General features: G+C 39.5%; 1 long non-coding RNA gene across 2 annotated transcripts; it reads right to left on the bottom strand.

Annotated features, from left to right (window-relative positions):
• Positions 1 to 53,320: 53,320 nt before the first annotated feature.
• Positions 53,321 to 132,086, bottom strand: LOC124545420. Of its 2 annotated transcripts, none has more exons than XR_006967625.1 (3): positions 131,869 to 132,086; positions 115,712 to 115,939; positions 53,321 to 53,679 (listed from the first exon to the last, which is right to left on the bottom strand). It is a non-coding gene; the product is annotated as an uncharacterized LOC124545420 (long non-coding RNA). The 2 variants fall into 2 exon arrangements; XR_006967624.1 differs by having other exon boundaries at positions 115,712 to 115,929.
• Positions 132,087 to 144,179: the final 12,093 nt, after the last annotated feature.

Below are 144,179 nucleotides of genomic sequence, written 5' to 3'. Positions count from 1 at the left end.
GAAATACTTACCGTACACTGCATTTTCAAACCACTTCATATTAACAGCATCACTAACCTACTGGCATGAAACGCCAGTAAGCAGTAATATTAATTTGTAGACAACTAATGACATCCTACCACAAGAATGATCCAGTATGGTAGCTATGCGCATAAAACATACGCCACCCTCTTCACGTCAAAAAATACATTTTTGAGGTTATAATCTATTCCTAAAATTTCCAATACCGATTTTGCATATGAGGATTCGAATAAACCTGCGATTTAGTCCATAGATTCCGAACTATGTGCCGATTATGATATTTTCATCCTCAGGATGCCACAAAGTCATTCTCTTTTGGCAGTTTCTCATGCTCCATAGCTCGTGTGCGAGGATATCGGCCGATTTGACCAAAGGAAACAAACTGATTTGAATTTCACCGATTGCCCTTCGAAATGTGTACATTCAGGAGAAGGGATCAGTTTTAGTGTGATCGTGCACATAGTGGCGTACGTACTGATTTGGAAAGATCGGCCGTCTCCAGACGATGTCGGTCGTCGGCAGAATCCAGCGATATCGGAGCCGCTACGACTGCAGCCTTAATCCAAGTCCACTTCTTCAAACACTGTCCCATATGACCGTGTCTGGCTTGCGTACCAGATGCTACTTTTGCCCCTGCAATGCAGGCACCATAGACTCAGCCAGCCCCACAGTTTGTCCCACTCAACAACAAGTCAGAACCAGAGAACTCAATCAGCGGTCAGTGCTCAGAGGTTTGTACTACAATGTGCCTGTCCCTATATCCCTGACTGCACATAAACCATTCTGACCCATGTCATCTGTTAGCGCAAACATCATAGATAATTTATATCACAAGTGTATGTCTATCATTAGAATGGTGCAGTTGGGTGCAGTTCAAAAGGATTCGAAACATCATGTTGCGAGAGTGAGTGAGGCACATTCCGTTAATATCCTACAAAATAATGGACAGTAATCATTTGGACAGAGTTATGTTATGGAACATTCATTTGGCCTGCTCTAATAGGGAAAATCTGGTTTATTTCCAAATGGAATATAAAATTCATATCATGGGATTGGCAGAAACTAGGATAAGAACAGTACATAACTTCTACACTGAAGAGGCAAAGAAACTGATACACCTGCCTAATATCGTGTAGGGCCCCCGAGAGCACGCCACAGTAGTGCCATAACACGATGTGGCATGAACTTGACTAATGTCTGAAGTAGTGCTGGAGAGAACTGACACCATGAATCCTGCAGGCCTTGGAGATCTCTTCTGAACAGCATGTTATAAGGCATCCCAGATTTCCTCAATAATGTTCGTGTCTGGGGAGTTTGGCGGCCAGCGGAAGTGTTTAAACTCAGGAGAGCAGCTCTGTAGCGATTCTGGAAGTGTGGGGTGTCACATCGTCCTGCTGAAATCGGCGAAGTGCGTCGGAATGCACAATGGACATGAGTTGATGCAGGTGATCAGACAGGATGCTTACGTATGAGTCACCTATCTGAGTCATATCTAGACATATCAGGGTACATATAACTCAAACTGCACACTCCCCACACCGTTACAGGGTCTCCACCAGCCTCTGCTGACAGGCTGGGTCCATTAATTCATGAGGTTGTCTCCATACCTGTACACGTCCATCCTCTCGATACAATTTCAAACGACACTTGTCCGACCAGGCAACATGTTTACAATCATCAACAGTCCAATGTCAGTGTTGACAGGCCAAGACAAGGCGTAAAGCTTTCTGTCGTGCGGTCATTAAGGGTGTATGAGTGTGCCTTTGGCTCCAAAAGCCCATATCGATGATGTTTCATTGAATTGTTCACACGCTGACACTTGTTGATGGCCCAACGCTGAAATCTGCAGCAGTTTGCGGAAGGGTTGCACTTCTATCACGTCGAATGATTCTTTTCAGTCATTGATCCTATTCTTGCAGGACCTTTTTGCAGTTGGAGCAATGTTGGGGATTTCATGTTTTCCAGATTCCTGATATTCATGGTACTCTCGTGAAACGGTCATACGGGAAAATTCCCACTTCATCGCTACCTCGAAGATGGTGTTTCCCATCACTCGTCCGCCAACTGTAGCACCACATTCAAACTCGATTAACTCTTGATAACCTGCCATTGTAGCAGCAGTAATCGATCTAACAATTGCGCCAGACACTTGTTCTCTTGGATAGGCGCTGCCGACCGCAATGCCGTATTCTGCCTATTTACATATCTCTGTATTTGAATATGTATACTTATATCAGTTTCTTTGGCACTTGATATAACGGAGATGAAGGTGCGTTCGGTAAGTAATGCAACACATTTTTTCGGCCGGTTTTGGTTGAAAAAATGCGGATTTTGTTGTGCAACTTCGTCGAATATTTCCACTTCAGCTCCTATAGTTTCATGAATTTGTGAATGGTGGCGGCACTATACATAGCCTTTGAAATAGTGTCTGTAACGCATGTGCATTCCAAGCAGAGAGCTGTCACTGATTTCTTTTTATGGAAAACCAGAGCACTGCAGATATTCATGGTCGCATGCAGAATACCTATGGGGACCTGGAACAAAAGAACAGTGAGTCATTGGGTGTTGAGTCAGTTATCATAACAAGGTTGTGCAAACATGCCCAATCCCCTGTGTGCCGGCCGGCTGCAACTCCTGCAATGTTGGAATGTGCAGACACTCTCATTTGAGGTGATCAATGGATAACAGTCAAACTCTCTGCACAACTGGATGGCTCTGTTGGTAGCCTAGTACTCTCGTCCTCCAGTTGGGGTACATAAAAGTGTGTGCTCTGTGGATTATTTGCTACCTAGCAGAAGACCATGAAGAGCAATGAAGGACGATTTGTGTGAAGTCACTTGCACGTTATGAGGCTGGCCATGACAGTTTTTCTCGAACATCATTGCAAGCAATGAAACATGGGCTCATCACTTTTAACTGGAAACGAAATGGTGACCCGTTGAGTGGTGCTACACCAGCTCTGCTCCGTAGAAAAATTTCAAAGTCTAACTTTCAACTGGTAAAGTCATGGTTACAGTCTTCTGTGCTGAATGAGTTATTCTAATTTATGTCCTCCAGTGCCAGATTAAGGGAAGGGAAAAGGGGGGCTCTAGACCCAGGACTCCATGTGGACGGGGGGCCTCCACTCTGATCTTCCTCATCTGGCTCTCTAATAAGAATCATTCAAGACACAACCATCACCATGGGATAAAATAAGACCCTAAAATATAAAACAAATTTCTTTGTTTGTTACAACCACCATCTTAAAAAACTATCATAAATCAGTTTAAAACAAAAGGTCGAATATAGTACATGATAATTATGATTCATATTTTCTCGTTGAACAGAAATGTTCTGCAGTCTCATGTAGTCACAGAATACCTAGTCCAAATCCAGCAAAAAATTAAGTTACTGGGCAGTTGCGCAACATTCCTTCATGTCAACAAGTTCCATCTATTTATAAACTCCGTATGCATGTATTCGAGCAGAATTTTTGACCTTAACAATAGGCGAGTTACTTCAAACACTTTTGTGTTTTGTGTGATGCACTCACCATTCACCCATCGCCCTTTCCTTCTTCTGTTCGTTGCTTATATTCCTTGTCTATTGTTGGAGAGCTGAATTGTTAATTCGAGCAAAAGAAAAGCACAGAAAGAAGGAGCTACATTTATGAAGAAACTGCCACAAGTGACTGCATAGTCTTACGAAAAAAAATTGCCCCACTGGTAACGTCAGTGAAGTCTGTACTGAACCGGTACCTTTTACACTGGTATCTAATTCTTCTAAGGAGTGTTTTACAGATCCCGGTGAAACTGAAATTGTAGTTGGGCAATATTTTGTAATTGAGGTGGCAATGAAAGCGAATGTTGAACTAAGCGATCATAAAATCAAAATCGGAGACAGAACTTACAGTGAATTAGTGAAGTGCCCAACATTGGAGAAACATTCGGCGAAATAGAAAAACGTGAAAAATCATTGGTGGAATTGATTTTAGCGAATGGTTTAGACTATGTTAAGAACAATTTAGATGATCTAAGTAAATCTGAACGTGTCTATAAATCACAAAAAATGTACTCACCCAACACCTTGTTCTTTAGAAAATTGCTAAATGGAGAGAAAAATGAAAGGAAATGGCTGTAGTATTCCGAATCTACAAGAAATGTGTTTTGTATTTTCCGTAAATTATTCAGTGACAGCATTGACTTAGATGATATGAGTTCTCCATTTTCAACTTGTGGGCTTTCTGTCTGGAAGAAAGAGGTAGAAAAAGTGACATCTCATGAAAACAATGCTATTCATCCCAAAAATTCAGTGACGCGGCTTCTACCATGGAAGAATGAGAGACGTGCCGTATCGACAGTGAACTGCAGCATACGATTTAAACCGAGGAAAATTATTGGCAAGAAGTGCTTACCTGCGTGACAGAGGTAGTTAAGCATTTGGAAATAAGAGGATTTGCTTTTAATGGTGATAACAAAATTTTTTGGACCAAAAATAATGGTAACTATTTAGGTTTCCTTGAATTAATTGCTCATTTTGACCTGTTTTTGAAACAACACATCCATGAGCGTTGCTCTAAAGGTCATTGCCATCAGTCATATTTTTCCAAGGCTACCGGTATTGTGAAGAATTCATTGGTCTTGTGGGAGTCAAGGTATTGAGTAAAATAGTTGCTGAAATTCAAACAGCAAAATTCTAAAGATTAGCTGTATATTCAACAGTAGACACAGCACATGAAGATCAGCTAGCCCTTGTAGAAGGTATTGTTTCGAGGGAAGAGTTTATGAGGAAGATTTTTATGTTTTGTTCCCAACACAGACACACAGAAGAAAGTCTTAGGAAAGTTTACCTAGATCTCTTTTGGGAATACAGTACCATATGAAGACAGAAGATTGTCGTTGCCAGTAACACGAGTGGGAAATATTCAGGTTTAAGTGCAAAGATAAAGGAACTGAATTAATTAGCTTTCTATGTGCCTTGTGTTGATACCTGTTAAACCTGGTGTTCCAAACAGTGCTGAGAAATCGTCAGAACCAGCTGTTTTTTTTTTTCCAAGTTATTCAATGACTATATGGTTTTTTTGTAGTTTGTACTCACCGTTGGCACATGCTTGTGAGGAAGAATGAGTGACTTAAGATATTGTGTGATACTAGATGGTCATGCTGTGAGGAAGCAATATCAGCTATTCGACAGAATTTCTATGCCGTTTATGTGTTCTTTAAAGAAATTATTGAGAACAAGAAAATGCAGCGACAAGAAATGGGGCAGAATCGCTTTTGAAAAATCTGAAGACAGCAAGCAGTACTAGCTGTCTTCTGCGATGCCATGTTGTCTTGAGTGGACAAAACTAACAAATATTTGCAATGGCCTGGACTGAACTTAATTAGCGGGTATCATGTATTGCGATCATTGATTCCATTTTTCAGCCATGTTAGTGAAAATTTTAATGAACATGAAAACCAGGCTAACTCTGCGACTGCCATTCCCATTCCCGAGGCCTCATCGCGCAAGTTATGAGGAAAGAAGAGGGTGAGGAATATACCCCATAGAAAAACTTGAATCCATCTGGCTCTGGATGGTAGTATCCTTTGAGGCCCCCACCTAGGGTTACAGGTGAAACCGGTCAACAGTCTCAAAGGCAGAAAGGAATCCTAATTCCCAACAGTAGAGAGAGCGGAAGAACCTAATGGAGAAAACCATGAGAAATCATTTTGGACTAACAATCCGTTCGTATCTTGGAATTTATTTCCTGCCATGTACAACATACAATTTCAATTGCAGAATGGAAGGGCTGGTAAAAGTAAGCACTACCCCAGTTGGTAACTCAAAAGAGGTATCCACCATTTGCTTTATGCAGTGCTTAGGGATCTAGAGTTTGGGAAGCCCCAACATGTGCAGTAAGGACAAGATTAAGAAACCTCGGTGTCATTCCAAACTTACGTTCAAAAGAAAATCTTTACAGCCATCTTGAATGTAAAAACTGGTAAACAATAAGAACTGAAAATTCCCTAAGATAAACATGAAATACAAGTTTCTGCAGTACAAGAAACGTGAGTTTTGGACAAAACTGCTACAGAAACCAAAAATCATAGAATTTTTAAGGGTAAACCAACTGCAAAAATTATGAAAGGCATACCAATACTTGGTATCAGCTTCTATACTCATAAAAATTTAGTAGATGACGTTACAGAATTCAAATCCAGTTCAGAAACACTCTCTTCTCACAGTGAAATGCAAAAATAAACAGTATATCTTTGTTAACGTCCAAGCTGTATTTAATGATGACAGTTAAGATAAATCTGAGTTAAGTAGAAGCATTCTGGCAACTTTTGGCAGACTAAATGTAAAAAATCCCAAAATCAAATATTGTGATTTTACTGGGGTATTTTAACGTACATGTAGGATAAGCAAAAAGCTATTTTAAAAATTGTAGTCCAACCCATGAATGAGCAAAAAAAGAAAAAACATGCAAGACTAATGAATCTTTGGAAAACATTTTTGTTGTTAATGTCAACTTTCTTAAAAAAAATTGCTAAGTAAAGCAAAAACATATATATCTCCAAGTCAAGTACTACAGAAGTTCCAGTTAGATCATGTGGATATTTATCAAAGTAATGTTAAAGAACTCGTAAATGTAACAAGAAACAGGGAATTTTACTCTGTTCATTACCTGACGAAAATTAAACTGAAATTTATCCCTAATAAAAAGGGTAAGAGACAGCAAAAATTGATTAAATATAACGCAGACAAGCTCAACATCACAAACAACACAAACGTGGCAATGAAACATTTTCAAGAAGAAATTAAAATAGCTAAATCAGAGTAATTGGAACAATTATCTAAAAAAATCAACAGGGCAGTGAAGAATGAATTTGAATCAACAAAAATGAGAAGAAAGTCTGCTGGAATGAAATCTGTGAAAAAGGCAGTTGCAGACAGAATAAAACAGTGGAAGAAATGGAAACATTCTGGGAAGACTGAGTACCTTGATCAACTTAAACTGCAAATTTCAATTTATTGTTCATAACATGTACCGTAGTTTTACATGCATGTGCATTTTCAACTAAGTATAAAGATTTTACAAATACAATTTCTTTTAGTTTACATTATTTCTGAAACTTCCTATCAGATTAAAACTGTGTCCCAGATCGAGACTCAAACTCAGAGTCTTTGCCTTCAATGGGCAACTGCTCTACCATTTTTTTCCCTGTAATTCTCATTTTGTTTGATATTGTTCACTGCATTTGTTTGGGGTAGGTGTCGTATGTCACCCATCGTTGATCCGTTCACTTTTTTTTTCGTTGCAGAGGGCAGCTAACTCTCTGACTGAACATGCTGAGCTACTGTGCTGGCCTATCTGAGCTACCCAAGCATGACTCACAACCAGTCCTCACAGCTTTAATTCCCCCAGTACCTCGTCTCCTACCTTCCAAACTTTACATAAGCTCTCCTGCATCTGTGCCACCCAAGGACAACTCACAACCCATCCTCACAGGGGGTCGTGAGTTGCGCTTGGGCTGCTCAGACGATAGAGCCATTGCCTGCGAAAGGCAAAGATCTCAAGTTCGAGTACTGGACCAGCACACAGTTTTAATCTGGCAGGAAGTTTCATATGAGTGCACACTCCACTACAGAGGAAAAATCTCATTCTGAAAACATCCCCCAGGCTGTGACTAAGCCATGTCTTCGCAGTATCCTTTCTTCCAGGAGTGCTAGTCCTGCAAGGTCTGCAGGAAAGCTTCTGTGAAGTTTGGAAGATAGGAGACGAGGTACTCATAGAATTAAAGCCATGAGGACAGGTCATGAGTCGTGCTTCGATAGTTCAGATGGTACAGCACTTGCCTGCAAAAGGCGAAAGTTCTGAGTTTGAGTCTCGGTCCAGCACACAGTTTTAATTTGTCAGAAAGTTTATATCGGTGCACACTCTGAAAATTTCATTGTGAATACATTATTTCTTATTAAATTAAAATTCATGATAAATTCAAGTTATGAGGGAATTTTTGGATAAGCCACTGCTTGACTCGCTTTTTGAAAGTATCCCCTGTCAATATATTAACTTCATTTGGTTACAAATTATGAAAAACGTATTTGACATAGGAGCTTTTTGCTGGTAAAGCAAAAAATCTTTTGTTAACCATACGAAAGTCTTTTCTATGCCGTATTTCACAGTTGGGAATATCTATGTTCCTTTTTGTAATCTTAGTGTCTGCTTTCACTAGGATTAGAGGTTCTAGGTTGTTGTATATAAATGGCACAAACTGTGAGACTATTGTGTATAATGAATAGGAATTTGCTATAAGTTCCTGGTTTTACTTTTGCGATGATCCTCAACGATTGCTTCTGCAGTATGAAACCCCTTTTCATATTAGTTAGGCCTCTTCCAGCCCACAGTAGTAGTCCATAAAACAAGAAAGGGTACACTAATCCAAAATACACAGTCCTTAGGGTTTGAGAATTAAGATATGGTGATAATCTTCTTAAAAAAAAATAAAGACGGTGTTAATTTTTTACAGATGTAATCAGCTTGCTGCTCCCATGAAAGTCAATCATCTATGCATAAACCTGATTATTCACAATGTTGTTGGTAGAATTTCATCAATCACAGTATTTTGTCTGTTTGTACCATTTGGTTTAAAGTGAATAATATTAGATTTTTCTTTTTTACATGTAGGTTGCCTCTTTCAAAGTGAGCACTTGTCATGTATCGTCTGCATGCGTAGTGATCAGTTGCTTATTGTCAAGAGAACTTGATAAATCACTTACATAGCATATGAATAGGACTGGACCTAAAATGGAGATCTGTGGAACATAAAAACATATTTGCTTATACTTGACCTTCTCCTCTCCAGTATTTCTTCATTAGAGTGTATAATCTCCGTGCACTGCTGTCTACCCTTTGAATATATTTCTAGCAATTGCATGAGTTTTCCAGTGACACCACTCTTCACAGTTTTTGGTAAGACCACATCATTATGTGCTCTATCAAAAGCTCTTAAGAGGTCCAGGAATACTCCTGCTCTGCTGCTTAAGGTTTTACATTTATTTTTTCAAGTATATTATGGGAAAATAGTACTGCTGCTGATGTGGTAGTTTGACCTCTTCTGAAACCATGCTAGAAATCACCTAATACGTCAGCATTGTTGTAATGTACCAGGACATTTTTAATATTATTTTCTCTAACAGCCTGCTGAAAGTTCAGATTAGGGCAATGGGTATGTAGTTCTGTAAATGCTTTTTCAACTTGTCAGGGAACACCCCATTCTTTAGAACACTGTTTAGTAGATGAACTAGTGGTTTCATTAGTTCATGTTTCCATTGCTTCAATATATATGGTTAAATTTCATCTAATATTGCTGATTTTTTGTTTGTATCAACGAGCTACAGAATGTCATATGTGCTTACTGAGGGTAGTTTACTGCAGTTCTGTTTGTTACAGAACTCAGATGTTTCCTGTATTTCCTGTTTCTCAGAGACATCATTTTCAATTTTCGATGAATGAACTATTAAAAATATTGCTAACTAGAGGGGGATCAGAGATATTTATTATTCATAGTTAACTGTGCATTATTAATTTTAGTTTGTTTCTGATTTTATGTATAACTGACCAGCAACTCTTTGAACCATTATCTGAACCTCATATCTGTTGGCTGATTCTTTCTGCATTTAAGCTCCAGTCTTCATTGTGGTATTTATATTTGTACTGCTTGTGGAATTCTTTATGTTACTCTGAGTTAGTCACTCTGAGTAAGCTATACATGTTTTCCACTTTTTCTTTCAAATCTTTTGTTTTAAAATCTAACAGCACAGGTTTTGATTTTAAAGGTTGACTTTTCTGTTCACTCACTTTTTTTAATGGCATGGCTCTGTTTATGTCCTCAGTCAGAATTTCTGTGGACATGTTCTGTTTGTTTTTGATCCTAATGGTAGTAATAACTGATTCCCATGATTTCTGGCTTAAACTATGTCTTAGTGTAGCAATGTTGTTTGCAGACAGTATTTGCCTGTGCTCATACATTTTTCTTGGTTTGAATTTGGTGTTACATTTTAGCACCATTATTCAGCCTAAATGATCTGGGAGGTGACCATTTATGACGTCTGTTGAGATGATGTGGTCATAATTTATGATAGCATGATCAGTTAAACTACTATGTGTGTTAGCTATCCTGATGGATACTAATCCAAGAAGATCTTTAGCCCTGTAAGACAGGACGCAATCTGTAAAACGTTTGCTTTCCTGACTGTCACGTAAATTGTTGATGTTCAGATCTCCCGGTATGACAAGATGTACAGTTCTACTACCTGACATTAATTTACTTAAACCTCCATCAGTTGATTTCAGAAAAAGCATCAATAATTTCTGGATAGGGATGTACATACACCTATGACATAGAAAAGAACAGTGCAAAATGTGAGTTTAAGCATTGCGAAAACTTTGTCAACACAGAAATTGTTCCCCCATAGCACTTTTCCTGTGGTGGTTACAAACTTATAATTTCTTGGGTAGATGGCAACACCACCACTTTTATTATGTGTTCTACTGTAGAACATATCTAGGTTGTAGCCTTCTAAATTGCAATATTGGTTGTTGTCCACTGTTTACTGCTGTTCCGTAACTTATACTACATGTGAAGATAGTCCTGTGATAAATGATTCAAAAGCATCTCATTTTGTTTTGTAAACCCTGTATATTATAATGCAAAAGTGATAAATTAGATTAATAAGATGTTTAAAAATGATCTAAGGGGCTATTGAGCTCCAAGTATTAGCTCGAGATGAAAATGGTAAAATAGGCCTAAGCAATACCCAGAACTGTGAAATACTAAAAAAGCACTTTGAACAGCTCTTGAACTGTGAAGAACTGTACTGTGAACTAGAATTCCTGGATCTTCAAAAAAACACAGAGGCGGATCCCCCACCTACAGCTGAAGAAATAAAAAGAACAATACATATTCCGAAAACTAGCAAAGCCTACGGAGAAAATAATCTCAACCAAAATTTATAACTAACCTACAGGTCATGTTTTAAGAAATATGGGAAATTGAAAAGATTTCAGAAGACTGGAATGTGGTTCTTATTCATCCTAAGCACGAGAAAGGTGATAAACATAATGTGAATAACTCCATAGGTATATATCTGTAGCCAATGGGTTATAAGATATTTTCAACAATGTTACTAAGCCTCTTAGAGAAAATAGTTGTAGAATGGAAACAAAAACTAAAAGAATATAAGATGTCACCAGTAACTATGGGGACTAAGAACAAAGGTATTAAAATTAACTGTCTATCATTTGCAGATGATTTTGCCATTGTTTCTGGAAACCTAACAGATGCAGAAACACAAATCAATCTGTTGGAAGAAATAGCCAACAAAGTAGGTTTAAGAACTTCTCTAGAAATAATAAAATTTATGATAAATGTAAAAACTACTCCAGAATTCTTTGTAGCAGATTTTGGACAGATAAAGAGGGTTAATAAATGCAAATACTTGGAAAAAATTATTCAATGAAATGGCTTAGAACAATTCGCTGCAAAAGAAAGAGTACATAAAATGCAGAGAGAGCATATGGTATAACAAGAAATATTTATGAAAAAGGTATTTGTCTAAGAATTTGAAAATACAACACTACAACACAGTAGTGAAACGAAAATGTATTTATACAAGTGAATGTTTAATACTAAATAACAAATTACACAAACTTGAGGTCCTAGAAAGAAGAGTGATTCAAAAAATACATGGTCCGCTAAGAAATTCAGAGGTTTGGAAATGAAGAAGTAATGAAGAAGTGTATCACAACATAGAAAATGTAACTGAAATACTACAGAAGATTCAATTGATTTTTTTTGAGCATTTATAAAGAATGAACAACAACAGGTTAATCAAACGGATATTTAAATATATGTGGGACAAGAAGTCAATGATAGGCTGGATTCAAGAAGTTAGGAAAGATATGGAAAGAAACAGCATAAGTGAAAAGGATGCAACAGAAAGAGAGATTTTTAAGATGAAAGGATTCCAAGGCAGTTGGGAGAAGAAGACGGCTGAAAACGGTTTGAGAAGAGAAAAAGATACGTAGTGAGGAGATGAAAGAATACTGTAGGAAGAAGAAAGAAGAACAAAGCAGGAAGCATTGAAATTGGTATGTGGTCCACATGTAAGCCAAAGAGAAAGAGAAATAAGAACAAGGAAACCAAGCTAGCAGGTCAAGTGAGCTTGTGTATCAAGAATATAGTAACAAAAGGAAATTCGAAATACAAAGATGCCCTGATGGAGAAAAATCAGAATAATTTAGTGACATGATAAATTTTATGTGCCACTTATTGCAGTTGCTGAGAAACTGCAAGCAAAACTTAAAAGTGAAAAGAAATGTATTGCAAAGTAATCAGTCTTTTCCTACCTTCAACAAATACATAGTAAAGCTCAAAGCTAAAGAACTCTTAACAGAAAAGTCTAAGCTTCAGGAAAAATACTGAGGTAATCTCAATGAAGAAAGTTTTTCTTGCCAAATTCTTTATTTCAGTGAATATTTGAAGAGTTCTCTAAAAGAAAGCTGCTAAACATTTCAGCAGTCAAACTATATGGCATTATGTATTGTGCTATGAGACCAAGAAGCTGCTGTGTTCAATTATATATTATTTATTACAATAGGCCTATTTTGACATAATTGCCATTATCAGGTTATTGTACATCAGGTGGTCTTGAGGGCCATATGACGTTGGTGTCTTATTTGCGGTCACTAATGTATAATTTTGCTCCTTTGACATTGGTGGAGCTACAGTAGGTGTTAAACTGCAACTGGAGCAGTTATTTATGAGGTTTTACAATTATGAAATTTTATTTCATCAGTTAACATCATTATGACATAAACTTCCATAGTTGGAAATTTCAGAAATAACTGGTGCAGCTAGAGTTTAACATCTACTACAGCTCCACCAATGTCAAGGGAGCAAACTTATACAACAGTGACAGCAACCAAGACAGTGATATCACATGGACATCAAGACCATAATCTGATGGTGGCAATCATGCCAAAATTGCCCTGTTGTAATAAAACAATGTAATCAAACACACCAACATCTTGGTCTCATAATACAATATATAATGTCCTTATATGACATATATGATGCAGAAGGCCCAGATGAACATGAATTATATGAATTAATGGTTGAAAATGATCTTGGGGATGTTTTTCCAAAAGTGATGATTTCTTACCAAATTTACCCTGAAAACCAATTGTGAATTGTGTATCTGAGAGGGGATTCTCCAAATTAGCCCTTATCAAGAACAAATTATGTGTTATAATGCAACAAGAATGCATTTTCACTCTCCCCTTGTTATCAGTTGAACATGAGGCGTCTAGTTCTCTTGACTTCCAGGATATGATAGAGGACTCTGCCAGGACAAAATATTCAGGAAAAGAAATTTTTCAGATACTCATTTTCTATTTATTGCATTTATATAATAGGGTAATGTTGTGTGATTTTTTTAAAAATGCAATTGCAAAGTTCTTTTAGGCATAATATCATCTCCTGATGGCATGGTTGATGTCATAAAAATATATGTATTCTTTTACTTTTCTTATTGTACTTTCACAGAAAGGAATTAGGCCTACATGAAGTAAGCAGGATCCATACATTTTTTCTAGCCCCAGGCCTCCACATGGGTTAACCCAGTCCTGATGTCCTCCCTCAAGGTGCAACAATCAACTGAAAAGTGTATTTTGATACCCTCATGAAACTGAAGAAACGACTTCAATGTGTTTGCCACCATTAAAATGCCAATGGACTTCTCCTTCTCTGACAATGTGAGGCCTAACAGAAGTCTGTGAAAGCAAGAGGAGTTCACAAAATTTCATTGGACTGTTCTTCCTCATCTATCCTACAGCCCGGATCTCACACTTTCTGATTTCCATCTGTTTGGCTGAATGAAGGATGCAGTCTGCAGGAAGCAGTATGTGGATGATGGGGAGGTTTTTGATGCAGTAAGACATTGGCTAAGACGGTGACCAGTAGAGTGGTACCCCTCCCATTATGATGGTCTATGGCCATCACATGGAACAGAGACTATATTATAAAATAGGATTTTGTAGTCAAAAGATTGGGGAATAAAATGGTGTATTGAAATTGTGAATAAAACAACATGCTTTTAGAAAAAAAGTGTTGCATTATGTATTGAACACTCCTCATAATATGGTATGCATAAACAGAGAAGATAGATTTGGGGGAGATGGTATAAAAAATAAAAAATGATTAGTACTTTAATTAACTTACTATAGACACTGGAAATGACCTCTTTCAGAGATCTGCTATTAGATCACAAGTAAAAAACATTGAAATGTCTATTGTGCTACATACAGAGTCCCACAACTTAGTGACACCAAACATGCCTTCCGTAATTTGATGGCTAATATCTCCTACAAAGTAATTATTATGAGAGACCTCAGTGAGCATAATAAAGCATGGGGAAGCATTATAACAGACCAGGTGGGCATGTTAATGCTTGATACAATGCATGACAATAACTCAGAAGTCCTGAATGATTGTTCTGCCACTGGTATGTCAAGGAGAGGTGAAGCCCATTCAGCAGTAGATCTGGTCCTAGCATCTCCACAGTTGACGCCACCCAACACATGAGAGGTTCTACAAGATACTGGGGATTCAGATCACTTTCCAATAGGCAGAGGGTATGGGTATGGTAGAAATTACTGTCGACATTATAGTCCACAAATCTGAAATATAAGAAGCGGCAATTGGGAAAAAATACCACAAGCTGGCAGAGAAAGAACTCATGTCATACACTGAATCCAGAGATGTCGAAGGCAACCACAAAGAACTGGTACAAGTCACTGGGATGGCAGTAGTGACAATGGTACCATGCATCACACATGCCACGTAAAGTACATGAAAGGTAGCCCCATTGTGGTTTGAGGAATGTCAAGAAGTCATTTCATAAAGCAAAGAAGTGTTACAAGTGTACAAAAAAAGCCAGTGCAGTGGAAAACTTCATTCCCCTTAAAGCATGCCAGGCATGAGTGAAAATAAAACTTAAAGAAAAGGAAAGATTCAAGTGGGCAGAATACTGCAATAAGTTAAACCATCAAACCACAATAATGACAATCTGGTAACAAATTCAGTGGATCATAAATGCTATAGATGGACACCCCTTCACACGGGCACATCACCTATTGATGGAGGAAATATTGTCCAGGTTGGAAAGTTTGGTTAAAAAGCATTTTTAATGGTACATAGAGGATTTTAAATCGTACCCAACTTTCAACTAGGTTTTTGGCATGGGCAGGGCACATCTGTTAGTGGACATACAGTTGTGTCATTCCATAACTAAATATTTAACGGTGTTTTATATAAACATAAATCATGTGTGCAACAAAGTCTTGTTATCTGTTTTTGCTCAAACACCAAGAAACTTGCAGAGACCATGAAGTTTACTCATCTGCAGCCGTCTGTCCCTGGAGGAGGTTAATAACATTTTCTGATAAGGGCACTATCAAACTGATGACAACCAGCATGGCGTTGGCACAAGGATCAGTTCTCTCTCTATTGTGTTTAATATTTATACCAGTGAACTCTTTTAGTAGTTGGTTGTTGAATGTTAAACAATTAGGTACTGAAAGAGTGTTGGATGTGATCTGATGTTCCACTACTCCAAGTTGTAGCATGAGCAATAACTATATTCATCATTGCTTCTGAATCAAATGGTCTGGTCTTAGTTATTATTTCCAGGAATGGTTATGAGTAGACAAAAGAAACGTCTGTATAATATGAGCATTTAGTTCCATTTTCAGTGATTTTAGAGTATTCATCTAGTTGATTCTGCTCTATAGCATCACACGTTCATAACAGTTTGTAATAATGCACCCGTTTTAATGTAGTTTTGTGTAATAATAGTGGAACAGCTTTCTGAAAAAATATATAAATAGTAACTCAGGTTGAATGAGCTTCAATTAAAAAAGAGGATCAAATGAGGAGCATTGGTCTTGCAAGAGTTGCAAGAGAACTTCTATGAAGTTTGGATGGTCCAAGCTTACCCATCCAGTGTGGAAGTTAAGGCTGAATTGCAGGATGTGAATCAAGTGGTAAACCTGAAGATGCATCTATAGTGATGGGAAATGGTAGTTAAGAATGAAGCACCTTCATACAGCTATGCAGCTTTTGGAAACATCCCATAATTCTTGACTTTTTAATTGTTGTAATTTTTATGACAATTTGAATGGTTATTGGGTGTTGAGTGTTGTTATTGTCATTCATAATGTCTGCTTATCATATCTGGGTGGATTGGCATGAATGAAACATAATGTCATTGGGATTTGTTGCATAATTTCCTCCTTGGAAAAAGTCATGAAGCTTCAGGCTCAATTTATCGCCAAAACAAGTGCTAGTGTATGCCATCTCTATTAACAGCCACTCCAGATAAGAAAATGAGTACATTACACATTATAAATACTAATATTTATATTTTGAGAGTTCTATCTCAAAAGTAATTAAAGATTGTATTATTAATTCTGTAGTGTCAGGGTTTGCAGTAAGTAATAAGCAACATATTAAGTATTTCTGGTAATTAACAGTTTTTTTAGTATAGCATAATGCAGATACCTTTTAGCTGAATTTTCTTGGTCAAAGACAATAACAGAATGGGAATGCAGATTGGCTGATCAGTTATTTTATGAATTTAATTGACCAGTGAGTAGACTACAACATGGTCACCTTTTGACTTATCCATACAATATCACTTCTGGAATACTATGTGGTTACTGACAAAGACCGCAAACATCACAACTCAAACTATAATGCTATGATATGTTATAAGCTGTGCTGCAAGCCAGTGGCTGATAGTGCTTAGGTAGATCATAATCAAACAATGTGCACTGTGTCATCTCAAAAACTGATCTGTTAGTTATTTCCATAATACCATTTTCTTCTAGACTACGGAGGACACTAATCTTAGGCTCAGTCCAACTCTCTCTTGGAAATTAATCCAACTTAGAGTTTACAAACTCATTGCCATTGTTAAATCTAACAGCTTTGATGTTTGCATCAATCCTATTTTCTGTCAAAGTTTTAAACTAAAAAAAAAAAAAAAATTAAAATCTAATGCTTGATCTTCACTTTTGAGAAACTGGCACAATGTCCTGGAATAATCGCTCACTAGTACCTGTATGTACTCAGCCCCAGTATGTGATGTTTGCTCCATGGGACCACATAAATCCATATGCATCAAGCCAAGCACCTCAAATGCACATTCCCCTCCAGCCTCAGGAAATAAGAATTTAGACTTTTTACCAAGCACACATGATTTAATTTATGTTTGTCAACAAGTTCAAAATCACAACACTCCAACCTAGTGCCTACACCCTCTGAACATGACTTAAGTCTAGCATGAACTGTAGCATGGCCATGTCTAGAATTCTGTAAGTCTTCCATGTTATTAATTTTACTAACAGACTGTAATGGGCCATCCTCCTCTAGCATTACTTTTCTGCAACAGTAATAGTTGACACCAGTAATATTTTTCAAATTTTGGACGTGTCAATATTATCTCAGCTGTTTTTCTGAAAAATTTCATATACTTCTGTACACAATATGTTATATTTCAGAATAAAATTTGTGGAAAGGAATTATTTTACTTTTGATGTTACAATCAATATCTACTAACTCTGAAGGTACAGTTAAAATTATTTTCTTTTAGAAACATTTGAAAATTATGAATTATTTGGTATACTTAAAATTTTTATTATTAATTTTGCAATCTAGTGCTGTTTATTATGTTTGTTTCTGAATTCATTTATAAAATAGTAATTGTACTTAATAGAAATTAATTTGTCAAGAAAAATAGTAAACCCTTTCGAATATTGTTACGACTGCAGAGTGAAGTAGCAGTAAGCATGCCTCTGATGTGAACAGACTGTTTTTGTATTTTGGATGAACAATGTAAAATCGGTTTTGTTGATGTGAAAAGTCAAAACACTGTGTTATATACAAAAATGTGACAAAGTACATTAACATAAAAACAAAAATTCTGTAACAACCATCTTCAAAATTATTTAGATCAATTGAACCATGAGAACCTAAAATGTGAGAATTTCAGCTTCAAGAATCAGACCCCTAGACAAGACCAACTGGAGTCAACACTTCAAGAAAAGATAAGTAAACTAAAAAGTTTATTTTGATCTTACGCCTGTCAAATTTTCAGAGAAGACTTTGCACATTGGTGAACAATAGCAACAGCTAGGAAAGATGGGGTGGATTACAAAGAAGAGCATGCTTATCTGAAACCAGTTCAACATGTTTTAATCTATAAATGTGATTTGTTTCTGAACCAGAAACAGTAGCTCATACCTTTTGAATCTCTTATATACACCTTCATGAAAACAACATTTATGCCTTTCTTAATCAAAGTAGAAACTGGCAACAAATTAGTGGCTAAGCTACAGATTGGAATATCATTGCTGATTGAAGATATACCTGATGAATTGGCACTAGCATTTCACTTCTCTTCACAATTTTTTATTTGAAATTTTCTGGTACAAAATCTTTGAAACCATCCCTTTCTTGAAGTCGTGTCTGACGATGCTCTGAAATTGATGATCCACTCACTCCTGTTAACTCTGACACATCAAGTAAAAAAAACAATGACTTTTCTTCTCATCTGGAATTGACCTTTGATGATTCTTGTCTGTGGGAACAATCAGACTTGAAGTGACCATACCTCCAGCAATTAAAGCATTTTATTTTTTTTATTTTCTTGTTTTTCGTTGTAAAGCTGCTTTTATGATATGAAATTTTCATCTATTGTACTGGACTCTATAATTGCCCCTCTGGTAATGTAGATAAACTTCTGGTAAGCTTCACAGCATACTGAATGGAATTAGTTCATTGTAAATTTGTTTGTCTATGCTCTTAACTTTTGTTGGTTATATACAAAATAAGAATTACATAACCTTGAAGACTTTCTTCAGATCTGGATAATGTAGTATCCAACAAAGCATTCCAAAGATTCATCCATTTAGTTTTGTTTTTATCAGCAAGCAGGTTTTTGAGGACATACCAAGCTTTGTTTGCCTTTGTTATGTTTCCCACATGTAATAAATGTAATAGCTTCATAGTTAAGTAACAGAAAATAATATGTCTCAGTGAGACACAGACATTGTGTGGTGAAAATTGTTGAGACTGGGCTAGCATAGGGATCAGTTCTAGGACCATTATTTTTCATAATTACAATCAATGCTTTGCCACATCATATTTCCTAATCTATTAGCTGCCATACTGATGACACAATGATAATTGCAACTCATCAAGAAATATCAGTATTACAACAAATGTTATTGACAGGGGATCTCAAACTGATTCGATATTTCTAGATATCCAGAAGGCTTTTGACACCATTTCTCACAAGTGACATCTAATCAGATTGTGTGCGTATGGAGTACCAGATTATCACTTCAGTTGTGTGACTGCATTCATGATTTCTTGTCAGAAACGTCACAGTCCACAGTAATTACTGGAAAATCAACTTTCAGAGGGAGAAATGATCATCATAGTAAAATAAATCAGAGCTCATACAGGCAGATTTATGTGTTAATTTTTCCCATCCGCTGTTCAAGAGTGGAATGGTAGGGACATAGTCTGAAGATGGCTTGAAGAATCCTCTGCGAGGCATTTAATTGTGAACTGCAGAGTAATCATGTAGATGTAGGTATAAATATATATGTCACTTGAATAATTAGACACTGTAGGGAAATGGTTCTCCTCTACCAAACTTCTGTGTAACACTGCAGGGCCTTTAATTTTCCATCATCTAACAGAATAGAAAATAGAATGGTTAAAATTTTGGAATTCCATATTGACTCCAAGCTGATCTGCGGAGAACATATCAATTACATCCACAGGAGAATATCTAGGGTAACATACCTAATGAGCATACTGAGAGATTTAGTTTAGAATATTTAACATTAATCTATTTTGAACTGTTTCATTCTCACATTTCATATGGACTGCTGGTATGGGGGGGACTCTCTATATACAAGTGATATACTGAAGATATAAAAAACTCCTAAGTGAAATGTGCAGGGCTGCACCAAGAGATCACTGTTTATTCTGTTAATATGTATATATATTGTTCATCACTATACATTAAACTAAATGTAGAATAATTTCAAATAACAGGAGATATAGACTAACACAACACTTGGAGAAAAATTAAAATGGATATTCCAAGACACCTTATTTGCCCAGAGCCAGGTCCACAGAAATCCTTAACAAAGTACCACACTCAGCATAGTCCATGTCTTGTAAAGTATTTCAAAGGAAATTGTGTAAATGGTTGGCTGAAAATCAATTTTGTAATGTGAAGGAATTTTTTGATTTACAGATTGTGAGCATATGTTAAAATTTAAAATGCATCTCTAAATGTCTATAATTGTGTGTGTAATTAAGTGCATTTATGTTATGTATGAGAAATCAAGAACATTGTATATATGGTCAATGATTAATAAAGAATGAAGATTAAGGCATGTGTTGCAGCACTTGCCCCAGGACATAGGTCCAAAATTTTTCATTTACTAGAATTAGTTTCATCTCAAACTTACATGGATTGTAATTATCTTTCTATTTTAGTTTCCCTAGCACTGGAGTCATGGTTTTTGTCAAACTGACATCTGAAGACATTTTTGGAAACCTGAACCATAAAAAATAACACAAGTAACATGGACACATAAGGTAATACACTTATTCAATTTTTATATTCCTACCAGCATGACATACATAGTTCACTGCAGAGATTAAGCCCACAACCTATCACAATTTGCTATTGTTTATGATATTATGAATAAATCATTCAGAATTATTATATTCATGCATCAGCATTGCATCACACATACAGACAACAAAAGCAACAACAACACAGAGATAATCCATTGACTTGTAGATGGTTACAGCAAAGATTAAATCATGTGCTGGGTCACCAGGATAACCACAGAAGTGCTTTCATTTGCTTGATGTTCCCACAGCATGTGATAGGATATTGAAAACACAAATGCAAACTGTACTTCTAATGATACATAGAAATTTATTAATATTCAGCTTACAGGCACACATGGTCACAACTGAAGTACAAACAAAAGTGGTCACATTAGTTGATGAAATCAACCAGAGTTCCTAGTTTTGCTCTGAATTCGAATTACTCATTGTTGGACTGTTGGACCTCTGTTTGCCATCTGTATTGTTGCCAGAGATGTATCGAGAAGACATTGGCAATAATTGCTACCTATTTTTGTCTGTGCTATGTTTGGTCTATGAAGTCAATCACATGACTGGTAATATAAGCAATTTTTTTTCGTATTGATTATTTGTACCACCATTTTTATGGGTTGAAATCTTTCCTTATAAAATGAGTTTCATTTTTGCTTGTACTTTTAGGGCTCCATTCAAAAAAGGATTATCACAAGAGGAAATTGAAAAGGTTCTAAATGATGGTTCCAATGACCGCAAGCATTCTGAATTCGACTGGTCCATCAGGCAGGAAAAACAAATATGAGTTAGTGATCACAAAAGTGAATTAGAAATAGAAGCAGATCCTTTGGAGGGAAATGAACACATTCATCTTGAAGAAGATAAAATGCAACATCATGAAGAAGACAATGTTGGTGATGACAATGTAGATTTTATTTGTGCGTCTTTTGTTAGTAAAGATGATAAAACTAAACAGTCCAAGGAAAGTGTTATAGCCAGAACAGCAACATTGCCCTCAAGAAATACAATAAAAATCCTTCCTTTTCCAAACAGGCTGGCTAAGGATATTACACAGGAACTGACAGTATTCAGCAAGATTACTAGTGCATAAATGATTGATTTACTTGTGGAATACACCAACTTCCATATTAGAAACCTGGTATCACAAATCAACTATTCTTAAGAGGGCTGTGTAAAAGGGACTTCAAAGAAAGAGATCTGTGCTCTTGTTGGACCCCTTACTTTTATTGGCTTGAAGGGTTGAAATGAAACAAATGTTGAAGAACTTTGGAATAATGATGGCAATGGAATGATAATTCTCAGAGCTTCTATGTTATACAGATGGTTCTTATTTCTCCTCAGAACTGATAAGAGCATAAAAATCTGAGAAAGATAAATTATCAGTGATCAGGTCATATTTGGATAAATTTGTTACAAGTTGTAAGGAAATCTATAGTTTGGGAGAGTTTGCAGCTGTAGTTGAGATGCTGACACCTTTTCGAGGAAGATGTTCATTTGTTCAATACATGTATAACAAACCAGTGAAGTACGACTTGACATTCTATTTTCGATGCCAAAACATTCTGCGCAGCACCAGTTGAGTTATATTGTGCAACACAAGCAGATGGCCCTTACAAGGTGTCAAACAAATCATATGATATTGGGCATTGACTTGTAGAAAATGTAAATGGAACCAATTGGAATATTCAGAATCTTATTTTTGATATTTAATATACAAGTTAATCACTGACAGTTTCACTTTTGTACAAAAACATCACTTGTGTTGGAACTCTGGGAGAGAGAGAGAGAGAGAGAGAGGGAGAAGAGAGAGAGAGAGAGAGAGAGAGAGAGAGACAAAAGGAAATTCCTACTGCTGAAATTTAGGAGTGTAGGGTCTTCACTGTTTGGATACCAAAAGGATATCACAATTATGTCAGATGTTCCAGAAATAAATAAATAAATATGTCGTTCTACCTAGCTCCAAGCACAGTGAAGGTGCAATTGATGAAGGAACCAATAAACTACACATTATCATGTACTACAACACTATAAAGGGATGGGCTGACACAGTTAACCAGATGTGTAGTAAATACTCTGTAATTTATGTAACTAGAAAATGGACAATGCCTTTATGGTTTGCTTCACTAAATATTGCTGGCACCCATGTCCATATATTGGTTCAGTTCAATGCAGGAAACCCAAGAGAACCAAGGAGGATATTTTTGAAACAGCTATCTTAACAACTTATGGAAGCTCATTTAGTTACACCAGCCTACACTCCTACGCTTCCAGATGACCTCAAAATATTTTTGGCACCTTATAAATTGGAAGAAGCTTGAGAGCTGGAAGAGTCTCCAAACAAAAAAAAGAGTTGCTGCATTATGTGTTGTAGAAAAGAGAATGTTGTTATCATAATTCATTGTTGTCAGTGTAATATGATTGTGTGCAGAAAGTATTCTTCCACTGGGTGTGAAAAGTTTGCATGTAACACAGTGGATGATCTGGAAGTACAGGATGAGTAAAATTTGTGTATATAATAACAAACAACAACAAATCTAATAAATAACCCGAATATAGTACAATTAGTGTTGTAGAAGTAGTATGCACTGCGAAATCAATGTAGGCCAAGTGTGATGTGAGATTATGATGTGTGTTAGAAATTAAATGATTAAAATTTATGTATGTAAAAATCAAAATAACATTAATTTTTTTCAGTACCAAGCAGAATGTTTTGTGCCTCTAGAGAACGTGTGACAGTGTCAATCATGAGACCACTGATGTTAACAAAAACTGACACCACTGCTTGAGGGTTAAGGAACACATGGTGTTCATGGATGGCACCAACCTCTCTTGAATTCACAATTCCATTCATTTTTTAAAAGTCCTGTCATACTGAATATGCCATAAACATCATTCTCTAACATATCAGTTCAAATACATACTGTTCAAGACAAGGAATTATATCAGTGTACCCCTGCTTTGTTTAATTATTCCAGTATCTTTATGGGACTCCTAGAGAAATCCTTCCTAACCAGAAAGCACTTTAAATCTCTCATCTCTTTAAGATGGACTTTGTTGATAATCTGGGTCTTTGAGAAGGATAGCCTCTGCTCTTTCTTCCTGAACTGAACACCTACTTCCAAATCTGCATCATCTATATACTTTTCAACTCATTCTTGAGTATTGATCTCCACCTTTCTCATGATTCAATAATATTCTTTGATGGTGTATAAAGCAATAACTACCAACAGAATATCTTCATTTTACACTTGTCAACATTTTCCTATATAAAAATAAAGCACCTTGTTTACGGGCTTTGCACTTGTGGGTGTCACAGTCACAGTGGAATGCAGTAATTATCTCCAAATGTGTATCCTGCCCAGAAGATTCAGAAATTGATTTTTTGTGAGATTTCTTCTCATGCCAGCAACAGCTGAACAAGTTCCACCAATAACTGCCACAGTTTCTTCAGTATCCGCACCTTTTGTATAAATGATGAACTCTTTCAAATTTGATAGGTGTGTGTGTGTGTGTGTGTCTGTGTGTGTGTGTGTGTGTGTGTGTGTGTGTGTGTGTAAGAGCAGAAGCTCAAAAGCTACTGTGATTTTCCCATGTTCTAAATGTGCCTGTGCACCACTGTAATGTTAAAAGGCTCTGGTATGTGTTGTAACTGAATCAACAACTTCACTAATGATCTGTCATCTTTATGTTGTTCACGAGCTTTTACCTTGACTGTTTTTGTATGGTCACCTTCTTGTAGTTTCTTGGTGCTCACAGTGGAGATTTTCTAGATACTTAAACAATGTTTTTACATGAATGTTTTTCATCTTGTTGTGGCAAAGAGGCGAAACATGTTTTTCTAATGAATAGCATGTTCCATCACAGATCCCCCCGCAGAGATGAAAGATATCATTTAAAGTAACTTAATTAATGAATTAGAAATTTGCAATAACATTGTGCTTTTTACTAAATTATTAACATTATTAAAATAAATGTCTTGTAAGACTGAAATCAGTTCCTCCACTCAACATGGCATCAGCACCAGCACCTGCATGTGATGCATCACTGTCACCAGTGGCATTATCAGTAGCAGCATTAGAAAATGAAGCAACTGTAGATTAAAATTGAGCTGTTGGTTTGAAAAAGTGATGTATTTTTAATGACAAATTTCATTAAGGAATAAATATATTGGGAAGCAATAGTTAGTATCCCTAGTTCCTTAAACAGGCTTCTGCATGATGTTCTTGAGTTCAAGCCACATATAACTCTTGTTGCATGGTTTTGTGCCTGGAAAACTTTAGCTTGGCTTGATGAATTACCTCAAAAATAATCCCATATGACGTTATGGAATGAAAGTAAGCATAGTGTGCCAGCTTTTTCATTTTTATATCTCCTATGTCTGACACAATTCGCCTTGCAAATAGAGATTTCTTAAGACGCTTCGGCAGTTCTGTGGTGTGCTCCTCCTACTCGAATTTATTACCAAGCTGTATTCCCAAGAATTCAACAATGTCCATTTCTTCTATCTGCTTGTCATCATATGTTAGGCATATACTTGTGGGACATCCTTTACAAGTTCTGAATTGCATGTAATGTGTTTTTTTTTTTTCAAAGTTTAGTAACAAGCAATTGGCTGGGAACCAGTGATTAATGTCCACAAATATTTTATTAGCAGATTTTTCTAAGGCTACACTTGATTTGCTATTTATTGCAATGTTCGTATCATCAGCAAACATAACAAACTTGCCATCTGGTTATGTTACTGATGAAAGGTAATTGATATACACAAGAAAAAGTAAGGGCTCTAAGATGAAACCTTGTGGGACACCACATGTTATTAGTTCCCAATTGGATGATGCCTGGTATCTTAATACATGTCTCTTTGCTGATAACACCCTTTGTTTCCTGCCAGATATATAAGATTTGAACCATTTGCAGCATTTCCTGTTACAGCATAATATTCTGATTTACTAGAGAGGATATTGTGATTTACACAATCAAATGCCTCTGACAGATCACAAAATATACCATTTGCCTGTAATTTTTTGTCTAATGAATTAAGTACATTTTCTCTGTAAGTAGTAGATAGCCTTCTCAATATCAGATCCCTTTAGAAATCCAAATTGTGACCTTGACAGTATGTTAATTGTGGTAAGATGGTTATCTAGCCAATTGTACATTGGCTTTTCTAAAATTTTTGAGAATGGTGGCAAAAGTGAAATTGAATGGAAATTAGATGATATTTCTTTAGCTCCCTTCTCAAACAGAGGCTTAACTTCAGCATATTTCAACCATTTAGGAAATATTCCATTGATAAACAACTGGTTACACAGATAGCTTAATATGTTACTTAACTCAAAATCACATTCTTTGATTAACTTTGTTGATATCATCACACCCACTAGAAGTTTTTGATTTTAAAGACTTTATGATGGACATTACTTCTGCTGGGGTAGTGAGGGTCCAATTCATATTATGTAAGTTATTTGAAATGTCTGGTCTGAAGTATTCCATAGCAGCATCTACAGAATCTGACAACCCCATCTTGTCAGTAATAGTTATAAAATGTTTGTTAAAAAGTTCTGCAACACTATACACATCTGTCACCAACGTATCATTTACTCTTAATGCTATTTGTCCCTCTTCATGTCTGTTTCTACCAGTCTCCTCCTTCACTATATCCCATATTGTCTTTATTTTGTTATCTGATATGACTATCTTTTCCTTGTAATATATTTGCTTTGATGTCCATATTACAGTCTTTAATATTTATCAGTAGTTCTTGTAATGTGCTATAGCATCAACATCAGAACTATTTTGGATTGACAGATACAGTTTTCTTTTTGTTTTACAAGATACCTCTATTCCTTGAGTAATGAATGGCTTCTCTGAAGCCTTTGCTCTAACCTCGATTAGTTTTGGGGGAAAACAGTGTTCAAATAATGTAAGCACTTTATTAGCAAACGTGTTATATTTTTCACTCATGCCATGAGCAGTGTAAACATCACTCCAGTGAATGTCTCTGAGGAGTGTCCAAAAGTAATCAATTTTTGGCTTATTGATTACCATCTTGAGCTCAGATTTAACAGATTTTATATCCTGTGCAGTATTAACATTTAGCAGAAGGAACTGCATGTCATGGTCTGAGAGGCCACTGACTATTGGTTTTTAATATAATTTTGTTCATTGGACTTTTCTATAAAGATGTTTGGACTTTTCTATAAAGATGTTATCAATGGCTGTTTGTGAGTAATTGGCTACCCTAGTGGGGAACTTTACAGTGGGAATGAAGTTGAATGATAGTGTTACTAACTCAAATAAGTTCTTATTGGAAGAGGTTTTAAGGAAATCTACATTGAAGCCACCAGCAACCACTATTTCTTTGTTTTTGGTTCTTAAATGGGTCAGTACAGCGTCAAGGTGGTTTATGAACAGATTAAAGTTAGCTGCAGGGGCTTGATATACACGTAATATTATGAAGGATTTTTGAGCAAAATTCTACTTCTCTTGCACATGTTTCCATATGCTGTTGTAGGCAAAATTTATGAATGTATATGTTCTTAAATTTATGACAGTTCCTGATGAATGTGGCAACTCCTCCTTTCTCCATTTCTGCTCTACAAAAGTCAGATGCTAACCTAAATCCTGTAACACTTAAAAGTTCTATACTAGTGGTCACATGATGTTCAGAGGGGCAGATTATGTAAGCTGAGTTTGAGGACTCTAATTCATTTATGCAGAGAATTAATTTATTAATTTTATTTCTCAGTCCTCAAATATTTTGATGCAATAAAGATAGCTGACATTTCACATTGACTGAGTTGAAATTTCTGCTGATTGTTGAAAATTCTTAACCAATACCTGTTTGTGCTGATGTAATAAGCTACAATTATGTCTTTCGGTTTCTTTCTGAAACTGAAGGATTTTCTCAATCCTAACGTCTCTTAAAACTTGGTTTCTTTCTGTCCTCCCTATCTTTATGAATCCTATAACCACTGGTATTTTATCACTCATGGCAATGCTTCCCCCCTTTAACTTTCCTGCTTTTTTCCCAGCCAGTTTACCCTTCCTTACATAAGCCATAAAAAAAGTTTCTCCAGTAACAGTACCATCAGGAGAAGGGAACAGAAATGCAGTTGAAGAAAATGTGTCAGCTGTTATGGGTAAGCAGAAAACAGTGCCTCCTCTCTGTCTAAACGATTTTTTGTGGAACGCAGCAAGATGAAGAGGCTCATAAGTAGTGCAACAGATACTGTAGTTTCTCACCAAAGAGGTTCAGTCTGAAGGGAATAACAATTTTGAGATTAAAATTTGCTACCTAAACATTCAAGGAATAAAAGATAAAGAAATTTTTGGGAGTAGCCTACTTTTGGCCTGGATAATAAATTTGATTTTTTTGTTTGAGTGAACATTGGGCTACTGTTGGTGAACTTACAGTTGTGAAACTTGATAACTATAATACAGCAAATAGTTACTGTAGAAAATTGCATAGAAGAGGTTGTATAACAATCTATTTTAACCAGTCACTCAGTTGCTCCATTAGTAAGGTGGATCGAGAGTATTTCTGTGATGAACAGAATTTTGAAGCTACTGGTATAGTCGTTGATAGTTTTAAGTTAGTAGTAATATCTCTATACAGGACACCTAAGGGTACCACCAGCGTATTTCTAGAAAAACTGGACATGTTGTTGCATGTATTTAGGAAGCCAAAATAGTTGCATTGTGATGTTGTAATGGGTGGAGATCTGAATACAGATTTTGATGTAACAACACACAAATGTAGTGTCACTGAGCTGAAAAATCTTATAAGACAATGCAATTTATACCTTATCAATAATGAACCCACAAGAGAAGCATGACTTGACAACATTTTTGTCAGTTTTGAAACTACAGAAGACTCATGTGATGTGACAGTATTTCTATTCTTGGCCCATGATTCTGTATCCTTAAATTGTAAAACTAAATTTTCTGCTGATAAGAGTAATATTGCAAGGTATATCCCAAAAGCTGTAATCACCAGACCTGTCACAAATTATAAAATTGTCGGGTTTTGTGAGTCCCTTGCAGACAGAGACTGGTTTGGCCAGTGTTACAGTGATACACATTATAGCTTATATAATGATTTACCAACAAAGTTAACATTTGAAAAGTTCTTTACAGCATTTTTGACACAATTTAATGACAGCATTCTCTTAAAGAAATGCAAAATAATTGACAAAGGCTTCAAATCAAGGGCACAGCTAAATAAAATCCATGGTATAGTGAACAAATAACAAATTTGAAAAACCAAGTTATGCTGTTGCAAATGCATATAAAAGTCTGAAGAATGACCATACCAGATCAGTCTATCTTAAATATAGGAATGAGTATAAAAATGCCCTTGTGAAAGCCAAAAACGCACACAATTCCAGCAGTATTGAGAATTCCACCAATAAGTGCTGTGCTGCGTGGAAACTAATAAATGGTATTGCTAAAAATGAAAGAAACAAGAAAATTAATGTGTCCCCAAAAATTCAATGATTTTATTAAATCAGTTGAGAAAGAAGGAAATTCTATTATGAAACACAATATTAGTTTATAATTTCGTAGGCTTCCGCGGCCGGAGTCAGTCGTCATAAAAGTTTTCTGGGTTTGGTACCGCGTCATAATGTAAAATTACTGCTGCTATAGAAAAGCCAACGTTTAGGCCACGATTGCAGCGGCCTTCTTCTGGGTCTAATGGTGCGTTCTAGCTATGCAGTGTCCTTTATATTTTGTTGTTAGTGTTCACTGCGCATGCCATTACGTCATAATTTTAAAAGGTAGTTAGTTTATTGGTCACTAAAGGAAGAAGGAGAGCGAACTTTATTTTAATAGGTTATTGTGGTGGAGGTAGAACGTGACCTCTGTTGTCCATTGGCTCTTGTGTAATGTACCATGATTGGTGGCCACCGTCGAATGAGAAGTTGGCTGCTGTTTACCAACTGGTGGACGTCGGCCGCGCGGCGGCAGTTACTCGCCGGTAGTGCTCGTTCCTCGTGTTGACAGTGCGGTCTGTTGGGCTGTGATTGCTGGCAGCCAGGATGGGGTAAGCCTGAGTCCATCCTCCCTGTTCATGTTGTTACGGTGTTTGAGTATTTTGATGGCCTCTCTGATTTTGCGTTTCGTCATAATTGGCTGCTTGGCCAACACACACGCTTCGCTGAATTTTATTTCTTTTCCGCAGTCATGGTAGTGTTCTGCCACTGTGGATTTGTTGTCTTGTCCTAGACGAATATAACGCTTGCGCTCCCGAATGCGCGTTGCTATTGGCCTACCAGTCTCGCCGATGTATCCAGGACGTGCTAGGCTCCACCAAGGACAAGGTGGATGCATTACACACTGCAGGCGTTTAACAAGGTGGAATGCGAATGTGGAGAGGCACACATCTGCGAAACTGGTAGGCCAATAGCAACGCGCATTCGGGAGCACAAGCGTTATATTTGTCTAGGGCAACATAACAAATCCGCAGTGGCAGAACACTACCATGACTGTGGAAAAGAAATAAAATTCAGCGAAGCGTGTGTGTTGGCCAAGCAGCCAATTATGACGAAACGCAAAATCAGAGAGGCCATCAAAATACTCAAACACCGTAACAACATGAACAGGGAGGATGGATTCAGGCAGCGCCATCCTGGCTGCCAGCAATCACAGCCCAACAGACCACACAGTCAACACAAGGCACGAGCACTACCGGCGAGTAACTGCCGCCGCGTGGCCGACGTCCACCAGTTGGTAAACAGCAGCAAACTTCTCATTCGACGGTGGCCACCAATCATGGTACGTAACACAAGAGCTAATGGACAACAGAGGTCACTTTCTCCCTCCACCGCAATAACCTATTAAAATAAAGTTCCCTCTCTTTCTTCCTTAAGTGACCAATAAACTAACTACCTTTTAAAATTATGACGTAATGGCATGCGCAGTGAACAGTAACAACAAAATACAAAGGACACTGCATAGCTAGAACGCACCATTAGACCCAGAAGAAGGCCGCTGCAATCGTGGCCGAAACGTTGGCTTTTCTATAGCAGCAGTAGTTTTACATTATGACGCGGTACCAAACCCAGAAAACTTTTATGTCGACTGACTCTGGCCGCGGGAGCCTACGAAATTATATTAGCAACCTGTATGGGCAGGAAACACACAGCAACATCCGCAAACTGGAAACACTCAGGAAGAAGAAAGGGAAACTTCTCAACGATCTTATCTACTTGAAGAGGTGTCGGGATCAGGACATTGTACCTAAATTTCTTCAGTTCAAATTTAACATCGACACTCACAAAGCAAGAAGCATCTACAGGTGAGCCATTAAATCTCTTCCGAAGGAGCGTATTCAGCAGGTGCGGAGAGAACTTGACTTTAACAACAAACAGTTGCTGCAAATACATCTTCTGCTATCATCTACGTTATCGCCCACCGACTGGAATAATATCGACAGAATCACTCACCTGCAAGCGTATGCAGCCAGTGAAACTGCCGCCATTCGCCAGAAGAAGAAATTTGAGCAGCTAGCTGAGACGACACGGAACACTACGCCTCGACTGGATACATCTCGAACAGTGGTGAACCTTTCTCCTCATCCCATCAGCACCGCAGCTCCAGAAGCACTAGCTAAAGGACTAAACTTTGCCATCACACCTGAGCGGATTCCCACGGAATAAAGTATCAAATCCGTGGAAACAGCACTCCGGCACACATCTGCGATTGAAGCCGAGAAAATTAGACAGGAAACCGTTCGAGTTCTACTACGTGCCAAGCCACAGAAACACAACCTTAACAGAGAGGAAAGAGCAGCTATCAGGGAGCTGAAGAACAACGACGAAATTGTGATATTAACAGCAGACAAAGGCAATGCTACTGTCATCTTAGACACCTTGCAGTATGAATACAAGATGAAAGAATTATTAAATGATCCCATCTACAAAGAACTAAGGGCGGACCCTACAGCAAAGATAATTCGAAAGAAGCAGGCCGTGATTAAGGACTCGAGAATTGACGCTGACACAGCCAAGGGTCTTATTCCCAGAGTACCAGTCTCTCCTAGAATTTACGGTGTTCCAAAGATACACAAGGAAAGTTGTCCTTTGAGGCCAATAGTGAATGGGATCAATTCGCCTACTTACAATTTGGCAAAGTACCTAGCCTGCAAACTAAGACGTCTAGTTGGTAAGACGGACTCTTATGTGAAGAACTTGACACACTTTATAGAATGCCTAAAGGGAGAAACAATTTTACCTACGGACATCATGGTCAGCTTTGACGTGAAATCACTATTTACGAACGTGCCAGTAGATGAAACTATCCACATCCTTCAGGAGCATGTCCCGCCAGACATATGCAACCTGGTTGAGTTGTGCCTGACTTCAACGTACTCCAAATGGCAAGGAAAATACTACGAGCAGACAGACGGTGTAGCAATGGGGTCTCCCCTATCTCCGCTGGCAGCCGACATATTCATGGAAGCCTTTGAAGCAACGGCCCTCGGTTCAGCTCCTTTACAACCACGTTGTTGGTTTAGATATGTGGACGACACGTTCGCTATATGGCCTCATGGTGAAACGGAGCTACACAAGTTCCACGAATATCTGTACAGTATGCACGGGAAGATACAGTTCACGCTGGAAGTAGAAAAGAATGGTGCTATCCCATTTCTAGACGTCGAAGTGTACAGGAGAATGGAAGGCACACTGGGGCACAGAGCATATCGTAAGCCTACGCATACTGACAGGTATCTGCACGCCCAATCCTACCACCACCCAGTGCAGAAGAACTCTGTCATCCGCTCTTTGGCAATCCGTGCGCAGTGCCTTAGTGATGCTCAAAACATCACACCTAAGCTTAAAAGGTTATGCACAACGTCTTTGGTCAATGGCTACAGCCACAAGTCGATAAACACAGCCTTGTTGACGAACACAAGCAAGAAAGATAAGCAGGAAATGGACAAACAGCGGCTAACAGTACGCTTACCCTATGTGAAAAACGTTACTGACCGAATAGGCAAACACCTTTGCCACGTTGGGGTGCAGCCTGTCTTCTATAGTGGTCGTAGGATCCAGGACGTGCTCGGCTCCACCACGGACAAGGTGGATGCATTACACACTGCAGGCGTTTACAAGGTGGAATGCGAATGTGGAGAGGCACACATCCGCGAGACTGGTAGGCCAATAGCAACGCGCATTCGGGAGCATGAGCGTTATATTCGTCTAGGGCAACACAACAAATCCGCAGTGGCAGAACACTACCATGACTGCGGAAAAGAAATAAAATTCAGCGAAGCGTGTGTGTTGGCCAAGCAGCCAATTATGACGAAACGCAATATCAGAGAGGCCATCGAAATACTCAAACACTGTAACAACATGAACAGGGAGGATGGACTCAGGCTTGCCCCATTCTGGCTGCCAGCAATCAGAGCCCAACAGACCGCACTGTCAACACGAGGAACGAGCACTACCGGCGAGTAACTGCCGCCGCGCGGCCGACGTCCACCAGTTGGTAAACAGCAGCCAACTTCTCATTCGGCGGTGACCACCAATCATGGTACATAACACAAGAGCCAATGGACAACAGAGGTCACTTTCTCCCTCCACCGCAATAACCTATTAAAATAAAGCTCCCTCTCCTTCTTCCTTAAGTGATCAATAAACTAACTACCTTTTAAAATTATGACGTAATGGCATGCGCAGTGAACACTAACAACAAAATATAAAGGACACTGCATAGCTAGAATGCACCATTAGACCCAGAAGAAGGCCGCTGCAATCGTGGCCGAATCATTGGGTTTTCTATAGCAGCAGTAGTTTAAATTATGACGCGGTACCAAACCCAGAAAACTTTTATGTCGATGGTATTACTTGATCAGAAATTTTTTCAAAAATGTCTGTAAACCACTGGCTGATACACACATCTTTTCCTTCACCTAGGTCTCTTCTAGTCTCATCCTAAGAATAGTAAAACAGCTAAAATCATCAGACAGTGTAGATGGCATGTTGTGTAACGTTCTAAAGAAAGTAATATACTGTGTTGTGTATCCCTTAATATATTTTATAAACAATATATTATCTTAATGAGCTAAAAGTGCCTTACCGGATCTAACCCCCCCCCCCCCTCTACTACCCTCTCCTTCATGGTAACCAACCCTTCCCTGACAACCTTAGTAAGGCCAATCACTTTGCCTCCTACCTCTCTGATATCTTTACCATCCCAGACGATCCCCAGTTTGATTACTTCCTCTTCCCAGATGTCCACGATCGAACTGACACCTCTGTCCCTCCCCTCACTCCTGGTTTCCAGTACTTGGACAACATTGCACACAACAAACTCAATGCCCCCATCACTACTCAGCATATCATCACTACACTCCACGCGAAATGCATCACCGCTCCCGGTCACGATCGTGTCACCTATCGCCACCTTCGTGAAGCTCCTGCCTCCTTCCTCTCCACCCTGGCCAGGCATTATAATGTGGTCATGTCCACTGGCTACCACCCCAACCTGTGGAAAACCTCCCATATCCTGATGTTCCTTAAACCCAACAAACCGCCATCCGCTGTCTCCTCCTACTGTCCCATCAGCCTTACCTCGGTCTTCAGCAAGGTCCTGGAATCCATCCTTACCCGATGCATCCACCAGCATCTCCGCCACCACCGCCTCCTTCCCATTACCCAGTGTGGCTTTCGGCCGTCTTTCTCTACCGATGACCTCCTTCACCTCACTCATCTCCTCTATGAACAGCTCAACTCCCGTCACTCCAATATCTTCCTCTCCCTTGACCTTGAACGCACCTATGACTGGGTTTGTCATTCCGGTCTCCTCTTCTAGCTCCAAACCTTCACCCTTCTTATCAACTACGTCTGTCCTTTCTTTCCCAACGTCCTACCTACGTCACAATCCATAACACGGATTCTTACACCTTTTTCCCCTCGACCGGTGTGCCCCAAGGTTCCGTCCTTTCCCCTCTTCTATACTTTTTGTATACAGCAGACATGCCGCTGTCTACACCCCCCGTCCACCTTCTCCAATACACCGATGACACCGCCTTCCTTGCCCTCGCCCCCACCCTGCAACGCTCCCAACACCTTCTCCAATCCCATCTTGACCAGTTCACTGCTTGGTGCAACCAGTGGTTGCTGAAGGACAATCCTTCTAAGACCTAGGCGATCACTGTAGGCAAAACCACACCTTTCTTCCGTCTCCACGACTTCTATGTCAACATTTATGGCCATCCTATTACCCTCACCCCCACTCTTAAGTACCTTGGTGTCACCCTTGACCATCGCCTCTCCTGGACCCCCCATCTCTGGACAATCCAACCCAAGACACGCTCACGAGTCTGTCTCCTCAAGCTCCTCTCTGGCCGCACATGGGGTCTGGGCCCCTCCACCACCCTCCACACATGTAAGTCCCTCATCCGCCCTATCCTCTGCTACGCCAGTGTCGGTTGGTCACAGCCAGTGTGCTCCCTGCCGCCGTTGGATAAGCAGCTGCCAGCAGCAAGTCGTATACTCTTAGTTCACTTACTTGTTACATAGTTTAATTCTTAATTTCTTTGCGAGCTTTTGGGCACTTGCTTTGTTTAATAAATTTCGGGCGTATTATAGTATTTGAGAGTTGTAGCATCGCATTTTAGTTCCTGAATTGTGTAAAATCTCCTTCTGCCACCAAGCAGTGTGTCAGCAGTGCGCAAGTAGCAGCATTACTGCATTTACTAGGCAGTCTTGTATTTTAATAACTGTTTAAATTTTGTGTCGAACTGTTTGTGCTCTCTGTAGATTAGTTCAGACGTTCTTTGCACAACAGTATTTAGCATGGATAGGGACTGTGACTGCTGTGTTCATATGTGGGCTGAGTTGGCATCCCTTCGCCCCCAGCTTCAGGCAGTGTTGGCTTTGATCACACAGCTTGAGGCTGTTGCCAATGGTCATCACTGTGGGGGTCCGGATGGGGGTTTATCAGGGACGGCCAGCACGTCCCATGCAACCCCCGATCGGACTATGGCTGTGGCTGCCCGTGATACTGCCCACATTGAGACTGACCCCTCACCCGTGGTAGAGTGGGAGGTCGTCTCGAGGTTTGGCAGGGGGCGAAAGACATTCCGAAGGGCTGAACGGAAGGCCTCTCCAGTTTGTCTGACGAACCGGTTTCAGGCTCTGTCTCAGGCTGATACTGATCTCCAGCCAGACATGGCTGCTTGTCCTGCTCCAGAGGTTGCCCCTCAGTCTGCAAGATTCAGGCGGTCGCAGAGGGTGGGCTTACTGGTAGTTGGGAGCTCCAACGTCAGGCACGTAATGGGGCCCCTTAGGGATATGGCAGCAAGACAGGGGAAGGAAACCAATGTGCACTGCGTGTGCATACCGGGGAAGTCACTCCAGATGTGGAAAGGGTCCTTCCGGATGCCATGAAGGGTACAGGGTGCACCCATCTGCAAGTGGTCGCTCATGTCAGCACCAATGATGTGTGTCACTATGGATCAGAGGAAATCCTCTCTGGCTTCCGTTTTCTATCTGATTTGGTGAAGACTGCCAGTCTCACTAGCAGGATGAAAGCAGAGCTCACCATCTGCAGCATCGTCGACAGGACTGACTGCGGACCGTTGGTATAGAGCCGAATGGAGGGTCTGTATCAGAGGCTGAGACGGTTCTGCGACCGTGTGGGCTGCAGATTCCTCGACTTGCGCCATAGGGTGGTGGGGTTTCAGGTTCCGCTGGATAGGTCAGGAGTCCACTACACACAGCAGGCGGCTACACAGGTAGCAGGGGTTGTGTGGCGTGGACTGGGCGGTTTTTTAGGTTAGATGGTCTTGGGCAAGTACAGAAAGGACAACAGCCTCAAAGGGTGCGGGGAAAAGTCAGGACATGCAAGGACCAAGCAGCAATCGGTATTGTAACTGTAAACTGTCGAAGCTGCATTGGTAAAATACCAGAACTTCAAGCGCTGATAGAAAGCACTGAAGCTGAAATCGTTATAGGTACGGAAAGCTGGCTGAAGCCAGAGATAAATTCTGCCGAAATTTTTACAAAGGCACAAAAGGTGCATGCAACTGGTGGTGGAGTGTTTGTCGCTGTTAGTAGTAGTTTATCCTGTAGTGAAGTAGAAGTGGATAGTTCCTGTGAATTATTATGGGTGGAGGTTACACTCAATAACTGTGCTAGGTTAATAATTGGCTCCTTTTACCGACCTCCCGACTCAAGCATTAGTGGCAGAACAACTGAGAGAAAATCTGGAATACATTTCACATAAATTTTCTCAGCATGTTATAGTCTTAGGTGGAGATTTCAATTTACCAGATATAGACTGGGACACTCAGATGTTTAGGACGTGTGGTAGGGACAGAGCATCAAGTGACATTATACTGAGTGCACTATCCGAAAATTACCTCGAGCAGTTAAACAGAGAACCGACTCATGTAGATAACAGCTTGGACTTACTGATAACAAACAGACCTGATCTTTTCGACTCTGTAAACGCAGAACAGGGAATCAGTGATCATAAGGCCGTTGCAGCATTCCTGAATATGGAAGTAAATAGGAATATAAACAAAGGGAGGAAGGTTTATCTGTTTAGCAAGAGTAATAGAAGGCAGATTTCAGACTACCTAACAGATCAAAATGAAAATTTCTCTTCCGACACTGACAATGTTGAGTGTTTATGGAAAAAGTTCAAGGCAATTATAAAATGCATTTTAGACAGGTATGTGCCGAGTAAAACTGTGAGGGATGGGAAAAATCCATTGTGGTTCAACAACAAAGTTAGGAAACTACTGCGAAAGCAAAGAGAGCTTCACTGCAAGTTTAAACGCAGCCAAAACCTCTCAGACAAACAGAAGCTACACGATGTCAAAGTTAGTGTAAGGAGGGCTATGAGTGAAGCATTCAGTGGATTTGAAAGTAAAATTCTATGTACCGACTTGACAGAAAATCCTAGGAAGTTCTGGTCTTGCGTTATTTCAGTAAGTGACTCGAAACAGCATATCCAGACACTCTGGGATGATGATGGCATTGAAACAGAGGATGACACGCGTAAAGCTGAAATACTAAACACCTGTTTCCAAAGCTGTTTCACAGAGGAAAACCGCACTTCAGTTCCCTCTCTAAATCCTCGTACAAACGAAAAAATGGTTGACATCGAAATAAGTGTCCAAGGAACAGAAAAGCAACTAAAATCACTAAACAGAGGAAAGTCTACTGGACCTCACGGCATACCAATTCGATTCTACACCGAGTACGTGAAAGAACTTGCCCCCCTTCTAACAGCCATGTACCACAAGTCTCTAGAAGAACTGAAGGTTCCAAATGATTGGAAAAGAGCATAGGTAGTCCCAGTCTTCAAGAAGGGTCGTCGAGCAGATGCGCAAAACTATAGACCTATATCTCTGACATCGATCTGTTGTAGAATATTAGAACATGTTTTTTGCTCGCGTATCATGTCATTTCTGGAAACCCAGAATCTACTCTGTAGGAATCAACATGGATTCCCGAAACAGCGATCGTGTGAGACCCAACTTGCTTTATTTGTTCATGAGACCCAGAAAATATCAGATACAGACTCCCAGGTAGATGCCATTTTCCTTGACTTCCGGAAGGCGTTTGATACAGTTCCGCACTGTTGCCTGATAAACAAAGTAAGAGCCTACAGAATATCAGACCAGCTGTGTGGCTGGACTGAAGAGTTTTTAGCAAACAGAACTCAACATGACCTAGTAGATAGTGTTGGAAGTTCCATGTGGCTTTTCGTGGATGATGCTGTAGTATACAGAGAAGTTGCAACATTAGAAAATTGCAGTGAAATGCAGGAAGATCTGTAGCGGATAGTCACTTGGTGCAGGGAGTGGCAACTGACCCTTAACATAGACAAATGTAATGTACTGTGAATACATAGAAAGAAGGATCCTTTATTGTATGATAGCAGCTACTTCTGTAAAATATCTGGGAGTATGCGTGCGGAATGATTTGAAGTGGAATGATCAAATAAAATTAATTGTTGGTAAGGCGGCTGCCAGGTTGAGATTCATTGGGAGAGTCCTTAGAAAATGTAGTCCATCAACAAAGGAGGTGGCTTACAAGACACTCGTGCGACCTATACTTGAGTATTGCTCATCAGTGTGGGATCCGTACCAGGTCAGGTTGACAGAAGAGAGAGAGAAGATCCAAAGAAGAGTGGCGCGTTTCGTCACAGGGTTATTTTCTAAGCCTGATAGCGTTACGGAGATGATTAGCAAACTGAAGCGGCAGACTCTGCAAGAGAGGCGCTCTGCATCACAGTGTAGCTTGCTGTCCAGGTTTCGAGAGGGTGCATTTCTGGATGAGGTATCGAATATATTGGTCCCCCTACTTATACCTCCCGAGGAGATCACAAATGTAAAATTAGAGAGATTTGAGCGCGCACGGAGGCTTTCCGGCAGTCCTTCTTCCTGCAAACCATACGCGACTGGAACAGGAAAGGGAGGTAATGACAGTGGCACGTAAAGTGCCCTCCGCCACACACCGTTGAGTGGCTTGCGGAGTATAAATGTAGATGTAGATGTACGCCCACCCTGCCTGGATCTCCGCCTTTCCTACCTTTTACAAATCCCTTCAAATCCTTGAACGTCCTGCTCTCTGCCTCACCTATCGCATACGTCTCCCCTCCCCATCCTGTACAACCTTATTCTGTTCCCACACCTCCTCCTTTTCCTCAAATGGATGCGGATCCTCTACGCCTCCCGTAAACTTGATCCCCCTCACCCGCTTTTCTCTCCCATCCTCTCCCAACCCCTTCGCTGCCACGCCTGTATTCCCACATCCCACCTGCTCTCCATCTCTCCAGTCTCCTTACCCTCTGCCTAGGTGGCTTCCACCAGCTCCCCCTCCCTGATGATGCCTTCATCCCCTCCATCTACCCCTCCTATCAACTTTGATCCTCCCCTTCCACTTCCTGTGTTTTTTTCCTTAGGGCACCCTCTCTCTCTTCTCTCCCTCCTCCCTTCCTCCCCCAGGCTTCCCCTACCCCCCATACCTTATTTCCTCCCCCCCCCCATCTCCTCTGCCACTGGCATCTCCACTCTCCCCCCTCCCCTCCCTTTGTTGCCTTTTGGCAGGTCCCCGAACTCGCAGATGTCACGTCAACATTAGCGCGCTTGAAGGTCATCTCCATCAGGTGTGTGTGTGTACCGTCGTGTTTGTGCTTCAGTGTTTTTCGCCGCCCACGCTCAATCGTTCACGTGTGTTGTCTTAATCATCAGTGTTTGTGTACAGTGCTAACAGTTTCTTTGTTTTTCTTTGCTTGTGAATGGCTTCGTGTTTTTTCGTTACTCAAATGGTTCAAATGGCTCTGAGCACTATGGGACTCAACTGCTGAGGTCATTAGTCCCCTAGAACTTAGAACTAGTTAAACCTAACTAACCTAAGGACATCACAACATCCATGCCCGGGGCAGGATTCGAACCTGCGACCGTAGCGGTCTTGCGGTTCCAGACTGCAGCGCCTTTAACCGCACGGTTTCGTTACTGCATCTACTGTTATTTGTTCACCGTTACGTTATGTGAACCATGGACCTTGCCGTTGGTGGGGAGGCTTGCGTGCCTCAGCGATACAGATAGCTGTACCGTAGGTGCAACCACAATGGAGGGGTACCTGTTGAGAGGCCAGACAAATGCGTGGTTCCTGAAGAGGGGCAGCAGCCTTTTCAGTAGTTGCAGGGGCAACAGTCTGGATGATTGACTGATCTGGCCTTGTAACACTAACCAAAATGGCCTTGCTGTGCTGTACTGTGAACGGCTGAAAGCAAGGGAAAACTACAGCCTTAATTTTTCCCGAGGACATGCAGCTTTACTGTATGGTTAAATGATGATGGCGTCCTCTTGGGTAAAATATTCCGGAGGTAAAATAGTCCCCCATTCGGATCTCCGGGCGGGGACTACTCTGGAGGACGTCGTTATCAGGAGAAAGAAAACTGGCATTCTACGGATCGGAGCGTGGAATGTCAGTTCCCTTAATTGGGCAGGTAGGTTAGAAAATTTAAAAAGGGAAATGGATAGGTTAAAGTTAGATATAGTGGGAATTAGTGAAGTTCGGTGGCAGGAGGAACAAGAATTTTGCTCAGGTGAATACAGGGTTATAAATACAAAATCAAATAGGGTAATGCAGGAGTAGGTTTAATAATGAATAAAAAAATAGGAGTGCTGGTAAACTACTACAAACAGCATAGTGAATGCATTATTGTGGCCAAGATCGACATGAAGCCCACACCTACTACACTAGTACAAGTTTATATGCCAACTAGCTCTGCAGATGATAGAAATTGATGAAATGTATGACGAGAAAAAAGAAATTATTCAGGTAGTGAAGGGAGACGAAAATTTAATAGTCATGGGCGACTGGAATTCAGTAGTAGGAAAAGGGAGAGAAGGAAACATAGTAGGTGAATATGGATTGGGGGAAATAAATGAAAGAGGAAGCCGTCTGGTAGAATTTTGCACAGAGCACAACTTAATCATAGCTAACACATGGTTCAAGAATCATAAAAGAAGGTTGCACACATGGAAGAATCCTGGAAATACTAGAAGGTATCAGATAGATTATATAATGCTAAGAAAGAGATTTAGGAACCAGGTATTAAATTGTAAGACATTTCCAGGGGCAGATGTAGACTCTGACCACAATCTATTGGTTATGAACTGTAGATTAAAACTGAAGAAACTGCAGAAAGCTGGGAATTTAAGGAGATGGGACCTGGACAGACTGATTAAACCAGAGGTTGTACAGAGTTTCAGGGAGAGCATAAGGGAACAATCGACAGGAATGGGGGAAAGAAATACAGTAGAAGAAGAATGGGTGGCTCTGAGGGATGAAGTAGTGAAGGCAGCAGAGGATCAAGTAGGTAAAAAGACGAGGGCTAGTAGAAATCCTTGGATAACAGAAGAAATATTGAATTTAATTGATGAAAGGAGAAAATATAAAAATGTAATAAATGAAGCGGGCAAAAAGGAATACAAACGTCTCAAAAATGAGATCGACAGGAAGTGCAAAATGGCTAAGCAGGGATGGATGGTTAGAGGACAAATGTAAGGATGTAGAAGCTTATCTCACTAGGGGTAAGATAGATACTGCCTACAGGAAAATTAAAGAGACCTTTGGAAAAAAGAGAACCACTTGTATGAATATCAATAGCTCAAGTGGAAACCCAGTTCTGAGCAAAGAAGGGAAAGCAGAAAGGTGGAAGGAGTATATAGAGGGTCTATACAAGGGCGACGTACTTGAGGACAATATTCTGGAAATGGAAGAGAATGTAGATGAAGACAAAATGGGAGATACAATACTGCGTGAAGAGTTTGACAGAGCACTGAAAGACCTGAGTCGAAACAAGGCCCCGGGAGTAGACAACATTCCATTAGAACTACTGACGGCCTTGGGAGAGCTAGTCCTGACAAAACTCTACCATCTGGTGAGCAAGATGTTTGAGACAGGCGAAATACCCTCAGACTTCAAGAAGAATATAATAATTCCAATGCCAAAGAAAGCAGGTGTTGACAGATGTGAAAATTACCGAACTATCAGTTTAATAAGTCAGAGCTGCAAAATACTAACGCGTATTCTTTACAGACGAATGGAAAAACTGGTAGAAGCCGACCTTGAGGAAGATCAGTTTGCATTCCATAGAAATATTGGAACATGTGAGGCAATACTGACCTTACGACTTTTCTTAGAAGAAAGATTAAGGAAAGGCAAACCTATGTTTCTAGCATTTGTAGACTTAGAGAAAGCTTTTGCCAATGTTGACTGGAATACTCTCTTTCAAATTCTGAAGGTGACAGGGGTAAAATACAGGGAGCGAAAGGCTATTTACAATTTGTACAGAAATCAGATGGCAGTTATAAGAGTTGAGGAGCATGAAAACAAAATAGTGGTAGAGAAGGAGTGAGAGAGGGTTGTAGCCTATCCCTCATGTTATTCAGTCTGTATATTGAGCAAGCAGTGAAGGAAACTAAAGAAAAATTCAGAGTAGCAATTAAAATCCACGGAGAAGAAATAAAATCTTCGACGTTTACCAATGACACTGTAATTCTGTCACAGACAGAAAAGGATCTGGAAGAGCATTTGAACAAAATGGACAGTGTCTTGAAAGGAGAATGTAAGATGAACATCAGCAATAACAAAATGAGGATAATGGAATGTAGTTGAATTAAATCAGGTGATGCTGAGGGAATTAGATTAGGAAATGAGACACTTAAAGTAATAAAGGAGTTTTGCTATTTGAGGAGCAAAATAACTGATGACGGTCAAAGTAGAGAGGATATAAAATGTACACTGCCAATGGCAAGGAAAGCATTTCTGAAGAAGAGAAATTTGTTAACATCGAGTATAGATTTAAGTGTCAGGAAGTTGTTTCTGAAAGTATTTGTATGGAGTGTGACCTTGTATGGAAGTGAAACATGGACGATAAATAGTTTGGACAGGAAGAGAATAGAAGCTTTCGAAATGTGGTGCTACAGAAGAATGCTGAAGATTAGATGGGTAGATCACATAACTAACGAGGAGGCATTGCATATAATTGGAGAGAAGAGGAGTTTATGGCACAACTTGACAAGAAGAAGGGACCGATTGGTAGGACATGTTCTGAGGCATCAAGGGATCACAAATTTAGCATTGGAGGGCAGTGTGGGGGGTAAAATCGTAGAGGGAGACCAAGAGATGAATACACTAAGCAGATTCAGAGGGATGTAGGTTGCAGTAAGTACTGAGAGATGAAGAAGCTTGCACGGGATAGAGTAGCATGGAGAGCTGCATCAAACCAGACTCAGGACTGAAGACCACAACAACAACAACGTTATGTTCATTCTGTGTCTCCATTGTTTTCTCTTGTACTGCCTGTGGCTGAAGAGCGGCGTACTGTTTCGCTGCCAGCCCACCTTGTATAAGGTGTAAAATGACAATAAAGAAAAAAAAAAAAAGCTCAGCCTGCCAGTCTAACCTTGCATACGTCTCAGGATATATCGCCTCGCATTAGACAGCGTTTTTACTTTTGTGTTTTCTTTACGAGTGGACGTGGTTGTCTTTTCTCGTTTTCTTGACTCTGTTGTCCATTCTTGTTGTTGTCGTGAGGTCCTTTATTGGTCGTGTCTGTTCTCTCCCGTTGTGTTGTTATTCGCGGGCTGCTCCGCGGGTCCCACTGTGTTTCCGTCACTTCAACCCTGTGACTGTTCCAGTTGCCGTTACAACAAAGTCACTGAAAAAAGTTCTTAGTACCTCCAAGAGTCGATACCATGACGACTGCACCTGTAGTGTGCTATTTAGCTACTGAAACTACAAATATAACAGTCCCGCATATTACTTTTGAACATATGTGGGATGCTACACTAATATGAAAGAAAAGTGTACAACACTTAAGCATGACAGCTGTAAACACACCGCTACTACAGGAAGAAATATTGGTATTTAATGTCCCTTTGATGGGAGATGAAGAACCAGTTCCAGCTGAGGAAAGTTGAGGTTGGAAAGTAGCAGAGGTCTTACTAGAGCAACAACACCAGAAAGTGTCTTAAAAGTTTAAATGTGGTTATGTGATGGGAAATTTAGCCACCTCCCCCCCCCCCCCCCCCTCCCAAATTGCAATAATAGTTTGCTACCACTTCACCAGTAGTGGAACAAGGGCGGCGTCACCCTCCTCTGCATTGTTGCCAAATTAATTCGAAATGGCGCCGATAGATACGGCAACTTTGTAATGACATCATGGTGGGAAGTTCAAATTTTTGTGGGAAAAGCAGGTCAATTGAGCTACCTCCGTTAACCTAACCTTTTTCCCCTTCTCCCCCATAAAATGCTGTACCTAAGAAAATTGCTGGAAAAGTTTGGCAGGAAAATAGGCCACTTGGGCTACCTCCACTAACCTAAGTCATTGGACCACCACCTCTTCCTTGGAATTGCCGGGAAAAGGACTCATCCTGCACTGGGCTGCTGGAGAGGAAAGACTGTACTTTATTTATTTTCAGTGGGAAGTTGGAACAATTTATTTAGGGATGGATTTCGCGGAGTTTATTTATTACACTGATGAGTTTGGGGTCACAATACACAGCATACAGAGCTGCAAACTACATATAAATCACGGAAATAATGCAGTATATTGATGTACAGACACATTGTCAAAGTAATGCATGTAAAACGCTCTGCAGACATTCTCACTAATTATGAACAGTTGAAATAATGCTTTGCCCAGCCTACAGACCTGTTCACAAAATAATGCAACAGACACATTCACTACACATAAAATTGTCAATGCGTATATAGAACTCAGCCCACATGCTCACAACACTTAAACAGCTGAAAATAATGCAGTGCGCAACCACTCACTGCACGTGAAATCACTTTCAAACTATTGTTAAGAAATTCGACTGCAGTATATCAGTGAATTGTTCCCTACAGAGGTCCAATGCGCTTGTGCACCAGTATGGCCTGACCTGCAAAGTGACGATGTAACCATCAGCTGATGGGCCAATTGGTGTCCATTCGGGTCCTGCAAGCATTAGGTTCTGGCATCCCTTTCATAAATGACACTTGCGAAATTCCTGTCAAAACAAGAGATGTTTGCATAGCAGTTCACGTTCGCAGGTGCAGCTAGAAGATTGTCAGGGTTACACTGACATCAGGAGTCTATGTAAATAACAGCCAAATCTCCCTCTGGATGCACTATAGAAATCTGTTGCAGTGCTTTCAGTAACTGTTTATGAAAATATCCCACAATAGCACAGGGTGCATTCTTCCTAGTGATCATAACGGGACATCTGTCCCACATACAAGACACCTCCGGTTACATACGTGTTTACCCAGCCACCGTGACTGAGGCATCACTGTGAGATGTTTCTCTAGCAGTTCACCCGTGCAGGCACAGCTAAAAGATTTTCTGTGTCATACTGACATCTAATGTCTATGTAAATAACAGCCAAATCTCCCTCTTGACGTGCTATAGAAACCTTTTGAAGTGCTTCCCAGAATAACACAGGATACACTCTTCCTAGCAATTCTAACAGGGCAGCTGATCCATTATATATCAGTCCCTGCACGTAAATCGTAAAGCGTCACAGAAACAGTTAACAGTCGCTATTGTTGTAAGAGCTTTCGTGATGTCTGAGCTTGCCTGCATGGAAATTCTTGTTCTAACAGGACCTGGTTACGAAAATAGCTCGGAATAATACCAACTGCATTCTCACTGATGGTCCTAATGGCACATCACGTGTTCCCTTCCTGGAAATCGTGACGTCCTGATTTCAACATGTCTTAGAAACAGTAAACATTCTCACTGTTAAAAGCATTCATCATGCCTGTGCATGCTTTTGAAGACACTGTTAATCATAAAAGCATTCTTGTTATTTGGAAAGAGAGACAATGGTCGCATCAATCCCTTCCAGGAAATAGTGACGTTCCATAAAAGCTTCTCATTGTCTACCGATCCAAATGAAGCTCTCTCACTGGTCACCTCAGTCTATATATAAATCCACAACCAACCACACACCTCTGTGTGTGCATGTGTTTTATTCTCCAAGATGAAGAGTGAGCGGCAAGAGGCGTAGAGTTCTAGAGACAGGATTACCAACTGAGTAAATAAGTGGTATTTTGAGTGTAAATTTTTGTGTGTATGTTAAATTTGCTTTATTAATTCCGTCTCCTTGTTATAGTACAGCTCCAGGAATTTATCTTGGAGTGTGAGGAGAGACAGGAGGGGGCTGGACCTTGGCAGACTCTCAACGTCCAGCCATCCATGGTGGGTTCACAGCTAGCATTGCCATATGAGTATAATTTTCCTTGTAATTTGTTCTTGTATAGTAGTGATTCAAAATCTTCTTATTTCATACTTTTTTTTCAATTAATGCATCTTGCTTTTTGTTGTTGTGAGCAAGACAAACCAATTACCTGATGCCGATTCTGACAAGGACAGTGATATGCCTGAATGGGACAGACAAAGGGTCATTGAACCAGAGGAGGATGTAATCTGGCCCTGCTAAATGATGATGATGATGATGATGATGATGACTTCTTTGAGGTTGAGGTGGAGATTTCCAATGAAGTGTTAATGCCTTGCAGCCAGAGCGAAAAATGTAATCACTCACTCTGCTTATAACCTTGAGATCGTCAGTATTCTTTCTTTCACTGTGCCAGCAGCGGTAAGCAATGTACTTAACTGTTATTTTTTTATTTCTTCTTTTACAGCAGTCCCGTCTTCGCAGCCACAACACAGTGTGGCGCACATACCAATGGTGGCTAAATCTTCTTCATCCCCAAAGCGGCGCCCCGTAAGGCACGCATCACCTATAAGGATGCCGCTAGTTGCCGCGAGGGAACTGCAGCCACCGCTGCCCAAAACACCACCGCACTGGCGTCCATGAGCCAAGCAACGAGCCACCACCTCTCAAGTTATTGGGTCAGTTTTGCAGCAGCAGCAGTAACAACAGCATTGAGAACCATCACCGCAGCCTGGCTGTTCCCATCAGTCTGACCTGGTAACACTGCAGCATCCTCCTGCATCATCATCATCATCATCATCATATGAGCCTTGTCAGAATCGGTGTAAAAGCAAATGGATTGGTGAATACCGACTGGCCCCTCCCCAACACCATCATCAACAGGGTGGACTCAGAATGAAAATGTGGGGCATGTCAATTGCCGGGTGGTTTCGTAAATCCACCTTGAGTGCTATACTGGCCCGGTTTTCCGAGATGGAGGTCGGAGGGTCAGCTAAAGCACTCAGCTGAATACTACACCTGGACATCCATATAGATGTGTATGATCTGGTAAATGGAGGGTCAAGCTATATTAAGCTCCCTAATGATATAGCTAACAAGAGAGCATGCAATAATGTTGAAAATAAAATCAACCAGGTTTGTTTCGCATGATCAGTCCTGGCTTGTGAGAGAAATTACAATTACATAGATCATCCTCAGTATCCCAGGACACACCATGTAGGTGATAATATTCATGGGTGTTATAACTTTGATGGTATCGATTTCCCCATCAAGATGCAGGACATACATAAATTTGAGGCACAAAATACTGGAATATTGGTTCATGTTTATGGCCTGGAGAAGAAAAGCAAGTCAGATGAGCGAGACAAGCACATTGTTGCCAGGCCCTTCCATTTCTCAAAATTTGCAGGTGAGCGTGAGCTGCATGTGAACATGCTGATCTTCTCTGAAGGTGATAATTATCACTACGTTTGGATCAAAGACATGTCTCAACCCCTTTACAGCCAGTTGTCGAAAAAGTAACATAAAAAGCGTATTTTCTTAAGGTGTCTGAATTATTTCTCCTCAGACAAGTTATTAGTGGCGTACCTAGCAGACTGCATTTCCAATGGCCCAGTAGGTGCTATCACGCCAACTGAGGAAAACAGATTCAAAAAGTTTAAGAATGCTCACCGCCAGGAGCAATGCCTGTTTGTAGTGTATGTCAACTTTGAATGCCTCCTCGCTCCTGTGACGCACTGTGGAGGTAACCCTACAGCCTCACACGTCACATTTACAGAAAAACACGTACCATATTTGGCAGTGTATCAAACTGTATCGTCATATGATTCCAGTCTTAACTGCTACAAATGTTATGTCAGGGATAATCCTGAAGTTTGGCTGCTCACTGAGCTCAAAAAACTTTCAAGGGAAGTTGATAACCTTTACAGCAACAACATACCCCTGACCAAATCGAAGGAGAATGAAAATTTGTATAATAATGAGGAGGGAAATAACTACTTTGAAAAAAGAAAAAGAAGAAAAGGGAACTGCTTCTTCCATACATTAATTAGCTAGTGTTTTAATTTAACTCTTCAAACAGAGCATTTCAGCAACTTTATACAGATCACAACCAGCTGCCTACATACTTGCAAACATAAACACAATATATATTCTTGAGTACCCTTGAGTACACTGCACATAGAATGGCTACTACATTCTTTTATTTCAACTTTAAATATTTGGATATTTTCAGTTTCTTGTCATAAGCCAATATATAACCAATTATAACGTTTTGCACCAGAATAAATAAGCTCCATTCTGAAAACTAGAGATTTATATTTAATCTATATCAAAATTATATTTAATTCTAATATTGTGTTGCCGGCCGAAGTGGCCGTACGGTTAAAGGCGCTGCAGTCTGGAACCGCAAGACCACTACGGTCGCAGGTTCGAATCCTGCCTCTGGCATGGATGTTTGTGATGTCCTTAGGTTAGTTAGGTTTAACTAGTTCTACGATCTAGGGGACTAATGACCTCAGCAGTTGAGTCCCATAGTGCTAAGAGCCATTTTAATATTGTGTTAGTGAATTTATGAATTCACCCTAAATTCACTTTTATCATCAACCAGAAATACCAGTATGGAGCATATGACTGACATGTAAGTATATGAAATCTTAGCTCCCTGAAGAGGCTTCTTCAAGATATTTACTTGTCAACTTGACAAAATGTTCTTATTTCAACTTCTGTAGCAATCATATTTTGTTTTTCATTTAAACTTCAACAAGTTGCAGATTATACCATAGGACAGAACTGAGTCAGACAAGTGCATGCAATGTAGTTGTAGTAGCAAATATGGAAAAACATTAGCTGTATAATGGAGTGACAACAAAATTTTTTTTGTGCTGGACCTAGAATTGTGGGAGATTTCTGGCTTATTGATAGCTGTCAGTTTACCATTAGCTACCTGTGTATTCTCCATGTATGTCGCCAACCTGCACTTGTACATCTGTTATGTATATTCCCGTACAGAAGAGATATTTTAATTGAAAGTCACTAGCCCAGTATTGGCGGATAAATAAAATACTGCAGTGGCTTTGTTGTTCTGAAGTACAATGCAATGTTCCTTTAGATGTGCATCCATGTGGAAAAGAACAGGCACACATTGGACAACCGTCAACTGTATAACTGAATGACAATAATGAAAATTTGTGCTGGACCAGGACTCAAATGCGGATTTCCCACTTATCGTGAGTGGTCACCTTACCGTTAGGCTATCTGAGCCAGACCCAAATTTCCGTATGTTGTCAATCATGTGTCTGTAACCAGCATTCATATGTTAATTATGTATATTGCCATACAAGAGTGACATTTTTAATTGAAAGACACTTGCTAATTGTCGGTGGATAGTTATAGTATTGCAGTGCCTGTGTTGTTCATAATTATGATGCAATGTTCCTGAAATTGGAATGATCACATAGATAATATTTCGTGGGAGGCAAACCAAAGACTTCATTTTACTGGCAGAGAACTTAGAAGATGCAATAGGTCTACTAAGGAGATTGCCTACATTATAATTGTCCATCCTGTGCTAGGGTATGACTGTGCAGTAAGGTACCCTTACCAGATGGGACTGACGAGAGGACATTGAAAAAGCTCAGTGAGGGGCAGCTCATTTGGTATTATCAAAAAATAGGGGAGAGAGAGATGGACATGTTACATGACTGATGATGCCAGCCATTAAAACAATACTGTTTTTCAGGGCAGTGATATCTTTTCAGCAAAGTCCTTTTTTCCCATTCACTGTTACAGAGTGGAACGGTAGAGGAATAGTAAAAGTGTTTTGATGAACCCTCTGCCAGGCACTTAAAGGTGACTCACAGAGTATTCATGCAGGTGTAGCTCAAGGTGACACTACCTCAGAGGTGCAATGAGATTTATTGTTACTTCAACTGATGTTGCTAAATAAAATGATGTACTATCGTGTAGGAGATGTGATGAGATGAACAAAAATTTTGTCATACTCCCGTGTCATCTCTCACTACAGGACCGGTATGTAGAGCTATCATCACTATCTGACTGCGTATGAGCTATTCTGATGTTGTGGTAGATAATTGCAGGTGGCCTTGTGATTGCGATTGAGTATGGAAACATAATAGCAGTGTAGAATCTTACTGTGAATGGTGTTTTGCACTATCGTCAATATCTTGGCTATTTGTGTGTCAAGTCATGGCAATACAACTGTTGTGCAAACCTTATGGACAAAAAGTTCGTAATTTTCACACAATGTGTCTCTGCCAAGTAATATGGTTCAATGAAATGTGGGCCATTCATAGAAAGAATTGCTACAGTGTATTAGAGAAGGTTACTGAAAGAAGTGCGCAATGAGAACAGAAATAACTTCATTCAAAGTCGAATTACACTAAAGTGTCCGCATTTCATGATGGTCCCCTGGTATTACAAATGGCGGGACATGGGTCTTAATGGAATGTGTGATCACCACTGATGACAGTGCATGCTCTATTGCGTCCTCCTATGCTGACCATACGTTTGGTAGTAAGTTCTTGTGGCAGTGTGTTTGATTCATCTACCAGCAGGACTGACAGCTGTTGGATGGTCATTGGTGAATGTGGATATGCTGAAATATGTTTTCCTACTGGATCTCACATGTGCTCGATGAAATTTACGTCACGGGACAGGCCAGCGCATTTGCCAAATATCCTTCTACTCCAAGAGCACCTCCAACAGAGCTGTTCGATGCGGCTGGACATTATTACTCATCAGGAGCCCTGTACGAAACTTAAGTGCTTTCATAGTTTTAAATAATGACAGTATTTGGGATAAGAATGTAGTTGGGATACAGATGGTTTGTGAACTGATAAAAATTCTTTAAAAATAAACCAAAAAAGTGAAATAATAATCATAAATTTATGACGCACGCTTTACTATATATTTCCACACAGAAAATTTGAACGAAATTGTTTCCAGAGCTTTAGTATGTCTAATTGTAATTGATATATCGTATAAGAATTTGAGCTTCATGAACTTTTTATTTTTCATTTTCCTTAAGGGATACGAAAATGTTGTTGATTTAGTTTGTCCTGAAATGGCTACATGCGACTGCCTGTAAGTAAAGAATGGATATGGTAAATACGATTTGAAACTTTGTCCCCGTAACTTGCTTATAGTGACAGCAAATGCAATTTTAATTCGCTTCTTACCTGGTATTCACTAAGACCTCAATAAATTCTAACTGTATTTCAGGATTCTGATTGCATTTCGTACTTCATGTAAGCACATTAGGCCATAGCAGCAATATGTAAATCATAATTTATGTTGGCAGGGGCTAATATTTTTGTCATTTCGAAAGGCATATTCGTATAGGAATGTCAACCTGTACAACAGGCAGAGATAATGGACTACTGCAGTGGTCACCGTCATAGTCTATGACACTGATGTATACAAATTATCCAGTTAATAAGATGTAATTTGTAATACGATAAAATGAAAAGTGAATTTCTTGTTCGTGAGTAAGTGGTTAGCTTCACAAACTACAGGTATGATGCCGGACATCTATGATGCCCTTTTGCCTACGATAGTTCAAAATTTTCGACAAATAGTAAGTCTTAGCACAAAACCGGTATGCAGTATGAGAAACGATTAAAAATTTTCTAATGATGCCTCAGTCATCTGTATACGATTAGCATGTCTTGAAGAAAAGGGATGTTGACTTGAGAAGTAATATATATGAATAAAACAGAAGCCAGTGCCGAATGCACCTTTGGAAAGACAAACGTGGGGAACAAGTATAATGTCGCAATAACATTATGCCTTTGCCCACCATTAACACCTGCACCATGAAAACAATCATGTTAGACAATGTTCCAGGATGCATTAGCTATTACCACCTCTCACCACTTGGGGGAAAATTCAACTTCCCAGAAATAGTGTTTTGGTACAGCAGTGGATATCTACTATGTGATGTGCAATACCTGACATGTATTTACATTCCCCTAAAAGCTAAAGGTATCATTTTGCTACAATGGAAGAGTAAAAATAATGTGTTTCACTTTCTGACTTTCAGCAATAGAAAAAGATCAAAAAATGTTGTGTGAAAGAGCTGTTGGCTGTGGTCCAGCACAAAACATTGTGCTCTAGAGTTTGCCTATGTCACACCAGACTCTGGCCACCAATTGTGGAAGTCGGCTGATAGGGACCGATGGCCAGTCATGTGACTGTGACACGTCATTTACTGAACCAATGATGTATGCTGGTGCACTCGCTCTGCCAAGCATGAAATTATTTCCTTTTTATTTTGACTTTTCATGTGAAATATCTGTGATGAAGCGAATGAATACAGTGTGGTAACTTAACTGGTGTGGCCTTTCTCAGGCAGAATATGTCAAGAGGGATGTTTAAGAGTTAAGATTTCCATGGGAAAAAAGTCAGGATTATTAGTTTGTAGCTGTGTCTGTGACAACTACAGATAAATTCTTCTCTATTATAAGTTTCTTTTCTCAGGCATTATCTCTCGATCTAGGACTGTTATACTCTGAAGATGGCTTCGAAAACATGAAGCTCTGGAAACTTTGTCTGTATTGAGAGTTCTGCCATAAAGAAATTGTGAGGTTGATGACGCATAACATACATTGCTACAGATAGGCTAAGTGGTTGGCAGTGAATGCCTTCAAGAACGCTGTTAAATTTCTGGTGGAACAAGATGCTGAATGAAAGTGAATAGGCCAATGCATGTATTGTCGTGTAACTAACGCTCTAGTACAAAGCTAAAACAGATGCCCTACACTGATCTCAGTGAAGGTTGTTACGCGAACTATTAAACAATGATACGTTACTCTCAATGAGTATTCTCATGTTGCTCAAATAATTTGTTTATTGTAAACAAAAATCAGTTTTAAATGCCAGGTAAACATTTCTGACTGTACTGATGTTAGCCTCACAATGATGTAATGTTTCTGTTGTGGTAACAGCAGAGCCACAGCGTCTCCAGCGTCTTCTCTGTGCCCGTGACGTCGACACGTGGTGCTGCTAGTGTATTGGCTGCGCTTATAGTATGCGGATGCCCACCACAATAGAAAAAGAAAACATCGTCGATGATGAGCTGCTGTTCTCGTTGCCTGGAAGGTGGGTGTCCACCCTGATACTAATGACTTTGTCGCTGCTGGCTGACCTGTCACAGGGGACATTAGGAGTGTCCAAGACAACCGAGCACACCTGTGGACAACAAAGACACTGATTTAAGTGCTGGTGCCTATGCCACATAAGAGAAATGTCAAATTTAAAGTTTTATGCCAAAACACGTAGACCTTACACATAAAGAGTAGAGGGAGGTGCATATCACAACGAACAGTTCATCAAAAGGGTCAGTTTCCAAGTATTAAACAAATTTTAAACCGGAAACAATTATTACATTTTAGAAGTTTCGCCTCTTTAGCTGTTACCACGGATTTCAAACATTTAAGCTACAGTTTCTACATTTTATAGTTATACTAGGGGCATCCTCACATTTTAATCTTGTCATGTGGCTTTATGGTTAATGATACTTTGACAAAGGTAATGATATAAATTAATTTTTGCCTAGTGAAGTTACTAGTGCCTATATTTTGTTAATTTTTGTTTGTTTCATTGTGCTCATAATGTTTGTTACTGTTTATACCATTAAGTTGCACCATAATATCCAAAAGTGTGAAACTAGCTATGGATGAAACTGGCTAATCGCCTAACATCTTTCAGTACAATCTTCTCGTACTTCCAGCCATGTCAAGAAGTCATACTTCCATGTGTTTCTGGACAAGTTGCTATTAGCCCACTGTGAAGCAGTAACCGACTGTTGCCTGGTTGCTGTCCTCATCTTTACTTAGCCATGGAACCAGCTGCGGCTAAGGCCATCCACATAAGACTTTGAGGATATAGCCTTGGATACAACTCGCAGAAAGTCAAGTTGCTCTTACTACCTTTTCTACAACTCATTCGCTGTCTGTTTCTTTTACAGCAGAGCAATTCAAAGATGCTGTCTTTAGACAGATGAATGATGCAACTAAGTACTGTAATAATTTACAAATTATCAAGGTCCAATTTTTGAAAGAATATTGGTCTACAGCAATTCAGTGAGAACTGCTCATACATTTCTGGATCGAAGACTAGTTCAACCTGTCCAGGGCACAATGAAGGCAATCTGTAAGTACTCATGTGGGGTGGCTGTACAGTTGTTGTTGTGGGTATAAAGCTTTTGTTACCATTCTGTGTTTGGTGAGAACTTGTAGCACCACTCCATGACAATTACGAGAATTATGAACATTTTCTTGAAAGAGTCTAATATTCTCATGGCCCTTACAGTACAGTGCAAAATATAACATAGGAGCTGCGGGAAGGTGGAAGACTCGTGCCACTTATGATGATGTCCACGGCAGGCAACAGAATTTCAATCATTCTGATGACCAGTTTTAAGTAGAAAACTGGCAAGTAATAGTGAGGAACATAAATAAAGTGTATATAGCAGCTGCCACAGGTGACCTTGGTGGGGAGGAGGTGCACTCAGTGGGGGAACAAGATTGCTGAATAGCTTGGTTGGGCAGCTGATGGGAAGTTCTATTGAACTTTGTAAGAATGGAGACACTAATGAGTGGGGGAGACATTCCTGCACCACTGAGTGTGTCTGAAGAGTCACCTGACTTGCACCCCAGTTATTATTATGACATAACTGATGGATTAAATGCTGCTGGTACTATTGGGATAGTGTGACAGTTTGACAAAAAGCAACTGACTGGAACAGGAACAATAAGAAGTAAAAATTCGTTGATGTGGCAAGTGTGAGGACTTCAGGCTCCAGAACAGTATATGAAAGACTGCAAGGAAGCAAGCACTTCTGAACTGCAAGGGAGAGAATTCAAACAAGAATGTTCATTACAAAAGCACAAGAGTGCCTCTGGACAGCACTAATATGATTTATAAATTCGTATTTGATGGGGATGCCAAATATGACTGCCATCAAGGTTGGACAGCACTCATGCAGTGTGCTTTTAGACTCCCACACTCAATGGTGAATAGGAAGAGCAAAGAAAGAAATTCGATGCCTGTGACTGAGTTGGGTAAAAAAAAAAAGCCAAAATAAAAGAGTTGTTTTGTGGGGGAGAGCTGGTGCCCATTTCAGCTGATGTCAATCCGATTGTAAAAGTAGCAGTAGGTTGCTTAGAAAGTGAGGTACTGGTTGACAGCTGTTCACAGATTTCTGTGACTTCACCTAGCAAAATGAACACAGTACTACTGCTGACCTGTAACGTTAAAATTTTTGGTGCTACAGGGATGGTGTCCAAAAACAATCCAACATGAAGTCAAACTACTCTTGCAATTCAAAGTTGTGGTCACAGAATTGCACATGTTAGAGAATTCAGAAACTGTGTTAACATGATCATAGGTATCAATTCTTTAATATAAATTGTTGTGATGTAAATGTCAAGTGGTGTTGTATAATAATGTACATGCAGTGCTAATGTTGGTAATACGCACCTGTGTGTGGTTTTTCTGTATATTGTTGTTCTTGTTGTACGTACTTTGTGTTGAACCGGTACCTAATAAACCATATGTATTTCCAATCATCATCATCATCATCATCATCATCATTTAAGACTGATTATGCTTTTCAGCGTTCAGTCTGGAGCATAGCCCCCCCTTATAAAATTCCTCCATGATCCCCTATTCAGTGCTAACATTGGTGCCTCTTCTGATGTTAAATCTATCACTTCAAAATCATTCTTAACCGAATCCAGGTACCTTCTCCTTGGTCTGCCCCAACTCCTCCTACCCTCTACTGCTGAATCCATGAGTCTCTTGGGTAACCTTGCTTCTCCCATGTGTGTAACGTGACCCCACCATCTAAGCCTGTTCGCCCTGACTGCTACATCTATAGAGTTCATTCCCAGTTTTTCTTTGATTTCCTCATTGTGGACACCCTCCTGCCATTGTTCCCATCTACTAGTACCTGCAATCATCCTAGCTACTTTCATATCCGTAACCTAAACCTTGTTGATAAGGTAACCTGAATCCACCCAGCTTTCGCTCCCGTACAACAAAGTTGGTCGAAAGATTGAACGGTGCACAGATAACTTAGTCTTGGTACTGACTTCCTTCTTGTAGAAGAGAGTAGATCGTAGCTGAGCGCTCACTGCATTAGCTTTGCTACACCTCGCTTCCAGTTCTTTCACTATGTTGCCATCCTGTGAGAATATGCATCCTAAGTACTTGAAACCGTCCACCTGTTCTAACTTTGTTCCTTCTATTTGGTACTCAATTCGTTTATATTTCTTTCCCACTGACATTACTTTCGTTTTGGAGATGCTAATCTTCATACCATAGTCCTTACATTTCTGATCTAGCTCTGAAATATTACTTTGCAAACTTTCAATCGAATCTGCCATCACAACTAAGTCATCCGCATATGCAAGACTGCTTATTTTGTGTTCACATATCTTAATCTCACCCAGCCAGTCTATTGTTTTCAACATATGATCCATAAATAATATGAACAACAGTGGAGACAGGTTGCAGCCTTGTCTTACCCCTGAAACTACTCTGAACCATGAACTCAATTTACCATCAACTCTAACTGCTGCCTGACTATCCATGTAAAGACCTTTAATTGCTTGCCAAAGTTTGCCTCCTATTCCATAATCTTGTAGAACAGACAATAACTTCCTCCTAGGAACCCGGTCATATGCCTTTTCTAGATGTATAAAGCATAGATACAATTTCCTGTTCCACTCATAACACTTCTCCATTATTTGCTGTAAGCTAAAGATCTGGTCCTGACAACCTCTAAGAGGCCTAAACTCACACTGATTTTCATCCAATTGGTCCTCAACTAATACTCGCACTTTCCTTTCAACAATACCTGAGAAGACTTTACCCATAACGCTGATTAAAGAGATATCTCTATAGTTGTTACAATCTTTTCTGTTTCCATGTTTAAAGATTGGTGTGATTACTGCTTTTGTGCAGTCTGATGGAACCTGTCCCGACTCCCAGGCCATTTCAACTATCCTGTGTAGCCATTTAAAACCTGACATTCCACTGAATTTGATGAGTTCCGACTTAATTTCATCCACCCCAGCTGCTTTATTGCACTGCAATCTATTGACCATTTTTTCCACTTCCTCAAATGTGATCCTATTTCCATCATCATTCCTATCCCATTCTACCTCTAAATCTGAAACATTACTGATCGCATTTTCACCTACATTGAGCAACTCTTCAAAATATTCCCTCCATCTGCCCAAGGCATCCACAGGATTCACCAGCAGTTTTCCTGACCTGTCCAAAATACTTGTCATTTCCTTCTTACCTCCCTTTCGAAGACTGCTGATTACACTCCAGAATGGTTTTCCAGCAGCTTGACCCATAGCGTCCAACCTGTTTCCAAAGTCTTCCCACGATTTCTTCTTGGATGCTGCAATTATCTGTTTGGCTTTGTTTCTTTCTTCAACATAATTTTCTCTGTCTACCTGGGTTCTGGTTTGTAGCCATTTTTGATACGCCTTCTTTTTCCTTTTACAGGCTGCCTTGACTGTATCATTCCACCAAGCTGTTTGCTTCATCCTACTTTTACACACTGCTGTTCCAAGACATTCTTTAGCCACTTCTAGTACTGTGTCCCTGTACCTTGTCCATTCCTTTTCCAATGACTGTAATTGACTACATTCAACTAACTGGCACCTTTCTGAGACCGCTGCTATGTACTTGTGCCTGATTTCCTTATCGTGAAGTTTCTCCACTCTTATCCTCCTACATATGGACCTGACCTCCTGCACTTTCGGCCTCACAATCCCAATTTCACTGCAGATTAAATAATGATCAGTGTCATCAAAGAATTCCCTGAATACACGTGTGTCCCTCACAGCCTTCCTGAATTCCTGATCTGTTATTATATAGTCAATGACAGATCTGGTTCCCCTGCATTCTCAAGTATACCGGTGAATGTTCTTATGTTTAAAAAAGGAGTTTGTGATTACTAAGCCCATACTGGCACAGAAATCCAAGAGTTGTTTCCCGTTCCTGTTGGCCTCCATATCCTCTCCAAATTTACCCATAACCTTTTCATACCCTTCTGTTCGATTTCCAATCTGGCGTTAAAATCACCCATGAGCAGAACACTGTCCTTGTCCTTTACTCTAACAACTACATCACTGACTGCCTTATAAAAACTATCCATCTTATCTTGATCTGTCCCTTCACAATGCGAATATACTGACACAATCCTAATTTCTTGCTAGACACTGTCAAATCTATCCACATCAGTCGTTTGTTTACGTACCTTATTGCAACTATGCTAGGTTCCATTTCTTTCCTGATGTAAAGCCCTACACCCCATTGTGCTATTCCTGCTTTGACTCCTGACAGGTAGACCTTGTATTCTCCCACTTCCTCTTCTTTCTCACCCCTTACCCGAATGTCACTAAACTAAAACTAAAACGTACTTACTTGCAGCCTCTGCCAGCTCTACCTTCTTCCCAGAGTAGCCCCCATTGATATTAATAGCTCCCCCATCTCATTACCATTTGTTTGCCAAGTCGTATCTTTGGAGTCCCTGGTTTGTCAGTTAGAGGTGGGACTCCGCCACCTCCAAAGGTCCGAGGCATTTTGCTCTGATTGTTGCCAGCATCATATTTAAAGTACCAGGGAAGCAGGTTGCTAGCCTTACTTGCCCCGAGTCCCATTGGGTTTTACCCCTAACCGCTGAGGGAATAACTGGTGGATTTAGTAGTCTTTGCCGCATGAGCACAAAGGTGACCACGACTCAGAATATGTCTGAGATGCCCAGCATTATTCCAAAGTAACTGGTATCCCGACTGACGGGATCACTTACTTGGCCACTCATACGTTGCCCGTGGTTCATGAACTAGGACATGACTACAGGAACCCACACCATGAACCACATGTATTTCCAAATATGCAAATATTTATTTTTCTAAGAAAATCTCAGCAGGTTATGGGCCCAGGTGTGTGTTAAAAGGACACTTGTACAAAAATAATAACGTAGCTCTGTGCAAAAGGTTTTTAAAGTTATCTCCAAGAAGACATTTTTGAAGTTGTTAATTCCATGCAACCACGATGGATTCAATGAGAATTATCAACATCGGAGTTGTGGAAGGCAAAACAAATTGGAACATTTGGAAATACAAAATAAGTATTTGTCTATGAGGAATTCCTGGTGCACTTGATGTTGTGGAAGGCAGGACAGTGAAACCTAGTATTATTTCAGAAAGCGCTACCGTTGAACAAAGGGCGATCTATAAAAGTGCTTTAGAAGCTTTTAACAAAGTAGACAGCAACGCTCTACTTGTTTTGACTACAAATATGTTGGAAAAAACTTAACTGAAAATAATGCATCTAAATACAGCGTATGAAGTGTGGACAGAATCACACAAAATATTTGATGGTGTCTCTGAAGACAAAGTGTACAACCTTTGTTTGGAGTTCTTTAGTTACAAAAAGGCTCCTGAAGATGATATTGTGACACATATTTCCTAACAGAAATATTTGTGGAGTGAATTGAAACCAGAAACGACCAAAGATATCGTAAATAATTCAGAATTGCCTGATTTGTCTTTTATTTGTAAAATATAAGGAACACTACCAGAAGACTATTTTTTGTTTAAATCTAGTTGGATGCTAACATATAGAGATGACAGAACAATTGATAATTTAACAAATCAATTGTGTGCATATGAAAAAGCTCTGAGTACAAAGGAGGGTGATTTTAGTAAACAAGAAGCCCTCACTACAGACTCATCAAGGCTGTCATTTCAGCAAGTAAATCCAACAGGGAAAAAGAAATTAATATGTAATTACTGCAAGAAACCTAACCATACAATTAAAGTGTGCAGAAAGTGGGCAGCGGATGGCAAACCTCCAAAACCAGCTACCACAGATACAAATATGCTACTTCTTGCTATGACATCTTCTGTGATGAACTCTGAATGTGGAAATGATGACTGGTATATAGACAATGGTGCAACAAGTCATATTACAAATGACAGGAATTGTTTCAAAACATTTCAGCCTTTTCTAACAAAACAGTCAGTTACTACAGCTAATGGTGACATAATTGAAGCAATTGGAAAAAGGTTCAATAGACATTAAAGCAGCAGTTGGAGGAAAATGGAACAGAATTACCTTGACAGATGTATGGTATGTACCTCAGATTCACAACAATCTATTATCTGTTCTTGCAATAAAGGATAAACATCCAGAAAGTAAATTCACATCAACTGCAGAAATTTGTCATCTTAAGATTGATAATGTTACTAGATTGGCAGTTGTCTGTGATTGCTTTGCAGGCCGTTTTAAACTTGCTGTAAGAAATGTGAAACCTAGCTCCCTCAGCGCAGTTAATACCACTAGCAGAGACAATATGTTGCAGCTTTATCATGAAACATTTGGAAACCAGAACAAGCCGCCATGTGAAGTCTGTACTTTGTAGCGAGTTAAATAATGAGGTGGAAATGGACAGTGAAATTTTTAAGGCTGTATTTATGTCAAGGCTCTTCGTTTGCCATTTGGCAACAGAAAGAGGACAGCAGAACCAGGTGAACTTATTCACGCTGATGTATGTGGTCCGTTTCAAGTACCTTCTGTGTCAGGGCACTGGTATTTTGTTCTTTTCAAAGATGATTGTACAAAGTTTAGGGCAACATATTTCATGCAAGAAAAGTCTGGAGTTGCAGAAAAGTTAAGGCAGTTAATAGCTGAAGCAAAAGCTGCTGGACATACCATCAAGGAACTTCTGAGTGATAATGGGAAAGAATTTGACAACAAACAAGCAAAAGAGATTCTTCACAAAGAGGGTGTAATTCAACGCCTCACAATGCCTTACACTCCAGAACAAAATGGGTGCAGTGAAAGAGAGGACTGCACAGTTGTGGAAACTGCCAGGGCCATAATGCATGCACATGCAAACATTCCACAGAAACTTTGGGCAGAGATGGTGAACACCACAACCTACATTCTAAACCGAAAAGGGCCTTCCAGGATTCCAGGAACATATTCATATGAATTGTGGTATGGAAGGAAGCCTAGCCTGAAACATCCGCAGGTGATAGGCTCCACTTGCTATGCTCATATTCCAAAACAACAGAGGAGGAACATGGACCGAAAAGCACTGAAATGTGTCCTTATTGAATATGATCACAATGAGGGTTACAGAATTTATTGTGGAGAGGTGTGCACACTCATTAGGTCATGAGATGTCATCTTCGAGGAGAGGCCACTGAAGAGTGAGAAAAGTTCAACTCTTCCAGTGAATGTTTTCAGTCATCAGGATCCAGTACCTCAGACTGAAGACCAATGGTATTGATAGTGAGAGTGAAGAGGATGGCAGTTCCTTGGATGTAGATGAAGACCCTCAGGAGGAAGATCAGGAAGACACAAGTGCAGAAGTTTTACCATGTCTGTGTGATCGGTTAACCCTCAGACCTCCACAAAAGTTTAATGATTATGTAATGAACCTCTCAATATCTTTCCAAGAACCAGGAACATACAGCGATGCCATGAAGTCTGTTCAAAACGATTTCTGGAAGGAAGTTATGGATTCTGAAATAAAAGCTCTTCAAGAAAATGAAATGAGGGATGTGGTTGACCTACCATATGCAAAGATGTCCATTCGTAATAGATCAGTGTATAAATTCAAACAAATGCTGATGGCTCAGTCAATAAATTCAAGGCAAGATTGGTGATTAAGGGTTATTCACAGCAGAGAGGAGTTGACTATGAGCAGACATTCAGAGCACGTTCAGAGCACTGCTAAGTGTTGCTGCAAGGGAGAGCATGAAACTTTTACAAATTGATGTTTCAACAGCTTTTCTTTATATTGATTTAAAAGAAACCATTTATATGCAACAACCTCAAGGATGTGATGATGGGTCTGGGAGAGTATGTTGCTTGAAGAAAAGTCCATACAGACTGAAACAGGCTCTGCATTGCTGTAATTAGAAGTACAGTAATCATCTCACTAAACTGGGCTTTCTGAGGAGTGAAGCTGATCCATGTCTTTTTGTGAGACAGTAAGGCTGTAAGAAAATATTCCTTGTGCTTTATGTTGATGATGGTCTGATTGCAGCTCACAGTGAACAGGAATTTGAAGACATTATCAGTGATTTAAGAGAAGAGTTTAAATTTACTTCAGTGCCTGCATCATTTTTCTTAGGTCTGGAAATTGATCAACAAGAACGTGGAACTGTATGTGCAAGTCAGACTCATTACACAGGAAAACACCAGAGCGTTTCAACATGAAGAACTGCAAGTCTGTACCTACACCCATTATAAATGACAATGATACAGAAGAAAGTCCTTGCAACTCTGAATTTCCATACAGCCAAGCTGTTGGAGTACTGATGTTTCTGATGTGTGGGAGACGTCCTGACATTGCATATGCTGTCAGTGTTGTATCATGAAATCAACAGATTGTGATGTAGTGAAAGTTAAAAGAATCTTACAATACCTGAGAGGCACAACAAATTATGGACTTTTATATAAAAACAATTCTAGGAAGCAGGTTTTAGAGTGTTATAGTGATGCTGACCACATTGGTGGTGATCTTGGCTCTGGGCTCTCAACATCTGGTGTCCTTTGTCTGTACTCTGGGGTACCCATCACCTGGATTAGTCAAAGGCAATCTTCTGCTGCCATATCCACAACTGAAGCTGAGGTTGTGGCTGCCAGTGAAGCTGCTCGGGAAATTGTCTGGATCAAGAAGCTTCTGACAGAATTGGACCAATTGGAGGCAACACCAGTTCTGGAGGTTGACAATGAAGCTGCTATCTGGCTTGCCCAGAATCCCAAGTTTCACTGAAGAACGAAGCATACTCATATAAGACATTTCTTTGTTTGTGAACTATTTAGTGCTTATGAAATCATAGTTGCAAAAGTAGATACTGTAGAACAACTTGCTGATATACTAAAAAAGCCTCTGTTTTCGATTAGATATCAGTATTTATGTAATAAGATTAGACTTTGCAAATTATTAAATAAGGGAGAGTGTTAATGTATTTTACATCTTTGGTGTTCTTTAATAACTAAAGTCAGTATTTCATGTTCAGTGGTTAGTAATATGCACCTGTGTGTGGTTTCTCTGTATGTTGCTGTCGTTGTTGTACGTGCTTTGTGTTGAACCAGTAACTAATAAACCATGTGTATTTCCAAGTATGCAAATATTCGTTTTCTAACAAAATATCAGCATGCAGGAAAAGGCAGTCATCAGATCAGCGTAGTTAAACACTGTCAGAGTGAGCTAGAACTTGGACGGTCTGTTGAGCGCTGTTGGTAAGTGGGGTGTACTCAGCCCTTGTGAGGCAAACTGAGGAGCTACTTGTTGGAGAAGTAGCAGCTCCGGTCATGTAAACTGACTAACGGTCAGGAGTGCGATGTGCTGACCACATGCCCCTCCACATCCATATTCATTGATGCCTGTGGGCTGAGGATGACAAGGCGCCCATTTTGGTACCACTAGAACTTCATAGCACCTGTTCATGCTGAGTTTACTTAGGAAAAGGCAGTAGTAACATAATTTTTTTAGTAAAAGGAGCCATTTCTGGGAAATTTTGAACTTCCAAGTAGGACCAAAGGTTGTACCAAAAAAGAAGTATGAAATATAAGTTATATAAGTTTATATTGTTTTGGAGTTCAAAGGGAAGCAGAAAAAGGATGTAAGAGTTATCCTCTGGAAGGAGGACCAGAAACAGATCCGTGGAAATTTGATCAAGGGATGGTGGATGAGGCACATTAAAAAGGGTATGAGGTTTCCTGCTCTGTGGGAAACTTCACAATGAGGCGACTGTGCGTACTTGAGCTGGGTAGAACAATGCATTCTTTCCTTCTTCTATTCTCTTCCTCTTTTGTTTAATATATTGTTGATAATCTTCAGTATGTGCATATAGACAACTGAAGTGGGGAAGTCATTAAAATGGCAAGAGAATATGTGAAGTAAGTCAATGGTTGGATACAGGATATCATGAAGATATCATGATAAACGTAAAATCCCAAAAGTAGAACAGTGTGAATAGAGTTTTGAAATACAGAGAAAATAACATGGGGGACATGCAGTGAAAACAAGACAAAATTCTGGGTAAATCACAACATTGGAAGTAACACTCTGATATACAAGTATGAACAGTGTTTTTATGGTTTAAGTAAAATAGGTTACAAGAGGAATAAATATAATACAAATGTTACTTGGAACTAAAGTAACAGTGCGGAATGTGTAATATATACAATTGCAAGGATCTGATGTTAAGAAGATGAGTGATTTGTGACACAGACAGGTGTGTGACCTGTATATTTTATGTGATTGGCTAAGGAAATAAGAGACTGAGCAGTGTGGAGCACCAGAATAGGTGGACTCAGGAGTGTAAATATAAAAAGATCTAGTGATTGAGTAAATGTAGCAAATGCAATCAAGAAAGTATCATTTTCAGTCTATGAAAAACAAAAAAGTACATTAATGGACAGCGAAAAAAGTCTATGGAGTCATGAGTGGTATTCCTTGGACAGAGTAAATCATAATGAGCAATAATGGTAAGCTTCCATCACTAAAGTCATGACTAAAATTATTCTGAAAGTATTTGGAAAATGCAGCATAACAAATTAATCTGTGTGTAGTTAGAAAACAACCTTTGTTACATGGTGTGGAAAATGGTACCATTCAGGTGTCATTGTGAGGCTTATATTCTGAGATATATGAACCTAGCTCACATCTTGAGAAAGAGGGCTCTGGAGTAGTAATTGAAGTGGACCATGGTGTTGATGAGAAAGAAGGTGTCATGGCAGACATGGCGGACAGCAATACTCTCTTTTGTCCCATGCCTAGGGTTACATCTCAAGGTGGAGGATCATAATCACTTACCTCATATCTTATAGGTTAACACACCAGCACTAGCATGTGAAACTGTGTGGTGAAGTTAGATGCGAAGTGTTAAGTGGTACGACAAAGTAACTGTGATAACACTACATACATAGCATAAAGAGATACTCTTACTGAAATATGTTGTATTGGAATTAACTGGTGTTACTATCAGTGCATGTTTTCTTAAGATATACAGGGTGATTCAAAAATGCATGTAAATATTTCAAGGGTGTATTTGCGAGGTAAATATAAGACAAAAATGTTCTATACAATTTTTTCCATATTTGGCTTATTACAGAGTTATGAACAAAACAGGATAATACATTCAATACAACGTAAGGTATTTAATTCCCAGAGTTCACAGTTTAATTACAGTACATTTGGACTAACAACGCAAACTGATAAATAAACGTGACGTAACAAACTGAAACAATTCCTCGCGAACACTGTATTAATTTAGGTCCTGTTGATTGAACTACAGCAATGCACAATAACTAAGGAAAATTGAAGCATTTTACAGACTGTACTGTACTGTACTGTATTTGCACAAATTTTAATGCAATGCATGTTCAAAATGCTGTCCCTGAACTTGCAGACAGACCCGTGCTCGTCGCATCAATGATCTCTGCACATTACACAGTCCGTTCAACTCTCCACGAATAATTTCACAACCACCTTCAATTCTTTGTTGTAGCACTTCTCTGTTCGGTACTGCAGAAGAATACACCAATGTGTTTAGTCGGCCCCATAAATAAAAGTCTAAAGGGTTCAGGTCAGGTGATCTGGCTGGCCAAGCAATTGGTCCTCCGCGACCTATCCATCGATGTGGATACGCAGAATTGAGGTACGCCCTTACGTTGCGGCTGTAATGGGCGGGAGCACCATCGTGCATAAACCACATGGTGGCTCGTGTTGCAAGAGGGACATCCTGTAACAATCCAGGCAATTCTCCCTCCAAAAATTCGCAGTACGCGTGCCCATTCAGCCTTGGAGGCAGAACATGAGGTCCGAGTAAGTAATTCCCCACAATACCACACCAAATGTTTATGGAGAATTGATGTTGATATCCACGCACAATTCTCGCGCCAGGATTCTCGACAGCCCACTGGTGCATATTATGCGAATTGATTACACCCGCACGAGTAAACATGGCCTCATCTGTGAATAATATCCGCCGAATGAACATTGGATCATTCAAATGACGCTCTTGTAACCACTGGCAGAATTGCTGACGGCGAGGATAGTCTTCAGGTGTCAATTCGTGCACTTTTTGCAGGTGAAATGGATGCAACTGTTGTCTCCGAAGCAGCCGCCATACAGTAGATTGTGGAAGTCGTACAGCTGCACTAATTTGTCTCGTACTGATAGATGGATCTTGGTCTACCAGGTCCAAAACATGTTCCTCGACATTCACTGCATGCTCAAGTGGTCGACCTGAATGTGCCCCAGTACGAATGCCATACTCCCGCATACGTCTGTCCACAGATACAAACGTCTGATGACTTGGTAACCGTCTTCCTGGAAACAGCTCACTGTACCTTCGTCTTGCTGCAAGTGCATTTCCATCTGCTGCACCATACACAAGGTGCATATCAGCATACTCACTGTTTGAGTACATCATGTGCACGAAACCTTTAGCCTTCCGACGATGAATGAACGACAGGACGTACTTTTCCGTTACCAACAACATCAGCGCCATCTTCCGTACAGTAGGAGTAAACATCACGTGCAAACAAAAACAAACACTATTCATGCAGTTTCGAATCAACTGTTGGGAGATACGTATGTGAATTACGTACCAGAATATGGCATCCTGCTGCTTGCACTGCCGTCGTTTTGATACGGACATGACTTTCGTATTTAACGATAACTCTGGAATTAAACGTTTATGAAAAAACATTTATAGAACATTTTTGTCTTATATTTACCTCACAAATACACCCTTAAAATATTTACATGCATTTTTGAATCACCCTGTATAGTGTTAAATGTTGGGGGGTGTTCTAAAAACTGGTAAGACTTGGTAAAGGAAATGAAAATGCCAGAATTGAAGGCTGTGAACAGTTGGGGCCAGGAGAAAATGTGAGAAAGTAAAATATACCTACATGATGTAGAAATAAAGGAAAGAGAAGTTTATTATGTACCGAGATTCAGAGCTCATAGAAGTTTCAAAAACAATGTGAGAAGATTGAGACATGGCAGTGGTAGATTCTTCCACTTTGCATGCTCAGCAAACTCATAGCTAATCTCTCGATAAATTAAAATAATGAAGGAGAGTGATAAGTATATGCAGTCACAGGATGATGGGCATACAATTTGATTACAGTAAGTTTTGTGAAAACATGCTTTGTGATTTGAGAGTTAGATCTCAAGATATATCAGTTTCAACTAAGCACTGACATTAGAATTTGTAGGACCACCTGAAGGCAAGAAGCTACCATTGTTGCATAGGGAGGAAAGGGAGGGGGAAGGGGGGACAAGGGCACCACGTCATTAGAGCTGGCAGGAGAGCATAGTTGCTGAAAGTTTCTGGAGAGCTGACATAAGGTTTCGCTAAGGCACAAACAATTAGTAAGACTGAATTTCTGAGGACAGATATCCCTTGGAAATTAGTGAATAGATGAGTCCAAGGAAAGGACAATCAAGGAAATTAAAATAGTACATCCGAAAAATGCATTTTAAGACAGTAAAAATGAAACGAAAATTTTTCAGAGAGTTTTGCTAAAGAGTATCAAATGGCTCTGAGCACTATGGGACTTAACATCTATGGTCATCAGTCCCCTAGAATTTAGAACTACTTAAACCTAACTAACCTAAGGACATCACACAACACCCAGCCATCACGAGGCAGAGTAAATCCCTGACCCCGCCGGGAAACGAACCCGGGAACCCGGGCGTGGGAAGCGAGAACGCTACCGCACGACCACGAGATGCAGACTAAAGAGTATCCACTGGAGAAAACAATATAGGACACTGCAGTTTTGATAGACAAATAACTGATAAAGTAGCTTGTCTGCTGTCACAGCAGCCTCATATGTTCTAAGTAAGACAGACAGGCCATTGAATGGAAGAAAATGTCTTGGGGCTTGGCTGATGTCGGACCTACTTCAGACTGTAATCTGCCTTGGTTACATCATCCACATAGGCAGTCTTTTTAGTTGCCGTTTCAATGTTTATTTTTCCTGGTGGCAATATCTACAGACTTAGATGGAGGTAGTTTAAGAGAACAAAGCATATGGGAGGCCATACATCATGACTCAACCAACTGTCGGTCAGTGGGTTGAGACCTTCATTGGTATACTGGCTCATTGTTGTAACAGGATGTTGACGATGGCCGTGTGGTTGAGTCCAGGTTGTTAGTGTGATTTTTGTTCTGAAGAAATCATGTGATTTTATTAAAGGCAGAGTCCAAAACTTTCCTAAGAGCCACATGGCACAACATCAAAGGGATTTTAAGGTTATCTATGAGTAACTAAATACGACACAATGGGATTGTTTTGTATCCACATTAGTTTGTCTCCCAAACTCCCTGAATTCAGATAAGTACTGTTCTCAATTTTGGATAAATGTTGTGCATTCTTAATGTCAACCTCATTGGCAAGTAAGGGGCCTCAACAAAATGGTTGATTTTATCACATAGTCTGTTCTTTCTGTGTTGGTACACTGACCCTTTTCCGAGTGTTATTGTAGTCATGCAAGATTCAGTGATGTGTGCAGACTGGAGTGCAGCATAAAAAGAACTGCCTCATAGGTAGGGATTGTGTTGCTGGACTTAAGGCATGTAGTCTCTTAACGTAGGTCTATGATAAAATGAAATTCTGCACTCCTGTTAGATTGTCAATTACCGTCACATGCAAGTTGTTCCATATTATGTTACCGTACTGTGTATTGTCTTGGTTGTTTCTCTCTGTGCAGTCCAGTGTACTTATTTATATTAACATCAAATTGATAAAATATGTTCACAAAATAACCGAGAGAAGGTCAGTTTTTAGTTCTTAACAAGCATGAAACAAAAATTTGTTTAATTCACATACTGTGTAAATTCTCTTATGTCTGTAAATAAGTAAAAATCTGTTCTTATTTTTAAACACACCCAGTGTTACATTAAACTTGTTGAAACTGCTGAAATTTTCCTGTTTGTAAAAGTTAACTTCTTGAAAACTAGCAGTCATAAAGCTTTGGGCAGCGGAAATGATAACAGTGGGATATGACAATGACAAGCTCCAAATGGTGCACTGGAGGCGATACCAGTGCAGCATGCTAGTTGTCAGCAGCCAACTGCTTTAAACTTGACCATATATGCCTTCTTGCCTCTATACACCCAAGATCCATATAGCATGTAGGAAGGTAGGAGATGAGGTACTGTTGGAAATGGACCTATGAGGGGCCATCATGAGTTGTGCTTGCATAGCTGAGTCAGTAGAGCACTTGCCCACAAATGACAAAAGTTCCAGGTTCACGTACTGGTCTGGCACACAGCCTTACTCCACAGGAACTCTCAGATCAGTTCTTGCTCTCCTGCACAGTGAGAATTTATTATGTCCTTTCCAAGGCAGGCCATTCTCACATGTGTCATAAGGCCTATAACATCTATCCCTCAAATAATAGTTACCAATAGGTGCTGACGTAAAGAAGAAATTGGTGCAGGAACAGCTCTTCATTGTGTCATTGTGCCCCTCATCAATAGTACTCCATGTCCCAATATATGAGGTATATATTATTCAACTGTATGTTTTAAATGTAATCTCACTGTGTCACTACATTTACACAATTAAGGTTGCTGGGAACAAAACATGAGACAAACCTGAGCAGTATACAATAAAAGCATATGGGTGATACAGCAAGAATGCATTTATGCATGTTGACATCAGCAAATACTACAGGACAACTTTGGCAGTTTCTTTACAAGCCTTTAAGATTTTCCACAGTAGATGCATTAGCTTTGCTGTGAATGTATTTATTGTAGAACATTTGACAAAGGCAACTGGAACAGCATGCAAAAGAAAATACTCTGTAATGAGTCACTAGATACCAATGATTGCTTATATCAAAACACTCACTGGATAAAACTCATTGATCTTTGGAAACTTGTCAGCATAGACAGGATTCAAACCACCTAATTGTGTTTCATTGGAGAGCTGGTCACAGAGGCCATGATAATAATTAAGAATCTATTCTCTGCAAAATGGGTTTTTATTATTTCAGAGCCTCATTGCTCACTATTTTTTTAATGAGACAGAAATTAGCATCATCAACAATTTTACAAACATTGATTGTTTGATTTTTATTAATGCACACCACTGTTGCTTCTCTGAGGCTTTGCAGAAATGCAGTGTCTGCCATAGACAGAGGTCATATTGGATGTGGTATGCAATGAAATTAGTTAAGGCTATCACTTCTCTGAGAGACAGATGCGCTTGTCTTGCACTGAATGACTTTTGAAATTTCTTACATGGTTATGCATTCAGAGTTAATGCCCTACACCGATGCTAACAGCATGCATCCCAGTAACAGCAATGCATTCATGTGTGAAGTCACATAAAGTTGATACCCTATTAGTGTCATTTTGATCTGGGGCATGGAATTTGGGATTCTGGTCTGCTACTCATTTTGTTTACTTAGTAGCATTTCACTTGCAAGTGCTGGAATTTCCAACACTTAATGCAACATACAGAGCTGAGAGAGATCACGGAAAAACAATGTAGGATACACTAGATGCTGAAGAAAGATACCTTGAAACAAAGGCAAATGCTTTTACTTGAGGTTGACAGATGAAGTGAATGTGTCATTGCTTACTAGGCCATTCATTCTTTTCATTGTGTTTATACTTGCTGTACTGAAATAAAACTTTCACAGTTGTGAAACAACTTGAGGTGCTCATAAACAACAAAAGTAGATGAGAAATTGACACTGCACACTTATTGAAAATTAACTATCAAATTATTAAGTTCTATTTGTGCTTGCACAGGTTAAGATGAACATTAAAGATTAGCTGGAAAGCTTCTACTTTATGGGAAGAAACCATTGTTAATACCACAGTTCTCTTATTACTGCTTCTTGCTTTGAATTTACAGAATTCTAGTTATAATTATCACAGAACAAATCTGCTTTCAAGTAACACTTTTAATCACTTTTTCGCAGAAGAAGCTGACTTGCACTGTGGTGTAGTGGTTATTATACTAAACTATTGAATGGGGGGTGCTGAGTTCAAAACTCACCTGCAGTATACCATTTCAATTTCTATATTCAGTTTGAGTACATTCTAGAAGTATCCACAAATGTCAAGAATCATCGTACTGGAATGTTCTATATATGTGTGTGTGTGCGAGTGTATACCTGTCCCTTTTTTCCCCCTAAGGTAAGTCTTTCCGCTCCCGGGATTGGAATGACTCCTTATCCTCTTCCTTAAAACCCACATCCTTTTGTCTTTCCCTCTCCTTCCCTCTTTCCTGATCAAGCAACCGTGGCTTGCGAAAGCTTGAATTTTGTGTGTGTGTTTGTGTTTGTTAGTGTCTCTATCAACATACCAATGCTTTCATTTGGTAAGTTACATTGTATGTGTTTTGGCCAAAGGCTCTGTGCTCTTGTACATGCAAGTGCTGAATAAATCTTCTTTAAGTGAAGTAAGTGTCCATCATTCATCTAAGTACACCTTCTTCTACATGACATTATTCTGCTGGAGATGCTGGGTATTGGAACTTGTGACGACACAGTTGCTCCCATCAGGCCACAACAGAGCCACTGTTAATGTGGCGAGAAACCTGAGTGTGGGCCATATTCAACAGATTGCAATCTACCGGAGACAGAAGAAGAAGAGGATATTACAATGACAGCGACTGTGTGCCACCACATGAGACATCCTTCTGGGTTCTCTGGTGACGATGGCCAAGATCCAAACAAGTGGCTGAAGGTATATGAGCATTTGGCCAAATTTAACAAATGGGATAACACTGTGTGTTTGGCTAACGTATTTTTCTACTTGGAGGGCACTGCCAAGCAGTGGTATGAGAACAACGAGGAGAAGTTAACAAGCTGCGAAGTATTCCGGGTGGAACTGCGCAAGTATTTCAGTGACACACAGTGACAGAAAGGCAAGGCTGATGATAAATTAAAGTGCAGGGCACAGCATCCACAAGAAACTACTGCATCCTACATTCAAGACAGCTTCGAGCTGTGTAAAATAGTGGATCCTAGAATGAAGGAGGAAGATAAGGTTGCACATATCATGAAGGGTGTTGCTGAGGACATGTATCAAGCCCTACTCCTGAAGGAGGTTTCGACAGCAGATGACTTTATAAAATGGTGCCAGTATATTGAGACAATGCATCAAAAAAGAATTACATGCAAGAAGTTTGAACGGCCAGATTAGCACTGTAGACTATCAACCAATAAGCCAGAGAGCATACCATGTGTCAGCAACTGAACGTCAAATAATTTGCGATGAGATAGAGAAAATGACGAAAAACGACTTCATTCAACCTTCGCAGAGCCCATGGTCATCACCAGTGGCCCTTGTCAGGAAGAAGGATGGCAGTTGGTGCTTTTGTGTTGATTACAGGAAGCTTAATAAGATAACTAAAAAGAACGTTTACCCTCTTCCAAAAATTGATGATACACTAGATGGTCTGAAGGAGGCTAAGTTTTTCTCAACCATGGACATGTACCCGGGATACTGGCATATTGAAGTAGATAAGCCTGATCATCAGAAAACTGCATTCATCACCCCTGAGGGCCTGTATGGGTTTAAGGTAATGCCATTTGGTTTGTGTAATGCACCAGCAACTTTTGAATGGATGATGGATAACCTTCTACGTCACCTGAAGTGGACGATTTGTCTTTGTTATTTAGATGACATTATAGTGTACTCAGAGACATGTGATGAACATATCAAAAGACTGAGGGCTGTTCGTAAGTGTCTCCAACAAGGCAGACTGAAAGTCTGTCTTTGGAGCAAAAGAAATCAAAATACTTGGACACCTAGTGTCAAACTACAGTGTGTGGCCAGACCCAGAAAAGGTGAAATCTATAATGGAATTTCCTATTCCTAAAAGTATTAGAAATGTGGGAAGCTTCCTCATATTATATTCTTATTACCATTGTTTTATCAAAGACTTTTGTATCAAAGCCAGGCCACTCCATGAGTTGTTAAAAGCTGATGCTAAATTTATCTGGGGTGATGCTCAACAAGATTCTTTCAATGTGCTGTGAAAAGTTCTGAAGACTGACCCTGTAATTGGTCTGTATGATGAGAGAGCACCTACAGAACTACACACAGATGCCAGCGGTTATGGGCTTGGTGTTGTTCTGGTGCAAATTTCGGATGGAAAAGAAAAGGTTATAGCCTATACTTCTAGGGCACTTACAAAAACTGAGAGAAACTACTCAACTACAGAAAGAGAATGACTTGCTGTGATCTGGGCCATGTGCAAATTTTGACAGTATCCCTATGGAAGGCCATTCACAGTTGTTACACACCATCATTCATTTTGTTGGTTGACAGAATCGAACAGGACGACTCGCCAGGTGGGCACCATGTTTTCAAGAGTATGACATTACCGTAGTGTACAAAAGTGGAAGAAAACACCAAGATGCAGACTGCCTCTCAAGAAACCCTGTGCAAGACCATCAAGGCTTGGTGAAGATAGTGACTGTCTCACTACACTTCAGGATCTCTCTGCTTAGCAGAAGGAGGACGCCAATATATCTCAAATTATGCTTGCCCTAAATCAGTCAGAGGATGTGAAAGGACAATTTAAGGTAGTTAATGGATTACTTTGCAAGAAAAACTTTGATCTGTTTGGAAAGAGGTGGCTACCAGTGATTCCTGAACACATGTGCTCAGATGTTCTACAGAAATTCCATGACACACCTGAGGCTGGACATTTAGGATTTGTTAAGACATATGATAGAATCCGCAAGAGATTTTTCTGGCCAGGTTTATTTAGGAGTGTCCGTCACTATGTATCGTATTGCAGAGAGTGCCAGAGGAGAAAGGAAGTTCCTCAGAAACCATCTGGCCAACTCATACCAATTCCACCAGCCGAAACACCTTACCAGCATGTTGGGATTGACCTCCTTGGATGATTTCCAACGTCTGCTAGTGGAAATAGATGGATTATTGTTTGCACTGATTATCTGACACACTATAACATTACAAAAGCTGTGAAAACAACTGAAGCATCCGAGGTAGCCAAATTCATTGTGGAAGACACTGTATTAAAACATGGTGACCCAAGGTCATTAATTACAGATCGAGGGAAAGTTTTTCAATCGAATCTTGTGACAGAGATAAGCCGTCAGTAACATTAATCATCACATGATGACTGCCTACCATCCGCAAACTAATGGGCTTACTGAATGCCTTAATAAGACCTTGGACAACATGCTATCATTGTTTGTTAATGTTGAGCAGAGCAGCTGGGAGGGGGTGCTACCTTTCATGATGTTTGCCTACAACACCGCAAAACAAGACACCAAAGGATTTACGCCATTTTTCCTGGTGCATGGGCGTGAGGCGACTATGACAATGGACATTGTGTTTCCATTACATCTTATGGTGTGGACGATGACCACATCAGCCACCTGTTAACCAGAGCTGAGGAAGCTTGGCAGTTAGCTCAACTCTGCATGTTGGAGGCTCAAGAAAATGATCGCTGAAGGTATGATGTGAGCTACCGCCCTGTTGTCTACCAGCCTGCTGACCTCGTTTGGATCTTCACTCTGGTTCAGAAGGTTGGTCTCTCTGAGAAGCTCCTCAGGCCCTAATTTGGACCTTATAATGTTGTAAGACAGTTGTCTGATGTTACTTAAGTTGAAGATTTTGACCCCGACGCAAGATTAAGAAAGATCAGAGATACGGTCCAGGCCCTTCAAATGAAGCCCTACAAGGATCATGCTACCCAGGGTAAATTCAAAGTTCTGGTGGCAGGCAACAAGCAGAAACATGATGAACAGCAGAGTGGCAAAAGAAGTTCTAAGAAGATCACCGCCAGGGTAAGCATCAGTCATCAAGGGTCAGGGTGTGCAGTATCGATGACTCGTTCCCGGACTAGGACAACGTAACACAGAGATGCAGTTCTCTTAAGGAGGGAGCAATATCACAGAACAAGCTGAGTAGTACTGTGGTGTAGTGGTTATGGTACTAAACTGTTGAAAGGAGGGTGCTGAGTTCATAACTCATCTGGATTGTACCATTTTAATTTCTATATTCGGTTAGAGTACATTCTAGAAGTATCCACAAATGTCAAGTATCACTGTACTGGAATGTTCTGTAGTTGTACATATACTGTATGTGTTCTAGCTGGAGGCAGTCCTCTCCCCACTCTTATATGTAGAAGTGCTGAATAAACCTTCATTAAGTGAAGTTAGAGTTCATCATTCATCTAAGTACACCTTCTTCTATATGACAGTATTGTTCTGAACAGAAGTTTTTAATCTACACAGTGGCAATGACTCACTCAGTGATTTGCACCCCATAAAATTACCAAATGTTAATAACCAGAAAGTCAAAACTGACAGTAAATAATGAATTATTTATCAGCAGCTCTCAGCAGTTTTGTGAGTATAATTTTTTTCAAAGGCAGTGCAAAAGTTACAGTACAGCTGGTGTATGACTGCCACACTAGTGGCTCTGCCTCAGGTAGGATAAGGTATGCCTGGGAAGATAATGGGAAGTTATGTGCTAGGTAAGAACTTAGAACTGATCTTGCACCTGGGTTTTTTGAAGGAACAGAATCCATTTGGAGATGGGTTGTATTTAAAGTAGAATAATGATGGAGCAAGATATTTTTTAGCTGTGGTGGATGGTGGAATACCACTTTGGGAGGAGTGGGAAAGAATACAGGTAGAATGTATATCAATCCCGAAACCAAAGATGCACTTTGAATAATGTTAATCAACAACATATTTATATTTCAACAGTGCCAATGTCAATTCCATGTTAAAATTAGGACGCAAAATAGAAATCTCACATTCAGTCTGTGTTGGGGAAAACCAAGTTACATCAACTGAATATTACAGCACCACACATTAGCATACGACCTGATACCAAATGTCTCACATCACTGTATACTTTACGTAAGTGTATTACAACAAATTATATCCATCATTGCAACAATAATGACACCTGTAAAGCTTTGATTAGCTAATTAAGTAACAGAGTGGTACTTCGAAAGTAATTTCTTGAGCAAATTTTAAACAAACAATATAGTTTCATATTTTGATACAACCTATTTATTTAATAAAGAAACAAGTTAACGATAATACCAAGTAATGTATTTGAATCTTAAGGAAATGTTAACTACAACATCTGAATTTTAATTAAAAAGGAAATCATCATTATATATTTTCAGTTATCGTATCCAACATAAAACACGATTTTGTACAGAAAATCACAAAATCCAAGACAATCATTACTATTTATGGATATCAAGCAACACATTGGAGTTCATGAAAACATTATCAACAAAAGCCAATTTGTAATTAAGAATAAGATCACTATTTTATACTTTGCATTTTTGGGTCAGAAATAAAAGATTATTTTACACTCTAAAATACAAAATTCACAATTTCAACCACAGAATATCTATCTGGCAATTTGTTTGATGTATAACTGTTACAGCAAGAACTATTGTAATTAATTTTTTTAACTTTAAGTATTGTATTTGACTGTTTCAATAATTACTATTTTGTTTACTTGATTATTAAGAATATGTTTATATCTGTCAGCTCCAGAGGCAGGAGGTGAGAGATATTAGTTGTTGAGAGTTTTGTTATTTACTGTTGTGGAGTGGAGGAAATTCACAATAAATACCAAGGAGATGTAAAATGGTGTTAATTTTTAGAAAGCCTGGATTACAAAAATTATGATTATTCAGGCTGCAAAGAGAGATTTACACCCAGCATTCTACATGGAGGGTCGCTAAACATAGGATGAGTATTCCATTCTACTAAATTACTCATAGCAACAAATACTTGTTTGAAAGTTCATTGCTGGCCATATTTAGAGTGTAAAGATTCATGCTTGATTAGTAGACGGTATGCTATAAGTGCTAGATAAAGTCCTTGCAGTGGTGGTTCAATCTTGTCTCCCATTGACTTGAAAAGGAGGCTCAAAGTTAGCATCTGCATCATATGAGTTACTATCACGAATCCTAAAACATTACAGAATTGGGTTTTTGTTGTTATGAAGGAGTATGTTTGAGTTTAGAAGCCTGATTACCTCCTGGCTTGGTGTGGGAGACCAACACAGGAACAAGGTGGAGTTCCATACACTTGATCACTATAGGATGCTGAGTACGAAGCTAGGCTACTACAGGAAGTGGACTGAAATTCCTGAAAGGATTGTGGTGTTTGAGCCAGCTATAGATATGTGGCTGACTGGTGAAATGTCACTTTCCAGTGACAATATATTATTTATGAAAATTACATACAGAAGTGGTAAAAGTAAAGTACATGAGGAAATCAAACTGTGCATCTTGATGACTTGAGTTCAGTGGAGTACTGCATGATATGGTGAAAACTTTAATTTTTAATGGACTTAGATCTTTATAGGTAATGATTACAAAACTTTTTAAATTATACTACTGGTAAACCAAAAATACTACTATCATAAACAATATGTCATATAAGGGCTGAACTGCAAATTGAACATGTATTGATATTGTTTGTCTGAAACTTATCTGGGTCTAGAGTATCAATGATTTGATTAAAACCACTTAAATTGAACAGAATCTTATAATGTCAACATGTGTTACTCTGTGCCCTAACCGTTCATGTAAGTGTATTTGCAATCAGATATGCAACATATTTCTGTGCCAAATTAAGTTTATTTTGTTTGATTAGGTTAGGCCTCTAATTAAATCAGCTATGATTCACATGCGGTGTGCTGTGAGAAAACCAAGAGCACCATATAAATGAGCAAGAAACTGTGCTAAGTTTTCATACGCAGTGCTTATGTATGTAGAAACATTTTCTTGTGTTTGCTTGTTTTAAAAGTTTTTCATGATAGCACCATATCATTTTTTTTTTTTTCATATCCAGTGTAAAAAATAGTCTCGAGTCCATATGGATGAGCCTTATTCATCTTCTCCAGAGCTAAGTTATTTTAAATGAATTTTTGTCAAGAACCTCTGAGGAAATAGTTTGAGGAAAGGTTTGATGTGGCAGACAGATTCTTTAAAAAAGTAACAATGCTAGTCACAGCAGTCAACCTGCTGTAAATCTAAATGTATTTATTTATTCAGTTTCAGAGTCTGATACTTGCCCACAGGTAAAATGAATGCCATTCAATATCTCCTTTTGAGCTGAATAGAAACTGATGGGGAGGCTGAGATTTGGAATACAATGCTCCTACTGTTTCAGTGATGCAAAATATCAACCATCATTCCACTATTGCATCAAGAAAGACTTTCAGTCTTCAATGAACAGAAAAAATGAAGTAGCTGACCAGGGTGTCTGCTAAAAACCCAACCCTCCATTCACCCCAAATGATATTCTGCATATGCATGACTACTCTGGAATTCACACTTCAGTACTTGCTCAAAGCGTTCAGTTTACAACTTTCACACGCCATCTCTAATGTTTCACTATATAACAGTGCACGGGAAAATCGAACACTTAAATCTTTTCATGTGAGCTCTATTTTTCTTATTTTGGTACAATGATCATTTCTCCCTCTGTTGGTGGGTGTCATCTAAATATTTTCACACATTGGAGAGAATGTTGTAGATTGAAATTTTGTCAAAAGATCTCAAATCAGTGAAAAATGCCTTTGTTTTAATGATTGCCAAGCCAACTCGCATATTATACCCATGACACTCTTTCTCCTATTTTGCAATAATACAAAAGGAGCCACTTTTCTTTGAACTTCCTTGATGTCCTCCATCAATACCATCTGGTAAGGATCCTATACTGCACAGCAGTACTCTTAGCAGAGGATGAACAAGCGTAGTTAGGCAGTCTCCTTAGCAGAGCTGTTGCATCCTCTAAGTGCTCTGCAGATAAAATGCAGTCTTTGGTTTGTTCCTCACAACATTACCTATGGGATTATTACAATTTAAGTCATTTGTAAGTACTTAGTTAAATTGACAGCCTTCAATTTTGTCTCTTTTATAGTGTAACCGAAATTTAACTGATTCCTTTTAGTAATCATGTCAATACTTTTTATTACTTAGGGCCAATTGCTAGTTTTTGCACTGTAGAGATATTTTGTCTCAACCATTCTGCACTTGATTTTGGTCTTCTGATGACTTTACTAGACACTAAATGACACTATCATCTGCAAACAGCCCAAGAGGGCTACTCGGATTGTCTCCTAAACTGCTTGTAAAAATTGGGAACAGCAGAGGGCCTATGAGACTTCCTTGGAGAACACCAGAAATCACCACTGTTTCACACTATGACCTGCCATCAGTTAATCTGAACTACAATCTTTCTGACAGGAATTCACAAATCCAGTCACACAACAGAGACGATACTCCATAGGGACACAATTTGTTTAGACGCCACCTGTGAGGAACAGTATCAAAAGTCTATTGGAAATCTAGATATATGGAAACAACACTTGAGATTCCCTGTTGGTAGCATTCATTACTTTGTGAGAATAAAGACATAGTTGTGTTTATCAAGAACGGTATTTTCTGAATCTGTGCTCACTGTGTGTCAGCAGATTGTTTTCCTCACAGTAACCTTCAAATCCAGTATATGTTACAGAGTCCTACTGTAAATCTATGTCTGTGATATGGACCTGTAAGCCATTGGATTACTCCTTCCTTTCTTCAGTAATTGTGTGACCTACACAACTTTCCAATTTTTAGGAATGTATCTTTCGCGTTGTGAGCTATTTTACATGGTTGTTAAGTAAGGAGCTATTATATCAGCATACTCTGGAAGGAATCTTATTGCGATACAGTCTGGACCAGAAAACTTATTAAATGATTTAAGTTGCTTCGTTACACCGAGGATATCTACTTCTAAGACACTCATGTTGGCAGCAGTTCTTAATTCAAATTCTAGAATATTAACCTCATCTTCTTTGGCAAAGAAATTTTGGAAAACTGTATTTAGTAACTTAGCTTTAGTGGTGCTTTCATCGGTAACATTACCATTGTTATCACAAAGTGAAAGCATTGATTGTATATTGTCATTGGTGAACTTAAAATGCGACTAGAATCTCTTTGGATTTTCTACCAGATTTTAAAACTTAGTTTTGTTGTGGGAACTATTAACAGCATCTGCTACTGAAGTCTGGATGAAATTCAAAGAGTTTGTAAAAGTTGGCCAAACTTGTGGGTTTTATGATTAAGGAAACTGATGTCTACATAGCAAGACATGGGTTCCAACAGCCCGTGCCCCTAATATGAATGACATGAAGTTACATCGGTTGACCTCTGTCTTTGTGGAAAACTGAGACTTTAGACATGAATCAGCATCATTAGTTGCTTATCTGATTCAGCAGACTATATGATTACAATTAATTATAGGTCTCATGACATACGAGCAGAAAATTAACCGGCAAATGAAGGAAATGAAAAAATGCAACCATGTAGAAATATTTGACAACTTCTAAAATGAGAATGTGTATTTTGGAGAAAACAGCTGTATATTGAAGTTAAATTACCCTACTCAACACTGGAAATAAGTCAAATCGATGAACAAAAATGTTAAGTGGTTGACACAACCAGCGTGCTCAGTTAATAAAAAGGGCATACCCAAAGCTGAGTTATGAACATCCCTGTCATTATCAAATCGGATTTTCTCTTCCAAAGTGTGGCCTACTGAGGGCCATAAACCACAAGCACCTCATACTGATGGGTCTTCTTGCCCAAAAATGGTCCCATGCTCAAACACAGTTGAGTGCCCATACATGGTTTACCAGTGCGTGGGAGCAGCCGCACTGATGGCTGATTGCAGTCCCCCACTGGAATCCCCTCCTGTTGCCAGAGAGGCAGGACTCTGTGTCTCTGCAGGGAGATCAGTGCATACATGGCAAATTCACATTGCGCCACAATAGTTAAACAGTAATGAAATCCTAAACTCAGATTGAAATGTATACCGCAGAGACAGGCTGGACAGTGAAGGGGGAGGCGTGTTTATAGTGATTAGAAGTGCAATAGTATCGAAGGAAATTGATGGAGATCCGAAATGTGAAATGATTTGGGTGAAGGTCACGGTTAGAGCAGGCTCAGACATGGTAATTGGATGCCTCTATAGGCCCCCTGGCTCAGCAGTTGTTGTGGCTGAGCACCTGAAGGATAATTTGGAAAATATTTTGAGTAGATTTCCCCACCATGTTATTGTTCTGGGTGGAGATTTTAATTTGCGGGATATAGACTGGGAGGCTCAAACGTTCATAACGGGTGGCAGGGACAAAGAATCCAGTGAAATTTCTTTAAGTGCTATATCTGAAAACTACCTTGAGCAGTTAAACAGAGAACTGACTTGTGGTGATAACATATTAGACCTTCTGGTGACAAACAGACCCAAACTATTTGAAACAATTAACGCAGAACAGGGAATCAGCGATCATAAAGCGGTTACGGCATCGATGATTACAGCCGTAAATAGAAATATTAAAAAAGGTAGGAAGATTTTTCTGTTTAGCAAAAGTGACAAAAAGCAGATTAAATTGTACCTGATGGCTCAACACAAAAGTTTTGTCTCAAGTACAGATAGTGTTGAGGATCAGCGGACAAAGTTCAAGACCATCGTACAATATGCATTAGATGAGTATGTGCCAAGCAAGATCGTAAGAGATGAAAAAGAGCCAACGTGGTACAACAACCGAGTTAGAAAACTGCTGCGGAAGCAAAGGGAACTTCACAGCAAACATAAACATAGCCAAAGCCTTGCAGACAAACAAAAATTACGCGAAGCGAAATGTAGTGTGAGGAGGGCTATGGTGAGAGGCGTTCAATGAATTCGAAAGTAAAGTTCTATGTACTGACTTGGCAGAAAATCCTAAGAAATTTTGGTCTTATGTCAAAGCAGTAGGTGGATCAAAACAAAATGTCCAGACACTCTGTGACCAAACTGGTACTGAAACAGAGGATGACAGACTAAAGGCCAAAATACTAAATGTCTTTTTCCAAAGCTGTTTCACAGAGGAAGACTGCACTGTAGTTCCTTCTCTAGATTGTCATACCGATGACAAAATGGTAGATATAGAAATTGACGACAGAGGGATAGAGAAACAATTAGAATTGCTCAAAAGAGGAAAGGCCGCTAGACCTGATGGGATACCAGTTCGATTTTACACAGAGGACGTGAAGGAACTTGCCCCCCTTCTTGCAGCGGTGTACCGTAGGTCTCTAGAAGAGCGTAGCATTTTCAAGAAAGGACATCGAACAGATGTGCAGAACTATAGACCTATATCTCTAACGTCGATCAGTTGTGGAATTTTGGAACACATATTATGTTCGAGTATAATGACTTTTCTGGAGACTAGAAATCTACTCTGCAGGAATCAGCATGGGTTTCAAAAAAGACGGTCGTGTGAAACCCAGCTCACGCTATTCGTCCACGAGACTCAGAGGGCCATAAACATGGGTTCACAGGTAGATGCCGTGTTTCTTGACTTCCACAAGGCATTCGATACAGTTCCCCCCAGTCGTTTAATGAACAAAGTAAGAGCATATGGAGTATCAGACCAATTGTGTGATTCGATTGAAGAGTTCCTAGATAACAGAACGCAGCATGTTATTCTCAATGGAGAGAAGTCTTCCGAAGTGAGAGTGATTTCCGGTGTGCCGCAGGGGAGTGTCATAGGACCGTTGCTATTCACAATATACAAAAATGACCTTATGGATGGCATTGGAAGTTCACTGAGGTTTTTTACAGATGATGCTGTGGTGTATCGAGAGGTTGTAACAAAGGAAAATTGTACTGAAATACAGGAGGATCTGCAGCGAATTGACGCATGGTGCAGGGAATGGCAATTGAATCTCTCAATGTAGACAAGTGTAATGTCCTGCGAATACATAGAAAGATAGATCCCTTAGCATTTAGCTATAAAATAGCAGGTCAGCAACTGGAAGCAGTTAATTCCATAAATTATCTGGGAGTATCCATTAGGACTGATTTAAAATGGAATGATCATATAAAATTGATCGTCGGTAAAGCAGATGCCAGACTGAGATTCATTGGAAGAATCCTAAGGAAGTGCAATCCGAAAACAAAGGAAGTAGGTTACAGTACGCTTGTTCACCCACTGCTTGAATACTGCTCAGCAGTGTGGGATCCATACCAGATAGGGTTGATAGAAGAGATAGAGAAGATCCAAGCAATTTCAAAGACTTATCAACACAGTAATGGCAAAAAGGTGCAACAATCAAATGATCTTACAAAACATAGAGGAGCAGGCATTAACTGCCAAAGTTTTACGTGTAGTCCATAGAGTTTCTACAACACTAGCATACTAGATTACACTCAAGACAAGTCTGTGAAATTTAGCAGCATTTACAATTTTCTATGTGCGAAAATATTTGTAAGGTTCTTGTAAGAAGTCTGTATGTTGTTTCTTGAAACCAGCTGCCACATGCATGGACAGATGACGGATTTTAATTTAGGATGCATGAGAGTGTATCATTCCCATCCCAATGTTTTTGTTGTAATCCAATGGAAAGGAAGGCAGATCAGAGTTTAATGGCCTGTCAACAGTGAGGTCATTGGAGGAGCACAAGCTTGGACCACGAAATGATGGCAAGGAAATTAGCCAAGTCCTTTTCAAAGGAACCATCCCGGCATTTCCTGGAGCAATTTAGGGAAATGAGAGAGAGCCTAAACCTGGATGGCCGAAGGAAATTTGGACCGTCATCCTCCAGAATGCAAGTCCAATGTGCTAATCACGGCACCACCTCATTTGGCGCTGCCAACATTTATAGTTTAATATATGATATGATACAAGATACATGTATAACGTATGACCTGCAGATGCTAAATTGTGTATGAAGTATTTTGATTAAAGGATTTACAAAAGAAACGTAAAACAAGAATAGGGACTGTAAAAAAAGCTAAGACATGTAGTTCGCTCACAAAGGCGTCAGGCCCTCTCATGAAAAAAGGATCCCATGTGCACTGACAAGTGAGTGCACTATACAGAGGTGACAGGCAAGAATGAGGTTTAGCCAGTGCCTGGGAGCGGCCGTGCTGGGAATATGATGTCACTAATGGCTCGATGTAGTCCCCAGTGCCAGCTACTCCTCTTGCCAGACAGAGAGGACTCTACGTTTCTGTAAAGAGATCAGTGCACGTAGTGGGACTTCACTCTGTGCCTAGTAGCTATCCTGGGAAAGCTAGTGTCCAAGCTGTGTTAACCAGAAGTTTCAATAATCACCTACTCCATAAAACATTGCAGCTATCAGTTGTATTTAACTATTTACGTGGGACACTAGATAAGATGCAGAACTTGAAAAGAGTTATTGGACACTCAGTTCATTGCTTCCCAAAACAGATGGTAGGATAACATTGAGACAAATTTGTGTTCTTGTTCTGAATACAGAATGGAATCTGTCAAAATGTTGCTCACAGCAACAGATATGTCACAGACACCACAAACCGGCATATCTCATTCACGCTGGAAAGGGTCATGTGCTATGGGACACTGCATAATGTTAGTTCCATTCCATTCTCTTAGACAGATTGGAAAGATGTCCACTATTGCCCAGTAACAAGTCTTCCCCTGGCGCATCTCGCTGGTTTGTATGCCCTATCATTCGTTCTTGCGCTAGCATAAAAGTGTTCTTCTGAGGTACGATATGGTAGCTGTCTGGTTGCTGAAAAATAACTGAAATACATGATGTGGAACATCATATTTGTTGTACTCTGTCAAATTCAAATACAATGTTAATTATTTTAAAAGCCATGAGAGAATAGCCATGGGGGTTATTAATGCCATCTCTGGATTTGGACGTTCATCTCCATCATGCCTAAGTTTGTGTGGTGTCTGTTTGACTGAATTCGAAAGGGTCTAGTTCCTGCTCCATAATCTATGAAGGCATGTCCAGCTGATATTCAAGTAACTAGATTAAATACAAATAACTGATGGAACGTCATATTATAAGCGTGTTGGAACTTTCAAAGAGCAGAGAGTGATGGCTCGCCAGCTCTGGTACTTAATGCTAACAGCATGGCTAGTTCTTCAAGCACGTGTATCTCACCAAATGCCCCATCATAGATTCTATGTAACGTTGTTAGATATGGTCTATGTTGATCCAGAGTCACACAGTGGTGGTGCACCTGGGGTTGAAGAAAGGCTGTACAAAGCAATAAAAGGGAAAACATGATTGTACCCCTTGTCTTGCCACAGAGGAATTCAAAACACTCAGAACCTTAATTTTTTTTAAGAATTTTAAGTTTATTAACTAGCTTGGTTTCTCATAAAAGGTGGGACTGAGGAATAGCTCTTATACTCTGAAACTGAGAACGGTGTCTCCCAGACTCATATCCTGTACATTATAAAGATGAAGGATATGGTTAAAATTCACACACACCTATTCTTAGTGGAGAACTAAAACCCTCTAGCTTCCGTCACCACAGTCTTTTGTCTCCTCAGCTTGAATTATATTTGATAGGTAGTGCCTGAAAGAGAGGAGCCAGGGGGGAGGATTCTTCAGTTTTCCACAACTATATGGCAATATCTGCAAAACAGAAATCAGAGTTTTCTATTACATATTGTTTTATAAAATCCGGAAAAATTCATGGTATTAAAGCCATCACCCTCTAATGGTTTCTGCTGCAGTCTTTTATTGAATTTTGAAACACTGATGAACGCAATTTTTCTTACTGATAAAATCTGCGATGCTATACAAGGGTGATGTTCTTGAGGACAATATTATGGACATGGAAGAGGATGTAGATGAAGAGGAAATGGGAGATATGATACTATGTGAAGAATTTGACAGAGCACTGAAAGACCTAAATCAAAACAAGGCCCTGGGAACAGACAACATTCCATTAGAACTACTGATAGCCTTGGGAGAGCCACCCCTGACAAACCTCTACCATCTGGTAAGCAACATGTATGAGACAGGCGAAATACCTTCAGACTTCAAGAAGAATATAATAATTCCAATCTCAAAGAAAGCAGTTATCGGCAGATGTGAAAATTACTGAACTATCCGTTTAATAAGCCATGGCTGCAAAATACTAACATGAATTCTTTACAGATGAATGGAGAAACTGGTAGAAGCCATACTGTTGGAACACGTGGGGCAATACTGACCCTACAACTTATCTCAGAAAATAGATTAAGGAAAGGCAAACCTACATTTCTGACATTTGTAGGCTGAGGGAAAGCTTTTGACAATGTTGACTGGAATAGTCTCTTTCAAATTCTGAAGGTGGCAGGGGTAAATCACAGGGAGCAAAAGGCTATTTACAATTTTTACAGAAACTAGATGGCAGTTATAAGAGTCGAGGGGCATGAAATGGAAGCAGTGGTTGGGAAGGGAAGTGAGACAGGGTTGTAGCATATCCCTGATGTTATTCAATCTGTATACTGAGCAAGCAGTAAAGGAAACAAATGAAAAATTTGGAGTAGGAATTAAAATCTATGGAGAAGAAATAAAAACTCTGAGTTTCACCGATGATACTGTAATTCTGTCAGAGACAGCAAAGGATCTGGAAGAGCAGCTGAACAGAATGGACAGTGCCTTGAAAGGAGGACATAAAATGAACATCAACAAAGGCAAAACGAGGATAATGGAATGTAATCGAATTAAATCGGGTGATGCTGAGGGAATTATATTAGGAAATGAGACCCTTAAAGTAGTAAATGAGTTTTACTATTTGGGGAGCAAAGTAACTGATGATAGTCAAGGTGGGGAGGATATAAAATGTAGACTGGCAATGGAAAGGAAAGTGTTTCTGAAGAAGAGAAATTTGTTAACATTGAGTATAGATTTAAGTGTCAGGAAATCGTTTCTGAACGTATTTGTATGGAGTGTGGCCCTGCATGGAAGTGAAATGTGGATGATAAATAGTTTAGACAAGAAGAGAATAGAAGGTTTAAAAAGGTGGTGCTACAGAAGAATGCTGAAGATTAGATGGGAAGATCACATAACTAATGAGGAGGTATTGGGGGAGAAGAGAAATTTGTGACAAGAACTTGAGTAGAAGAATGGATCAGTTGGTAGGACGTATTCTGAGGCATCAAGGGATCACGAATTTAGTATTGGAGAGCAGCGTGGAGGGTAAAAATCATAGAGGGAGACCAAGACATGAATACACTAAACAGATTCAGAAGGATGTAGGTTGCAGTACATACTGGGAGATGAAGAAGCTTGCACAAGATAGAGAAGCATGGAGAGCTGCATCAAACCAGTCTCTCGATTGAAGACCACAACAACAACATTACTCTTGTTCCCCATGTAATTAAAGTGAATTGACGGCTGGTTTTCCCATGGAAAGTTCTGAATCATGTGGGCAGTGTGAGTGGATAATGAGGAACATGTGCTGCCATCATTTAGCACTGCCACAGATCGGGATGCGCACACCGTCTGTTCTGACTGGTTCAGTCACATTAGGAAAATGTTCAGCAGTATGATGCAGATAGTATAATAGAATTCTTCTTCAGTCTACAAGATTCACTGTGCCTGTACCTATGTTTCGTCACAGCTATGATGCAGAGACAATTCTCCCTGTTGTGTTTCTTATATAATTTTACACCGTATCGTCATGAATGAAGGGTCGAAAACCTCATTAAGTGAGAGTTTTTTGTACTTAGCGGACGACAACTATGAATACTAAGTGGATGCACCATACAGAAACTTTTTATGTTTACTGCTGTACTTTCTCCCCTCCCAGTTTTAATCCCACAGGATGCTACATTTCTGAGTAACCAGGATTTACTGTGAAGGCAATGAAAATTGTCTGGACTAGAGTCTGGATTAAAGTATATTTTGTAGCTTCTTTGCTTCTGCATCTGTTTGAAATAATCTTTCATGTCTGTGATTTCTGTTAAAGTGTTTAGTTTCACTGTTGTAACACATTACAAAATTGAAGGCATCCACATCACGACTTATGGTACAGGTCTGCAAGCGCTTAGCATGTTGGTATCATTGGGAAAAACTGCAAACACACATATCATTCTTTCACCTTTTTGACAGTCTGTGAAAATTATTCCACTTGTGTGAGAAACAGTTTCTGACAAATCAAGTCCTTGGTAAGATTTCAGTATGGCTTAAGTGAAATAGTACAATAGTTTGACAGACTGTTATGTGATGATCTTACGTTGGTATTCACTCTCATGCCCAGCATGTATTATGTCTGATCACTGGGACTGTTGTAAGTCTTCTAATCATCCACGTTTCCTACTGATGTACATCATACAACTGTGACAGCCCTTTGATGCTATGTGGCGTGTAGAATGTACAGAGCTTAATATGGAAACACTGCGAGGTATGCATATTTGAACACAAATGCAGATTGTAGTAAAGCCTGCAGACTGCAATACTGTATTTGATCACGAACTGCACCTGTGCAATATCCTCCATTCGTTACAAGATTCACAGTCTGGTGCATTATGTCAGAGCTAACTAAATTCAAATGTGGTAACATTGTTGGTGCTGTTATGTTGGGTACTTCCATAACCAAAGGAGGTGAAGTGTTTGGTGTTTCGAGAGGCACCGTATCGAAGATATTTTGTACCGAATACAGGGAAAGTGAAAAAACGCCTTCTGCTAAGTCACAACATGGACATAAGTGTGTGTCAAGTGATCATGATGTGTGGTCTTTGAAGGGGATTTTGAAGAAAAGTAAGAGGATGACAGCTGCAAAGTCAGTGCAAAACTGAATGTCACTCTCACGAACTCTGACAGCATAAAAACAACATGATGGAAGTTACATAAGCAGGGAATTGGAGGGCAAGCTAGAATTTCAAAACCACTCATAAGTGATGCAAATGCTCGTAGCATGAACATTTGGTGTCAAAGACATAATACCTGGATTATGGAGCAACGGATAAATGTCATTTTGTCTGGTGACTCAGATTTCACATTCTTTCCAACTTGGCTGAGTTTACTTCCCAAGAGTGAACATGATGGGCATATGGTGATGATATGAGCAGCCGTATTATGGTATTTCAAGAGCCCTATAATTACTTTGCAAGGTCTCGTTACTGTCATGGATTATGTGACCAGTTTGGCTGATCAGGTCCAAAAAATGTTCAAATGTGTGTGAAATCTTATGGGACTTAACTGCTAAGGTCATCAGTCCCTAAGCTTACACACTACTTAACCTAAATTATCCTACAGACAAACACACACACCCATGCCCGAGGGAGGACTTGAACCTCTGCCGGAACCAGCCGCAAGGTCCATGACTGTAGCGCCTTAGACCGCACAACTAATCCCGTTCAGCTAATCAGGTCCATCACATGGTAAAATGAGTGATGCTGTGTTGCAAGACAACAGTGCCCCTGTTCTCACTGTTTGTGTAGTCCAGGACTGGTTTTATGAGCATGAGAATGAAACTTCTCTTGCCACCAAAGCCACCAGATCTCAGTATTATTGAGACTTTGGGGTCGATTTTTGAGAGAAGGAAGTTCGGTTGCTATCCACAGCTATAACAATTTCCTGAATTTGCCACAATTTTGCAGGAAGGATGTTATAATATTTCCTTGATACCCATACAGGACCTGTGTTTGTCCATTGCAAGATGAATGGAAATTTCTTTCGAATGCCACCAGTTTTCTGACACTGCTGTGGTAATGTGTTGTATTTTCAGTATTTTCATATTTTTGTTCACCTCTGTACAGTACAGAAAGTCTTGATGTAAATTTTCTTGAGCAAAATAAATGTTAATTACCACGATGTTTTTATTACAATGTATTCATACGTTGACTTGAAAATGGTACTTCCTGCAGAAAGTAGTCGACAAAAATGCATTATTCACTGAAAGCAACTTCTGGCGGTAACATGTATTTCTAGGAATAGATTAGTGCAGTGGAGAATGCTTTACAAAAAGAAATAAAAGGTTTTGTATTAAAAGGTGGTGACTGAGCCTGTCCACTACTGATATTCAAAGATATCAGGACCGCGTCGCTTGGTAACGTTTACCCCAGCGGCCTTCTAGGCGGTGGCGAGGCATGTGATGAGGCTTTAAAGTCCTGTATGTGCATTGGCTCGTGGTCTTGGCACCTCCACGGAATGCAAAGGTGAGTGAGTCTTGTGGGACAGCGAGGAAACTGTTCACATGTGAAGTTGACACACGGTGATACCTCTAACGAAAGTTCGGCAGCAGCATTTATGGTAGATGTTCACAAGGTCATCTGCATGTGACGTGGAGTTCAAGCAGTACTTTCGAGTTTAAACTGAGCATTGTCTGGAAGGTGTTATGCTTGCCAGCTCAACTAATTCACCATCAAGATAATGAGCAGGTGTGTGCGCGCACGCTTGAATGAGCTGCTGTAACGTCCCCACAGAAAATACCCTCTACCACGCACCAATTAATCATTGTCAATCAAACCATCCACATTCATTCACTTTGGAAAAGTATCTGATCTAATTTTCTCGTAACATATGCGGCAACAGCTAGACGACGCCAAAGTATTTTCTAGCGCGTTTATTCTTTGAAATAACAGAATGCATATATGCATTCTCCATGGTTGTTAGAGTGGTGACTAGGACAGCTTCTGGAGTAGGGATTCAGGGATTGACGTATTTCTGGAAGATACATATTCTGATTTTCTTCTCGCTAAATCGAGAGAATTAACTTGTGTGCCACTAGCGGTTTGTTTGAATAGAAAGAGAGTGTAAACGGAAAATAATTAAGATGAGGAATCACCGGAGATCTGGACATGTAATGGAGATGGATTTAATAAACAATTTCCTTCATAAATAAGGTTTGTGACTTTTTGTTCCGGAGTGAATGAACGAATGAGTTTTTTTCTGAACCATTTGATGATCACGTTGGCCCTGTAATTAGTGGGGAAGTTTCAGCTGTGTCGAAGAGAGCCTGCAATCACTGAGTCTGTGTTAAATCGTCCAAAAAGGCTTCGTACACATCTGGAATTCGCAATCTTTCGTAAAAGGAACAAATTGTCCACACGATTGATTCTCCTGACTGAATACAGTGTTTAACAGTAATAATGTAACAGTAATAATGTAAAGATCTTTTACAGCAAGCCAGCCGCTGATTACCGAGACGAAGGACTCCACCAAAGATCCTATTTGGCTGATTTCACGTAATAAAATATTATAATAAAAACTGTAGATAGATAAAGGAGAGAAAGAGAGAGAGCGAATGAAAATAGAGATAATATTAATAATCCTCCATTAGTATAACTTTTCGGCTGTCGTATCACGGATCAGCCAAGACACGGGAGGCCCTTACATTACTGTATAGATTTATATGTGAAGGTGAAAGGGTCTTAAAGACAACAGATACACGTCTATACAGACAAGACATTACACAAAGTTAGCGGCTAACTGCGTTCATCATCTATTCATAGAGGAAGAGACAACTAATATTATTAGCTTGTTAAAATGGCCAATCCGTGACAGGACACGTTTTTGGACGTTGCTAAAATAATTTTGTTCTCTGTTTCATGTCAACTACGACGAGCTAACCTAACTGATGCTTGGAAAAGAGAGGAAAGACTCGCAGGTGATATAATTGGATCTACAAATAAATCCGAAAGACAGGACGCTGGGCGCAGAGAAAAGGCCAGATCTATATTTTTATTATTATAGCTTGCTAGTATAGTTGAAGTATACGCTTTTTTCTTTAGTATTATTGGATTTTTGAACATTGATTAACTCTGTTCATGTTAGATGTATTTTCATTGACCTGTCCCAGTTGCATTTATCTGTATATGTACATTAAGAAGGTAGACACAGAAGTACTTATGTGTGAACGGAGTTACATATAGTGACAGTAGAAGGGAGTTACATATAGTGACTGTAGAATATTTATATGGTTTTAACTAGGGCAATGTTTAGGATGAGTCAAGCACAGCAAAGCAGCACGCAACAGTCTTCAGCTGTTAGCACTGATAATAATGATGTAGTAAGAAGTGTTGTAGGACCGATGGCTACAGATAGCGCAATAGAACGCCCTGTAGACACGGCTGGAGGTGTAACAGCAAGTACACAGCAGGGATTAGATCCATTGATAATTATCATGAGACAGATGCAGATGATAACCGAGAGCATGAATACTTTGAAAACCGATATTAACATGAAATTAGCCTCAGTTACTGAAGGGCAAAATGATTTGAATACGAAATTAGCCTCAGTTACTGAAGGGCAGGAAAATCTGAAAACCGACATTAACGCGAAATTGGCCTCAGTTACGGAAGGGCAAAATGATTTGAATACGAAATTAGCCTCAGTTACTGAAGGGCAAAATGATTTGAATACGAAATTAGCCTCAGTTACTGAAGGGCAGGAAAATCTGAAAACCGATATTAAAGCACAATTAGTGACAGCCACTGAAACACAAGAAGAAATGAAATTAGTCCAGACTGAGATTAAGCAGCAGTTACAAGACAGTTTTTCCGAATTAGAGCAGCGGATAGAGGCGAAGACTAAGGAACTCAAAGATCAGGCCGAAGAGACTGAACGAAAATTAACTGCACAATTAGAACTGGTGAAAGTACAATGTGAGGAATCTACTCACCGCGTACGTGTCGAAATGAAGGAGTATGTGGCTATTAAGATAGATACTGTACGGGAACAAGTGGAAATGGTTCCGCAATTAATACAAAAGCAAGACGCCATGTCATGTGCAATTGCACAACTTCCTGAATTGGCACGTACACAGGCTAACCTAAAGGAAAGCGTTGAACATCTGACAGAGCGTCAAGAAGTTATAGACCACCAAATTAACGTATTAACAGGTAAATTATCCGAAATCACATTAGAAAACAAAAGGCTAATGTGTGAAAACGTTGAGCAAAATGTTAAGGCAGCATTCCAGAGTGTATCTGGCAAACAGGAAGAGAATTTGTTTGCGAAAGGACTTGAGGAGGTGCGACACCAGTTAGGTGCTGATTTGGAGCATTGGAAACAAACGATAGAAGAGTCGATGCGCACTTCACAACAAAGCTCAGAACAAATGAATACAGGGCAGCAGCAGAAGTTGGCAGCGACTATAGAGCCCGTTACTACCCATTCGCACACAATACCAACTTGTGGAAGTAATTCAAACATTAAATTGCCACAAGCTGACTGTTTGCGTGAAGTTTTATCTAACGGAGATTACGAAAGTCTTTGCCATGACGAAGAAATAATGATAAAGCATCGGCAATTCCAGATTTTTAACCCTGACAAAAGGGGGGTCCATCCAACTGTTTTTATTCGAAGTTTCAGAGGCGTGTTACCCAGAAATTGGTCGGAGTGGCAGAAGATCAGTTTTGTTACAGGATATATACAAGGTTCGGGGGCAATCTGGGCCTCGGACATGACTTCTGTTTGCTCGACATATGACGATTTTGAGAAGGCGTTTTTAGCAAAGTTCTGGTCAGAAGGGGTACAGGAGCGCCTAAGGCAGGAGGTGCTCTACCCAGAGCCTTTCTCCTTTTTGAAAGGAAGCCTTAGAAAGTATTTCGAAAAATATATAAATAAAACAAGATACTGGGACAGACCTATGCCTTTGCCAGACATAATAAACATACTTAAGGCAAGACTACCAACTAGCATCCGGAATCAATTGATTTATGGCAATGACAAAGACTTGGAGTCGTTCCTCACGATGTTAGACCATATAGATATTATTGAAGAGAACAACCAGAAAGCCCATAATAACAGATTCCAATATAGGGAGATAGAACCTCCGCCAAACGGTAGGCAAGGTGGAAGTATGTGTTATGCCAATGGCGATCAATCAACACTTAGAAGGAATGAACAGAGATTGTTAAGTAATGGAGAAACCCCTCAAAATCTCAATAGTAATCCCAGCAATGGTCTTGTGAGGGGCCATTCAAGGAACAACAGGAACGGGAAAAGATACAATCCCGTGTGGGGGAACGAAAGAAATTTCAGACCCCAAGCTTGGAATAATAACGATAATAGGAAGTGGAATCAACCGGGAGGAATGAATTCAAATAGCCAACATCAGTGGGGACGGACATCTATGAATCAACCGGTAATTACCGAAGTGACGGATGATGTCAACCAGCAGACAAATCAAAATCCAACAAACTTCTAAGGACCCACTTGTGCCCCGGAGGAGCGGTCAACAATTGGTTGAGGGGTAACAGGATATGTGTACCCATGTTAACGTATAATGATGGATGATTACTGGCAGATGAACTGACCGAGGACTTAGAACCACAAGATGAGGATAAGGAACAGGTGGCAGTAGCCGAAGTGCAAGTCATTATGGAGACCGTACCCATAGTGGCGGTTTTAGACACAGCTGCAACCACAAATGTTATTTTGGAGGCACTATTCAACAGGATCAGAAATATAAGACGAGTACCAATTTTTCCAGTTCAAAATTGCAGAATAATAGGCACCATTGGGGCTTGATCGGCTAATGTAAAGGTGCAGTCACTACTTGGTGTGGAAGTCGGAAATGTAGCAATATTAAGCACATTCCTTGTTGTGAAAAATTTGGTGGTAGATTGCATTATCGGAGTTGACAGCCTACGTCAATACGGATGCAGAATAGATTTTAAAACAGGAAAAATTTGGTTGAATGTTAATAAACAAGAAATTGAGAAACAAAAGCCTTACGAGAAAATATAATTGTGGGATCAGTGTGCAAGTAATCAGGATGGCCCAAAATTCGAAAGAGCATGTAATTAATGAGTTCCAAGTCAAAGAATATTTCGGTCAAGTAGTGTTTGAAAAGACAAATGAATCCGACTGCATTATCGAAGATCAGAAGAAGCAGCTCAATGAATTATTTATTAACATATGAAAACGTTTTTGATGAAAGGCCAGGAGTTATTAAGGGATACGTATGCCGTCTCTATGTTAAGCCGCACTAAACGTATTGTAGAACTTTCTATCCTGTTCCCTGGAGGTTAAAGGCTCAAGTTCAAAAGGAAATAGATCGCATGTTGAAATGGGGTTTGATCAAACCCTCTACAAGCCCATACTGCTCCCCATTGTTAGTCGTGCCAAAAGCAAATGGGACGGTTAAACTGGTACTCGATGCCAGAGAAATAAATAAAATCATAATTCCAGTGAGAACACATCCGGAAAACATAGACGAACTTATACAACGGTTCCAGGATGCTCAATATTTGACGAGCATTGATTTGCAGAGCTCTTATTGGCAAGTCAAGCTGGATGAGTCATCAAGGAAGTATACGGCTTTCATTTATTCCGGAAGAAGTTACCAATTTACTGTAGTTCCTTTCAGACTCAACATTAGTGCCGGAATCTTTATAGCAGCTCTAGATTATGCACTAGGCCCAGAACTCAGAAGCAGGATAACAGTGTTTGTTGATGATTTGCTTACTGCATCGAAAACTTGGGAGGAGCATATTACCTTACTGAACCGAGTGTTGGACGTGTTAAAAACCATGGGAATAACTGCTAACCTACAGAATTCCATTTTGCAGTAAACAGAATCAAGTTCCTGGGGCATATAATTGACGCAAAGGGAATTTTACCAACCAAGGAGAAGCTAATTGCGATTAGTAAGTTTCCAACACCCAGGAATAGGAGGCAATTAAAAGGGTTTATGGGCCTTGCCTCATTTTTTAGAAGATTCATAACAAATCAGGCGATGAACGCAGCGGCTCTAAATAATCTGTTGAAGAAGGATGTGCCCTGGCTCTGGGCATTAGAGTGTCAAGAAGCATTCAAAGAGATAGAGAAGCAATTAGTAAATGCACCGCTTTTGTACCATCCGGACATGCAAGAAGAATTTTACTTGTCAACAGATTCTTCGAATGTGGGTATTGGAGCGTGCCTTTTCCAAGTACGCAAGATAAATGGAAAACTCACCTTCTGTCCTATTGCGTTTGCTAGTCGTGTTTTGTCCAACTGTGAACGAACTTACATGACGACAGAATTAGAGGCTCTTGCGGTCATCTGGGGATTTAAAAAATTTCATTATTATCTATATGGGTCAAAGACTATCGTATATTGTGATCATCAATCATTAATGTTTTTACAAACGTGTAAACTGTTACACCCCAGACTGGCTAGATGGACTCTCGCTCTGCAACAATAGCAATTTAAGATCGTGCATGTCTCAGGACAGCAAAACATTATTGCTGATGCTCTATCAAGGTCACCACAGGGTTTGACCAAAGAGATTGAAGTAAATAATAACTCAGAATTCCCTGTATTGCTGCTGCAGGAAAATCCATATAAGATGTACTATGTCAATTTGTGTGCGCATATGGCACAGTTACAGAAAAGAGATGCTCAATGGGGAAGTGTCATTCAAAGGTTACAACAGCAACCTTCGGATCAGATGGCAAATTATTACAAGCTGGTAAATGGCGTATTATTTTTCCGCTGTGGAAGGCGAAACAAAGTCCGATGGTGTGTTTGTATACCTGAGGCGCAAATAGAGAAACTTGTATGGCTCACCCATTTAACCTGGGGACATTTCGGTGCGACAAAATGTGCAAACAAGATAAGTGTGTACTGTTATTTTCCCAGCGTAAAGCGCAGAGTGCATGAGGTCTTGAAGAAATGCATAATCTGTCAAAAAGCAAAGCCGGATTCAAAAGGGAGTAAGCACCCATTATGCTCTATATTAGTCCGAGAACCAAAAGAATTAATTTCGTGCGATCTGTGTGGACCGTTACCTACTTCAAGAGGAGGTGTTAGATATGTGTTGGCATTTCTCGATGTGTGTACGAAATACGTAAAGCTTTACCCAATAAAGGCGGCTACAGCCAAAGTAATTGTATTAAGATTGATAAGGGATTATCTTCCACGTGTTGGTATACCTAAGGCGATAATGACAGACAATGCTAAGATATTCACGGGACTCCGATGGAAACAGGCTTTGTCTCAAGTCGGTGTGAAACACATACTAACATCATTTTACCACCCACAAGGCAATTTGGTTGAGAGAATTTTTAGAGAGTTCAATCGATTTATGAGGACCTATTGCCATAATAAGCAGACTGTGTGGGCAAATTATGTGGAAGAATTTGAACAGATATACAACAACATGCCCCACTCCTCCACTGGATATACACCTCATGAATTGATGTTTGAGGCAAAAGAAGAAAACTTCTGGACTGAACATATGCCCAAAACTCAGGAAACTGAGATGCCTTGGGAAGAAAAAATAAGGCAAGCCATCGTAAATATGACACAAAAGGCTGATCAGAGAAAACAACAATATGACAAATTAATAAAAAGGGTACAGGCGTACCACGTTGGAGAGAAGGTACTAGTCAAAAGACATACCAAATCATCCTTAATAAAGAAGAGTATAAAGAAATGGGAGTTATTATATACTGGCCCATACATCATTCTACAAATTCCGAACCCTGGGGCTTATCTGTTAGCATACCTGGGATATAACAAAATTAAAGGGTTATTTTCCCATAACGACTTGAAAAAATTTAATGAAGATTAGAAGATAGGGAGGAATGGTGTTGCGAGTGACAGAGATGAACGCTCGAAAAAACATAAAAATAAACTGTGTGTGTTTAGTGTTAGAAAACTTTAAACTGGAATAATTAATCAGTGACACAGATTGTAGAAATAGTGACTGAGTATTACTATCGAGTGCTGCAAAGAAGACAGTGGAGATAGGCTTCACCTGTGTTTGGGTAAACATGGAACTTTAGCATTGCTAATGTCATCAAGATTTATAAAGGATCTGAATGACCTTCAAGAAGAAAGAAATGTTTTCCAAAAATGACGCTGCATATTCAAAAGAGGTTCCCAGTGAATGTTCATATATAATTTCAAGTGCACGCTTAGATGTGTAAACGTGTGAAGTGATGCGTTTAGGCAGTGAATCATGAGTGAAGGTTAATGCCGAAAATATAATTTCCCGCGCAAAACAATTGACGCCGGCGCGAGAGTTAGAATCGATATAGACAACACAGATATGCTTTGTAAGAGACTCGCATCAAACGCGAGGGGAAACTGATTGATGTTGAACTTCAAAAAAGTGTCATAATTAGACGTTAAGAGTTCTTGATTTATTGTTGAATGTCAAAAGAAAGTAATATTCATAGAATTAGTAGTTATTTAATGGGTCTTATTCACTTTGGAATTTTGTTTGAAAATCCATTTCCATATATGTGCATGTATGAATGCCGGATGAATTAGAGAATAAATGAAAGAAGAGAATCCACATTCCTCACTACTAATAACTTTTACATTACAGCAATCAAGCGGAGAAATATAGGTATTTAGGATAAAATTTTTATGAGTATAGATAAATGATATGACTTTTCAAGGAAATGATGGATTATGTCTTTGTATAAAATGAACCACACTTTCCATTAGTCGATGATTTGAACCCAAAATCTACTGCAAGTTGCATGAATCCTTTAAATTACGAAGAACAAATCATTGCCAGAAATGTGTCAGAATTTTTGGACTTACAAGCACAAATGGTGATGCGAAGTCCAAAAGAAAATTCAAACTAGAGTAATTATTATGATGTTTTCGGCAACAGCATTAGTCAATGGATAAATGGAAACTTTAAGTCAATGGCTAAATTCCTTGCAGTACATTGTAAGAAAAAGGATGCATGAAGCCATAGGGATTTTGTTTTCAAAAAGGAGAATCTTGGACGGTGGAACCTAACCAGTTCTTTTACAGGAAGAGTTTCCCTTTCGGTCATTGCTAATTCTTTTGGAATGATTGTTGCATGTGAAATCTGGTATCCCTGTTCCTTCTACTCTTCCCATTGTGGGCCGTGTAGAAGACAGACTACAAATGTGGACGTCGGGGACATGCAAGATCCGGGGGAGTTTCAGCATCGCAAGATATTGTCCTGGGAACAAGACTGTAAAATAAAGAAACTTGAGTTATTTATTGTAAATTTTTTTTGCTAGAGGCACAAATCACTCTTCTCCAAATCGTTATATAAATCGATCCCTATCTTTCCTTTAGAGATCAACTTCAAAATTATTTTTTCTCTTCTGTAGGCTTTCCTATCTTCTATGTATCGTAGGCTGGGCGTCTAGGCTTAAGAGGTTTTCCAAGGTTTCCCTGCTTAAGAAAGTTCCCGAATGGGTAGACCCTGATAACAGTCTCATGAAAGATCATCTTCCTTGGTTGTGCACAGCAAACATAACACCTTGATGCACGTAAAAGCAATACAGCCACGGTACCTGTCTCTTCATTTCTTCTGTTTCCAATGTTTATTTTCTTCGTCTGTCTTAAACATAATTAATCTTTTTCAGTCGGAGGACTGACACTCATCACTTCCGGGTTACCCACACTAATAGATAGCTCGCGAAGTGTGTTCGTTAAATCAAAATTAGGCTCACAAACTTCGCTCGCTGCGTGGGGCATTGTAACGTCCCCACAGAAAATACCCTCTACCACGCACCAATTAATCATTGTCAATCAAACCATCCACATTCATTCACTTTGGAAAAGTATCTGATCTGATTTTCTCGTAACATATGCGGGGACAGTATTTTCTAGCGCGTTTATTCTTTGAAATAACAGAATGCATATATGCATTCTCCATGGTTGTTAGAGTGGTAACTAGGACAGCTTCTGGAGTAGGGATTCAGGAATTGATGTATTTCTGAGAGATACATATTCTGATTTTCTTCTCGCTAAATAGTCTTGCAGTCAAGAAAATCTTGTCTGTACTAATTTATACATTGCAACCTGGCACTGGTTCCTTACCTTTCTTGGTGCAATCAGAATGTTAATATCATTGTGGGTTAGTTTGCTGTGTTATGAACCTTTAGAGCACAGATGAGAGGGAGAAAATCTCCTTGGTTGTAGGGGGCTAGGTTACAGAAGATTGATAATTCTCGTGGATTTGGTAGAGATTTTTGCTGCAGAGGCAAGATATTACTCTTTTTTAACCAATTTATTGTTATAACGAACACATTTGCTCAGTGAGGTGTTGGACCAAAACCACTTATCAGAATGTCAGATGCTTTCAATAATTATTAGAAAGGATCTCTCTCAGAGACAAGTGTTTGGTTGTCACTCAGTCTGCTAACTGCTGGCCACTCGGTCTAACTAATCAACACTGGGAACTGCATCACTAGTACTTACAGGCCATTTCACCCACTGTACAAGTGACAGGTACCAAGCAATAACTTGGTCCTGGTATTTGATGAAATTCCACTAGTCTAACTTTTTGGGACATTCCAATGAATGTTGTACAGCACTACTTAGCTTATATTTGCTGTGTGTTCACCAGAGTCTGGCGCCATCTGATCTTACACTAGATGAAGTGTTTACAGCTCCATTGGGTGCTGGTGCAGAGCATCCCTGCCCCCTGAATGCTCTGTACTGACACTGAGAACCTCCCTACTCACTGCTGCAGGACTCTTTTATAATGTTATTAATTGACTCTGATTGCACACAGCTCTCTTTAATTTCTTTCTGGATCATTCCTTTGAAACCTTCCCATGACATGTGATCTCCTTAGTTCTTGACTGTCTCTCTATATCGTACGCGAGGTTCTTCCATTACGTGTTGTGGAAAGTTCTGTATGATTCCATTGACAATGACCCCCTGCACCGTTGGTAAGATGTCAAGTATTCTGCTTGTTCACGTGTTTGACCAGCCTCAAAAAAGCAAATAGTGTGCAGCTCCTTTGTGGAGTATTATTTGCTCTCGATATACCATTCAGCTCTCCTCTATGATGCACGCAGGCTGTCTTGCATACGGTATCCAGCTCACTTCTCTTGTTATGATCTGACATGTAATATAATTTATTAAACTCTTCTAAGGTCACCACAAATAGCTTGTATTACATTATTATTATTATAGTGTACACCAATAACCACTAAGTGATACCAAATTAAGAAGTATTATTGGAAACCATTTTCAAGTCAAAATCTATTTTAAATAGAGCCTATTGGCAGTTAAAATGTATTTCCATTTTCAAGACAGGGAAAATTGTTATGAAATCAGAGGGACTCAGCTAGTTTACAAATATTTTGTGTTTCATTGTTGAAAAACTTCTTCTGTTTCAGTTTACTGTATAGTGTACGACTGACCAAGTATGGCTTCACTGCCTACACATTACGTAACTAGTTTCAAAATTACACTGAATTTTACGAGCAATGAAAGTATGTAACTGAATAATTAAAGTACATTCCAAATAGCTTAAATGTATTTCACAGCCCTTAATGTGCAGATCTTGTAATACTGGCAAATGCTGCTCAAACATAGCCTCATGTCTCACTCCAACAAAAACTGTAGAAAATGACGGAAACTGCTGATAGTGCTTCCTACTGTGTATACCTTCACATGATTCTAAAATCAGTCACAGTCACCGACCAGTCAGGTGTACTATCCTTCAGCTACAACTCTCTTCCCTCCTTGTATTGTCTATAGTGTTGATATAGTAAGTGACAAAAGGTGAAGAGATTTGTGACACAAATTGCACCATGGCATCAGGATTGTCAGAACAAAAATCACTAGGCACATTGCTTCCAACGTAGCTGTGTAGTGTCACAGGCCAATCATGATATAAGGGAGATAGCCACACACATATGTGGAGTGCAGCTCAACTGAACTTCAGAGCACCAGGCAGATAACTAGTCCCAGGAGACATTATGTTAACACTGTGTGATACTGCCTCTAGACTTGATAATGTCCTCAATTCAGCACAGAAGAGAGTCAACAAGTTTTCTCAGTTACGCCATGTCCAGGTGAAACCCCTGACGGATTAGGTTCCATAGAGTCAAGGGTATGCAGGGATATTGATCCCTTCGTTTCACCTTTTTTATCCAGCCAGCCCCAGGCATTTTCAGTGGTACTAAGATTGAGTTATTTAGCTTTCACCTGGACACGCCGTAAGTGAAAAAACTTGTTGACTCTTTTCCGTGCTGAATTGGGGACATTATCAAGCCTAGAAGCGGTATCACACAGTGCAACAGTGCCTCCTCTAATTATTCTTTACATATTATTGAACTTATTGATATATGATTATGAACTTTATTCATTTTATAGTGTTGTAACATTTCTGCCGGTGTGTACCCGGTTTGGTTTGGATACATGGGTCAGTCCACACATTGTAAGCATAAGCCCTAATATTTTTCATTATTTTCTCTTCTCATGAGCCAACATATCCTTACATACTCTGGTTTATGTACCTGATTAATTTTGTGCTATACTCCTACTTGTGATCAAGTATATTCTTCTGGGCAGTACCCATCATTGAGAGTTTTTGAGCTGGCTCACTCATCATACACTTAGACTCTGAAATTTTTTCTTCTCTTTTGATGATTTTGAAGGTGTAACTTCATAGATGTAAACTTGCAATTTTTAATTCTAGTACATCAAGTTGTCTCTGCACTTATTTCTATAGTTTAGTGTTGCAATGTTGTAGTTTTGACTTTGTTTAATTTGTTATGGAACAGAATGTTCCATAGATCTGAAAATCTGAATGCTATGTCCTTACATAAGTATAGATTGTGACGTGCATAGTAGATATTTTTGTTATGTTTTGCGCAACTTCATGTGAATTTTGCCCACAATTTTGGAAATTGTTGCCATATGTTAATTTTACCATTTCACTACTCAGGTTTCACACTTATTTGGACTATAGACAAATTGTATGCAACAAGAACTCTGTTTATTGTAAGCAGAAATTTGTCAGATGCCTTTTGCAGTTTTTTGTAAGCTAACCTATACTTGTGTTCATAGGGAAGTGATGATCATTCAACCTTAAATTTTCTTGTAATTTCAGAATTTAACTTTGAGAATCTGTATTCTACCTTTTGGCATTATTTTGTGCACCATTTGGCAAACCTTACAGTAGGTCACAAAATATTGTAAACACATTATTTCCATATTATATGAGGGGGATGTTGTAATGGCAACTACTGCTGTAGATATACTTTTCCTCAACCGTAGTTATTGATATATGTATTATTTTTTGAATTTTGGACAGGTCAATAATATCTCAGCTGCTTTTCTGAAAACTTCCATATAATTTTATACACAGTAGCATACCATATGTTATAGTTCAAGATAAAATTTAAGAAAAGGAATTACTTAACAAAATATTTTAGTTTTGATGTTATAACCTGTAAGTACAGTTAAAATTATTTTCTTTGAAACATGTGAAATTACGAATTATTGGCACACTTAAAATTTGTATTATTAATTACACAATCCTGTACTGTTTAGTATGTTTATTTCTGGATTCATTTATGATATAATAATTGAAATTAATAATGTAACAGAAACTAATAGAAATTCATTTGATAAGAAAAACTGTAAGCCCTTAAGAATATTTTTATTTCCACTCAGTGTGAGAGTCCTAAATATGTCTCTGAGGTGCGATCAGATGTATTTTTGCGTGAACAATGTAATTCCAGCTTTGTTAACATGAAAAATAAAAATACTGTATGGTATACTAAAATATGAGAAAATATATTTGCATAAAAAGCAGCAACAACAATCTTCAGATTTATTTAATTCAAACAAACCTTGAGGACCTGATGTGATTTTTTTCAGTTTCAACAATCAGAACCCTAGACAAGAACAACTGGAGCCAACTCAACATGACAAGCTAAGTAAACTAGAAAGTTTATTGTAAGTTTTGCTCCTCTCAAACCATCATAAAAGACTTTGATGGACATTGTTTAATGTGGAAAATAAATTGGAATCAGGAAGGAGGCAGGGGGGGGGGGGGGGGGGGGGGGGAGATTGAAGGCTCCCCATGCTACTCTATCCTGTGCAAGTATCTTGATCTCTAAGTAACTGCTGCAACCTACATCCTTCTATCCTTCTGAATCTGCTTAGTATATTCATCTCTTGGGCTCCCTATATGATTTTTACCCTCCACACTTCCCTTCAATACTACATTGAGGAGACCTTGATGCCTTAGAACAAGTCCTACCAACTGATCCCTTCTCCTAGTCAAGTTGTGCCACAAATTCCTCTTATCCTCAATTCTATTCAGTACCTCTTCATTAGTTACACGATCTACCCATCTAACCTTCAGCATTTTTTTGTAGCACTACATTTTGAAAGCTTCTATTCTCATCTTGTATAAACTATTTATTGCCCATGTTTCACTTCCATACACGGCTACACCCCATACAAATACTTTCAGAAAGGACTTCCTCACTCTTATATCTATACCAAATTTCTCTTCTTCAGAAACGCTTTCCTTGCCATGTCCAGTCTACATTTTATATCCTCTCTACTTTGATCGTCCTCAGTTATTTTGCTTCACAAATAGCAAAACTCATCTAATACTTTAAGTGGCTCATTTCTTTATTCAATTCCCTCAGCATCACCTGATTTAATTCAACTACATTCCATTATCCTCATTTTGTTATTGCTGATGTTCATCTTACATTCTCCTTTCAAGACACTGTCCATTTTGTTCAAATGCTCTTCCAGATCCTTTTCTGTCTGTGACAGAATTACAGTGTCATTGGTAAACGTCAAAGATTTTATTTCTTCTCCGTGGATTTTAATTCCTACTCTGAATTTTTCTTTAGTTTTCTTCACTGCTTGCTCAATATACAGACTGAATAACATGAGGGATAGGCTACAACCCTCTCTCACTCCCTTCTCTACCACTATTTTGTTTTCATGCTCCTCAACTCTTATAACTGCCATCTGGTTTCTGAACAAATTGTAAATAGCCATTTGATCCCTGTATTTCACCCCTGCCACCTTCAGAATTTGAAAGGGAGTATATTTCATCAACATTGTCAAAAGCTTTCTCCAAGTTAGCAAATGCTAGAAATGTAGGTTTGCTTTCCTTAGCTTATGTCCTAAGGTATGTCATAGGGTCAGTATTGCCTTGTGTGTTCCAACATTTCTATGGAATCTAAACTGATCTTCCCTGATGTTGGCTTCTAACTGTTTTTCCATTCATCTGTGAAGAATTTGTGTTAGTATTTTGCAATCATGGCTTATTAAACTGATATTCAGTAATTTTCACACCTGCCAACACTTGCTTTCCTTGGGATTGGAATTATTTTATTCTTCCTGAAGTGTGAGTGCCCACTTGATAGAAAAGCTTGGTCATGGCTGGCTCTCCCAAGGCTATCAGTAGTTCTAACAGAATGTTGTCCACTCCTGGGTCCTTGTTTCTCCTTAGATCTTTCAGTACTCTGTCAAATTCTTCACGCAGTATCATATCTCCCATCTCATCTTCAACTATGTCCTCTTCTGTGTCCTTAATAGTGTCCTCAAGTACATCATCCTTGTATAGACCCTCTATGTACTTCTTCCACCTTTCAGCTTTCCCTTTTTTGCTTAGGACTTGTTTACCATCTCAGCTCTTGATATTCATACAGGTGGTTCCCTTTTCCCTAAAGGTCTCTCTAATTTCTCCATAGGTAGCATCTATGTTACCCCTAGTGATATATGCTTCTACATAATTACATTTGTCCTCTAGCCATTCCCACTTAGCCATTTAGCATTTCCTGTTGATCTCATTTTAGAGACATTTGTATTCCTTTTGGCCTGTTTCGTTTACTACGTTTTATAGTTTCTCCTTTCATCAATTAAATTCAGTACCTCTAGTCCTCATCCTCTTACCTACTTCATCCTCTGCTGCCATCACTATTTTGTCTGTCAAAAGTAGCCATTCTTTTTTCATGGTATTCCTTTCCTCTGTTCTTGTCAATTGTTCCCTAATGCTCCCTCTGAAACTTCATACAACCTCTAGTTCCTACCTTTCTGCAGACTCTTCAGTTTTAACCTTTAGTCATAACCAATAAACTGTGGTCAGAGTTGACGTCTGCCCCTGGAAATGTCTCACAATTTAAAACCTGGTTCCTAAATCTCTATCTTACCATTATATAATCTATCTGACACTTTCCAGTGCCTCCAGGTCTCTTCCACATATACAACTTCTTTTGTGACTCTTAAACAAAGTCCAAAATGAGATTTTCACTCTGCAGCGGAGTGTGCGCTGATATGAAACTTCCTGGCAGATTAAAACTGTGTGCCTGACTGAGACTCGAACCCGGGACCTTTGCCTTTCGCGGGCAAGTGCTCTACCAACTGAGCTACCGAAGCACGACTCACGTCCGGTACTCACAGCTTTACTTCTGCCAGTATCTCGTCTCCTACCTTCCAAACTTTACAGAAGCTCTCCTGCGAAACTTGCAGAACTAGCACTCCTGAAAGAAAGGATATAGCGGAGACATGGCTTAGCCACAGCCTGGGGGATGTTTCCAGAATGAGATTTTCACTCTGCAGTGGAGTGTGCACTGATATGAAACTTCCTGGCAGATTAAAACTGTGTGCCCGACCGAGACTCGAACTCGGGACCTTTGCCTTTCGCGGGCAAGTGCTCTACCAACTGAGCTACCGAAGCACGACTCACGCCCGGTACTCACAGCTTTACTTCTGCCAGTATCTCGTCTCCTACCTTCCAAACTTTACAGAAGCTCTCCTAGTAGAGCACTTGCCCGCGAAAGGCAAAGGTCCCGAGTTCGAGTCTCGGTAGGGCACACAGTTTTAATCTGCCAGGAAGTTTCTTAAACAAAGGGTTAGCAATGATTAAGTTACACTCTGTGCAAAATTCTACCAGACAGCTTCTTCTTTCATTCCTTACCCTTTGTCCATATTCACCTACAACTTGTCCTACTGTCAAATTCCAGTCATCCATGACTATTAAATTTTTATCTCCCTTAACTATTTGAATAATGTCTTTTATCTCATCATACATTTCTTCAATTTCTTCATCATCTGTGGATGTAGTTGGCATACCACTGGATTACCCATATTTGATTTATAACCATGTATTCACCTGACCTGAAGTCTTTTTTAAATAGGATGCCATCATCATGTAACCACACAGTAAAGCTCGGTAAAAATTAGGACTGTAGTTTCCCCTTGCTTTCAGCTGTTCACAGTACCAGCACAGCAAGGCCGTTTTGATTGATTTTACAAGGCCAGATCAGTCAATCATCCAGACTGTTGCCCTTGCAACTACTGAAAAGGCTGCTGCCCCTCTTCAGGAACCACACATTTGTTTGGCCTCTTAACAGATACCCTTCCATTGTGGTTGCCCTACGGTACGGCTATCTGCATCACTGAGGCACACAAGCCTCTCCACCAAAGGCAAGGTCGATGTTTCATGGGTGTTACTGAATAATATTTGGGGAAAACTGGAAGTATCAAAGGAGAGAGGTGGTCAGGTGGCGGGTTGGGGTGGGGAAGAGAGAGAGAAAAAGAGAGAGAGAAGAGAGAGAGAGAGAGAGAGAGAGAGAGAGAGAGAGAGAGAGAGAGAGAGACAGAGACAGAGAGAGATAAAATTGTTTGGATTTTTACTACAATTACCATCGTTCAGTAAGTTAATTCTACCTGTTGCTGAACAAATGACAGCGTCCTAAATTTTTTAAAGGTCAACCATGGCACTGAAGAAGCTAGAATTCATTTGTGTTTTTAGGCTTTCCTGGCAGATGATAGTATGTGGTGCGGATGGCCATGGCCACCTGAAAATGGACAGCTAGCATCCTGAAATATTGGACCATTTGGATGATGGCACCAGGTTTAATACCTGAGATTCTGAGAGTTTATTTAACTAAAATGTCAACAGTGTGTACTGTGAAACACATTGTGTATTATATCCATTTGCAGTGATCTGGAAAGTATTCTTATTACAATATGGAGAAATAGATCTCTCAAGTAGTATGCTGAATAGCAAATTACTCTGTTACAAGTCTTTAGAAATTCAGAGGTACTAATAACAAAACACTCTGGAAATAAACCTAATTATTAGTGAAGCTAGATGTCAGGGAGGAGGTGGCAGTCTTAATATAATTTACTGAACAAAAAATTTTAATGTAATATCTTTTAAGGCATAGACCACAATTTTCAATTCATAGTTAAAGGACAGTGACTAGTTTTGGTTGTTCTTCACAACCATCTTCAGATCATAACTTCACAAGATGATGATAATAGAGGTTGAAAACGTCCAGTGTCACTAACAAAAATTTGCATCGCAGGCCCATGATTTGCCACTGTATAGCATGTGTTATAGTGAGAGCAGTACAAGCAAGGGTAACAAGAATTGTCAGCTGTTCCATAGCCTAGCTAGCAGAGGAGTGATCCAGCATGGCATATAAAATAGTCATCTGCAGTGGTATTTTGGAACATATACGACGTTTGAACATTATGAATTACCTCAAATAACATGACTTATTAACAAATAGCTACAATATATACAGAAAATACTGTTCTTGTAAAATATAATTAGCTCTTTATTCTCATGAGGTAATGAGAGCTATCAACAGCAGATGTCAGACTTATTACATATATTTTAGATTTCTAGAAGGCTTTTGACACCATTCCTCACAATTGTTTTCTAAACAAATTCTATGCGTAATGAGTATTGCTTTTGTTGTGTGAACTTGGTTCATGAGTTCCAGTCAGAAAGATAACAGTTCATAGTAACTGACAGAAAGTCATCGAGTAAATCAGAAGTAATAACTGGCATTTCCCAAGGAAATGTGATAGACCTTCTGCTGTTCCTGATCTACATAAATGACGTACGAGACAATCTGAGCAGCCCTCTTAGATTGTTTGCAGATGATGCTGTCATTTACCATCATGTAAGATCATCAGCAGATGAAAACCAAATGTGTAATGATTTATACAAGACATCTATATCATGTAAAAAGTGGTAACTTACTCAAAATAATAAAAAAGTATGAAGTCATCCACATGGGTGCTAAAAGACATCTGCTAAATTTTGATTACACGATAAGTCACAGAAATCTAAAGACCATAAATTCAACTAAATACTTAGAGATCACAATTACAAATAACTTAAATTGGAACAATCACATAGACAATGTTGAGAAGAGAGCAAACCAAGAACTGCAGCAGTTTATTGGCAGAACACTTAGGAAGTGCAACAGGTGTACGAGACTGCTTACACATGCTTGCCTGTCCTCTTCTGGCGTACTGCTGTGTGGTGTGGGATCTACATCAGCTGGGACTGGTGGAAGACATCAAAAAAATTCAAGAAGGGCAGCGGAGTTTGTATTATTGCAAAATAGCGGAGAGAGTGCTATTGACGCATGTCAACTGGGGTGGTTATCATTAAAAGAAGGGCATTGTTCACTGTGTCAGGATCTACTCATGAAATTTCTTTCTTTTGAATTTCTTCAGTATCCCTCTTTCCATTTAAAATTAAAGTTTCTGATCCATAAGACATTTAGGTTTGATTACAGTGGTTAAAAGCCTAAGTTCACTGAATTTAGAAAGCGATTTTTTATTATAAATATGTTTTTCATGCCTCAAATGAGCATGTGTAGCAAATTTATGCCCTGAATGCATAAATGTTCATACCATATGGTCTATGGGTAATACTTTTTTGAAAATAAATTGCATTGAAGATACACCAATAAAACTGAATAACTAATAACAGAAGGCCATTTCCCAGCAGCTCAGTTCGTTTCGCAAGTGGAGGAAAGTAAAGAACTGTGGTTAATGTAAACTCGCCTGACTGTATTCAGTTTCTGGCAGTGACAATATAATCTGGTCATAAGAGCACTTAAAGGGCTGAAAATTATGGTTACAAAAGAACGTCTTGAAGGCTAGATTGAAGCTAAACATATTAGATTAAGAAAGGCTAAATATCAGGTGTATGCAATACTTTGTATCAAAGATGTAGCCATTAAGGGGCAGGCGAAGGTAGTTGCCCCTCTCTTCTTGCCTACAAAAAATCACCACAAATCAAACTTGCACCATTCCTAACCAAGCAGACAGATGCCACAACATGTTGTGAATATTCATTAAGAGAAGGTGCACCCAGAATCATTTACTGTGATATCTCAAAACTATTTCATCATTTGTCCAAAATTTAACATCTACTATCTTTCTGACCCCCCCCCCCCCCCTCCCTCCAGACCTGAAACTCAGATTTTGAGTATACACTTGCTCTGCACTTCATGACAGAATCAATGAATGACTATGAGTAGCAACTGCATATGCAAGCATGAGTTTTGTGGAAGTCCTGCAGCATCATGACCAGCACTGAGTCAACACTGCTGTGAAACAAGTGAGCACAGAATAGAACAGTGTTCTGCTAACTGAAATAAAATCTCATGTGAGTGCAGTGCCTGTCACCGCAGTTGGGAGATAGGAATATTCTGAACATCAAACAATGCTGACTTGTAGCCTTGGCCTGCTCAGTCACCATGTACATCTCCAATCGAGCATGTATGGGAAATCATCAGATGACAACCAGCTTTATCCACAACCAGCATTAATTATCCCTGTATTGACTCTGACCAAGTGCCACAGACATGGAACTCCACTCCACAAACTCATATCCAGTACCTGCACAACAAAATGAATGCATGTTTGCATTCAACATTCTGGCAGTTACATCAGTTATTAATGTACCAACATTTCACATTTGCAATGGTTTTTCTCATGTTTACATTAACCAGTGATTTTTCAACATTAATCACTTAAATATGTTACCTAGAAAAAATGTGTTCCTGAAATTTCATTACTCAACAGTTATTATTTCTTGGTGTTGGAACTTTTTATTCATCAGTTGACTGTTACTGCCAGTTCCACAAAACCTCATTTTATCTAGGAGGATACTGTGATTTACACAATCAAACAGCTTAGACAGGTCATGCAAAATGCCAACCTGTGATGTTATGTAGTATAATGTACATTGGTCAGTGTGTTAGTTGCTGTTGTGAGCTTTGCTTCTCCATGAAAACTATTGTACACAGCCATTATTGAAAAGAAATTGTTTCACTACTATGGTGGGCTCAAAAGAGCAAATTACTCCTATTAGGGTATAACTTTCCAGCTGTTTATGGCAGCTTATGCTCCATAACGTTTATTTGACCGAAACTAGTAGTGAAGCGAATTGTGCAGATGAAGGTCCACGATGAATTTTAACAATTATTTTCCAGCTGAATATCCCCATCTGCAAACATACGTAGATTAAAAACATACCTGCTACCTAGGACTGATCATGTATAGCCCCTCCATTTGAATCAACAATGATGCTGTCCTGTCCCTCATTTCACTACGTTCCATATAGGACTACATTCAATATGGATTATGTCTATTGTTGCAATGATTTTTGATGTAAGGTGAACATTTATTGGTTTTCAAATGACTTTCTTAGTCATTTTGAGTCATTTCTGGAGTATGCAACTACTGCAGGATCTTTACCTGTTCTTGCCAACAGATACACTTCTCTTTGCCTTTCACATTATGCTTTAAACCAGATAGTGATCCATGTTTCTTTACTTGGATGTTTAATGTCCTTTTTGATTACTTTATGAGGAAAGCTGTTTTCAAACAACAATATGACTTTATCATGGAGTAAATTAAATTTTATTTCACCATTTAATTCACTATAAATTTTTTCCCAGGTCATGTGTTGTAAACTATTCTTAAAATTTGTTGTCTCAGAATCATTAAATATTCTAACTGATTTACACTGAGGAGAATAAACGGTAAGCCACTACCATGTATATCTTAACTAACTGTGCATCATGATCATAGAGTGTACAGTTATTTTCTAGCTTTGAGCTTCATCAAAGAAAACATGATCAATTATTGAACATTATTCTACTGTCTTTATGCTGTCATTTTGGAAATTTAATTATTGATATCAAACTGTGATGATATCAATAATAAAATTTCCAAAATGACAGCATCAAACTGTCATAGCTAACACTTGGTTCAAGAATCATAAAAGAAGGTTGTATACATGGAAGAATCCTGGAGATACTAAAAGGTATCAGATAGATTATATAATGGTAAGACAGAGATTTAAGAACCAGGTTTTAAATTCTAAGACATTTCCAGGCCAAGAGATGAATACACTAAGCAGTTTCAGAAGGATGTAGGTTGCAGTAGGTACTGGGAGATGAAGAAACTTGCACAGGATAGAGTAGCATGGAGAGCTGCATCAAACCAGTCTCAGGACTGAAGACCACAACAACAACAACATATCAAACTATGAATACCAAATAAGGTGTCCAGATGTCTTTTTCTATATTCACAAAATGCACATTGAAATAACCACAGACTGTTAACTGCTTCTTGTTGTCTCATAGATAGCATGATAAGGAATCCATATGCCCCACAAACAGATCAAAATTGCCCAGTAGAAATCTGTATACAGTTACAATTAAGGCTGAACTATTATTCAGTATTATTGAACAAGCACTCACTTCTACATGTTGATTTCTATAGAATCTACTCATTTCAATGTTTTTGCACTTGTGTTCTGTGTTTATATAATTATGTAGAACCTTAACCTTCATGCACATTAGTTCTACATAAGTAAGATGCCAGAGTGCAACCTTTATATATAACTGCTTTAACTGTGATGTCATTTAGTGTTCAGATAGGCACAAAACTCAGCTCTCACTAACTTTATGAAGGAGATGAAGATCCTTTTTACCTTATTACTCAGTCCTCTAATGTCCTGATGAAGGGAGCTAACATTATTTTTCTATGCATTGTTAAACATTTGCATTGATGGACTGTTATGAGAGTTCTTGGTAGAATATTTTATACATTATGAATGAAGACACATGTGACACCAATGTAATATTCTACAATATTGTAGAATACTAGTAAGTTCCTTCACAACAGGTTGCCTGAATCTTTTGCTAACCTAAAACACCACCTCACTGACACTAATAACCACAGGGATTTTGCTTTGCATGATTTTGGCCCATTGTGCATAGCTTTCTAGGTCAGTCAATTTATCAAGCTTTTGGAGCCAGTGGCTCCTCCTTCTGGCAGAAGAGTTGAAGGGGAAGAAAGAGGAGTGAAGGGAAAGGACTGGAGAGATTAATGGAAAGGGGTACAGTTTAGAAACGTCATCCAGAAATCTAGTTCTGGGTGACTTTTGTAAACTGTACCCCTTTCGTGTTTGCCTTACGGAGCACCGGTAATGCCAGTTTTATTCTGGGCACCACTCTGTGTGGAAGGTGAATCTAGATCAAGAAGTGATCACCAGTAAAAGTCATCAACCATTTTCCACTGAGCAGTGGGCATGTGGGATGGAGAGCACACAGAAATATAAAGAAGAATGAACGACACTAATGCACTGCTGCGGTGAATGCTCCACCCTCTGTTTAGGGCTGTGTTGTTTATGAGAATAGTCACTCCTTCTTCAGCCTTCTCTGTCATAAGGACATATTTTTTTGTGGTAGCCACAACCATGTAGTCCAAGGGTGTCATATAGCTTAAAATGTATCTGCTGAAAAATTACACACTTTGATCTTCCCTGATTTAATAGTCATAGACCCACCACATGTGCCCAAAACCAGTTGATTATCCATTGTAGTATGAAAGCCGCCTTAGCAGTGAGGTTTTTCCGCTGTTTTCCCATTGTTGTTCCTCCTTGGTGGGGAGTCTGCAACAAGGGAGGGTGAGAGGAACTTGCTGATCTCCAAGGCAGACATCAACATTGATACCACCTATAACATGGTCATCATCTGATTCATCAGATAGGATGAAGATCGCATGGACTGATGGTTTTGGACCTGTTTTTTCTAGCCTGTTGTTTTTCATCCTCAGGTTCAAGTTTTGGGACATTGGTAAGGCTGTTTTAACAGATTTTTAATTCTGTTTCTCTCTGACATGAAGGTGTATTATTCTTCCCAACAATATGTCCTGCAGCCACCATTGCTTCAGTTGTAAGTGGAAAGTTCAAGGGTACATATATAAGTGTAGGTTTGGCTCTGCTCAGCTGTTAGTGTCTGGTTGCCACTACAAGTCTTTTGTACAGGCTGGTATAGTTTTGAGATGAATAACTTCACTGAAGTAGGTGGCTGTGTGGCCCTATGTCTTCTTCACTTCAAAGTAAGAGAAGCATTGGTAAACTTTATCTCCTGGATTCTGTGCTCTTCTTGGATTACCATTTTGCTTCCTCCAAAATGAATGGTAATTTACACACATGTGTGGGGTATTCATTTAGGACATCATTCATGGGCAGCTGAACCACATGTTCCGCATATAACCTGACCTTTGCAAACCATGGTGGTGTGATGTGTTGACATTTAAAGCTGCACTTAACATGATGTACACTTGACAGCAAAAATAGTGGGCCACTGCTGAATACAACCAATGTAACACAGCTATGTTGCAGCTCCTCTGAATGCTGAAATCCTGTGGGGTTTAGCCACCTGACTATACACAGCAACTACCACAAGAGACCACTGGATACCACTGCTCATTACGGCAGTCAGTCCAGATGTAATATAATACCACAAATAATACCACAATATAATAAATATTAGAAAACAAGTATCAAACAACAGAAAATCCATGGTGGAACGTAACAATATGTGTGGCTTCAGCTGCCAGAGGCTGTAGTCATGTCTGTGAGAGTTGCATTTGTGTGTGTGTGTGTGTGTGTGTGTGTGTGTGTGTGTGTGTGTGTGTGTGTGTGTTATCTGTTTTCGACAAGCGCCTTGTTGGCCAAAAGCTTATATTGTGACAGTCCTTTTGTCATGCCTATCTTCGACTCAGCATCTTCACTGTATGGTGAGAGAAAACAAGTTATTATAGATGAGACAGTCCCTAACGTTTTTAAATTAAACTTCATTAGAATATGTGACACTTCAGAAGTCTTATCCTGCTCTTTAAATGACATGAGTTGTCGTTCGTGATACGAATTTGAACCCACTGTTAACCAAACAAAGCTTGCATGTCTGATTGAGACTCGACTAGGCAATTAAGATGCATACACTATCGAAGTGTTCACCAGTATTGGTTTACGAGGCTAAATGTCCAGACTTGGAGATAATGACAATACATTTCACACTGCACCGGCAACCCCATGACGCTTTCACTGGGCCAGAGAAATAACCCCAGAAGGTATGTAATAAAGTGCAACACACAAGTGCGTAACCCCATGAAGTGAAATTGTGGTGATGGACGAGGAGTAAAACTCAGTACCTATATGAATTGATCAGGTGTCAGATATTAAGTATGTTCACCAATAGCATGATACTGGAACCTGAAATGACAATACAAATGATTTTTGCGTGCCAGGGATTCGAACCTGGTACCTTTCACTATTTTCTTGTGACTACAAAGAGATATGAAATGTTTATTGTCTCTTCACCAGTAACAAGATGTCACATTTTCAGGTAGAGGTAACACAATTTATAGTTCTGTGCTGCAAGGGACTCCAACCTTGCACATATCATCATTGTTGACCCCACGTAAAGTGGTGTCAGCTGCCAAATTGAAAACTCTTTGGACAATGATTAAAGTAACTAAATAGGGGTTTACTGTAAATTAGTGAATAAACTATGTTGTTGTAATCCTTCCCTACCTTGGTGTAATGATTCTTTGCTTCCTGGTCCACTCATTTCTACATCTTTCCTGTCTTGGCATTCTGTCCCAGCTTGGTCACCCATCATCTACATCTTTCTTGTCCTACGGTTCTGTTCCTGGATGGTTATCCAACATCTACATCTTTTCTGTCCTAGAATTCTCTCTCAGTTTTGGTCATCCATCTTCTACCTCTTTACCACTGTATAAGTTTCTGTCCTGAAGGATGCTTAGTCATTTGTTGAATAACACAATTATAAGCACTGTATACAGCCTACATTACATGACAGAATTTCTAAATCTTGAGTATACAAATAAGATATCAGAAGATGGAAGCAAATGATGTTTAAAAGTTATTTCAGAAAAAATGTGATGCAAAATTGTCTTATATATGTTTGGGCGATTAGTAATATTGATGAGATTTGGGAAAATAATGGCAAGATATCTTTGATTTTACTGTCTGAAGTTGAGTGTGCAATCAGCAAATAATATAGCAGCTGCAGTAGCCACCAGAAAGATCTCAGGAGGCGCACATCGACACGCCCCAATTCTGTAGTAACACGGTTCACGTTTTCCGTCGCACTTCTGAGTAGACCGGGAACTGTCTCATAGGCATTCCCGATGTGAACTCACTGGGCCCGGCCCATGCTGCCTGAGTTGTTCTTGTTGTTCCGCTGGCAGAGGTCACGGCCAAATTCTTGTGTGCCCTCTGGTGGACGGGACTCTATTTGCGGCAACTACCGTCCGTGACGCGCTGTGCCGATGTGCGCCTCCCGCGATCTTTCTGGTGGCTACTGCAGCAGCTGCAACAGTAAATTTACTATTGTTCTGACAGAAATAAAATCAGTTTATCACAATATGTCAGTGTTCATAGCTATATATCAGTACCTTGCCGTTCATGCTAGAATAAATAATTTTGGGATGAAATAAAAGTGTTACCTAAACTAGGACAATGAGAAGCATTTGTGATAAAAAAAGTCAATCAGGCACAATGAGAAAAAAAAATATTTTTAAAAGTAAAACAATCTCATTACCTAAGCTAATGAAATGTAATATACAAGCTTTTATCTCTTATGAAATAGAGAGAGATGCTGTGTTAGGTAATGGGATTGGTTTATTGCTGTAGATGTGATTTTGTATAGTCAGTTTTGTAAAAAAGGAACACAGCATGGATTTTTATCATTAAATGATTATATGATGATGTAGAAATGTATCAATGGCAATGGAGTAAGGAATCAACAAAATGCTGTGACATAAATAAAGTGACAAAATATGGTAAATATGAGTTATATTATATGCAATAGAGACAATGAGGATCTGTAACATTATCCAGTCTTCATACTATTTTGTGTTTGCCAATACACTCTTTCAGTTGACAAGGTTTCTTAGGAAAAGTAATTAATGAAAACACAGGCATAAGCAAATAATAAAGTCAACTACATAAAGGGAAATATGATTACAATATGGTAAAATATCTATGTGTGTCTAGGTAATGTTTGGTACTGTATGCGTAATTTATGGCACTTTACATAATAAACTGAATGAAATATTAATGTAAACTAAATACTACTACATAGTTTATTTTCTATGATGTTGAAAATTTCCTATTTATATCTTTGGTACTAGCAGTTTCATGTAATCATGCACAGAATGAAAATATGTTCTGATAATTGGCCAATTACTGTATATGAAGTAAATGTGGGTGTTCTGACAGAAACGATCATAATAAAACCGTAATTTCCAAAAACAATGAGTAAAGTTTAATAAAACCAGTAATTTTTAGTTTAAATGAAAGAGACTTGAAGAATAGCTTCCACAATGTTTTGAAATATCTTGTCCTTCACACTATGGTGCCCTTCACAGGATTGGTGGAACAGGCGATTGGTGAAGAGGAGGAGGTTGGGCATGGAGGAGGACAGGAGCACAGTGGCACAAGGATGAAAGACATGTGCGTGGTATCGATGAGATAGGAGTGGTTGTTGGGAAATGAGAAGGGGTGGGGAGGAGATGGCGGTATCGTTGAGGCTAAAATGTGCAGGTGGAAGAGGGGGTGCGTTAGGTAAAGGAGGGTGGAAAAGGAAAAAAGGGGTGAAGAGAAATATGAGGAAAGGAAGGAGAGGGAACCCTGATGAGGTAGAATGGGTGCCGTGTTTAAAGTTGTGTCATCAGTCTTATGACTGGTGTGGTTGGTTGGTAGTGTTGGGTCTTCCACAACATATTTAGACAGAGTTTAGTTTTTCTTCATTATTTTGTAAAAAGCTTTTATATACAACTGAAATCTTGTATTTGATACATAATTGGATTTTAATCATTTCGTAAAGGCTTAGAAGTAAGCTGTATTGCTTTACTAAAACAGGATGTTTTATGTATTTCTCCATATATGTATGTGCTGAGAAAAAGTGCAACTGAGGACACTGACAGCAGTACCGCAGCCAAACTCTGGGACTTCAAAATAAGTGGACAGAGTGCACAATGATGTGTAGATTTAAAGAGATTTCAGCTGGACAGTGAGCCATATAAAATTTTTAAAAACGTCATTAAGAATTTAAGGAAAAATAGTTGTAAAATAAATCACATTTGCTTCAAAATTTCTATTACCTCAATATATATGTTTGTCTACAAAACTGAACAGTACCTCTGTAGTTTTAGAATACTGATGATGAAATTAGTGTGGTATTGTACTACACATATTCTCAATGTTTTGGATGTTATTTAACGTGGCGTGGATAGTTACGATGCCACAACGTAGGTGCACGCTCTCGTAAGTTGGCACTACGAGGGGAGACTAACTATGCCGACAACAGCGCACTCTGGCTGACGCTGTGGTGCTCAGTGAGGGCTGTCTTGATTTCTGGCTGTTTTTCATCAAGAACAGACAGCCTGGAAATATCGCTTCTGCTACCGAGTGGGCTAGTTTGCTATTGAGGCTTTGTATTAGTTATGTTCAGTTAGAGTCTGGACAGCAACAAGTATTTGTTAGTTTTGAGATTATGCAAAACAGTCATCCTAACTTCACAGGATTAGATGTCTTCACACCTATGTGCTCATCCTGTCCAAAGTTATGTATGAATTCAATATTCACTTGTGTTTTTGACTCTATTAAAAGTGCTAAAGTTACATGCAGTACCAAAGTGCTTCACCTCTCCTGCTCCTACTTGCTCCTTCACTCTCAGCCTATATTTTGTTTGGTACTGCTTTATCTTTTTTGTGCTGTCTCCGTGTGACTGAGTGCATGTGCACTCCCACCATTCCCTCTAAGAAATCATTTTTTGTCAACGATGGCTTCACAACAGGAACAGGCTTCACTGTTCGATATTGTACGGTTTCAGGCTCAGCAAATGACACCACTGCTTGCTGATGTGAATAGACTTGTCACACCACGAATTGCAGCTGCCTCGGCATCTCCAATGCCCCGCCTGTGCCACAGATGACGCATACCGTGCTGCCATTCCGTGCCTTCAATCTGGACTCTGAATGCTGGCCAGAATACACTGCCCAGCTTGAGGCTCAGTTCACCGCATACAACATACCAGGTACAGAGCAGCTTGCCTTTTTCATTGCTAATGTCATAGTTGTGTTATACCCTGTGCTCATAAAATTGTTTCCCACCACCCGCTCAGAAAATAAAACTTTTGCCAAAGTGATAGCAGCTTTAAACTCCCACTTCTGTGACAGCGTAAATGTGGTGGCTGCATGCTACAAATTTTTCTGTCTCCTGCATGGTCCTACTCAGTCAAATAATTTGTGGTTAGCTGACCTAACATCTGATTGTGACTTTAATTGCTCCTGTGGACTCTCCTATGTGGATATCATGATTCGGGATGCTACAACGCAGAATGTGGTGGATCACTGCATCCACGAACAATTCCTAAGATTTAAAAACCCGTCTTTGCTGTGAGTAGTACACTTGCTAGACAGACAAGATACATTATGTATGGCTACTTCCACATTCTACGTGACCTCGGGTGTGAGTACTGTTAGCGAGGCACAACACGTGTCCTCCAGCCCTGCCCCGGCACACGGAGCTACGCCGCACCGCTCGCATGCAAGTAAACAATTTTTCAACCAGGCACCCACTAAGCAATTAAAATCTTCTCTGAATTGCTCTCATGCCCAACCACGGGACAGTTGCCCATCCTGTCATGCACAGTATTAAAGGACATGTGCAAGCTGTGTGTAGTAAGAGGCACTCTAATTCTCAGACTGTTTCACATTGGTGTGACTCGAGTGGGGGTCACCACAATGGAAACTGCCATCATCATAGTTCCCATCATCAGCCTATGGACATTAATGCCATTTCTTCAAGGCCTTCTGCTTCACATGCTTCTACAGCTTGTAGTGTGCATGAATAAGCTTTGCCAGACGCTTCCTCTTGCATTCAGCGCAATGCGAATAAACTTTTTGTGACTTTGAACATTTGTGGAAATTCTGTTCGTGTGCAGTTGGACATTTGTGAGTCTGTTTCTTTACTCAACAGATCAACTTATGACATGCTTGGTTTGTCCCCACTTCGATGTTCGCATTCCATGCTGACTGCATTTCCTGGACAGGAAATTTCAATGCTAGGCGTGTATAGTTTGCAAGCCATGTATAGTGTGATGACGGTAACTGTGCTCCACTCTAGTTATGCTCCAAACACTTTTGGCATGGACGCATTTGAACATTTTGACCTCGCAGTTCAGGACAATGTACTTTGCGACAATGCTTGTGGCCATGCAGACAGTGTGGCCACATTATGGGATGATTTTGCTGAACTCTTTTCTGAGGGCCTTGGTTATGCCACAGACTTTGCAGCGCATATTGTAGTTAGAGACAATGCCATGGCATTCTTCCGGCGCGCACACCTGGTACCACATGCACAGTGCGACGCCGTGGCTGCTGAACTTCAGCATTTGCAAGACAGTGGTGTCATTGGACCTGTTTCTGCTTTGCAATGGGCTTTGTCTATAGTGTGTGTGAAAAAACCAAATGGTCGTCTCGGTATTTGTGCTGACTTTGTCTACAGTCAATCCCCAGATAGTGGGAGCTACATTTCCCTTATCACATCCTGAAGACATTTTTGTTAAGCTTGGTGTGAGTATATTCTTTTCCAAGATTGACTTGCGGGATGCATACTTTCAAATTCCACTCAACGAACAATCGTGGCAATATTTTATGATCAACACCCACCTTGGATTGTTCGAGTTTCTCCACCTTCCATTCAGTTGTGCTTCGGCTCCTGCTATTTTTCAGTCTTGCTTGCAGCAGTTGTGTGTTGGTTGTTCCAATTATATGGATGATATTGTGTTATCAGGTCACACCCCTGACAAACATCTGCAGAATTTGGGGCTTTATTTACTGTACTTTTGCAGGCAGGATTCAAGTGTAACAGAGACAAGTACAAATATTTTCAAACTGAGATTCGGTATTTAGGGCATATGATTAACGGACAGGGTATCCACCCCTCACCATCACATCTCCATGCGATTAGGGACTTGCCAACACCCAGGAACTTGAAAGAACTTCAGTCTGTGTTAGGCAGATTCACATATTATGTTTGGTTTATACCAAATGCAGTGCCTTCGGTTTAAGAACATTCTTTTTGTTTGGTCTTCAGATTGTGATGCTGCTTTCCACAACCTTAAATCTGCTCTGCTGAGTGATCACTGTTTGATTCCTTCCGATCACTGCAAACCAGATGTTTTGGCTGTCAATGCATCTTCTCATGGCATCAGGGCAATTCTGTCCCACCGCATTACTTCTGTCGAGTGCCCGGTCGCTTTTGCGTCTAAATTGCTCAATTCTGCCCAGCAAAACTATTCTCAAATTGAGAAAGAGGCTTTAGCTATTGTATATGGAGTGACCAAGTTTCATGATTTATTGTACGGTCCCAAGTTCTATTTGGTCACCAACCATAAGCCTTTGACGTTGTTGTTTCACCTGTCAAAGCCAGTTCCAGCCCATACTGCACAACAGTTGCAACGTTGGTCTTTGTTTTTGTCTAACTACAATTATGAAATTTTGTTTTGGCCTACAGCCAATGCTTTGTCGTATCTACCTATCGGTCCTGACGAAGTGTTTGATTCTACCGAATTGCCATGCACGTTCATTGATTCGCAAGACAAGGATTTCAATGATGGTTTTCCGATGGATTTTTGTTGCATTGCTTCTGCGACAACCGCTGACGCTTCTTTGCAGTACATTCAAACTCAATGGCCTCTGTCTGCTATGCGGATTAGTGATCCCCTTGTTCGACATTACTTTGCGCAACATCTCAACTTGTCTGTACACCAAGATGTTATTTTGTTACGAACTGACACTGATCAGTCTTGTGTGGTTATACCTCATTCATTGCAGTCGGAAATCCTCCTCTTACTGCATGTCATTGGGGAATAATGAGGACGAAGCAATTAGTGCGTTGTCACTGCACTTGGGTCAATATTGATAACCAATTGAGAATTTGCTTGCTAACTGTCGCTCTTGCATGGAGCACCAATTTGCTCCTTGCCAGTGCTTCTTCACATGACCGACTCCTACTGCACATTGGCAACATGTGCATATTGATTTTGCGGCTCCTTTCTGGGGCACCCACTGGTTGCTAGTCATTGATGCTTACAGCAACTTTCCTTTTGTTGTACCTATCTCTTGTACCACATCTGCCAGTACTATTCAGACCTTGATGTCTATTTTTTGCATTGAGGGCCTTCCTGAAGTCATTGTCTCTGACAATGGCCCCCCAATTTGTGTCCTCTGAGTTTTAAGTGTTCTGCACTGCTAATGGCATTCGCCATCTGACCTCAGCCCAGTTCCACCTCCATTTGAACGGCAAGGCTGAACACTTTGTGCATACATTTAAGTCGCAGATGAACAAGCTGCATGCCAAACACTCTCGCAAGCGCTCCCAGCTGTGTGGCACCCATTCCCCAGTGCAACTGCTACATGGCTGCACACATCGGTTGCTATTGCAGGTGTTGCACCCGCCGCTGGAAGCTCCCTTTGCTTTGCCTTGTTATGGCTGGGCGCCACATTATTTGGTTTTCTATCGTGTTTTCTCTGTTAGGCAGCACTGGGAGCAGGGGCGCATTCTTCGCCAGCTTGGCCGTGTCTTGTTTGTGATTTCTGGTCCCTCTGGCACTGTCAAGCGACACCAAAACCAGATCTGTTTGTGACGTCCTCGGTTTTTTGCTGCTGGTTCTTTTCTGGCAGAATTGGATGTTTTGCAGCTTCTCCTGCCACAGCCCATGACTCAACTGATGGCATCTCTGTTGCTTGTGCCTAAGGTGCGGGCGCCCCTGACTGCGCCAACGGTCCGGTCTACTGTGCCGGACGGGTGCCACCTGTCACCGCCATGGCCCCACCTCCAGCTGCCATTGCTGACGTGTTCCTCCACGGTGCCTCGGCCAATGGATGCTGAGGCTGACATGACGCCGACACTGTCGTCCATGGAGGTTGTTGCTTCGACTCTTTGTCTGAGCATACCCAGTGGCGGTGCGCGTCCCAGGCAGGTTTTGCAAGGGGCATTTTCCTCTCCCCCTCGCAAGCAATTCGGGGACGCAGGTGGGCAGCCGTCCCTGCAATTCAGTTGTCCGCCCCCTCAATTCTGCCACCCCTGGGTCCCTTACCCCACTGTCAGAAGCCCTATTCCATGACGGTTCACTGTTTCAGGGGGGAGGGGTGTGGCATCGATAGTTACAATGCCACAATGCAGGTGCACACGCTCGTAAGTTGGCACTACAAGAGAAGACTAACTAGACCGACCACAGAGCCCTCTGGCCGACACTGTGGGGCTCAGTGAGTGCCATCTTGATTTCTGGCCCATTTCATCAAGAGCAGATGGTCTGGAAATACTGCTTCTAATAAAAAGTGGGCTAGCTTGGTGTTGAGACTTTGTATTAGTTCCCTCTCGGCCTATATTACAGAAGCAGTTCATAGGAGTGGATCCACACACTGCCTATCCAGGCGATATTCAAAATGTAAAGTTTCACTATGTGTTACTGATAAAGCTGTATCAATTTTCCAATGAGTGTATCGCAGGTCCAAAGACTATTTGCTTGGCCCAGAGTGGGTACACAAGCAGCAGGCTTTTAGAGCAATGTGAATTGTTGAGCTGCAATCTCTCTTGGAGGTCTGATAGCTATGGAGAGAGGGCGCTGATCAAAACAGTGTGGTCAGCCAACACCAGTATAGTGGGAGGGGAGCAGAGTACATTTGACTAATGGGCCAGTCGGTGTAAATGTTTCCATCAGGCAAAGGCACAACATGAGCTGCTGTGAAGTGTTGTTGTTTGAAATTCCTTTTCTGGCGAGTGGATGTACTGATTAAATTATGGCAACTTTTGACTGTTAAAATGTCTGACAATTTGATAGAATTATCTGGTACCCATGCAGCTCTGCTGAGGAGAAGAACTTTATTCCTTGACATTTGTTTTGCTTGTTTAGGTTAAGACAAGTGGGTTAATATGAACCTTGTCACTGACCTGTGATTGCCAGTTAATGAAAGACATTGTTGACCCTTCATTCCTGATGTTGTGCAATATTGCACTCACCTTAGCAAGTCTACATGTCTAGAAGCTGGCACTGCAGCAGTCAGAGGATCCTTAATTGGAATATTATTAATTGGTAAGTTTTCTGTTGTAGAAGTTTATAAATCGGTGTTGATGTAACACTGGTCTCAGTGACAGACTGTGAAGGAGTGGGCTGGATTTGATCCTGTGGTGTTGTGCAACATGTCCCCCCGTGAAGCAGTGGCCATGTTGATTGAGCTCCAAAGCAGCCCCAGAGCACTACAATACAAGTGGTATGCCTACGAGGGTGAAGAAATTAATTCTGTCTGTTGAAGTCAAATTGTTCTAGTTTGAGTGTTTCGTGATGTTCTTGGTTTTTGAATCTATTATGCTTGCAACTTGGAAGTAACTGAAGGTATTGTCTGTAGAGATGTTTTCGGATAACTTACTTGGGACAAAAATTACAACACTTTTGGTTGCTTAATGTATTATTGAAATTTATGAGCCTAATCATGCAAACCACACAAGGATATTTAAAATTTTGATTATTTTACCACTGTTCTGCTGGACTGTTAAGTTTTGCATTACGAAACTGGAGTGAGGTGTTTTAAGCATTTTAAAGATTTATAGAAGATCCAAGTTATTGGGGATGATTCTGAAAGGTCAAGGTATGTGTGTAATGACAATGGTAAAATAATTGTTATGTTACATAATTAATCCTCTATTCGAAAAAGAATCCCATATTGAAGTCTGACCCACTCAAACGATCACCCTCCCATATCCTTTTTTGTCCAAGGGGGTTTGAATTATGTAGATTGTAATCATTTGCAGACTGTTGAATTATCGAGGCAACTGTTTCTTAATACCTCTCCAGGGTTGCCACAAGTTTCCTCAAGTGAAATTCTCTGATATTTCTCTGATTTCCAGATAAGTTTTAGCATTTTTCCCTGACAAATTTTGATCTCAAGAGTAAGGAAAGACGTAAGTTGATAAAAAATGTAAGGACTTTTGCATTTCTAAACTTCTGAACAAAAATGTTAAGTACTAACATCAACATCTTTTGTAATGAACTGTTTTTAGATGGAGAAAGCAAGCAAAATGGTATATACGTTTCATTAAGACCACTGATGTTACTTTATTTCAATAAAGCAAAACACATTTGATGACAAAAATAGGCATTTTGCTGGAGTTGCAAGACAGATTTAAAATACCTTCACTACTTCCAGAAATAGACTCAGAAAAAAGTAAGCCTCTTGAAGGAAATATGTAAGTTGGGGAAGAGTTGTGTAAAGCAACACTATAAGTGCCTGCCAATAAAATGTTGCTTCTACTACATTTGTTATTGTCAGTTATTATCCACTGTGTTATGGCAATTATTGTACAGGTATTGTGTGATTTTTCTATCAAGAAATACATGAGTACATAGCATACAAACTGCAGCGATTGCCACAACTTTCTTTTTCTTATCATCCATACTTTCTAATATATAAACTACTTTAGAAGTGCCAAAATGTACTAGAATAAACAAAATGTCTATAAAATGCTGCACTGTTCAATTTACTTGCAGTGAGACAGTCGCAATTCCTGAAATCCATCGCCCATGGCCTCTGGCCTGCTGAGGAACACCAAAGTCCTGGGTCCATGGTTAAACCATGAAAATCCACACACAGCCTGACGACTGGTTTGATGCAGCTCTCCACATTACTCTATCTCATACAAGGCTCTGCATCTCTAAATAGCTGCTGTACTCTACATCCTTTTGAAGCTGAGTACTGTATTCATCTCTTGGCCTCCCTCTATAAGGTACCCCTCGCACTTCCCTCCAATACTAAATTTGTGATCGCTTGATGTGTCAGAATGTGTCCCATCAACCAATCCCTTCTTCTAGTCATGTAGTGCCACAAATTTCTTTTTTCTCCAATTTTATTCAGTATTTCCTCATTAGTTACATGGTCTACCCATCCAGTCTTGAGTATTCTTCTGTAGCACCACATTTCAAAAGCCTCTATTTCTTCCTGTCTAAAATGTTTATCATCCACTTACATACAGAGCTACACTCCATACAAATACTTCCAGAAAAACACTTCCTAAAATTTAAATCTATATTCAACATTAATAAATTTCTCTTCTTTAGAAACACTTTTCTTGCCACTGCCAAGCCACATTTTACATCCTCTCACTTTGCTCATCATTAGTCATTTTGCTGTTCAAACAGCAAAACTCATGTAATACTTCAAATGCCTCATTTCCTAATCTGATTCCATCTGCATCACCTGACTACATTCCCTCATACTTGTTTTGCTTTTGTTAATGTTCATCTTTTAACCTACTTTCAAGACACTGTCCATTCTGTTCAACTGCTCTTCTAAGTTCTTTGCTGTCTCTGACAGAATTACAATCTCACTAGCAAACCTCAAAGTTTTTATTTCTTCTCCTTGGCCTTTAATTCCTGCTCCTAATTTTTCTTTGGTTTCTTCACTGCTTACTGAATATACAGATTGAACAATATCAGGGATAGGCTACAACCCCATCTCACTCTCTTCTCAACCACTGCTTCCCTTTCATACCCTTTGACTCATAATCGACATATGGTTTCTGAACAAGTTGTAAATAACTTTTGGATTCCTGTTTTTTAGCTGTGCCACTGTCACAATTTTATTCCACAGCATTGTCAAAAGCCTTCTTTCAGTTTACAAATGCTGTAAATGTGGGTTTGCTTTTCCTTAATCTATCTTCTAAGAAATATCACGGAGTCAATATTGCCTCACATGTTCCTACATTTGTCTGGGATTCAAACAGATCTTCCCCAAGGTTAGCTTCAACCAGTTTTTTTCATTCTTCGACAAAGAATTCATGTTAATATTTCACTTATTAAATGTACTGTTTGGTAATATTCGTTGGCCGGTGTGGCCGAGCGGTTCTCAGCGCTTCAGTCTGGAACCGCGCGAACACTACGGTCGCAGGTTCGAATGCTGCCTTGGGCATGGATGTGTGTGATGTCCTTACGTTAGTTAAGTTTTTAAGTAGTTCTAAGTTCTAGGGGACTGATGACCTCAGAAGTTGAGTCCCATAATGCTCAGAGCCATTTTTTTTTTTTTTTTTGGTAATATCCATACCTATCAACACGTACTTTCTTTGGAATTAGAATATTATGCTCTTCTTCTTTTGTTAGGAGGGAAACGACTATTTGGAAAAAAGAAAAAAAAAAAGAGAAACCACTTCTCCCATACATTAATTAGCTAGTGTTTTAATTTAACACTTCAAACAGAGTGTTTCAGCAACTTTATGCAGACCACAACCTGCTGCCTACATACTTGCAAACATAAACACAACTTATATTATTGCGTATTCTTGAGTACCCTTGAGTATACTGCACATAGAATGGCTACTACATTCTTTTATTTTGACTGTAAATATTTGAATATTTTCATTTTCTTGTCATAAGTCAATTTATAACCAATTATAACTTTTTGCACCAGAATAAATAAGCTCCATTCTGAATACTAGAGATTGATATGTAATCTATATAAGAATTGTATTTAATTCTAATATTGTGTTAGTGAATTTATGAATTCATCCTAAATTAACTTTTATCATGAACCAGAAATACCAGTATGGATTATATGTACTGACATGTAAGTATATGAATTCTTAGCTCCCTGAAGAGGCTTCTTAAAGAAATTTACTTGTCAACTTGACAAAATGTTCTTATTTCAACTTCTGTAGCAATAATATTTTTTTCATTTAAACTTAAACAAGTTGCAGATTATACCATAGGATAGAACTGAGTACGTGAAATGTATTTGTAGTTGCAAATATTGACAAACATTAGCTGTATAATGGAATGACAATGAAAAATTTTTTTTGATTGACCTAGACTTGCGGCAGGTTTCTGGCTTATTAATAGCTGTCAGTTTACCATTAGGCTACCCAAGCATTCTCCATGGCTAGACCCAAACTTCCATATGTCGTCAATCTGCACTTGTTCATCTGTTATGTATATTCCCATACAGGAGAGATATTTTAGTTGAAAGTCACTAGCCCAGTATTGGTGGATAAATAAAATATTGCAGTGGCTTTGTTGTTCTGAAGTACAATGCATGTTCCTTTAGACATGCACGCATGTGAAAAGGAACAGGCACAGCATGGACAACCATCAGCTGTATAACTGAATGACAATAATGAAAATTTGTGCTGTACGAGGACTCAAATGTGGATTTCCCACTTATCAGGAGTGGTCACTTTATAATTAGGCTATCTGAGTGTGACCCACAGCCATGCATTTGCAACTGGCATTCATATGTTAACTATGTATATTGCCATACAGGGGTGACATTTTTAACTGAAAGCCACGTGCTAAGTGTCGGTGGATGGTTACAATATTGCAGTGCCTGTGTTGTTCATAATTATGATGCAATGTTCCTGAAATCGGAATGATCACATAGATAATATTTTGGGGGAGGCAAACCAAAGACTTCATTTTACTTGCAGAGCACTTAGAAGATGCAACAGGTCTACTAAGGAGATTGCCTACATTATGTTTGTCCATCCTCTGCTATGGTATGACTGTGCAGTATGGTACCCTTTCCAGATGGGATTGACGAGAGGACATTGAAAAAGTTCAGAGAAGGGCAGCTCATTTGGTATTATCAAAAATTCGGGGAGAGAGAGATGGACATAATAGATGACTAATGATTCCATTCATTAAAACAAAACTGTTTTTCAGAGCAGTGATATCTTTTCAGCAAAGTCCGTTTTTCCCATTCACTGTTACAGAGTGGAACGGTAGAGGAATAGTAAAAGTGTTTTGATGAACTCTCTGCAAGACACTTAAAGGTGACTTACAGAGTATTCATGCAGGTGTAGCTCAAGGTGACACTACCTCAGAGGTGCAATGAGATTTATTGTTACTTCAACTGATGTTGCTAAATAAAATGATGTACTATCATGTAGGAGGTATTTTATGTACAAAAATTAATTTTGAATCGTGATGATAACTGCGGGTCCAGATGCAATGAGGTGAACAAAAATTATGTCATACTCCTGTGTCATGTCTCACAACAGGACTTGTACGTAGAGCTATCATCACTATATGACTGCGTATGGGCTATTCTTGGTGTTGTGGTAGATAGTTGCAGATGGCCTTGTGATCGCGATTGAACGGGGAAACATAAAAGCTGCGTAGAATCTTATTGTGAATGATGTTTTGCAATATCTTGGCTATTTGTGTATCAAGTCATGGCAATATAGCTGTTGTGCAAACATCATGGACAAAAAGTTCGTAATTTTTGCGAGATGTGTCTCTGCCAAGTAGTATGGTTCAATGAAATGTGGGCCACTCATATATAGAACTGCTACAGTGTAGTGGAGGTCAGTGAAAGAACTGCGCAATGAGAAGACCAGTAACAACAATTTCTTTCAAAGTAGAATGTAGACTAAAGTGTCCGCGTTTCATGATGGTCCCCAGGTTTACAAATGGCGGGACATGGCTCTTAATGGAATGTGTGATCATCACTGATGACAGTGCATGCCCTATTGCGTCCCCCTATGCTGACCGTAAGGTTGGTAATAAGTTTTTGTGCCAGGGCCTTCGACCATAGATATTGGTAGACTGGTCATGACGTATATTTCGTGGCACCAACATCTCTACTGCTATACCACGTGACTATTGGCAAAACAATGGTGGTATCCTGTTGTGCTTATGGTTGTACCGATCGTTTTGTGAAGGGAAGTAACATTAAATTTCACGTGTAAGTATTATTAGTTTAATTTAGCAGCATTTCTTGAATACTGATAAGCTATTGTGTGTATCATATCCTTACCCAGAACGCCACAGTTACGTAAATTGGCGGTTTGAAGTGCTGTGTGTGTTTCCAGGCGTACATTGCAATTGTATATATTTCTTGAAATGGTAAGCTACAAAGCTGCTTTTTCTCTTTCGTATAGGTTTCCAAAGGACGAAGGGCGCAGGCAGATGTGGATACAGGCAGTGAAACGAAAAGATTTCAAGCCTACTGCGCACACACGCACCTGTTCGAAGCACTTTGAATAAAATATATATATATATATATATATATATAGAGTGTGTGTGTGTGTGTGTGTGTGTGTGTGTGTGTGTGTGTGTGTGTGTGAGAGAGAGAGAGAGAGAGAGAGAGAGAGAGAGATATTTATTACCAATATATATATATATAGAGAGAGTGTGTGTGTGTGTGTGTGTGTGTGTGTGTGTGTGTGTGTGTGTGTGTGTGTGAGAGAGAGAGAGAGAGAGAGAGAGAGAGAGAGAGAGAGAGAGAGAGAGAGAGAGAGGAGAGAGAGATATTTATTACCAATAACCCTTCCCACTCCAAAAGCAATGGCAATGTGCATTGCTACTACATAAGAAGAAAGGATGATTTTTGCTATCCTGGATTAAATCTGACTTTGGTACAAAAAAGGGGTGAATTATTATTTTAAAGAACAATTTGCAAAAACAAGTTAGGGGTTTGATTTCTCATCAGAGTTTAGTTTTATTTTGTACTTCCCAGTTACAAAACATACGAATATCAGAAACAGATACTGAATACCATTTGCAAAAAGGTAGTTGTATGGCCTATGTTAGTTTCCAGATAATAAGCTGTAATGTATGGGATAAATAATATGCTGCTACAAAAATCTTTGGTCATTTACCAAAAAGCATTAAAAGCCTGACAGATAGCCAACCAGCATTTAAAATCAAACTAAAAGAATCTATGAATGACAGCTCCTACTCAGTAGACGATTTTTTAGGTATAAATAAGTGATTGGAAGAATTGTCATGTAATGATAGGTCTACCTTTCATTAAACTGACACATCGTTGCGAAGTATCGTATTCATGTAAGTAGGTACTGATTTTGTCGATATCTTATTTGATACATCTACGAAACAAACTGTTGAAACCAAAAAAGACCTTTCAAATGAAACTGCTTTACGTTTTGTGGGTGAACGACACAATTGAGTTCGTTACATTCGATGTGAACACGTGTGTTTACGTTACAGGTTTCGTTGTTTATGCCGATTTATGAAGGCCAGGGCGTTTGACTCATCTACCAGCAGGATATGCTGCAATACGTTTCCCTAATGCATCTCACACATGTTCGATGAGGTTTACGTTACGACAACGGACAGGCCAGCCCATTCGCCAAATATCCTCTCACTGCAAGAGAACCCCCAACAGTGCTTTTCGATGCGACTGGGCATTATTATTCATCAAGGGCCTTGTACGAAACTTTAGCGCTTTCATAGTTTTAAATAACGACAGTATTTGGGATAAGAATGTAGTTGGGATAAGGATAGTTGTGTGAACTGAAAAAAATCTTTAAAAATAAACCAAAAAAGCGAAATAATAATCATCATTTTATGACGCACCCTTTTCTATATATTTCCACAAAGAAAATTTGAACGAAATTCTTTCCAGAGCGTTAGAATACCTCATTGTAAACGATACATCGTATAAGAATTTGAGCTTCATGGACTTTTTATTTTTGATTTTCCTTAAGGGATACGAAAATGTTAGTTGATTTAGTTAGTCCTGAAATGGCTACATACAACTGCCTGCAAGTAAGGAATGGATAAGGTAAATATGATCCTGCGTTTTGAAACTTTTGTCCCTGTGACTTGCTTATAGCGACAGCAAATGCAATTTCAATTCGCTTCTTACCTGATATTCACTACGACCTCAGTAAATTCTAACTGTATTTTGGGTCTTTGATTGCATTTATTACTTCATGTAAGCACGTTAATCCGTAGCAGCAATACGTAAATCACAATTTATGTTGACAATGACCAATACCTTTGTTGTTTCGTATTAAGTATTTACTCTATGTCGTTTCGAAACGTATATTCGTTGAGAAAAGTCAACCTGTACGACGGGCAGAGATAATGACTACTGCAGTGGTCACCGTTATTATCAGTGACGCTGCTGTATACAAATTATCTAGTTAATAAGGAGTTATTTGTAATAAGATAATATGAAAAGTGAGTCTCTTGTTCGTGAGTAAGAGGTTAGCTTCACAAAATACAGGTATGATGCCGGGCATCCATGATGCCCTTTTCCCTATGATAGTTCAAAATTTTCGACAAACAGTAAGTTTTTAGCGCAAACTCGATATGCAGTATGAGAAACAATTAAAAATTTTCTAACGATGCCTCGTTCATCTCTGTGCGATTAGAATGTCTTGAAGAGGGATGTTGAGTTGTGAAATAATACATACGAATGAAACTGAAGCCAGTGCCGAATGCACCTCCGGAAAGACAAACGAGGGAAACAAGTACAGTGTCGCAATAACGATGACAGGGGGTGCGGAGGTCAGTTCGATCAAGTAACATTATGCCTTTGCCTACCATTAACACCTGCACCACGAAGACAATCATGTTCGACAATGTTCCTGAATGTATTAACAATTACTAGGCTACCTCTCGCCACATGGGGGAAGATACAGCTTCCCAGAAATAGTGTTTTGGTACAGGAGTCGATATTTACTATGTGATGCGCAATACTTGACATGAATTTACATTCCCCTGTAAGCTAAAAGTATCAGTTTGCTGCAATGGAAGAGTAAAAATAATGTATTTCATTTTCTGACTTTCAGTAATAGAAAAAGATCCAAAAATGTTGTGTGAAAGAGCTGTTGGCTGTGGTCCAGCTCAAAACATTGTGCTCTAGAGTTTAGTTTGTCACACCAGATTCCGGCCACCAATCATGGAAGTCGGCTGATAGGGACCAATGTCCACTCAGGTGACTGCAACACGTCATTTCCTGAACCAATGATGTATGCTGGTGCACTCGCTCTGCCAAGCATGAAATTATTTCCTTTTTATTATGACTTACCACGTGAAATATATGTGACGAAACGAATGAACACAGTGCAGTAACTAAATTGGCGTGCCCATTTCTCAGGCAGAGTATGTCATGAGGGATGTTTAAGAGTTAAGATTTCCATGGGAAAAAAGTCAGGATTATTAGCTTGTAGCTGTGTCTGTGACAACCACAGATAAACTCTTCTCTATTATAAGTTTCTTTTCTCAGGCATTATCTCTTGATCTGGGTCTCTTATACTCTGAAGATGGCTTCGGAAACGTGAAGCTCTGGAAACTTGATCTGTATTGAGAGTTGTGCCATGAAGAAATTGCAAGGTTGGTGATGCATAACATACAATTGCTACAGATAGGCTAAGTCGTTGGCAGTGAATGCATTCAACAATCTGTTACATTTCTGATGGAACAAGATGCTGAATGAAAGTGAATAGGCCAATGCATGTACCGTTGTGTAACTAACGCTCTAGTATAAAGGTAACAATAGTTACACTCAATGAGTATTCTCATGTTGCTCAAATAATTTGTTTATTGTAAACAAAAATCAGTTTTAAACGCCAGGCAAACATTTCTGACTGTACTGATGTTAGCCTCACAATGTCATAACACTTCTGTTGTGATAGCAGCAGTACCACAGCGTCTCCAGCCAATAGGTGGTGTCTTGTCAGCATCCATGACGACGGCACATGGTGCTGCTAGTGTGTTGGCTTCGCTTACAGTAGTCAGATGCCCACCACAATAGAAAAAGAAAACATCGTCGGTGTTGAGCTGTCCCCGTTGCCTGGAAGGTGGGTGTGCACCCCGATAATAATGACTTTGTCGCTGCTGGCTGACCTGTCACAGGGGACATTAGGCCTGTCCAAGACAACCGAGCACACCTGTGGACAACAAAGACGCTGATTTAAGTGCTGGTGTCTATGCCACACGAGAGAAATGTCAAATTTCAAGTTGTACGCCAAAACACATAGACCTTACACATAAAGAGTAGAGGGAAGTGCATATCACAAGGAACAGTTCATCAAAAGGAGTCAGTTTCCAAGCTTGAAACAAATATTAAACTGGAAACAATTATTATATTTCAGAAGTTTCGCCTCTTTAGCTGTTACCACGGATTTCAAACGTATAAGCTACAGTTTCTAGGTTTTATAGTTATATTAGGGACATCCTCACGTTTTAATCTTGTCATGTGGCTTTGTGGTCAATGATACTTCGACAAATTTTTGCCTAGTGAAGTTACTAGTGCCTATATTTTGTTAATTTTTGTTTGTTTCAATGTGCTCATAAAGTTTGTTACTGTTTATACCATTAAGTTGCACCATGACATCCAGGGATGTGAAACTAGCTATGGATGAAACTGGCTAATCGCCCAACATCTTTCAGTACAATCTTCTCGTACTTCCAGCCACGTCAAGAAGTCATACTTCCATGTGTTTCTGGACAAGTTGCTATTAGCCCACTGTGAAGCAGTAACCGACTGTTGCCTGGTTGCTGTCCTCATTTTTATTTAGCCATGGAACCAGCTGCTGTTAACCCATCCACATAGGACTTTGAGGATATAGCCTTGGATACAACTCGCGGAAAGTCAAGTTGCTCTTACTACCTTTTCTACAACTCATTTGCTGTCTGTTTCTTTTACAGCAGAGCAATTCAAAGATGATGTCTTTAGACAGGTGAATGATGTAACTAAGTACTGTAATCATTTACAAGTTCTCAAGGTCCAATTTTTGAAAGAATATTGGTCTACAGCAATTCAGCAAGAACTGCTCATAGATTTCTGGACCGAAGACTAGTACCAATCTGGTCAGGGAACAATGGAGGCATTCTGTAAGTACTGATGAGGAGGTGGCTGTGCAGTTGTTGCTGTGGGTATAAGACTTTTGTTACAATTCTGTGTTTGGTGAGAACTTGTAGCACCACTCCATGACAATTACGAGAATTATGAACATTTTCTTGAAAGAGTCTAATATTCTCATGGCCCTTACAGTACAGTGCAAAATATAACATAGGAGCTGCGGGAAGGTGGAAGACTCGTGCCACTTATGATGATGTGCACAACAGGCAACAGAATTTCAATCATTCTGATGACCAGTTTGAAGTAGAAAACTGGCAAGTAATAGTGAGGAACATAAATTAAGTGTGCATAGCAGCTGCCACAGGTGACCGTGGTGGCGAGGAGGTGCACTCAGTGGGGGAACAATATTGCTGAATAGCTTGGTTGGGCAGCTGATGGGAAGTTCTATTGAACTTTGTAAGAATGGAGACACTAATGAGTGGGGGAGACATTCCTGCACCACTGAGTGTGTGTGAAGAGTCACCTGACGCAACAACAGTTATTATTATGACATATCTGACGAATTAAACGCTGTTGGTACTATTGGGATAGTGTGACACTTTGATAAAAAGCAACTGACTGGAACAGGAACAATAAGAAATAAAAATTCGTTGATGTAGGAAGTGTGGGGACTTCTTGCTCCAGAACAGTATATAGAAGACTGCAAAGAAGCAAGCACTTCTGGACTGCAAGCGAGAGAAATCAAACAAGCTTGTTCATTATAAAACGCAAGAGTGCCTCTGGACGAAACTAATATGATTTATAAATTCGTATTTGATGGAGATTCCAAATATGAACTGCCATCAAGGTTGGACAGCACTCATGCAGTGTGTTTTAGACTCCCAGGCTGATTGGTGCATAGGAAGAGCAAAAATAGAAATTGGATGCCTGTGACCGAGTTTGGTAAAAAAAAAAAAAAAGCCAAAATAAAGGAGTTGTTTTGTGGAAGAGAGCTGATGCCCGTTTCAGCTGATGTCAATCCGATTGCAAAAGGAGCAGTAGGTGGCTTAGAAAGTGAGGTATTGGTTGACTGCTGTTCACACATTTCAGTGTCTTCACCCAGCAAAATGGACACAGTACTACTGCTGATCTGCAACGTCAAATTTTTGTTGCTACAGGAATGGTGTCCAAAAACAGTCCAACATGAAATCAAACTACTCTTGCATTTCAAAGTTGTGGTCACAGAATTACACAAGTTAGAGAATTCAGAAACTCAGTGTTAACATGATCACAAGTATCGATTTTTTAAATATGAGTTGTTGTGATGCAATTGTCGAGTGGTGTTTTATAATAATGTACGTACAGTGTTAACGTATTTGGCGCTCTTTAACAACTAAATAACGAAAGACGGTATTTTATGTTCAGTAGCAGTAGTAATACGCACCTGCGTGTGGTTTTTCTGTATGTGTATAGTTGTTGTTTATGTTGTACGTGCTTTGTGTTGAACCGGTACCTAATAAACCATCTGTATTTCCAAATACGCAAATATTCGTTTTCTAACAAAATCCCAGCGGGTTATGGGCCCAGGTGCGTGTTAAAAGGACACTTGTACGAAAATAATGACGTAGCTCTGTGCAAAAGGTTTTTAAAGTTATCTACAAGAAGACGTTTTTGAAGTTGTTAATTCCACGCAACCATCGAAGGATTCAACAAGAATTATCAACATCGGAGTTGCGGAAGGCAAAACAAATTGCAACACTTGCAAATACATAGTAAGTATTTGTCTACGAGGAATTCCTGTTGTGACTGCAAATATGTCGGAAAAAACTTTGCAGAAAATAATGCGCCTACATACTGCGAGTGAAGTGTGGACAGAATTACACAAAATATTTGATGGTGTCTCTGAAGACAAAGTTTACAACCGTTGTCTGCAGTTCTTTAGTTACAAAAAGGCTCCTGAAGACGATATTGCCGACACATACTTCCAAACTGAAAAATTTGTGAAGTGAAATGAAACAGGAAATTACTAAAGATATCGTAAATAATTCAAGAATGCCTGATTTGTTTTTTATTTGTAAAATATTAGGTACTCTACCAGGAGACTATTTATCGTTTAAATCTAGTTGGACGCTAACCGGAACGTCTAGAGATGACATAACAATTGATAATTTAACAAATCAATTGTGTGCATATGAGAAAGCTCTGAGGACAAAGGAATATGATTTTAGTAAACAAGAAGCCCTCACTACAGACTCATTAAGTCTGTCATTTCAGCAAGTAAATCCAATGGAGAAAAAGAAATTAATATGTAATTACTGCAACAAGCCCAACCATATAATTAAAGTGTGCTGAAAGCTGGCAGTGGATGGCAAATCTCCAAAACCAGCTACCACAGATACAAATATGCTACTTCTTTATGTGACATCTTCTGTGATGAACTCTGAATGTAGAAATGAGGACTGGTATATAGACAATGGTGCAACAAGTCATATTACATATGATAGGAATTGTTTCAAAACATTTCAGCCTTTTCTAACAAAACTCTCAGTTACTATAGCTAATGGTGACATTATTGAAGCTATTGGAAAAGGTTCAATAGACAATGAAGCAGCAGTTGGAGGAAACTGGAACAGAATTACCTTAACAGATGTATGGTATGTACCTCAGATTCACAAGAATTTATTCTCTGTTCTTGCAGCACAGGATAAACGTCCAGAAAGTATATTCACATCAAGCGCAGAAATTTGTCATCTTAAGATTGATAATGTCACTAGATTGGTAGGTGACAGCGATCGCTTTGTAGGCCTTTTTAAACTTGCTGTAAGAAATGTGAAACCTAGCTCCCTCAGCGAAGTTAACACCACTAGCAGAGACAATACGCTGCAGCTTTATCACGAAAGATTCGGAAACTATACAAGCGCGATGTGAAGTCTGTACTTTGTAGCGAATTAAATATTGAGGTGGAAATGGACAGTGAACTTTGTGAAGGCTGTATTTATGGCAAGGCTCATCGTTTACCATTTGGCAACAGAAAGAGGACAGCAGAACCAGATGAGCTTATTCACGCTGATGTATGTGTTCCGTTTCAAGTACCTTCTGTGTCAGGGCACCGGTATTTTATTCTTTTCGAAGATGATTATACAAAGTTTAGGGCAACACATTTCATACAAGAAAAGTCTGGAGTTGCAGAAAAGTTAAGGCAGTTCATAGCTGAAGCAAAAGCTCCTGGGCATACCACCAAGGAACTTCTGAGTGGTCATGGGAAAGAATTTGACAACAAACAAGCAAAAGAGATTCTTCACAAAGAGGGTGTAATTCAACGCCTCACAATGCCTTACACTCCAGAACAAAATGGGTGCAGTGAAAGAGAGAACTGCACAGTTGTGGAAACTGCCAGAGCCATAATGCATGCACATTCAAACATTCCACAGGAACTTTGGGCAGAGATGGTGAACACCACAACCTACATTCTATCTGAACAGGGCCTTCCAGTATTGTAGTAACGGCTCCATATGAATTGTGGTATGGAAAGAAGCCAAGAGTGAAACATCCGCAGGTGATAGGCTCCACCTGCTATGCTCATATTCCAAAACAACAGAGGAGGAACATGGACCGAAAAGCACTGAAAGGTGTCTTCATTGGATATGATCACAATGAGGGTTACATAATTTATTGTGGAGAGGTGTGCAAACTCATTAGGTCATGAGATGTCATCTTTGAGGAGAGGCCACTGAAGAATGAGAAAAGTTCAACTCTTCCAGTGAATGTTTTCAATCATCAGGATCCAGCACCTCAGACTGAAGACCAATGGTATTGATAGTGAAAGTGAAGAGGATGGCAGTTCCTCGGATGTAGATGAAGACGCTTAGGAGGAAGATCAGGAAGCCACAAGTGGAGAAGCTTTACCATGTCTGCGTGATTGGTTAACCCTCAGACCTCCACAAAAATTTAATGATTATGTAATGTACCCCTCACTATCTTTCCAAGAACCAGAAACAGACAGCGATGCCATGAAGTCTGTTCATCACGATTTCTAGAAGGAAGCTATGGATTCTGAAATAAAAGCTCTTCAAGAAAATAGAACGTGGGTTGTGGTTGACCTACCATATGCAAAGAGGTCCATTCCTAATAGATGGGTGTATAAAGTCAAAACAAATGCTGATGGCTCAGTCAATAAATTCAAGGCAAGATTGGTGATTAAGGGTAATTCGCAGCAGAAAGGAGTTGACTATGGCCAGACTTTCAGTACTGTGGCTAGAGTGTCTACCATTCGAGCACTACTAAGTGTTGCTGCAAGTGAGAGCATGAAACTTTTACAAATTGATGTTTCAACTGCTTTTCTTTATTATGATTTAAAAGAAACCATTTATATGCAACAACCTCAAGGATGTGATGATGGGTCTGGGAGAGCATGTCACTTGAAGAAAAGTCTATATGGACTGAAACAGGCTCCGCATTGCTGGAATGAGAAGTTCAGTAATCATCTCACTAAATTGGGCTTTCTGAGGAGTGAAGCTGATCCTTGTCTTTTCGTGAGACAGTAAGGCTGTAAGAAAATATTCCTTGTGCTTTATGTTGATGACAGTCTGATTGCAGCTCACAGTGAACAGGAACTTGAAGACATTGTCAGTGATTTAAGAGAAGAGTTTAAAATTACTTCAGTGCCTGCATCATTATTCTTAGGTCTGGAAATTGACCAACAAGAATGTGGAACTGTATGTGTAAGTCAGACTCATTACACAGGAAAATACCAGAGCGTTTCAACATGAAGAACTGCAAGGCTGTAACTACACCCATTATAATTGACAATGATACAGAAGAAAGTCCTCGTAACTCTGAATTTCCATACAGCCAAGCTGTTGGAGCACTGATGTTTCTGATGTGTGGGAGATGTCCTGACATTGCATATGCTGTCAGTGTTGTATCATGAAATCAACAGATTGTGATGTAGTGAAAGCTAAACGAATCTTACGATACTTGAGAAACACAACAAATTATGGACTTTTATATAAAAACAATTCTAAGAAGCAGGTTTTAGAGTGTTCTAGTGGTGCTGACCACATTGGAGGTGATCTTGGCTCTGGGCTCTCAACATATGGTGTCCTTTGTCTGTACTTTGGGGCACCTATTTCCTGGATTAGTCAAAGGCAATCTTCTGTTGCCATAGCCACAACTGAAGCTGAGGTTGTGACTGCCAGTGAAGCTGGTTGGGAAATTGTCTGGATCAAGAAGCTTCTGACAGAAATGGACCAATTGGAGGCAACACCAGTTCTGCAGGCTGACAACAAAACTGCTATCTGGCTTGCCCAGAATCCTGAGTTTCACTGAAGAATGAAGCATATTCATATAAGGCATTTCTTTGTCCGTGAACTAGTCGACGCTTATGAAATCACAGTTGCAAAAGTAGACACTGTATAACAACTTGCTGATATACTAAAAAAGCCACTGTTTTACATTAGATATCAGTATTTATGTAATAAGAGTAGACTTCGCAAGTTATTAAATAAGGAAGAGCGTTAATGTGTTTCACATCTTTGGTGTTCTTTAATAGCTAAATAACTAAAGTCAGTATTTCATGTTCAGTGGTTGGTAATACGCACCTGTGTGTGGTTTCTCTGTATGTTGTTGTTGTTGTTGTATGTGCTTTGTGTTGAACCAGTACCTAATAAACCATGTGTATTTCCAAGTATGCAAATATTCGTTTTCTAACAAAACCTCAGCATGCAGTAAAAGGCAGTCATCAGATCAGCGAAGTTAAACGCTGTCAGACAGGGCTATGACTTGAATGGGTGACCATTCGGTCTGCCGAGCACTGTTGGTAAGTGGGGTGTACTCAGCCCTTGTGAGGTAAACTGAGGAGCTACTTGATGGAGAAGTGGCAGCTCCAGTCATGTAAACTGACTAACGGTCAGTGGTGTGATGTGCTGACCACATGCCCCTCCACATCCGCATTCAGTGACGCCTGTGGGCTGAGGATGACATGGCGCCCAGTCGGTACCGCTAGAACTTCATGGTGCCTGTTCACGCAGAGTCTAGTTAGGGAAAGGCAGTAGTAACACAATTTTTGTAGCAAAAGGAGCCATTTCTGGGAAATTTTGAACTTCCAAGTAAGACCAAAGGTTCTAACGAAAAAGAAGTATGAAATATAAGTTTATATCGTTTTAGAGTTCAAAGGGAAGCAGAAAAAGGACTTAAGAGTTATCCTCTGGAAGGAGGACCAGAAACAGATGCGTGGAAAGTTGACGAAGGGATGGTAGATGAGGCACATTAAAAAGGGTATGAGGGTTGCTGCTCTATGGGAAACTTCACAGCGAGGCGACTGTGCGTACTTAAGCTGGGTAGAACAATGCATTCTTTCCTTGTTCTATTCTCTTCCCCTTTTGTTTAATCTATTGCTGGTAGTCTTCAGTATGTACATATAGACAACTGAGAAGTGAGGAAGTTACTGAAATGCAAGAGAATATGTGAAGTAAGTCAATGGTTGGATACAGGATGTCATGAAGATATCATGATAAACGTAAAATCCTGAAAGTAGAACAGTGTGAATAGAGTTTTGAAATACAGAGAAAATAACAAGGGGGACATGAAGTGAAAACAAGACAAAAGTCTGGGTAAACCATGATATTGGAAGTAACGCTCTGTGATATACAAGTATGAAAAGTGTCTTTATGTTTTAAGTTAAATAGGTTACAAGAGGAATAAATATAATAGAACTGTAACTTGGAACTAAGGTAACAGTGCGGAATGTGTAATATACACGAGGGCAAGAATCTGATGTTAAGAAGATTAGTGATTTGTGTCACAAACAGGTGTGTGATCTGTATATTTTATGTAATTGGCTAAGGAAATAAGAGACTGGGCAGTGTGGAGCACCAGAAAAGGTGGACTTAGAAGTATAAATATAAAAAGGTACAATGATTTAGTAAATGTAGCAAATGCAATCAAGAAAGTATGATTTTCAGTGTACGAAAACCAAAAAAGTACAATAATGGACAGGGAAAAGTCTATGGAGTCATGAGTGGTATTCCTTGGACAGAGTAAATCATTATGAGTAATAATGGTAAGCTTCCATCACTGAAGTCATGACTAAAATTATTCTGAAAATATTTGGAAAAAGTAGTGTAACAAATTAATCTGTGTGTAGTTAGATTACAAACTTTGTTACATGGTGTGGAAAATGGTACCATTCAGGTGTCATTGTGAGGCTTATATTCTGAGATTTATGAACTTATCTCACATTAGAGAAAGATGGCTCTGGAGTAGGGATTGGAGTGGACCATGGTGTTGATGAGGAAGAAGGTGTCATGGGAGACATGGTGGACAGCAATACTCTCTTTTGTCCCATGCCTAAGGTTAGATTTCAAGGTGGAGGATCATAATCACTTACCTCATATCTTATAGGTTAACACACCAGCACTAGCATGTGAAACTGTGTGGTGAAGTTAGATGTGAAGTGTTAAGTGGTACGACAAAGTAACTGTGATAACACTACATACATAGCATAAAGAGATACTCTTACTGAAATTTGTTGTATTAGAATTAACTTAAAAATTTTATATATGTATCCTCATGACAAATAAAATGATGTAACTATCAGTGCATGTTTTCTTTAAAATATATAGTGTTAAAAGTTGGGAGTGGGGGTGGGGGGGAGTTCTAAAAACTGGTAATACTTGCAAAGGACATGAAAAGGCCAGAATTGAATGCTGTGACCAGTTGGGGGCAGGAGAAAATGTGAGAAAATGAAATATACCTACATGTCGTAGAAATAAAGGAAAGTGAAGTTTATCATGTACCGATATTCAGTGCTCATGAATGTTTCAAAAACAATTTGAGAAGGTTGAGACATGGCAGAGGTAGATTCTTGCATGCTCAGCACACTCATAGCTAATCTGTAAATAAATTAAAATAATGAAGGAGAGTGATTAGTATATGCAATCACAGGATGATGTACATACAATTTGATTAGAGAGGGCCTTGTGAAAACATGCTTTGTGATTTGAGTGTTAGATCTCAAGATATATCAATTTCAACTAAGCACTGAAATTAGAATTTGTAGGACCACCTGAAAGGAAGAAGGTACCATTGTTGCATAGGGTGGAAAGGGAGGGGGAAGGGGGGACAAGGGCACCATGTCATTAGGGCAGGCAGGAGAGCATAGTTGCAGAAAGTTTCGGAGAGCTGACACAAGGTTTCGCTAAGGCACAAACAATTCGTAAGACTGAATTTTTGAGGGCAGATATCCCTTGGAAATCAGCGAACGGACGAGTCCAAGGAATGGACGACAAAGGAAAAAAAATACTACTTCCGAAAAACGCATTTTAAGACAATAAAAATGAAGTGAAAATTTTTCAGAGAGTGCTGCTAAAGAGTATCCACTGGAGAAACCAATATGGGACACTGCAGTTTTGATAGACAAATAATTGATAAAGTGGCTTGCCTGATGTCACAGCAGCCTCAAAAGTACTAAGTAAGACAGACAGGCCATTGAATGGAAGAAAGCGCCTTGGGACCTGGCTGATGTCGGACCTACTTCGGACTATAATCCGCCATGGTTACATCATATGCTTTCTATTTGCCCATTTCATATTAAATAAGACTAAATAGATTCAATCACATAGGCAATCTTTTTAGTTGCCGTTTCAATATTTATTTTTCCTGGTGGCAATATCTACAGACTTAGATGGAGGTAGTTTAAGTGAACAAAGCATATGGGAGGTCATACATCATGACTCAACCAACTGTCGGTCAGTGGATTGAGGGCTTCATTGGTATACTGGCTCATTGTTGTAACAAGATGTCGAAGATGGCCGTGTGGTTGAGTCTAGGTTGTTGGTGTGATTTTTGTTCTGAAGAAATCGTGTGAAGGCAGAGTCCAAAACTTTCCTAAGAGCTACATGGCACAACATCAAAGGGATTTTAAGGTTATCTACGAGTAAATAAATATGACACAATGGGATTGTTTTGTATCCACATAAGTTTCTCTCCCAACTTAAGGCTCGCAGTCACTCAACGTAGTTCTACGACAATGAAATCCTGCACTCCTGTTAGATCGTCGGTTACCGTCACATGCAAGTTGTTCCGAAATACGTTACCGTGCTGTGTATTGCCTTGGTTCTTTCTCTCAGTGCAGTCCAATGTATTTATTTGTATTAACATCAAATTGATAAACTATGTTCACAAAATAACCGAGAGAAGGTCAACTTTGTTACAGTTTAAGTTGAAATTTCAATGAATGTTGTTGATCAGTAGAACACAGGTAGCTAACACAAACAACAGTCGGAAGTTACCGGTAAATAACGGTTTGAGTCTATTAGTGTGGCTTTCACAAAGTGACAATCTGAGAGAGAAAAGGTTGTAATGAAATATTTCTATCTGTAACATCG

The sequence above is a fragment of the Schistocerca americana genome, chromosome 8 (genome assembly GCF_021461395.2).
Source record: "Schistocerca americana isolate TAMUIC-IGC-003095 chromosome 8, iqSchAmer2.1, whole genome shotgun sequence".
Classification (NCBI taxonomy): domain Eukaryota; kingdom Metazoa; phylum Arthropoda; class Insecta; order Orthoptera; family Acrididae; genus Schistocerca; species Schistocerca americana.
Note: the sequence above shows the minus strand (reverse complement) of the source record. Positions and strands in the feature narration are given on the sequence as shown.